The following is a 117,763-nucleotide window of genomic DNA, read 5'->3' on the forward strand; positions in this document are numbered from 1 at the left end:
GGAGGAGCAGCACTGAGGGGGTCCCGGGCTGGCCAGTGATCGAGCTGGCCAGCAAATGGAGAGACTGACAGATTGGGACAACTGCGCATGCACGGAGTTCCAGAACTGTCGGACTCCAGCGTGAATAGGCCGTGCCCCCCTGGATTTTTAATGATATTCACGACTGGGCCCTCTGCAGCGCACAGAGTGGGGAGATTCAAGTGAAAAGTTGAACTGACAAAACAATCGTGATCTAGACCAGTTTTCCCCCTAATTCAGCACTTTTGGGAGAATCGCCCTCAATAAGTGTAACTGTACACATATCGTACATACTTACAGAACAGAAAGAATTCAACCTATACTACCTTCAATGCAAAACAAAAATCACTCCAATTTCAGTTATTGCGCTCCAGTATGCAGATTCTGCTTATGTTTGCACTCATTCAGAAACTGAGCTTCGTGTCATTGTTGGCTCCTTCTCCAAAGCATATGAGAAAAAGGGCCTTTCACTAAGCACCCAGAAAACTGAGGTCCTCTTCCAACTAGCTCCCACAGCACTATACCACCCTGACATTAATTAAGACCATCGACAAGATCCAAAATGTGAACTATTTTCCATATCATGGGGGCTGCCTCATGACAAACGCTGGCAGGCAACAAAATCCAATGTGCTAATTCAGCCTTGCCCAACTGATGAAAGAAGTACAGTATTTATGGACCAGGATCTCAAACCCAAGACAAAGGTTGTTTGGTGATGCCTGTCACCAGCCACTCAAAACAAATGGTCTCCTTGGAACTTGATCATCGCAGGAGACTTCCAGGTGAACAATAGAAATGCTTCGGGGATGTTCTCAAAGCATCCCTGAAGGTGTCAGGCATCCCCACCAACTCACGGGAGTCCCAGGTTTATGACTAACAAAATAGATAAATTTCATCATGAGAGACTGTGTCAGGAATATACTGAAGCAAAACTGAGGTGTCAGATGTTACAATGAAACCAATGACAACATGCTGTGGTGGTCAGCTGACCCAGTAGAAATAGAAAGCAGATGGTGATTGGGGGGGGGGAGATTTTGTGGCCCAGGACGTGGCGGTGTAATGAAATTTCTTTATTAAACAGGTACTTTGATTTACTTTTATTGCTTGCTACTGGAGTATCCTGACTGCTGGATGAACATCAGAAAGAGCACACAAACTTCTTAACAACGTGTCTACCCAACCCTCCAAGTACAAACTGCCCTGCATGTGGCAGAGTCTGCAGATCATGCATTGGACTTACTCAGCCATCTCAGAATGTATCAAACCAGAGTGAAAGTAAGTCATCTTCAATTCTGACGGACTGCGAAGAAGCGGAGTGCCTTGTATTTGGCTAATCAGGAGACCTGTGTGCGATTATTGGAAAGCTGTGCCACATCAACAACAGGGCAGATATTAAATTAACTTGAGTAATTCGTAACCAAATACAGGATTAATTGCAGTTGTAATTTAGAAAAGTAGAAAATGGTTAAAACATGTTGGACCAAATCTTGCCAAAAAAAACCAAAGAATTGACGATGTACACTTTTACTAATAGACAAATTGGACAGCAAGTTCAGCTGAAGAAGTGTTGCAAATCTCCATAAACATCTGGTCGAGTTGTCTGTGACAGACGGCAGCTCGCCTTCAACCTCCTTGTTATTTTTAATCCTTTTTATGAATTGGATTCATACATTAATTGTATATTAAACTCATTGCAGAAAGTTAGGGCTTGAACTTATCATCAGTGAATCAACTGATATAAACATATCAATGTTGATATATTGGCAATCAATCTCTCTCACCCAGAAAGTAAGCAATTCAAGCTGCTGATTCTCAATCCTACTGACAAATTCTTCCAGATTTCAAAACTTCACATTTTAACTTATTTCCTTACTTTTCCTGTCTCATTTGCTTGATTCTTAATCCAATCTTTAATTCTCTTCCTATATTTTTTTTGACTCCAGTTTACACTTTGCCATCATTCCCTGTTTCTTTCTGAATCCTTAAATCTCATTTGTTAAGGAGATACACTATTGGTCCCACTATTCACTTTGGTCCCAGGACTCATTGCCCCCAGTTTCAGCTCATTCCTCTAGAAGTTATTGCCCAAATTCGATTCCAGCTGAAGGAACATGTTTAACTATGCACATGAGCTAACCTACAATTATATAACTCTTCCCTTTATTTTTGGAGATTGTCTTGCGCTTGAAATAGGCAAGTTGTAATATCTGCCCAACTTTCAAAGTGGGAGAATTCTTTTTCTTTTTCCAATGTTCTCTTCATTTCTTCTGAAGGTGCTGAATCTTGTTGGGCTGTGGTTTCAAAAGCACTGGTTATCACATGTGCCATATTCAAATCGTCATTGTTCACGAGGGAGATTGGACAGTATCCGGTATGGGCCACAGCCAAGCACAATCTTGTTTTATTTCTCTTTTTATTCAGTTTCTGGAAGAAGTCAGGCTTTCTTCCAAATGAGCACTTAGGAGCCGTCACTGGCTCGGACACTACTCGCTGACTCATTGATTTCCTTCATTTGCTAAGAATGCCTAGTTCTATAAAAGACAATTATTACATAACTGATGCAGCCTGAGTACTTAGCTCTGTTCTTGGTTTAAATTCTAAGCAAATTGCCACTGCTTCAGCTGACCAATTCTTCTTCTTTCGGGAATCTTGGCTGATTTGTTGCTTATTCTTTAACCCAGAAGTACTGAGGCCATTTGCAGGACTCCAACTGCTTCTCTGTTGAGATATGCGAACTCATTCCAGACCAGGAACCAGAATGGATCTTTATGGTTTCGTGTTACATAGAACATAGAACATTACAGCGCAGTACAGGCCCTTCGGCCCTCGATGTTGCGCTGACCAGTGGTACCAATCTAAAGCCTCTCTAATCTACACTATTCCAATATCATCCATATGTTTATCCAATAACCATTTGAATGATGCCTTCATACAATGTGCAATCAAAGTTAACATTGACATCAATAGGCCCATTTTGGAGAAAATTTACAGCCCGGTGGGTGACAATTCATTGCACACCAGGAAGAGAAGCTGGCAAATCCCACTAGTCCCCTCACAGCTCTGACTGAGTCCATCTGTGCCTCATTGCTTACCATTAGATTTGACTATATATTTTAACTTAATCTGAAAAACATTGTTTTGATGTACACAAAGAAATATACATTGCAAATATGATGGTGACTTTCAACAGTAAAAACTGACGAATCACTATCAACTTGATTTCACTACATTAAGTGGAGAGCCCGAATCTGAAACTAGCTCTCAGGAGGAATAACTGGTCCAACTATAGAGGTGACTGTTGGTGCAGAGTTTGCACATTCTGTCTGTGACTGCGTGGGTTTCCTGCTCTGTTTTCCTCCCTCAATTCAAAGGTGTGCAGGTTAGATTGATTGGCCATGATAAAATTGCAGTTTAGTGTCAGGGGAATGAGCAGGGAAAATACATGGGTTATGGGACAGGGCCTGGTTTCTTTGAACACCATCTAGCACTGTAATTTTACTCATCAACATACTGTGAGTTTTCAAGCCATGATGAATTCAAAATGGATGAGTTTGATGTTGTGTCAGAGATGTGTGTATCCTTTATATTTGAAAATCAAGAGCAGATATGCATGATGCCTCGAGGTTCAGGTGTCATCAGAATGAAGCTTGATCAGTTTACAGGTCTGCCAGTTCATCTGCATTCAGTAAAAAAACTTGAGAAACAGTAATTTCCAGGGTTATGACCCCATTGAACAGCCAGAGAATACTCCAAATGCAAAGTGGTAGTGAAAGCATCATGTTAAATGGATATTGTTATTTGAGGGATATTGGTGTCACTATAGACAATGGGACAGCCTTAAATTCAAACCTGCAAGGGTAAATACTTGCAAAATTTCATGCTGTAAAGAGAGAAATAAATAAAGAAAAAACACTAAAAGCATATCAGTGATGGAAAAGAAGAATAAATTAGTCACATTAGTCCTCTCTGTTTCACACAATGTAAACAGCTTGTCATTCTAACCACATCTGTCTTCTGACATGAGCAGACAGTTCAAATACATGACATATAAACAAAAGTTTCAGATCAAGGATCTGTCTGATTTAGATAATTAAATGCCAGTATGGAATTATTTTGAATAATACAATTGTCCTCCTGAGGTTTTGTTTAAGTATAAAAATTGTCTGTCTGTGCCGGAAGATAATTAATGGCTGAAGGCTAATTGGTACATCTAAATTCAGCCATATGCAATCGTGTGCCTGACCCCAATTGTTCCATTTGTTTCTTAAATATTTTTGATGTTTCGCCTCAGGTTGATTTTGTGTGTTGATCACACCATTCTTGATCTTAGATTTACATGTTACCAGTTTAATCGTTCCCCCCTTCTCCAAACCATGGAATTCAGTTTAAATAAATATTACATTCCCTTTAACTATCTGATATGCTTTCATTTACAAACATTTCTTTGTTTAAAAATGTCCCAATTTCTTAAATGAAACAACCTGAGCTTATTACAACTTAAAATCGGTGTTATTTCTTGTATTTACTGCCTCCGATGCCTCAATGTCTCACTGTATCTCAGTGACTACTGGTCACAGGATTCAAAATAAAGCCTAACCAAATGACACTACAATTTAGTTATGATTTGCAGTTTTGTTTAACATCCTACTGTTTTTTATGGAATGATACAACTCAGGATGTCATTTTGCACACTGCCGGCTCTTTGAAAGAGTTGTCCAATGAGTCCCATACCCCTGCTTTTTCTGCATTGCCCTGCATTTTTATTCATCATGTGGAGATGTGGTAAACACAATAAGAAGTCTCACAACACCAGGTTAAAGTCCAACAAGTTTATTTGCTACCAAATGCTACTAGTGCTACCAAATAAACCTGTTGGACTTTAACCTGGTGTTGTGAGACTTCTTATTCATCATCAGGCATTTATCCAATTCCCTTTTTAAAGTTTTTTTATTGAAGCTGCTTCTACCACCCTTTCAGACATTGCATTTCAGATTTACTTCATTTTAAAAACCTCAATTATGTCACCTTAAACTCTAATCTTCTCCAATGAAAAGAAGCTCTAGCTTTTTGAGACTAACTTAAGGCTTTCAAGGTCTGGTAGGGATATCTAAACTGTACCTAAGGGGTTTTCCAAACTCCTCTCCAGCCTCGTCAACATTATTATTACTGAACATGGATTGTGTTTCACCTGCACCACCACAGCTCTGAGTTAAACAAAGATCCTTTCACATTGTTTGCCAAAATGTATTCTAAAAATATTGGTACATCACAGTGTATAATTTCCATTTAGGATGTCATTTTCTCAGACTTTGAAGAATTTGTTAAAGCAGAATCTTCCTCCCAAATTCATACTGGCTCCTACTAATTAGGTTGCTAGATAAAATATCACTAAGTTTACTTCTGATAATTAATTTGATTAATTGTATGGATGCAAATGACTGATTGTTCTGTAATTGCCATTTTATTTTCCAGCTATTTCGAATAACCAGTCACAAATCACTTTGCTTTCCTTCATCAACTGTCTTTCAGCTCATTATACTGTTGCTATCACACACCTGATACAAGATGCCACTATGTTTCTTCTGCTTTTTTCAATGTAGTAAGAAGTCTCACAACACCAGGTTAAAGTCCAACAGGTTTATTTGGTAGCAAATACCATAAGCTTTCGGAGCACTGCTCCTTCGTCAGATGGAGTGGAAATCTGCTCTCAAACGGTGCAAACAGACAGAATCAAGTTGCAGAATACTGATTAGAATGCGAATCCTACAACCAGCCAGGTCTTAAATGTACAGACAATGTGGGTGGAGGGAACATTAAACACAGGTTAAAGAGATGTGTATTGTCTCCAGACAGAACAGCTAGTGTAATTCTGCAAGTCCAGGAGGCAAGCTGTGGGGGTTACTGATAATGTGACATAAATCCAACATCCCGGTTTAGGCCGTCCTCATGTGTGCGGAACTTGGCTATCAGTTTCTGCTCAGCGACTCTGTGCTGTCGTGTGTTGTGAAGGCCGCCTTGGAGAACGCTTACCTGAAGATCCAAGGCTGAATGCCCGTGACTGCTGAAGTGCTCCCCCACAGGAAGAGAACAGTCTTGCCTGGTGATTGTCGAGCGGTGTTCATTCATCCGTTGTCGTAGCGTCTGCATGGTTTCCCCAATGTACCATGCCTCGGGACGTCCTTTCCTGCAGCGTATTTTTCAATGTAAGCAGGGTTATGCAGACCTAAGATAATATCCCAAGACTTTGACAATTAAAGAGATGATGTCTTGCAAACTATATTCAATATTACAACTTTTGGATTGTTACAAACTATTTTGAAAGAGGAATCTGATAATGATGTCCTGATGGTTTCATCAATTTTGTACGTAGCTGTGTCTTTGCAGTGTTATACTTACTGATAACCTCCCTCACAAAACTCAGTGAAGCCAAGCTTGGTTCATAGACTAAAAAAAAGAAATTGTTGAAAATACTCAGCTGGTCTGGCAGTATTTATGGATAGGGAAATGGAACTAATGAAGGATCACAACCCAAAATGTTAACTTTTTCTCTCCAACAGTACATTTTCTGTTTTTATTTCAGATTCCTAGTATTTTACTCCAGGCCCCAGGAATGATCACTGTTAAATAAAAACAGCACACGCGGATGCTGCAAATCTTAAGTCAAAACAGAAAATGCTGAATGAACTCAGCAGGTCCGGCAGTAACTGTGGATGTTGATAAGTGTTAAACGTTGCCTCATTAATTAGGTCACTTAAAGCATCATTCAAGGCTCTTTGTTTTTTAGATAGATAGCACAAATAAAAATGATACCGGGCTGAGGGAAAACAAGTCTTTCATTTCAAAGGCAAATGAGTAACTCTCATTAAAGTGTTACATCTGCGAAGGACAGAGTGCAACATTTTGGGAGCTTCATTTGCTGCGAAATGCTATGAATTTACCACAGGTGAAATAAATCCAGATAAACTCAGTTGAGGCCTAATTAATCTGACTCCAAATCCTTCCCACACCCTGAAATTTAGAGTAATCCAGGTCACAGATTCCAGAGCAAGGCGAAGGTTCTTTCAAAATCAGAAATTGCCATTTAAAAAGTTCACGGAGTTGATAAATTGCCATGTGCCACCAGCGGCGGAATATTGACGCAGAACAGAAACAGCACAGCTGCTTGGAGGACCAGTGGCAGTGGAGCAGCTTGGAGGACCATCTGGGAAGACCAGTGGTAGCAGAGAGGCTTGGAGGACCATCTGGGAGGACCAATGGTAGTAAGAAGTCTCACAACACCAGGTTAAAGTCCAACAGGTTTATTTGGTAGCACAAGCCACTAGCTTTCGGAGCGCTGCTCCTTCATCAGGTAAGTGGGAGTTCTGTTCACAAACAGGGCACATAAAGACACAAACTCAATTTACAAAATAATGGTTGGAATGCGAGTCTTTACAGGTAATCAAGTCTTAAAGGTACAGACAATGTGAGTGGAGAGAGGGTTAAGCACAGGTTAAAGAGATGTGTATTGTCTCCAGCCAGGACAGTTAGCGAGATTTTGTAAGCCCAGGCAAGTCATGGGGGTTAGATAGTGTGACATGAACTCAAGATCCCGGTTGAGGCCGTCCTCGAGTGTGCGGAACTTGGCTATCAGTCTCTGCTCAGCGATTCTGCGTTGTCGTGTGTCGTGAAGGCCGCCTTGGAGAACGCTTACCCGAAGATCAGAGGCCGAATGCCCGTGACCGCTGAAGTGTTCCCCAACAGGAAGAGAACACTTTTGCCTAGTGATTGTCGAGTGGTGTTCATTCATCCATTGTCGTAGCGTCTGCATAGTCTCCCCAATGTACCATGCCTCGGGACATCCTTTCCTGCAGTGTATCAGGTAGATGACGTTGGCCAAGTTGCAAGTGTATGTACCGTGTACCTGGTGGATGGTGTTCTCACGTGAGATGATGGCATCCGTGTCGATGATCCGGCACATCTTGCAGAGATTGCTGTGGCAGGGTTGTGTGGTGTCGTGGTCACTGTTCTTCTGAAGGCTGGGTAGTTTGCTGCGGACAATGGTCTGTTTGAGGTTGCGCGGTTGTTTGAAGGCAAGAAGCGGGGGTGTGGGGATGGCGTTGGCGAGATGTTCATCTTCATCAATGACATGTTGAAGGCTCCGGAGAAGATGTCGTAGCTTCTCCGCTCCGGGGACGTACTGGACGATGAAGGGTACTCTGTCCGCCGTGTCCCGTGTTTGTCCTCAGAGGAGGTCGGTGCGGTCCCTCGCTATGGTGCGTCGGAACTGTCGATCGATGAGTCGAGCGCCATACCCTGTTCTTATGAGGGCATCTTTCAGCGTCTGGAGGTGTCTGTTGCGATCCTCCTCATCTGAACAGATCCTGTGTATACGGAGGGCTTGTCCGTAGGGGATGGCTTCTTTAACATGTTTAGGGTGGAAGCTGGAGAAGTGGAGTTATTGTACTACCACTGGTCCTCCATGGGAAGCCAAGTCTCTGCAAGACGTGCCGGATCATCATTATTTTGTAAATTGAGTTTGTGTCTTTATATGCCCTGTTTGTGAACAGAACTCCCACTCACCTGACGAAGGGGCAGCGCTCCGAAAGCTAGTGGCTTGTGCTACCAAATAAACCTGTTGGACTTTAACCTGGTGTTAGAACATAGAACAGTACAGCACAGAACAGGCCCTTCGGCCCACGATGTCGTGCCGAGCTTTATCTGAAACCAAGATCAAGCTATCCCACTCCCTATCATCCTGGTGTGCTCATGTGCCTATCCAATAACCGCTTAAATGTTCCTAAAGTGTCTGACTCCACTATCACTGCAGGCAGTCCATTCCACACCCCACCACTCTCTGCGTAAAGAACCTACCTCTGATATCCTTCCTATATCTCCCACCACGAACCCTATAGTTATGCCCCCTTGTAATAGCTCCATCCACCCGAGGAAATAGTCTTTGAACATTCACTCTGTCTATCCCCTTCATCATTTTATAAACCTCTATTAAGTCTCCCCTCAGCCTCCTCCGCTCCAGAGAGAACAGCCCTAGATCCCTCAACCTTTCCTCATAAGACCTACCCTCCAAACCAGGCAACATCCTGGTAAATCTCCTCTGCACTCTTTCCAGCGCTTCCACATCCTTCATATAGTGAGGTGACCAGAACTGCACACAATATTCCAAATGTGGTCTCACCAAGGTGTTGTGAGACCTCTTACTGTGTTTACCCCAGTCCATTGCTGGCATCTACACATCATAGGACCAATGAGAGCAGGGAGGCTTGGAGGACCATCTGGGAGGACCAGTGGCAGTGGAGAGGCTTGGAGGACCATCTGGGAGGACTAGTGGCAGTGGAGAGGCTTGGAGGTCCATCTGGGAGGACCAGTGGCAGTGGAGAGGCTTGGAGGACCATCTGGGAGGACCAGCGGCTGTGGAGAGGCTTGGAGGACCACCTGGGAGGACCAGTGGTACCGGAGAGTCTTGGAGGACCATCTCGGAGGACCAGTTGCTGTGGAGCGGCTTGGAGGACCAGTGGCTGTGGAGAGGCTTGGAGGACCATCTGGGAGGACCAGCGGCGGTGGAGAGGCTTGGAGGACCATCTGGGAGGACTGTGAAGAGAGCGCCTCGTTGTGGCTCGGGACACAGGCGGTTGCAGTGGGACAGCGGGACGGGGGCGGATACGCAATCGGGGGGAAGTGAGCGGTCGCTGTCTTAGGGCTCCCCGTCCCCGCTGTCTCGCCGGGGGACAGCGCCTTGCGTTAGCGTTAAAGAGACAACAACGCCCGACCCCCTCCCTCCCCTCTCAACACCGAGGGAAGGGGCCCGGGACCCGGCGGCGAGTCGACCTGTGAGTCTACACCGGGAGAAGGGGGTTGCCGGGCCGGGCAGAGAGCTACACAATAACCCCGCCGAGCAGCAGGAGAGGACAGCGAGGGAGGATGTAAAAGAAAACGGCTCCGAGAGAGCGGGATTCGGGGTGGACGCTCTTGGAAAGCCCGCGGATGGGGCAGCAGCAGGCCCGCGTCGGCGGGGCTGTTGGTGCGGGTGGAGAGACGGTCCAGCCGGGCAGGGGTAGGGTTGGCACAACCAGGCCCGGACACGGGGGAAGGAGGCGAGAGACAGCAGTTAGGGGCAGTGAGGCCGCCTGTAACATCTTCACTCACCACGGTAAGTCTGCGGTTAATATCGAGGGAAACGTATCTCGGGGCCAGGGCTACATCCGACTGTCTTGAATTAGAGCACAAATGTAGGCAAATCCATTGTTTATATTTAATGACATTCTCCTCTCTCTGTTGCTTGTTTTGTGTAAAACAATGACAATCGCACGAACATGACTGTGGCCCATCTCTGTTGGTGATTGCAGTAAAGATTTTCCAAATGACCACAACGAATGGAGCTGTACGAATTTATTCCCTTTCGAAATCTAAACGCTGTTTATCCCACCTTTGAGCAGTCAGTAATTTCACTTGAATCGTTATTTATGATGAATTTCAGTTGGGTATGTTTTTGGGACGCACGCAGGGCTGCAGGTCAGTGTGACTGGCTGGCATGTGAGAAACAAAATTCAGGGTTTACATTGTGGTCCAGATAATCCTGAAACATTTTCAACAATAATATGGTGACCTTCATGCATATGTATCTTCATGAAGACTGCCTATTTCCACCACTGCAGTAATCCTCCATTTACCCCCATCATCTTATCCGCTCATGAAACCTTCATCCATGCCATTGTTAATTATGGACTTGATGATTCTAGTGCACTGGTGCTACTCTCCCTAAGATGCAACCTGCATCCTAACTCGCACCAAGCTCCATTGATTCATTGTCCTAAGTTCACTGATCTACGTTAGCTCCCAGTTAAGCAATGCCTCAGTTTTAAAGTTCTCATTCTTGTTTTAAATTTCTCCATAGCGTCTCTCTATCTATAACTTGGAACCCCATCTCCCTCTTGATGTATCTGCACTGCACTTCTGACTTGTTGAATATGCCTGATTATCATCACTCCATCACTTATGTCCGTTCCTTTAGCTGCCTGGGTCTTAAGTTCAAAAGCTCACCATATTTGTTTTTCTTTCCTTTAAAATGTTCTTTAAGACCTATCCCTTTGGCCAAGCATATGACTCTCTTCCTGAATATCTCCTGGTTTGGCTCGGTGGTCTTGTAAAGCAATTAGCAATGTTTTGTTACATTTAAGGGGCTAACTAAATACTGGTTGTTCTGTATATTTTGTTAACATCCTTGAATTATTGAGATAAAGCATGTCAATGTTATTTTACTGATTAAATTTGTTTCGAGTATTAATTTTTTGTGCAGTTTCATGGTGTGTGTTGTGACATAGAATGGTTTTACTATAGACTTACATGGCAAGGTGATATTGAGAATCGAGGTAAAACTTGTGTAGGGCACCCGTGCTGCTTGTGTGTCTGAGAAGCTGATTGAGACTTTCAGAAACTGAGATAGTGGAGAAAGGCCAAGTGGACGTTTCGAATAGTATGTTGTTGGGTCTTGTTGAGTCTGTGCAGTGGGTGTCAGTGGTTTGCAGGATTACTTCATTCTCAAAAGTATTATTTTCACAAAGTTGCTGATATATCCAATGTTTTTACCAAGTTGTAATTCGCCTCAGCTAAATGTATGATGTAAAATGTGCCTTATTTAAAACTCAATAAGCATCTGAGTTAGAAAAGGGAAATTCGGATATATAACTCAAGTACCACAGTGATCCTGGAATTCCTTTTTTTTTCATAACTAGTGTCCTGGTATGTCGTCTCATGAATTTATTTTGGTTTATTCAGCAATTTCTTTCTTAAACCTGCTTTCCTCCATTTATTCTTGATCTCTCGATAAATGGCAAGCAACATTGCTTTCAAATTTCTATGAATGCCATGAAAACAAGTGACCCATAACAGCAAATATTTGACTGCTTTATTGTGCTGTTTTTACTTAGCCCTTTGCTTGTGGGAAGAAAAAACTTTGCTTTGTTCAGCATGTAATGGCAAGGCTGCTGCAGTTGGACATTTGAGTTGTGGGATAGAAAATTGTTAATGTATGTCCATGTCCAAATATGCTGGCACAAGGCTGTTAATTGATCTTGTATTTTTCTGGAGGAGGGAATGGCAGATGTTGTCACTCCAGTGCCTGTAGTCAATATTGCTTAGTAAGTCACTGATGAGGGTGCATTGCTGCTGACATTCAGTCCTGTCCAAGAAAAAGCAATGGCAGAAAAAAAATGGAGCAGCAGAATTGAGGGGTGCAGACGCATCCAAGAGATATTGGCTACATAATGGTGTTTTCTAGCAAAAATTGAAAGCTTTTCAGATGACAAATGACAATTTGACCTTTATAGCTTTAGTTTCCTTGATGGAGTGGATTGATGATAGCATTAATGAGGCAGATCAGGCTGATCAATGCTGGAAAAAGTAATCACAGTTTATTTGGAATAATGCTCAATTTGTAATGGACAAGGTTTAAAACTTGTACATAATTATTTAGACAGGTTGGTCTTGTGATTTCTGTCATAGTTCATTGAGGAGGTGAGGTGGGCAGGCCCCAAAGGAACTGGTTTCAATAAGAAAGCTTTCGTTGATCTTGGCAGTCCTGAGTTAGGGAGGAGAAAATCTTCTAAGGTTTCCAGATTGGCCGAGGATAGGATTGCTGGTATTTGTTGCTGACCAACTCTGATCTAAAGAGACAGCTAAAATGCTAAGCTTTTGAGACATTTAAACATTTTTATTGTCACTTTAGCATGGCAAGATGCATGCTTGAACGGACCATTTTGTTAACAAGTTTTCAGTGAAATGACTGGGATGGATGGCTGATCTGCATCATGAGAGTATGATGGGTTTGGAGGGTGAGGACAAGTTATGCCTGAGGGACTGAACACTAGCTGTAACACATTTTTTAAAAATCCAATTCAATCAAATCAAGTCCAATTCAGAGTCTCAACAAGTGAGACATTTCCGATCCAAGCTGACAAGACAGGGCTCTCACCTCCTGTCTTGGGCTTGATCTACATGATCCAAGCTGATTGGAGTAGGCACCTTCTCCAAGGCTTGATCTCATTTGCATCTTAGCCAAAGGGCCGAGATGCCGGTTTTAAAAATTGCTTCAAATGAAGCTAAAATGTAACCTAATGACTTCAGCCAAGTACAGCATGTCAATACTACACTTGATCTTAGCCAAAAGGCCGAGAAGCTGTAACACATTGGACTTTGTACAGGTTGATGGGAGGGATTTGGAATGATTTATTCATATCGGTGAGTTTTAAAGTGCAACTGGATGAAACCTACCCGAGTGATGCTCATTTGGATGATGTAATTGAGTTAGTTTATGGTGACAAGCACGGGCCTGATTTTTGGATGAAAGTGGTTTTTGTTTGCTACAAACTGGTGCATGTTTTTGGAAGATTATTTCAGGTCACAGTATTATTGCCCCTAGATTAGTTAGTATCTCTTTTACAGAAGTATTTGTCAGATTGCTAACTAAACCACAAGCACTCCTACAATGTTCATGGTTAGGTTATGTTCATTTTTTTATTACTGAGAATTTTAAGACAATATAATAAATGTAAATCCGCAGACACATGTGGTCTGTTGCAACTCAATCCCCATCTGTCCATTGATTTCACAGTGATACCATGCATTTGCCCAAGAATAAACCAGTCTCTGAATGGTTAAGAGCTGCAGATGTGTATCTCAGCATTGTCCTTTGGTTATTGTTTGTTGCGATTCTTTTTGCCCATCCTCTCCAACTAGAGTGATCTCCTTTTACCTTTGTGGGGCTGAGCTCATCTGGAGCACGGCCTGCTTAGTTCAGTGTTGTGTCCATGTTGGGTTGTGTAGTAATTGAGCTGCCAGGGTGACTTTACTGTCCACTGTTGGGCAACTCATGTAAAAATGCTTCTGTTTTCCATCTCAATTTTTTATTTGTATGGATGTTAGCTGCATTGCTGAATCTTCACAGCAGGGTCTTGCATTTTACATGGGCAGAGTGAAGGTTTTCTCAGCTTTTAGCTGTAGCTGAGGTATGTTTTAATTAACTATTTGGAGTGAATGGCAATTTTGAAACAGGCCATTTACAAGTTAAAGTTTATTTATTAATCTCAAGTATGCTTATATTAACACTGCAATGAAGTTACTCTGGTGCCTGTTTGGGTACACTGAGGGAGAATTTAGTATGGTCAATGCACCTACCCAGCACATCTTTCAGACTGTGGGAGGAAACCGGAGCACCCGGAGGAAACCCACACAGACACGGGGAGAACATGCAGACTCCACATAGACAGTGACCCAAGCTGGGAATCGAACCCAGGTCCCTGGTGCTGTGAGGCAGCAGTGCTAACCACTGTGCCACTGTGCCACCCACTTTGGTTGTCACTGCAAGATGCAACATGCATGATGAGGCTGTGTGCGCATACATAACCTAGGGAGGTGTGTACAATTCTCAACTACCCTCTGAAATTACCTTGCAACTGAGTCATATTCAAGAAGTTGGCTCATCATCTTCTGAAAGGCAGTTGGGAATGAGCAGTAAATGCCAGCTTTGCCAGCAACACCATGTATTAAAAGCAAATATGCCATGTTACCATGTTTCTGGGCTACAGCCTGGGAAACAGAAATGCTTAATTGAGTCCCTCTTGTTTTCCTTCCTGACACTTCGTTCTCTTCCAATGGCAAGGTTAAGATTAAGAAGTCTGTGTGAGGAAGTGAAGTGATCTACTTGGAACTCTGACCATAAGCAGTTATGTTTTTAAAAAATAAAGAATCCACATTTATATTGCACTCTTTCATGTTCCAGCTCTGTTCCAAATACTTCAGCCAATGAATAATTTTTAAAGTGCAGTTATCCTCTTATAGACAATCTTTATGCGAATGATCAGGTTGTCTGCTTTGATGTTTGTGGAGTGAGTGTTGGCTGAAGCACCAGGGCAGCCGCCTGCTCTTCGAATAATGATAGCCCAGGATCCTTTACACCCCTCTGAACTTGCGAACCAGACTCTGTTTTAACATTTTATCCAAAGGATGCACCTTCACCTTCCGTTGATCAAGCCCTGGAGTGAAGCTTGAATCCGCACCTTCCTGATTTGGATTCAAGGAGGTTAGCTGAGCCAAGCTGAGACATGTTAAAACAAGCCCCTGTGTAGCTGCTGATTCAGGCATGTGACTTGATATAGCGTTGCATGAATTTTACACATTACTCGTGCAGTGTTAATTCTCAAGTCTGAAAAGAGAGAGTGTTGGAATCTGTATGGGAACAAACCACCTACACTACTGTTTACTTCAAGCTTATATCCTCAGTCGCAAACAGAAGGTAAGCTTGCTTTGCAAAAGGAAAATACTACAGTTTTGAAAATCTGAAATAAGAAAAAAGAGTAAATACTCAGCTGGTCAAGAAACACCTGTGGGAGGGAAATAAACATTTCAGGTTAATGATCTTTCATTCTGAATCAGAAACATGAACTCTTTCTCTCTCCATGGATGCTGCCTGACCTGCTTAGCATTTCCAATATTTTCTGCTTTTCAAACATTTAGCTATGTAAGTTATGGGTCTGTGCATAAACCGAGAAAAGTGTCAAATGGGCACTTGCGCAGAAATTTAGCGTCGCCTCACATTGACGGTAGCCAAGCTCTTGAGACCGAAACAGTGGATAAAATTGATACTCATCTCAAATGACTTGGGTTAATTAAGACTAGTTAACATGGATTTAAGCATTTATGTGTCCCAGGCCGTGACCCTAACGCCTGGCCTCATGGTGTGTTTGTTTTAATGCAGGTGCTGTTGGCAAGGCTGGCATTTGCTGCCCATTCTCAACTGCTCTTCAGAAGATGATGAGCCAACTTCTTGAATATGAGTGACTTGTGAGGTCATTTCAGGGGACAGTTAGAAATCATACGCACCTCCCCTTGTCATGTGCGTACACAACCTCCTAATGCACGTTGCATCTTACTATGGTTACTGTAAGAATAAAAAAAAGTTGTTCATCAAGCTTTGGAAATGCAAAATATTCATGATACAGAATAGAGCAGTAGAATTTTGTGGTATAGTCGGAAGCAATTTGGACGATTGCCCCCTCCCACTTGCTGTAGAAGCTTTTCTCTTAGTTCAATTTCCGCCACATAAATGACATCCCCACAGCATTTCATTTTTCCGTTCCTTATGTTTCTTTAAAGCAGTTATTAAATTTGTCAGAAGTAACTTGCTTTCTACACTATTCTTAATTTGCTCAAGTCATTTGAGATGAGTATCAATTTTATCCACTGTTTTGGGCTTTAGAGGCTTACCTACTACTAATGCGAAGCTAATTGACTAACTACCTGATTTACACTTTTCTCTGTTTATGAACAGATGCACAACCTGCATATCTAAATGCTCGAAATTGTCACCAGAGCATCTGCTTCTCTTGTCTTACCTGAGAATTTTGGGATGTGGGCGGCACGGTAGCACAGTGGTTAGCACTGCTGCTTCACAGCTCCAGGGTCCCGGGTTCGATTCCTGGCTCGGATCACTGTCTGTGTGGAGTTTGCACATTCTCCTCGTGTCTGCGTGGGTTTCCTCCGGGTGCTCCGGTTTCCTCCCACAGTCCAAAGATGTGCGGGTTAGGTTGATTGGCCAGGTTAAAAATTGCCCCTTAGAGTCCTGGGATGTGTAGATTAGCGGGTAAATATATGGGGGTAGGGCCTGGGTGGGATTGTGGTTGGTGCAGACTCGATGGGCTGAATGGCCTCCTTCTGCACTGTAGGGTTTCTATGGTTTCTATGGTATGCAATTAAGTCCCAATACCTTTTTGATTTTTAAGCCCCACTAATTTTTTTGTCATCTCTCTATCTATATTTGTCTTGCCTAACTACTCCAGCTTCTCCATCTTTCTCACTATGCAGCTTGTGTGAAAACTGAGGCAAATGACTTGTAAAAGGCTGAACTAACTGAAACACCAAGTAAACTAGTTTCATCTTTTGTCTTGAATTAGAGAGATAGGGGAGACGTTGGCATTGTGGCAATGTTACTAGACTAATAATCCAGAGATTCAGGCTAATTCTCTTGTGATGTGGGTTCAAATCCCATCATGGCAGCTGATGGAATTTAAATTCAATTAATAAAGTTTGGAATTGAAAGCTTGTATCAGTACTGGTGACCATTGATTGTCAGTAAAAGAAAATCTGGTTCGCTAATGTCCTTTAGGGAAGGAAATCTGTCATCCTTACCTGGTCTGACATATATATGTGACTCTAGACCCATAGCAATGTGATTCTTAATTGCCCTCTGAAATGGTATAGCAAGTCACTCAGTTGAAGGGCTATGAGGGATGGGTAACAAATGCTGACCTTGCCTGCAATGCCCACAATCCATCAAAGAATAAGTAAAGATTTATGCTTCAAATATTTTGGCTTTTGCATGGTTATAGACTTTTTGCTATTTCCCCTAATCTTGTCTGACAATCATTCTTTATTCTTACCGTCTGAATTTTATTTTGCTTGCCCATTGGATTTTCTTTTCGTTCGCCCGAGCTTTGTTATCTTTTTATATTTAAATTTCTGTGCTCATCTAAGGAACTCCAGCACTAACTTTTCTTCTAATTGGAATATGTTTAATCTGTACTCTAATCATCAGCTTGATCAATTCCTATTTTTCTGTATGGTTTTGGTTGCTGGTTTTTCTTCAGTAAATCTGGATTAGTTCCATGTTTTTTCTGCTCAAGTATCTTTTCTCTGTTGCTTTCATTCATGTTTTATACTGCACAGAATTTTGTGCGGTTTGGTTTTTTTCTTGATATTCCCCTACCTTGCATCGCTGACTTGGCTCACTTTGTTGCCTGGAACAAGATACAGCCGTGTTGCTTTCCTTGTTGGATTAAAAATATACTGAAATAGAAAGCTGTCCCGGACATGTTGTAAATACATTATTCTTACCCCCCACATTTCTTTGGATAATTCCATTCATCCATTATTACAGTCCCGTTCCTGCATTTTTCTCTTAATTTGTCTACATATCTCTAATTCTATATCTCACGATTATTCATTGGTTAATAATATACTCCCAACAGAGCAACACTATTCCCGAATTCTAATAAAATCTATCTCTTTTTTGAAAATATATTTTTCTATTGAAGAAGGAATTTGGTGTTGCATGATTTAATTTTACAATCTTCTTGCGATTTTAGCACTAATTTAAGTAAAGTTTCTGTTTATCCCAGCAGTGCATCTTGAGCCCTAATTCAATAAGAATTCACAACTGTGACTTTTTCAATTCTTATATCAGCCAACCTATAGCTTTTCTGAATGGGATTAACAACTGTTTTATTCTAACTTGTGACCAATTAAAGGTAATTTTGTTAATAGCTGTCCAAAGTGATTTGAAGTCGGACTCTTCCAATTGTTAAACAGAGAGTAAAGACTTTAATCCCAACAGAGATTAGAACATCAGCTTCAAAAGTTTAAAAGTTAGTGGGCTGACCCACTGCACCAGATTTTTTTGAGTCTCCCAGTTACAATGTCTGCTTTAATTTTCAGTTCCCCTTAAGTCAGGGTCTAATGATGGTAGACAAATTGATTGGCTTTTAAGTGTGTGTTTTCTGTATTTCCTATGAATCTCATTTAGAAAATAGCCTTGCAACATGCCATTTTCTCAAGGAATTTTATGTTACTGAGTATTTTCTTCACATTGCTTGTCTTTTTTCCTGTCATGTGACGACACCACAAATTGGAGATTCCACGCCCAAGAAAACATGCCAGAAATGCCTCCGAATTAAATTCAGAGATTTAATTGTGTTTTAAAAATCTTGATATATTTGTAAGTCTCTTAGAAATTTGTGCATTTTGCTTAGGTTAACCATTTTAACTTCATGTTTTGACTTCCTTTTAATTTCTACGGTATTTGTGGATTTTTAGTTTAATGTAATGGATATTAAGGCATAAAATACTTATTAATTGTGATTAGCCTAAATTTGATCAATGGCAAGTGGCATTTTAGGATTGTAAAAGGCCAAAAACCTTTGAGAACGGGATTTCCCCATACGACATTGGAGAGGTATGAGAGTAGCAAGTAACCTTAATATCTTCATACAAATTTTAGCGAGTAATCCACTGAAGAATATAATTTATACAAAATGTACTTCCATGATTTGTTACATTACTGAAAAGCTTAATTTGCAGACATAATGAGGTCCTAAAGGATTGCTCAGAATCACCCGTGGGTTGGAGTGTAGAATAAGATGATAGGACTGAATAGTCTCATTAGCGATAGACAACATGGTTTTGTACGAGGGAGGTCATGCCTCAAATTTGGTTGAGTTTTTTGAGGAGGTGACAAAAATGATTGACAAGGGAAGGGCCGTGGATGTTGTCTACATGGATTTTAGTAAAGCATTTGACAAGGTCCCTCATGGCAGGCTGGTGCAAAAGGTTAAATCTCATGGGCTCAAAGGTGAACTAGCTAGATGGGTACAGAACTGGCTTGGCCATAGAAGACAGAGGGTAGCAGTGGAGGGCTCTTTTTCTGATTGGAAGTTTGTGACTAGTGGTGTTCCGCAGGGCTCTGTACTGGGACCTCTGCTGTTTGTGATATATATAAATGATTTGGAAGAAGATGTAGCTGGTCTGATTAGTAAGTTTGCGGATGACACAAAGATTGCTGGAGTTGCAGATAGTGATGAACATTGTCAGAGAATACAGCAGGATATAGGCTGGAAAATTGGGCGGAGGAATGGCAGATGGAATTTAATCCAGATAAATGTGAAGTGATGCATTTTGGTAGATCTAATGCAGGGGGGAGCTATACAATAAATGGCAGAACCATCAGGAGTATAGACACACAGAGGGATCTGGGTGTGCAAGGCTAAAGATCCTTAAAGGTGGCAGCACAGGTGGAAAAGGTGGTGAAGAAGGCATATGGCATGCTTGCCTTTATTGGATGGGGCATAGAGTATAAAAGTTGGCATATGATGTTGCAGTTATATAGAACGTTGGTTAGGCCACATTTGGAATACTGTGTCCAGTTCTGGTCGCCACACTACCAGAAGGACGTGGAGGCTTTGGAGAGAGTGCAGAAAAGGTTTACCAGGATGTTGCCTGGTATGGAGGGTATTAGCTATGAGGTGAGATTGACTAAACCAGGGTTGTTCTCCCTGGAAAGACGGAGGTTGAGGGGCGACCTAATAGAAGTTTATAAAATTATGAAGGCATAGATAGGGTGAACAGTTGGAAGGTTTTTCCCAGGTCAGAAATGACAAACACAAGGGGTCACAAGTTCAAGGTAAGGGGGACAAGGTTCAATACAGATATGCGGGGGACATATTTTACACAGAGGGTAGTGGGGACCTGGAATGCACTACCAAGCAAGGTGGTTGAGGCAGGCACGCTAGGATCATTTAAGACTTATCTAGATAGCCACATGAACAGATTGGGAATAGAGGGATACAAACAGCTGGTCTAGTTAGGAACACATCATCAGTGCAGGCTTGGAGGGCTGAAGGGCCTGTTCCTGTGCTGTATTGTTTTTGTTCTTTGATGACACCAGAAGGGCGGAGGTGATGTCATAAAACACAAGTGATACTTGAGTAGTTTGCCATTCTTGCAACTTCTTGGCATGTTTTAATGAAACATACTTTCAACATTGTTATTTTGAAAGTGTTCAGTGGTCAAGGACTGGTACCAGGAGGAACCCAAGGTTGGAACTTCGGGCATGCTCTTGAGTAATAATAGCAGTGAGGACTATTGAATCAAAGTGGCCAAAGAAAGGAAAATGTAATTGGAGTGCATGCATGGAGGAATAAAGTTTGCGCTTAGGTGGACAGTTGAAATGGAAGTTGAAATGTCACTTGAACATGATGTTGAAGAAAACAAGGATTCAGCATTTTTTACCTAGTGTCCTGTGACTGACATTTTCCTCCTCATACGTGGATATTCTATTTGGTGCGTGTGAATTCAGAAAAGTCTGAGTTAGAAAAAAAATAGCCACCTATGATCTGTAGAAAATGTTATCTTCAATATTGTCACTTGTTCCAATTTTTGATAGTTGCAAGACTAAAAAGAAAATAACAGGACTGAATTCCTGCTACATAATTAGAACTGTGGTGTGAAAGCAAGCAGGAACAACTTGCACTTACATAACACCGTACAAATTCGCAGGACTCTGCAAAGTGTTTCAAAGCCAATTTGTTAATTTGGAAGCAGAGTCACTGTTGTGCCAGCAAATATGGCAGCCAATTTGTACTGAACAAAATCTTGCGTGTACCCCTGAGGTAACCAACCATCTAATCTGTTTGGTGTTGGCTGCGGGGTGGCCAGGCCGTCTGGAGGATCCTCTTTTAGTGTCATGGCCCTATTGTGCCACCTAAACAGGTGAGTCCTGATAATGCAACATGCCCTCAGTGCAGAACTGAAGTATCACTCTAGATATTTTGTTCAAATCCTGGAATGGGCTTGATCCCATAACCTCTGACTTCGGAGAGTGCTATCATTGAGTCCAGCTGATGCCAAATGCTAGGTATTGTGATGTAATGTGAAGAGCTTCACATTTTATGTTGAGAATTTGGTCTTTTCTGTGGTGTTCACCAAATAATCAACGTGCTTTTGTTCAAGAATTATGAGTAATATAGGTGACTCATAATGCAAATGTTTATTATTTATCTAAGTCTTAATTGTGCCAACATATTATTTATTCGTAGTTCATCCAATCCTTTCCTTGCCTCATGTCATTGTATACATGAACTTTGAGCAAAGGTTGCTGGATAGTGGTAGGGGTAACCAACCTTGTCTTTTTTTTTAAATCTCCCCAGCTCAGATATTGAGTTCCAGCTAACTCAGTAGAGAATTTGAACCTGGGACTGTGTTCGATTTTGTTAGAGGTGATAAACTTGATTTCTCTTGTTACTCTCATACCTCTCCAATTGTCGTATGGGGAAATCCCGTTCTCAAATTGTGAATTTTTCCAGCTTGTGTTGTGTTGGTGAATAACTGATTCTTGGCAAAATAGGTTAATGTACATCTGAGAATGAGTTAACAATTTTAATTGAAAGATCCAGGTGATATAAGTACCTATAATAGAGATTGAGTAGTTTGTAATTGTCATCTGGATCCTGCTGTTCGGATTTGCCTTATAATTACTCCCATTGTTTATTTTAAAAATCCTTTCACTATATGTGAGGATTTCACGCCGGTCTGGATCCTTTTCTGTGTGCTGGCATCTGCTGCCTATGAAAGTACTGACTGCATACTTCATCTACCATGCCAATCTGCCCACTGCCGGATTAACTGTTCTCCTGCTGGGTAGTAATCTGCAGTTGATTCTCAGGAAATTAAGGAACAATAGAATAAAGAAATTGTATCTAAACTTCATGATTTTGTTGCTAACATCTCGCACTTTAATATAGCTGAAATGCGTTGTTCTGTATATGTTAGCTAGTCTAGTGAGAGTGTGCAATAGAAAGGAAATTGCTGATATTTGTCATCTTGGTATTGTGCGCAAATTTTGGCAAAAGATCAAACCAATTTACAAAAATAAATGTTAAGTATGTTCTTAATGGGTTGTCCAAAACTGTTTCATATGTAACTCTGAGGGAGTGGTATACAACCTTTTCCAGGCAAGCGACTGTCACAGCTTGATTTAAGCTTGGATGCACTATATTTCCTACCTCATGTGACGTGACATTTTTAAGTACCAAGCAGTACATTGGATCATTAGAGTACTTAAATAAATTAGCAAAGTTTTCAGTGTTGAGAGAAAGCACATGCTCTTGCTTGTTCCCTAACTTACAAAAAAATCACCAAGGCAGTAGAACTCTTGTCGATTCATTTGCTGCCTGCCTGGAGATTGCACTCCATAGATGCCTGATAACTGTAACCATATTTCCACCACAACCAAGTTCAGCCCAATAGATTATATCAATTTCATTACATTTTCTCCTGGTATCCTAAATTTTCTTTTTCAAATGTTGGTGTGCATTTTTTTTTACAAGTCTATTAAAGGGTTCTGCTTCCACACCTGGTTTTCATTTTGAGTAGATATCCATGTGATTTTAGACCACTTGGGGATTTTAAGCCGTAATGGATTAGTATGTTATATAAAACACACACAAATCAAAGGTTCTAAAGTGTCATTATCTTTAATAATTGTTCTAATTGGTTTGGCGGTATCCTTGTTATTCAACGTTCATGTCAATTTTAAATTGAGTTTGGGTTCTTGCTACAACTTGAGTCATTTCTAGGGCAGGACAACATATTAGAAGTTAAAAATTATAATACTAAATAGTGTAAATGATACTGAATAGTGTATAATTGTTAACAGTATTATGATAAATGTTGTGCTAAGACTTGCACTGTAGTTTAGTGAATCATAACATATGCAATGTTGTATTAAAATGTACAGAAGTGACTGCAGCTCTGAGAAATGAGTGAGAAGGAACTTGCATTTAGTGCTTTTCAGTCCTCAGGATATCCCAAGGCACTTCATGACCAATTAAGTACTTTTGATGTCATCATTCTGTAGGCCAACTCGAGCCAATTAGTGCACAGTGAAGCCTTGCAAGCAAGTTGAATAATCAGATCACCTGTTTCCATGGTAGTCAATGGCCAGATCATCATAAGTCCCTTGATGATTTTTCAATAGTTGCATGAGGTCTTTTACATCTGCCTGTGCAGATGGGGCTATCATTTAACATCTCATCAAGAATACAGCATCTCTGAATGCAGAATTTTCTGAGAACTGGACTTGTGCTTAAGTATCTGAGCGGACTTAAACCAAGCACCTTGTAAGTCAGAGGTTCAAACATTCTGACCCAAAGCTGACATGGTCATGTTCAACAAAGAGACTGCTTATAAATCTTTACGGTTGTTTTTGTCTACTGGAAGTAATTTACTTGTTAACTAAATACAGTTTAGAGTTTCTCTGTTCCCCAGGATCTTAGCCAAGTGGACATTATTTACTTATGAACTTTTTCAACTGGTCCATCTTTCACCAGATAACAGTGGACAAAGCTCAAGATGAGAACCCAAGCATTTTTTTGTCATGCCTCATATATGACTTGGAGCTATGACACCAATTGAAATGTCCCAGTTGCCTTCAACTGAGATATGTTAACTCTGCTCTATTGAAGAATAATTTGGAACCTTTCTGGTTGGTTGCAATATATACTGTCCATAGGATGTACTGCAGCAAGCTAAGAATCATAGAATGACCTCCTTCTGTGCTCTAACAATTCAGCTCGTAAAGTCTGAGCCAAATTCTCAAACTCTTTACAGTCCTGTAACTTATAGGACATCATTTCAAATTGCCAAGTGCCTTGCCTTAATTTGCTATCTTATATATGTAGCACTATCTCTGCCCTTTGGACTTCAGGTAATGTGATTACGTATTTTCAGATGAACATTATATTGCAAACTGGACCAATGTTAGTACTAGAATTTAAATGTAAATCGTGAGTGTGTCAGTCATGTTTGTTCATTTTCAGAATGTGGGCATTGGTAGCCAAGAGCAGAAGACTTCAAGTTGTATACTATTCTGCAGGAACATGTATTGTTATTCCCTTATCACTGAATCAATAGCCTAGAGTTCTTACAGATCACCATGGGGTGAGCATCAGGTGAAGGATTACATTGGTTCATTAAGAAAGTTGAAAATTAGAATTGGACATGAGCAGTAAGCATGACCTTGTGGCATCCATGTTGTGGTTCAGTTATTAACTCATTTTGAGTGGAGAAGAGACAAGCTGAAGCACTTGGCAATTTGAAATGATGTCAGTTACACATTTATTTTCTTCTGTCCCCTCAGATTTAAATATTTTGCTTCTTTGTTGGCTTTATAATGTCACTAGTATGACATTTGAGTGAAATAGTGGCTGGAAGCCTTTTTATTTTATCTTTTGCCTTAATTTGCTATCTTACATAAGAAGCAGTAACTCTGCTCTTTGGACTTCTGTTCCTGTGATTATGTATTTTCAGATGAACATTATATTGCAAACTGGACCATTAGAATTTAAGTGTGAATCGTGTCAGTCATGTTTGTTCGTTTTCAGAATGTGGGCATTGGTGGCAAGGCCAGCATTTATTGCCCATCCCTAATTACCCTTGAAAAGTTGATGAGTTATAACTGAGAGGCCTTATCAAAGCTGTTGGCAGTCAGCAACATGGTTCAGTTTAGAGTCACATAGGCCAGGTGGTAACAGATTTCCTTCCCCAAAAGAGATTATTTAATGATTACCAGTCTGATACTAATTTTTTTCAAAAAAGTTTATATATTCTCTGCTCTGTGGAAACCTCTTTGTAACCAACGACCAGGAGGTTCCTTGGATTGACCTGTAAACTCAAACAATTATTTTCTTTCCACATTGGTTCTTGCCTCATCACAAAGCAGTGATTAGATTTTACCAGAAAGCAATTCACATGGGCCATACTGAACAAGGAGATTGTTTTCAGTCGCAGTCAGATAAGTGGTGGAGTAAGTCAGTATACTGCCCTTGCATCTATTTGGCCCAAGCTTGAATCATTGCCTGACTAAAAGGTTGAAAGCTTCCACAATCTTCCAAGTTAAAGATTTGCATTGAAATTCGTTTTATCATCAACAGAATTCTAAGTTGACCTTGTTCAAAGCTCCAGTTTCAGGAATAAGTCAAATCAAATTGGGATTCTTGTTCAGAAAGGTGACAAGGGTTGTGGGAATAAGGACAGTAATCTTTTGATATTGGGGCTAAGGGTATAAGGTACTTTACCCTGACCTGTGCTTTAGTTAATCCAAGAGTGCTTGACATCAGTATTTGGGTCCTCTAGTTTAAATGTAACACCTCTTCCTTGGTCATAAAAATTCAACACTATTGTTTTTTTCTGTTCTTAGAAAAAGAAACTGGTTCTGCTACGTAATGAAATTAGGATTTTTATCCTTAGCATGTTGATGCAGAGAAGTAAAGGCCTTTCCGGAAATAATATGCTGCTTCTCATTGTTTTTGCCCAGAGGGCTTTGAAGGAGAAGTGGATGAATACTTGGAGTAAAAAAAAATTGTAGGACTGTGGGGCAAGAGTTAGACTAAATAGAAAGCGCTTTCAAAGAGCCAGCAGAGATGTAATGGGTCAAGTGGCTTCCTCCTGTGCTGCGTATTCTGTATAGGAACTCAGAAACCAGCAGAATTCACTTGATGTGTGAATTTTTTATTTCTAAGGCTCCATTCATGCACTGCAAAACAGTGGCATGCACGGAGTTGTACTGCTATAAGTTTGAGTTAAAAATAGCTGAGCACTGTATGCGAGTCCAGACTTGGAATTGGCAGGTCATTTGACAGTATCCATCATAAGGGTGCCTGACCCTGTCATTGCATAATGTCCACATGCATTTGTCCACGCCCTCCAGCAGGGATCACTGTTCAATCATGTTATAGATGTATATAATGTAAATTGGGGTTTGGAGTGAATCCTGCCCCTTTAAGACCACTGGGGATTAGCACTTCCTAGTGTGGGGCCTGGTCTTAGATCTGACTGTGGAACAGTGCACACCCAAAATAGAGCTCCCAGTGTTCAAGTTATCAAGTCTACCTCATGGTTCTTTAGGCATACATAACATCTGGTGCCTAGGCTGCTTCACGGTCTACATATTCTACTGGTGTTCCATTCTGCGAAAGGAAAGGGGATTGAGCATCTTCCTAGATTTCATAGGGGGGTGCTGGAAAGGAACTGAAGTGTGGCAGCCCTATGAAGAATAGGTAGGAGTATTCTGACTGCCATTGCTTCGCTTGTACAGTCCACGCAGGGAGAAGCTAGTACTTGCCTGGGAGCCAGCTGAAAATGTCGTGGGAAGCGATCGCAGAGGGGACTCAACTGCGGTTGATGGTGGGGAAGGCGTGCTAACCATGGTCGTCGAGGGAACGGCTATTGCGGGAAGCGGACGTCAAGGGGACTCTGGCTGCTGGCAACAGCAGGAGGCGGCTTCGGGCCTAGACTCGTTGGGCGGGAAAAATTTCCGCCATCAGCAAAACAAAATGGCCAGATTTAGTGCCATAGGCCCCTTTGACAAAGAGGCAGAGAGTTGGATACCTTGGACAGAGTGCTTCTGATGGCCAATAACGTGGGTGTTTACCTGGTTGTACCGGTTTTCTTAAGTACCTTGGGGAGCAAAACCTTTGTTGTTTCAAGGTGCTTGGTACAACCTGAAAATCCGGCTGAGGATATTTGGCAAGAATTCTGCGATATATTAAAATATCACCACTCCCAAGCCATTGAAGATTGCAGAGTGTCAGATTTTATAAGTGAAACCAACTCGAAAGGGAGCCCATTGCTCAATTTGAGGCAACTCTGAATTTCAGAGACTAGCAGAGTGCTACGAGTTTAGAAACTTATGCCAGGATGCCTTATGGGACCAGCTGGTTTGTGGCCTCTGGCATGAAGCCATCCAGCGAAAGTCATCGGCCCCAAAAAAATTACATCACAACTTTCATGGAGATAGCTGCCAGAGAAGCAGCGCAGTTGGGTGTCAACGCCCAAGTCCACAAGGTAGCAGAAACCCCGCAGAGTTTGGCACTGCCAGTGGAATGCCACTGATGTGGCAGGACAGGCCACAGAGAGTTGAATTGAGCCCCAAGTGCAAGTGAGTTGGTCATACTGCCTGGAATTGCCAGGTGCAACTAAGCCCAGAGAAAGCAAAACAAAAGGCAGAGTGAAGCCAATCATTTCTAGGTTCTCCCTTAACTGAAAGGGAAAACTGTGAAAATGGAAGTTGATAAGGGGCAGTGGTGTCCTTGGTGCCCAAATCAGTGTCCAGGGAAAAGTTGAAAGCCTGCCAAGATCACATTTTGAAAATAGAGCAAGTGGTACCCCACACGGGTTATGTACTGGTGAAGGTACAGTTGAAGGATCAATGTGCAGAATTACCACTATGTGTAAAAGGCAGCTATTCTGCGTTTTCGGACGCTCCTGGTTGCAGAAATTTAAGTTGAACTGGGGCATGGTTAATGGGATGGGGGATTCAAACACACGGTTACAAGCCATTTTGGAAAAATGTAAAGATGTCTTTCAAGAAACGTTCGAAGAGATGAAGGTTGTCAAGGTTAAATTGCAGCTGAAGCCAGATGCTTGTCCAGAAAATTTAAAGGCACATTTGGCAGCATACAGCATTAAGCCTAAGGTGGAGGCTAAATGAGAACAACTGGTGGATCTGGGCATGTTGGAAAGAGTGACCATCAATGAATGGACCACGCTTATTGTTCCAGTTTTGAAATCAGATTGGCGAGAATTTGTGGCAACTTTTAAGTAACAGCAAACCCAGCCCTATGTGCGAACCAGTACCTGCTTCCCCTCATTGAGAATCTTTTCAGTGGCCTGGCAGGAGGGAAAGAAATTCCCCAAAATGGACCTATCACAGGCCTATTTGCAGATAAGGGTAGTAAAGGATTCACAGCCACTGCTAACGATAGTCACACACGGGCCTGTTACACTATAAGTGGCTTCCTTTTGGCATTATGTTAGCTCCAGCTCTTTTCCAGGGGGCCATCGACCAAATCTTGAGTGGATTGGCAGGAGTCCAGTGTTACCTGGTTGATACCTTGGTTATAGGTTCGACAGGGGAGGAACATTTGAAGGACCTGGAGAACACCTTGAAGAGGTTGCAGGAGTACGGCCTACAAGTCAAAAGAGAGAAATGTGAGTTCTTTAAGGACTCGATTGAGTACCTGGGCCATGTAATTGACAGTGATGGTGGGTTACACAAGACATCTAAGAAGGTGGAGGCCATCATGAATGTCCAAATTGAGATTATTTTGGGGACTCGATGACTGGCAAGTTTGTTCTGGAACTGGTGACAGTGTTGAAACCAATGTACCAGTTGATGGGAAAAGGGCAGCCATGGAAGTGGACTAAAAGATGTGAGTAGGCCTACCTGGCGGTAAAGCAGGCTTTGAAGAGATTGAAAGTGCCAGCTCATTTCAACCCAAAGTTACCGCTGCATCTTGCATGCGACGCCTTGCCTTATAGGATTGGGGTTGTCCTGTCCCATACAGTGGGAAGAAAAGGCCCATCGCATTTGCTTCAAGATTGTTGCCAAAGGCTGAGTAAAAGTATGCGCAGGTGGAAAAAGAAGGCTTGGGCATCATCTTTGGTGTCAAGAAGTTATATCGCTTCCTATATGGCAGGCATTTCGTACTTCTGACAGACCATAGGCCTTTGACATCTATCTTGGGGTCGGACAGGGAATACCATCCATGGTGGCAGCTTGATTGCAATGGTGGTCATTGGTGTCAGCCTACTGTCTCAAAATCTGGTACTGCCTGTTCGAGAAACACGGCAATGCAGATGACCAGTCAAGGCTGCCTTTGCCTGGGGATAAAGATGCACCCAGCTGGAATCTGAAGATAACGTACTTCACACGGGAAAATAAAATTCCGGTAACAACTAACCAGGTGTGGAGCGCCATTCAGAACGATCCGATTATGAACCAGGCAGTGACCTATCCCTGAGAGGGAGATTGAGGAATAGAAACCACCTGGAGTTTCGAGCCTATATGTCCCCAAGATGGGAGTTGTCTGTATTGGATGAATGTTTAGTATGGGTATGAGAGTTATTGTTCCTCCATTGTTAACAGGAAAGGTACTGGAATAGGTGCATCAAGGGCACCGAGGGATGGTATGAATGAAAGAAATAACATGAAGCTATTTTTGGTGGCTGAATGTTGATGCAAAAACTGAAGAAAAAGGGATCGTGTGAGTCCTGCACCTTGCTAAGGAAGGCGCTGCTCTTCATCCCTGGGAAAGGCCCCAGTCATCGTAGCAGTGAATCCATATTAACTTTGGTCCAGTGGAAGGGTAAATGCTCATGGTGGTCGTGGATGTCCACTCCAAGTGGTTGGGGGTTGTGGCTATTAAGTCCACATTGGCGGAGTCAACACTGGACAAACTTGATGAAATATTTGCTTGGTTTGATAGTCCAAAACAAGTGGTCAGTGACAACTGACCCTAGTTTGTAACACAAGACTTCGCTGAGTACATGGAGCACCATAGAATCGCACAGGAGGTCGGAACTGTATCACGTGGCGACGAATGGTGGCAGAATAATTTGTTCAGACCTTGTGACGGGAGGGGCCACAAGAGTGGCAGATAAACAACTATGTGTACCTCAACACAACAAGTCGGTACTCGCCGGTTTTGTTCTGGCAGGAATAATAGTTCGGAGCGGAAGTGTATACTGGTTGCCATTGTTGCACAAATGGGACCCTTGTCTTGCACACTACAGACCAGAGATGAGCTGGTTTGGAGGAGACATGCTAACCAGTTGGTCACAGCATCATATCAAAGATGGGAAGCCCCACAAATAGCAGAACTGTCCAGGATGGCCCCATTGGTATTCCCCACGCCAGGAATTTGAGTCCGAATTGATCACCCCAAGGGAGGAAGCAGCATCAGTGGCATCAACCAGTTGTGGCCCATTGAAGAGGGGTCCCCATGGTGAACGGCGGGATCTTGCAGAATCCCTGGAGGCCACTTCGGAAAAGGTTCCTGAAATGAGGAAACAGCCTATATGAAACCGCCATCCCTCAATAGATTCTATGCCCATGTGAACAGTCTGAATGGACTTTACATTGGGGACTGTAGCAGTTTGCAATACCCTGTATGTATGTTTCTGTATATGTTTAAATTGGGGAAGTGTTGGATTAAAGGGGGTGGAGTGTAAAAATGAATATAATGGAATTTGGGGTGCATACTGCCCCTTTAAGAGTGTAGGTGGGGGACCCAGTTGTGCAGTCTTAGATCTGACTATGGAACAGTGCACACCTACAATAAAGAGTGCCCAGTGTTCAAGTTACCAAGCCTGTCTCATGGTTCTTTAGGTACCATAAGTTGATAGGTGCATACATAACAAGTCAGCATTTACAAGTGAGAACCCTGGCACTCCAATTTACCTCAATTTTTCTGAATTCAAGATGGTGCCAGAACGAAGCAACTTCTTGCAAACTGTGCACAGCATACCCCGTAATTCTATCTTTTACTCTTGTTCTATGCTATGACTGTGCCACTACATTCTGCACCCTCTCCTTTCCTTCTCTATGTACGGTATGCTTTGTCTGGTACACAAGAAACAATACTTTTCACTGTATACAAATACATGTAACAATAATGAATCAAATTACCCGTCTTAATTTAAAACCAAATTGACTGAGCTAGAGTACAGCACTGAGCTCGGTCGCAGTTCTGCTGAAGTTAGTTAAATGATCGTAGCTGGAATGCTATAGGGTGATGCTCCTCGTCTTGGTGTTTTAGACTTTGCAAACATCACCTTGGCCTTTGTTTGCTAGTGAGAATTTTTTGGGTTATCATTTAATTCAGATTGAGGTTCTTCTACCTTGTCCATCACGTTTGTGATTTCATGTGTACATTTTTTGATGGAGTGTATGCAGTGGATCACCATGGGTCGCAGGATGTTGAAAAATGGTCACCAAATATGATCCCCAAAGATCGCCTGACCTTTTTTCCATTTTCTCTCCGGGTAATTTGTTCTCACTGCAGTACAGTGTATGACCACATGAGGCAAGGATAAACAGGTCAGTGTGTCTTGTACATCCCCTTTGAACCAATTTTCTTTTCTATTCTAGTAAGCTGATTACAGACAGGGATCGTTTTGTTACGTGAAAGAGAGGGCCGGAGACAAGTATGAAGTGAAGGTGGTATGGGTTGCAAGGAATGGCCATTGGTATGGTAAAAGTGGGTCACCAGAAGGAAGTTTGGGAAAACCCTGGGGTAACCCTGTTATGAAACTGTTGGAATTTTCATTGAACCGTGTCTAATTACGATGCATTCTGGAATTCATAAGTTCATTTATGTGTGAATTTGGACTAGAAGTTCCTTGAGTGAACAACCCCACAGTTCAACAGTCAGATAAGGAACCAGAACAATAGATAAAAGCAAATTACTGCGGTTGTTGGAATCTGAAACCAAAGGAGAAAATTTTGGAAAATCTCGAAGTCTGGCAGATGCTGCCAGACCTGCTGAGATTTCCAGCATTTTCTCTTTGGGTTAAAGAACCAGAACAGGTAGACTGGATAGCCTGAACTGTGTAACCTCAATTTAGAATGTGTGGGACCAAAGCACTTCTCAGTTTTGGAATTTTCTAGGTTATTGAATATCATTAGAATAGAACATAGAACATAGAACATAGAACATTACAGCGCAGAACAGGCCCTTCGGCCCACGATGTTGCACCGACCAGTTAAAAAAAAAACTGTGACCCTCCAACCTAAACCAATTTCTTTTCGTCCATGAACCTATCTACGGATCTCTTAAACGCCCCCAAACTAGGCGCATTTACTACTGATGCTGGCAGGGCATTCCAATCCCTCACCACCCTCTGGGTAAAGAACCTACCCCTGACATCGGTTCTATAACTACCCCCCCTCAATTTAAAGCCATGCCCCCTCGTGCTGGATTTCTCCATCAGAGGAAAAAGGCTATCACTATCCACCCTATCTAAACCTCTAATCATCTTATATGTTTCAATAAGATCCCCTCTTAGCCGCCGCCTTTCCAGCGAAAACAATCCCAAATCCCTCAGCCTCTCCTCATAGGATCTCCCCTCCATACCAGGCAACATCCTGGTAAACCTCCTCTGCACCCTCTCCAAAGCCTCCACATCCTTCCTGTAATGTGGGGACCAGAACTGCACACAGTACTCCAAGTGCGGCCGCACCAGAGTTGTGTACAGTTGCAACATAACGCTACGACTCCTAAATTCAATCCCCCTACCAATAAACGCCAAGACACCATATGCCTTCTTAACAACCTTATCTACTTGATTCCCAACTTTCAGGGATCTATGCACACATACACCTAGATCCCTCTGCTCCTCCACACTATTCAAAGTCCTCCCGTTAGCCCTATACTCAACACATCTGTTATTCCTACCAAAGTGAATTACCTCACACTTCTCCGCATTAAACTCCATCCGCCACCTCTCGGCCCAACTTTGCAACCTGTCTAAGTCTTCCTGCAAACTACGACACCCTTCCTCACTGTCTACCACACCACCGACTTTGGTGTCATCAGCAAATTTGCTAATCCACCCAACTATACCCTCATCCAGATCATTAATAAATATTACAAACAGCAGTGGCCCCAAAACAGATCCCTGAGGTACACCACTTGTAACCGCACTCCATGATGAATATTTACTATCAACCACCACCCTCTGTTTCCTATCCGCTAGCCAATTCCTGATCCAATTTCCTAGATCACCCCCAATCCCATACATCTGCATTTTCTGCAGAAGCCTACCATGGTGAACCTTATCAAACGCCTTACTAAAATCCATATATACCACGTCCACTGCCTTGCCCCCATCCACCTAAGAATGTCTAACAAGTTTGTGAACCAGATATAAATATGTACCTGAGACAAAACATGCCAAAACTAAGAATATACAAAAGTGCTCATTTGGATGAATGCAGTGGTCTAGAATAACATTGAGCATCAACAGTTAGGCAACACTTTTTAAAATAACTGTTCTCAAAGCTTGTAAATCTCCATAGTATATATTTGAAGAGACTTGCAGTTATCTCAAGTTCTTATATTATCTGTACCTTCCGCACCAGTGCTTCCCAAACTATTTTCCAATGTGACCCAATTTTAACTCTGACATACAGTAATTATCCTGTCCCCACACAGAAGAATCAATCCCCAAGTTGCCAGTGCCTGCCCTCCAGCCCAGAGCAGTGAGCGTGTTCAACATGTATGCATGCAGGAGCAGTTGGACAAAAGAATTGAAACTTTTTTGAAAAATAGTCTGGACAGCAGGTGCTTTGGGATTTTGGAGTTCGGAACTGGGGAGGTCACAGTATATCTAGTTCATTAACAGGACTTAACGCAAGCTTTGGGCATAAAAAAAGTGGGACAAACACAAGACAGGAGAAGGGTGGGATAAGGAAATGATGGAATAAAACTCAGGCCTGAGTGATCAAGGACAAAACGTTTATGTGAAGGTTCAGGAAGCTAATGGCAAGTAAATGAGATTAAAGGCAGGGTTTTCATCCCCACATTTAAGCAAATAACTCAATATTTTATAGGTCATTTCAAAATAAAAGTAAATCTTTAAAGAAGAAAGATCCTGTCAATCCATCCAGGGTGATCCCTGGAACAAGATATAAAGTTGAGATTTGGGAAAGTTCAGTAAGCAGTAGGGAAGAACTCTCAAGGAAGATTGTGGTCCAACACTCTTGAGTAGTTTGCTTTGCCATTTTACTGACTTGGGAACTTAGCTGAAGTATTTGAGCTATGGCTGGGGGAGGTGTGGGACACACTCTGTGCATAGAAATCATAGAAACCCTACAGTACAGAAAGAGGCCATTCAGCCCATCGGGTCTGCACCGACCACAATCTCACCCAGGCCCTACCCCCATATCCCTACATATTTTACCCGCTAATCCCTCTAATCTATGCATCCCAGGACACTAAGGGGCAATTTTAGCATGGCCAATCAACCTAACCCGCACATCTTTGTGCATGGGAAGGTTTTACTTTGTTTTCAAACAGGTTAGTGAATTTGCATTTGTCTTCAAGGGCTTGTAGGTCATTTACTGACTTTGATTTGTGTTGCTGGCAGCATCTTCAAAAGGTTGGATGGATGTCCCTGCTTTTGAAGAAATTGCTGATTCTCTCTCCGAACTGATTCTGCAGTCTAAAACAAGATTCACAAAGATGGCAAAAGTTTTCCTATCTGTTGGTCGGCACGATCAAGTGGACATTGAATTTGATCGTGAGCATTTTGAAGTACTTCGAGGATATCCTTGCAATGCTGTGTTTTATTCTTGTAGCTTCAGCTATTTGGATTCTACCTTAGCGTGAGATTTAAGGGAGAGCAGATTACATTGTTTCAGAGGTAAATCCTTTAAAACCTAATTGTTCTTCAGATGCTACCTAACCTACTGAGTGTTTCCAACATATTGTGTTTTTGTTTGATTTCCAGCATCAGCTTTTTGCTTTTCATTTGGGAATCAAATGGTCTGGTATTTTCTTGACCTATTTTGTTGTCTCTTAATTACTTTGGGGTAATGAGGTGCAGTGGAGGAGTTGGTCAACTATCCAGGGATAAATCTTGTTTTAACATCTGCTGAAACAGGAAGATTTGCATTCTGTTGAATATTGCTTTTTAGTTGCATTTTGAGTTACTTTGCAGCTCATTGTATATACTGCATATACCTGTCAGAGCTAATCTCATTTGTATTGTTAAGTCTTTTACGCATTTGGGGTGATAGTTCCTCCAAGTTTGATTTGTTTAAAAGCTTCTGCTCTCCAATTGCACCTTTTGAGTGAAAGCAGTTGTGTTACAACGTAGCATCAATTATGTGAACTGGTATCCTAGCTCCTAGTGCTTTGTCTTTTTGGAATCTGTGTCTGGACAATGAATTGGGGAACTGAATGAATTTAAGTAGCAACAACTTTGCAAAGCATAACTCTTCAGCCATGAATTGGAATAGGTGTATAAAATGTGGCCCCTAACAGTCAATTTTGCCTTTATTTTGGACTTGCTCTGATAAAATACTTTTGACGGTGTTGAAACTCCTGCTGTTAACCCAGAGATTGCCGTATAATTCCTTTACCTTGATGCATTTTATTTGAACTCCGTGAGCATAGTCTCTGGCAAAGGTCTGTATAATATTTGACCACAAAGACAAATGCTGCTTATTACAGAGAACTTGTATGAGTAATGGACTACTACTAATAGAGTCCTCTGCAGTAAGTAGCATTTGTCTTGGTGTGTTTGAACTCTGTCACATGGCATGCTGCCGACATAAGAATACCAAGCTTTGTTTATAAAATGTCCTGAAAGTGATACATCCATTGTGTTTCTTGCTGTTTGTTTTGGAAAAGTTAACTACAGAGTCCTACAGGGCAGCTGATTCCTTCAAACCAGAAGTTGTTGCTTGTTGCCTATTAATTTTTGATTACTTGTTCTCCATTGTGAATTGAAGGCTATGCTCTTCCATTAAAATGGGTATGGTATTAAATTAAGTGGCTGTGTCTGGAAATGGAATTGTATTTTTGTCATTCGAAAGACTTGGCAGTATATGATTACTGGAATTAATCTGACTAAAATAAAAACATCTATATCAAAATTTCACCAGTAATTTTGCTGTTTTTGCGAATGTACACTTTGTATTTAGTAACCACTGAAGTGAATTATCTGGAAATGCAATAAAGTTCAGTCACAAACTTATTGATAAATGAATGTAATGGAAATTGAACTTAATCCATTTGATGTGTATTAATATTAAAAGCTCAGATTAAATGTTAGTGCTGTACTGCAGTGCACCATACAAGTGGTGAGATTGGATCCTTCTACTTGGTTGGCAGGATATATTCCCAAACAAAACTAGCTTAATTTTCTTTCCTGCCTAGCAGAGGGGAAGATTGTATTGGACACTGCATTTCATTCGGCATTTTTATATTGAAAGGATATCATTCGTGTGGTGTTTATGTCAGCGATCACAATCTAAGGCAAGGTAGTTCATGGGTCTCGTTAGGTCACCACTTAAAAGAGGTGGTGCAAAGCTTGATGTGGAAGCTTTTTACCCATCATTTGTCTGACATGGGTCTCAAATCGATGTTGATTCGGCCATTGATTTTTGGAATGATGAATGCAGGAAGAAAGATTCTGGAGAAAGGTCCTTTCTTCATATCTCTATTTAAGTCCTATCTTCTTGAGCGTCTGCTTAATGTGGTGGGTTTACAGCGGTTGTATGTCCTATAGCTTGGCTGGAAAGTGGCATGTGGGTTTGGGAGAAAAATAAATTGGGAATGAGAACCAAAGAAAAGTGAGAAAGTAAACCTGATGGAACCATCCACCACCACCAATTCTTCATTGGGATGTGCTGTGCATAAAGAAATTGAAGTTATTGCAGCAAGCAGCTCCCCCTGGACTGGAATTAGAGACTGCAGGAAAAAAGTTAAATAATTGGGGAACTTGTCTAGATGTGCCATCATTTCTCCTTTTTAATAGGTTAGATCAGTGCCCACCTACAATGTAGAAAGCAAATAACATGTTGGGATGTGTCTGGGAGATAATTTTGAGCTTACATGTGTCTCCAGGAGAACTGTTTTCCATTTTGGCCTGTTAAGAAAGATGGGCCAAAGAACAAAACAGTAGTGCGTTTGCCCTTTTCTTGAGCGGCATGGTGGCATTGTGGTTAGCACTGCATTGTGGTTAGCACAGAGCCAAGGACCCAGGTTTGATTCCCAGCTTGGGTCACTGTCTGTGTGGAGTTTGCACATTCTTCCCCTGTCTGCGTGGGTTTCCATTGGGTGCTCCGGTTTCCTCCCACAGTCCAAAGATGTGTGAGTTGGGTTGATTGGCCATGCTAAATTGCTCCTTAATGTTTGGGAGATGTCAGGAAGATTAGGAGGGTAAATATGTGGGGTTACGGGCATAGGACCTGGATGGGATTGTTGTTGGTGCAGACTCGATGGGTCAAATGGCCTCCTTCGCATCTGTAGGGATTCTGTGCCGTGAAAACCTTTAGATGCGCAGATCGCCTCTGCTGACTGGCAACAGACAAACATTCCTGGACATGTAATGCTGACTTAAATGTAATGCTCACTGTACTGATATGCTAGAATCATAATGCTACTTTACATCCAGAAAGCTTTGTGTGCAAAGAGGCAAATAGTGAGGCCATTGGAAATCTGGGTCATAGCTGGTGGTGGATGAATATAGGCTATTGTTTGGTACTACCAATCACTATTGTAATGTGAAAGCAACTTTACTGATGGATGTGCCTTGTTGCTGTGCCATTGCTTTTATGGTTATTTCATAGCAATGGAAAACCTTCATTGGAGAGTTCTGTCTACTTTGGCACAATAACATTTTCCTCAGTTGACCTGGTTCCAGACATCGACTCAACTTCCATAGTTCTGAAAGGTGATATTGAAGTGAGTAAATCAGAAGCACTATCTTCCTTTGTCCCTACTTCTGGTTTTAACGCTTATCCAAATCCCCAGCAGGCAGTTCAGCTAAGACACAAGCTATCTAACCTTGGCATGGTGCCTAACCCGGATTGGATGTGGGCCGAAAGAAAAGTGGCAGAGCACGAAAAAAAGGGGACAAGTCCTCTCTCTGTCCGACCCCAAAAAGTTAAGTTAATTCTTTCACCCCAGTTAGCTTCTTTACCAAGCCCACTTTTATCCTGTTAGCTTGGCTGAAACCCTAGTCCACATTTTCATTACGTTAATGATATGCTGTTCTAGCTGACTCTCTGCCTCAATCCTCCTCCTTCAATTTATCAGAAGTGTTGCGGTTCTGGTTCCCCACCAGCATCTCGTTCTGAAATCCCTTAACCCATGCTCTTCAAGCTCAACTGATTTCCTGCAGCTTACTGAGTCGACTTCAAAATTCTTATTCTCAAATCTCTCCCTTCTCTTGTTCATCATGCCTTTATGCGTGTTCCAGGCGCCTCCATTTACAATGTCTTTTCCTGAAACGGACTTTTTCTCGATTGTTATTTCCTTTGATCCACCAGCTGTTCAGCTGCTCTTCTTGCGCCTTGGAAAACTCCATCGAGTTCCCTCAACCCTTGCTTTATCAAACTTGCAGAAGCCTTTTCTCTGTGCCTTTAGATTTCTCCCAATTTTAACTTCCACGTTTGTTTAGTTATCCAAGTTTTGAAATGTCTCCTTGTATGCTAACGCTGCTATACAAATGCAATTGGTTTCAGAATTGGTCTGACTTCGGGTTCAGTGAAAGTGGGGGCTTTTGATAGTCCCTGGACAAATGATTGGAAGGAAAGATAAAGGAAGGAAAATATTTTTTCTAAGTTAAAATGTGTAATTGCTTCAGGCAAGATGTGGGGGCGGGGGGGGGGAGGTGGTATTAGTTACGCTTGGGCTGTCCAGTTAATTTTCTTTCTTGTTGTATAATTTGCAATTGGTAATTTGCGATGAGCCTTTTGTGTTTTTTTTCTGTTAAGATTTGTAAAGGAGAAAACTAAGTAAATTGGTTTGTTTATGTTGCAGTGTGCTAATCTAAGATATAAACCAAGTTGTGAATTGAAACCACAACTCAAAGAATCACGGAGCTTGGCTAAAGATGTAAACGTTGAAAAAATGTTTCTTAAACGGTAAAATTGTCTATAAGTACAGTCTGCAGTTCTGTGTAACAAAATCACCATTGAGGTTAGCATCTGTCACGTACTCGCTGGCACTCTCCCGTGGGTGATCTTTACTGGTTCTGACCTGAGTGAACTGTTTTCGATTCTTGTATACAGAGACCCCAATAACTAGAAGAAAAAGTATTGCTGCAGGACATTTGCATGCTATATTTGAGACAAGGATTGAAAGTGGCTCATTTATCCAGAAAACTTTTTGGAACAGGAAGCAGCCTCAGCAAAGTGCAAAGTTTAAGGTCAGGATTAACAGTTGTGGAAAAGTTGAACAATTTGAGTGTTTTTTTACATGCAGTGACAAAGCTGGGTCCCGTTCTAAACTCCATAACTCGTCAATTCTGCTAACTTCGGTAATGGCCATCAGCAAAGATTTTGAAAGAATTCAAATACCAGAATTGTAGGCGGAACCTAAAAAAAACTGAGAGAAAAGTTTTGTGCTGAGGTGGTTGCAGTCGAGGTTAACTGTATTGGAACTTCATAACCAAAGTGGAAGTTACAATCTTGGTTACTGAAGAATGACTGGGTAAAATGTTCTGTCCCTTTTATGAGAGAGAAACATTTAAACTGACAATCCTAGAGACTTCTGAGCAAAGTGAGATTTGAACAAGAGAATGGAATCACAACGGCAAACAGGTAGGACATGTAGGAGGCAAAATTTCAAGCTGACCTATGGGCAGGAAGAGGAAATTGGCTGACTGGCAGAGATGGTGAAGATATGCAAAAATCAACTGGAAAATTGTTTCCTCTAACTCGACCGTGAATCCCATCTTTTATGCTTGCGTTATTACCCAAAAAAAGATCAAGAGGATGGAAGCTTTCATTGCTGAGTTCTTTTCATGTTATTGACTTAAGCCACTTCAGAAGACAATTTGAGTCAACGATGTTGTTGTGAAATCAAATGGATGCCAGACAGATCTGGTAAATGAACAGAATACTTGAACACACACACGTCAAGTATTACCATTTTTTCACCAAGTGAATTGTAGTTCCCTAGCCTTAGTAATGTCACTTGTCCTTCAAATAAAAAGACAAACCTTGCAGTTGATGAAACAAAATTAATCCAGGGCTGATAGTATAAGATTATTGCCAATAAGTGACCTCCAAGTCTCCAATTTTTTTATATTGCTTCATGATTTTAATATTTCCTTCTCAAGGTCTGGACATTACTCAAAGTTGATATTTATTGCCCATGTTAGCCTGGCAAGGTGGTGGTGGGTCAATTGGGTAGCTTATTAAACCTTTTCAGAAGGCAATTAAGAATCAAGCACACTGTTGTGGAGCCACATTGAGAACAAACCCTGTAAGAGCAGATTTTGTTCCCTAAAGCAGCGTTTCCCAAACCTTTCCAGCCACGGAATCCTTTTGACCTCCCAAGAGTCCTGACCAAACCCCTGAGAAACTTTCTTAATATGTTGAAGAGTTAAAATACAAATAGTGTTTGCGCAATAGGTACGAACATGCAAAAACAATTTATAAAAGTCTTGTATTTCTGCAATTTGTGCTGGTTTTGCTCACAAATTGGTTTAATTTTAAGTGTGATGCTGGCGAGCTGCATTATCACATAAGGCTCTCTCTCTCTCTGCATGCCTTGCCTGGGACTTGCAATACCCACTTAAATACTAATTTCAGCCCATCCAATTAGTGGCTGGCTTCTTCGTGTACTGTCTGCTGATCAGCTGACTATGGCTCCTGTCAATAAACCACCTTCAATTGGACAAGCTAAAAGAACAGCTTTTTTTCAAATTTAAAATGGCTGGGCCCACTGCAGAACTTCTGGGTGAGTCCTGTGGAACCCCAGGGTCCTGTAGAACCCAGTTTGAGAAATGCTGCCCAAAGGACGGACATCATTGAACCAGTTGGTTTTCATGACAATCCTGCAGCTCCATAGTCACAAACACTGAGACCTGAATTTTCATCTGAAGTGGGATTTGATTAATTAGTCCAGGCTGATGGATTCAGTTATATACCCACGACAATTATATAGATGCTTCTGTTTTTTATTGTATAGAAATTTCTTGGTCTGATCACATGCCAATACGGTTATCTGTAACTTTTGATATGTCTGTTGTATTAGCTACTGGAGCTATAAACTACTGATACATTGCAGCTTTTACATTTAAGGGGGCACCGAAGAATAACGTCATAGATTTATATAGGCACAGTAAGAAGCCTCACAGCACCAGGTTGAAGTCCAACAGGTTTATTTGGTAGCATGGGATCTCCTGATGAAGGAGCAGCGCTCCGAAAGCTCGTGCTACCAAATAAACCTGTTGGACTTCTTACTGTGCCTACCCCAGTCCAAGGCCGGCATCTCCACATCACATTTATACAGTGCCTTGAACACAAAACATTCCAAGGAATAGCTTCAAAGCATTGAGGTCATCTTATTAGGTTTATTTTCTGCACAATCTCCTTCTACGCGAGTTTGTCCAGATTGAATTTGAGTAAAGTTGTCAATGAATCATAGAAACCCTACAGTGCAGAAACAGGCCATTCGGCCCATCGAGTCTGCACCGACCACAATCCCACCCAGGCCCTACCCCCATATCCCTACACATTTACCCGCTAATCCCTCTAACCTACACATCTCAGGACACTAAGGGGCAATTTTAGCATGGCCAATCAACCTAACCCGCACATCTTTGGACTGTGGGAGGAAACCAGAGCACCCGGAGGAAACCCACACAGACACGAGGAGAATGTGCAAACTCCACACAGACAGTGACCCAAGCCGGGAATCGAACCCAGGTCCCTGGAGCTGTAAAGCAGCAGTGCTAACCACTGTGCTACCGTGCCGCCCCTACTTAAAAATAAAAAGATATGCCTTGAGATGCTTAGTTCAATGAACACACTGATCTGGGGGTTTCTCACACTTGGAGAAAACTCTTCAACGATCTCAATACATTGGATGCCGACGGCAATTTCACATTTTCAGTTCCCCAGCAAGAATACTTTAGAACAAAGAAAAGTAAAGCACAGGAACAGGCCCTTCGGCCCTCCCAAGCCTGTGCCGATCATGATGCCCGAATCAAACGTAAAGAAAAACCTTCTGCCCTTATTCAGTCTGTATCCCTCTATTCCTCATTCATGTACCCATCCAGATGTCTCTTAAATGTTGTTAATGTGCCTGCTTCCACCACCACTCTGGCAGCGTGTTCTAGGCACCCATCACTCTCTGCATGAAAAACTTCACCCGCGCATCTCCCTTAAACTTTCCCCCTCTCACCTTGAATCTGTGCCCCCTTGTAATTGATACTTCCACTCTGTCTATGCCCCTCATAATTTTCTAGATTTCGATCAGGCCTCCCCTCAGCCTCTATCTTTCCAGTGGAAACAATCCTAGTTTATTCAACCTCTCCTCATAGTCAACACCCTCGAGACCAGGCATCATTCTTGTGAACCTACTTTGCACTCTCTCCAAAGCTTCCACGTCCTTCTGGTTGTGTGGTGACCAGAATTGCATGTAAGCTTTTGTACTTTTTTTAGTTTCCAGCTTGGGTTGTGGAGAACAAATTTTGTCAGTTTTACTCATGGAGAAATGAGTCCATGCATGTTAATTGTTGCTGCACTTGTGCAGTAGAATTTTCTTAATCTTCTATTTTTGACCTAACTAGCTTTGCTTTCCATATTTTCTACCAAATATAAAAGACCTGTTATGAATAAGGAATGTGTGATTCTGTTCAGTACACATTGAACAGTGTGTTTGGGCCAACAATTGAAACGTATCATAGTTGTAGTGTACACCTATATATTTAAGCATGCTTATCAATCAGGGTATAAAGCATGAATGCAGCCAGATTATAACCTCCTCTGTACTTTGTGGATTTTAATGGTTGAATTTACAAGTGATTTTGTTTTTCTGAATCATTCAGTTCATAATATCCAAATATAATATTCAAAAATATCCATATGCTTCTTCCTTATTTGTGCTTCACTGCTTGTCACATTGGATCAAGCAAAGTGGTTTGAGAATCAACATTCTGAATATAACATGTTTCCATTGAAATATATACATTTATTGAACTGCCTGAAATATTGGTATGCCGGCTGACCTTGAAGGCTTTTAAAGGGTCATTACTTATAGCATGGTAACTAACTTCACAGAGAAGCATAAAGTAGTATCTGTTGTGGAGATTCAGCCTTATTTATTGTGGTGTATTGATCTGCAGGACCTTTATTCTGCCTAATTTCAGATTTTTAAGGAAACTGCTGTTGTGCATTGATATTGAGAGACAAGTTGTTTGGATATTTTGCATGTTATTTTCATCAGAATCTCCAGTGTTCTTGAGTCTCCTTCCTTTACTCGACTTACTTTCCCTTTCTGATTTGAAGTTGCTTTTTCAGTGATTATTATCTGGAGTGCAGATGTTCGGTCATTTGCTGAATGCTCTATTTGTATACATGATGTGTAAAATAATAATTAAATCCAAAACATACAAGTGAAATCTGTTAATCTACTTGCAGTGCAACTTGATACACGAACCTAAAGAGGAATGAGATGTATGATAACGCTTTGCTAGGAGTAAAATGTTATGGTATTGAGTCCTGTTTGTGTATGGTGCCATGGGTACTGGTTGCCCTGGTACCTCACCTATCAGCCCAATCATTATACACGAGATTGAGTCTGGAAGGCAATTCTAACTACAGGGTAAGCTCCATGATTGCAAACTACACACGTGATCAGAGTTTGAGATGTACCTTAAGATATTGCTGCAAATTAGGATAAGTCTTGTTTCTGGAAGTGAACATTTTCTTTGGTATAAGAGGTGAAAGTTTGTTGATCTTCTATCAATTATGGGTAACTTTTTTATACTTTGATCCAATTCTCTTCTTGGACAGCCTTTTTGCAAGATCCTCTGAAGTAAAACAAGAACTCGCCCTGGAAGGATCTTTTACGGAGATGAATTACAGTTTTCGATCAAGATGAAACCCTTTTTGTTCTGTAAGGCCCATGGGTGAGCTGACTCGCAACAGCTCGCTGCAATGTTAAGGAAACAGTAATCTTATGATGTTACAAATTGGAACTACTCATCCTATCCATTCCATGACCTCGGCTGAAAAGGTCCTCCCAATCCATGCCACCTGTCACATGGATCAAACTGAAATTGCGCAGCCATTCAAGCTGCTTGAGTATTACCATTGGTGTGAAAATCAGCAGTGTGGTCATGGGAATAACAGCACTGTGCAAAAACTGTTCTTCCTCTTCCCAGTGCCCATTCTTACAGTTATAATGTTTCTTTTTGGTGTCTGTGGGAATGACCTTAGCCCTAAAGTACAGCTTTTGGGAGAAGAACGATGCATCAATTATGTTGTACCATTTTATTATTAGTTCGCCAAATCTTTGACAATTTTCAAACCATGCTAATTTGCCTACAGTATATATCAATTGAATTCTGATCAATTGAGCAGAATGCTGATCCTCCTTGTCAGTGTGCTTTTGGCAAGGTTACATACCAAATTGAACATATCGTATCACCACTTAGCAAGCAGTTCTGGTTGTGACACTGGGTTTGCTGTACAATTTCAATATGGCAGCAAACCAAAATCACTATTTCAAATGTACTCATCAGGTTAAAGCTTTTGAGTCAGTGTGAAATGGTGGCCACTTAGAGTCAGAGTCATACAGCACAGAAAAGGCCCATCAAGTCTGCACAGACAATAACTATCACTAAAGTCGCACTAATCCCATTTTCCAGCACCTGTCCCATATCCTTTAGTGTTAGGTTATTTCAGATGCTCATCCAAATTCTTCAAGGTTGTAAGGTTTCCTGCCTCCACTAGTTTCCCAGACAGTGCACTTCAGGTTCTCAACACCTTCTGAGTGAATTTCTTTTTCTCAAATCCTCTCTGAATCTCCCAAAACTATGCGCCCACATGATTGACCCCTGAACCAAGGGGCAAAGCTGCTTCCTGTTCATCTTATCCATATCCCTCATAATCTTGAGGGCATGGTGGCACAGTGGTTAGCACTGCTGCCTCACAGCGCCAAAGACCTGGATTCAAATCTGGCCTCGGACGACTGTGTGGCATTTGTACATTCTTTCCATGTTTGTGTGAGTTTCCTCTGGGCGCTCTAGTTTCCTCCCACACTCCAAAGATGTGGAGGTTAGGTTGATAAGCCATGTTAAATTGTCCCTTAGTGCCCGGAGGATTAGCAGTGTAGATACGTGGGAATACAAGGATAGGGCCTGGGTGAAATTGTTGTCGGTGCAGACTTGATGGGTCAAATGGCCTCCTCCTGCACTGTCGGGATTCTGTGAATCATGTCCCCCCTCAGCCTTCTATGCTCGAAAGGAAGCAATCCAAACCTATCCAATCTCTCATAACTCAAATGCTCCATCCAAGGCAACGTTCTGGTAAATCTCCTCTGTACCCTCCGAGTGGGATCATATGGTGAAATGACCAGAAGTGAACACAGTACTCCAGCTGTGGCCTAACCAAAGTTTTGTGCAGCTCCAACATAACCTCCTTGCTCTCATACACTATGCCACAACTGATAAAAGCAAGTGTCCCATATGCTGCCTTAACTACCCTATTCAACTGCTCTTGTGCCTCAGGGATCTGTGAATAAGTACCCCAAGATCCATCTGTTCCTATGAGCTTCTGAGTTTCCTGCCATTCATTAAATACTCCCTTGTGTTGTTACTTCTTCCAAAGTGCATCACATTGCACTTAGCAGGGTTAAATGCCAACTGCCCATTTGACCAACCCATTTATCCTATAACCTATAAACTTGGAAGAGATCATTTCTACTGCTTTGGTACAATGTAAAGGATACATAGTGTCCTGACAAACTGACAGAATCCTACAGTGCAGAAGGAGGCCATTCGGCCCATCGAGTCTGCACTGACCACAATCCCACCCAGACCCTATCCCTATAATCCCATGCATTTAGCCTAGCCAGTCCCGCTGACACTAAGGGGCAATTTAGTATGGCCAATCCACCTAACCCGCACATCTTTGGACTGTGGGAGGAAACCGGAGCTCCTGGAGGAAACCCAGGCACGGGGAGAACGTGCAAACTCCACACAGGCAGTGTCCCAAACCGGGAATCGAACCCGGGTCCTTGGCGCTGTGAGGCAGCAGTGCTAACCGTTGTGCCACCCACTGTAATAGATCCCTTGAACTTCCTGAACATTGCTTGAAAGCTTTTCTTTTGAGTTTTAATGTTAAGAGGTATTACATAAAATGATAATTGCATTATCTAAACATTTAAAATGTAGCTTCTGGGATTGAAATTCTAAGTAGATCATGTAGGCAGCAGAATTTAAGTTTCAACTGGGCAGTTTCAACGGGATACCGGCTGACTGAAACCCAACCTGCAGCTACTGGTCTCAGACACTAGCTGACATCCAGATGCATCCTTTGTCGTCAGCATGTCTGTCCTTGTTAAGAAATTGAGCTAAGAAGCGATGCCAGGGAATGATTGTGCTTTTCCTGTATGTTTTCCTTTCTTTGAATTGTGTGAGGAGCATTAGTGAAGCGATCAAGGGCACTTTTAAAGTAAGGTACTTGGTTTCAGGGTTATGTTGTAATCTGCCACAGTAAGAATCCCTGTTAAATGCTTCCTCTTGCAGTTGGCAGTGTTGTGGACCACTATTAGTGATTCACCAACAGAGACTAAAATGGTGCCAGATTCCTTGTCTGCATTTTGGCCAAGACATTTATTGCTGTGCTGCCTGCAAACCCTAGGACTTGCCTGAATGTGTCAGTGCTAACTGCTGCATAAGGGAGATAGAATTATTTATTTGTAAGTGGCTGCCAAAATTCCTGAGGCTAAGTGAAAGAAAGTCACTCAATCTGTAAGCCTTGTGTTGATAGGAATGATGTGCTCAACCCCCGCTCCAGAAAGTTAACATAATCCAGACTGGCACAGCAGTGTAATAGCAAGGAGTGTTTTTATACTCTGAACTGCTATCTTTCAGATGAGACTTTAAACTGTAGTACTCCCTGCCCTTTCAGGTGGATGTGAAAGATCCCATTGCACTGTTTGAAAAAGAGCAGGGATATTATTTTGGTATCTGACAAATAATTATCCCTAAACCTCAATAAAGTATGTTCATGTTTCTCAATGTGGGGTCTTGCTGCAGCAAATTGCTCATGCATTTCCCCTCTCCTGTAATCTCTCCAGTCCGGAATGCTTGGGACCAAGGTATTTCTAGATTTTCGGATTTTCTGGACTGTAAGATAACATTAGAATACCTAACCACAAGTGCGTTAACTGGCTATAAATATGTTTGTGGTGCAAAACATTATAAAGCATGAATAAAAAATGTTTTGTTTATCCAAATACTTGATCTTCTATGTTTTCCAAGTACTGCAGTGCTAAAATGACTGTATACCCTGGATCTGCTCAAAAACTATTGTTCCAATTACTGTTTACCCTAGGCCTGCAAAAAGGACTGAGGACCCAGAATTAGAAATACCAGTGGGCTTGGCTGGAGAAACTAGGGTCATGATAAACATGCAGTTTATAATTCCTAGTGTAAGAGTAGCTCGGTATACTGAAAAATATCACTGACAACCTGTGTTTCCAGATTTCGGATTTCTGGAATGCAGGGGTAATGTATTGCAACAGTGGCTGCACTTCTAAAATAGTTGACAGTCAGTGAAGTGCTTTTGGAAGTGCTGAGGACATGAAAGACATTGCATAAATGGAAGTTTTCTCTTATTGTTCCTTTCCTTATCCTTTTTTTTCTATGTCTTTCTTTGTGGTTCACAGGGTTGAGAAAACTCTGCCGTTTGGTGAAATTCTGGCCTTTTGATTACGATGTTCTGCTCTTTGAACTGTTTTTCCAACCTTTGCTTCCCCCTTGTCTTAGTCCCTTGTTTCACTTTGCATGTATGTAATCCAGCAAGCTCATGTTCTGTTGTTAGTATGGACTTCATCCTGTATGCACCAACTGCATTAAACACTGAAATGTTGAAATGCTGAGGTCACTTCGGTGATTTCATACAAATACACTGGCCCATGGTCTTGAAGTAATGGAAGGCAAACAAAGAGAAAAGCAATGCTTCAATCCACTTGAAACCTAATAATTCCATTAATTTGAGGTGGCTTGGAGTATTTGCATATCACTACTGGTCATAAAATATTGAAACAGTCACTCGGTCATGCAGATCTTGAATATTGCTGAAAAGAGACATTGTGAAGTTTTTTGTCTTGTACTCATCAGGACAATTGCAGGAATGCCAAATTTCAAACTATCAGCACAATTTATACTACAAGGGAAAATAATTCTGATCAGTTGGCTAGGCTAGCCTGTGCTTGTAAAACCCAAAACAAAACATTTACTGTTAGATGTGATTCTGCAATTGGGCAGCATTTGGCAAACAATCCTGAATGTGCTACACTAACAACCAATTTAAGATCATCAGTCAAGCTTATTACATGGTTTGTTTCAGCTTTCCAGAAGTGATATACATTCTACACTGGAAATTATTCTCTCCAAGCAAAATGAATATGTTCAAGCCTTTGAATTACCCAGGAGGTTCCCTGTTGCTTTCACCATGGCAACGCCTTAACCAGTCAAAGTTGACTTGCCGGCCAATCTGCACACTCTTCTCCTGTGGTATAAATTGTGGTCCTTGGAAATTTCGCATTCTTGTTTTTGTCCTGATGAATGCAAGACGAAAAACTTCAGCAGCATGCTTCCTTTTTGAGCACTATAAAAAAATGCTGTAATCTTCTGACCCCTTACACTGCAGTGACTTGGTCTCTTTGCTCTACAATGTGTATGTGATTCCTTGTCACAAAAAGAAATTCAGACATTTTTGTTCTAATCCCTGGATTCATTTTCACTTGTGTCTTGGAGTGGTAATTGAATCATACGAGCACAGATTTTGGGTGTGCCATGGTGCAGTGGATAGCAAAATTCAGGAACACTGCATTGTCCATTTGATACATATTACAGTTCAGCCAGCTTATGAAAGCCAATTAACTGAAGTAATTTAGCCACATGATTCAGATTTGCACCTTTCCTTTGTTGTGGACAAGCAGAACCATGACATGCACCAAAATAACTTCCAGGTTTAATGTGACTTCCAGTATGTCTTATTGGTGCCTCACTCTTCAGTGATTTAAGATGAGGGCTTGAGACTGTCACTTAGACAACAGTCTGTCCTGCTCCCTTTTCTAATCCAGAATCCGAGATGGGATCAAGCCCATCAGACTGCAACAGGTATAATCCAGAATCTATTCCAATTCTGCAAATTTTTGTTTAACTTCAAAGTTAGCAAATATTCGAGTGATAACCAGTTACTTAGACTCAGTTTGTTCTCCCGAGATTGTGTACAGGCAAGAAATTAAGTAATACATTTTAAGTTGTCTGAGAGCATTTGAAACAAAGCCTGCCATGGTTGTATGATGTAGATGACAAATGTGATAGTTAGAGGCCAACCTTTACATCGGGAAACGACCGTGGGCATTCCTCATGTCTTGACCCTAACCATTTTCAACAACAACATCAATGAACTTAACTCAGCTATAACATAAGAAGTTGGGACATTGCTGATGCTTGCACAATGTTCAGTTCCATTCACAATTTCTCATGCTGAAGCAGTATATGCCTATGTGCAGAAATTCTGGGCAATCTGGATGATGTGGCAAGTAATGTTTGTGCCAGGCACGGTGGCACAGTGATTAGCACTGCTGCCTCACAGCGCCAGGGACCCGGGTTCAATTGTGGCCTCGGGTCACTGTGTGGAGTTTGCACATTCTCATTGTGTCTGCGTGGGTTTCCTCTCGGTGCCCCGGTTTCACCCCACAGTCCAAAAATGTGCTGGTTAGGTTGATTGGCCATGCTAAATTGACTTGAGTGTCAGAGGATTAATGGTGAATATATGGGGTTTCCAATTGACGAGAACCATACTATCTCCTTGATATGTAATGGAATTCTTATCATTGAATTCCTCACCACCAACATCCTGGGGATTTATTATTGGCCTGAAACAGCACTGGATCAGTCATATAAATACTGTCATTTTAATACAAGAGCAGGTCAAAGGCTGGAATTCTGTGGCAAGTAACTGAGGACTCCTCAAAGTTAGTCTGCCATAGGATTCTCATTGAATCCCTACAGTGCAGAAGAAGGCCAATCAGCCTATCTAGTCAGCACCGAACACAATCCCACCCAGGCCTCATTCCCCTACCTTCTCATGTTTACCCTGTTAACTCCCCTGACACTCAGGTTTATTTAGCATGGCCAATCAACCTAACCCGCGCATCTTTGGACAGTGGGAGGAAACCAGAGCACCCAGAGGAAACCCACGCAGACACGGGGAGAATGTGCAAACTCCACACATTTGATCCGAGGCCAGAATTGAACCTGGGTCCCTGGCGCTGAAGCAGTGCTAACCACCGTGCCACCCCGTCTGCAAGGAGGAAGTGTGGAGTGTGCTGGAAAATACTCTCTATTTGCCCTAATGGGTGCAGCTTCATTAACACTCAACAAGCCTGACAACATCCAGGACCAAGCAGTCTGTTTGATTAGCACCCCTACTATCCACTTAAACGTTCACTCCTGATGCACAGTGGCAGCAGTACCATGTACCATGTGCAAAATGTGCTGCTGCCATCCATCAAGACTCCTTCAGCAGCATCTTCCAAATCCACAACCTCTACTCCTTGTCCAGAGCAGCCAACCAATGGGAACACCACCTGTAAGTTCCCCTTCAGGTCACAAAACATCCTGCCGTGGAATTATCTTGCTGTTCCTTCATTGTCACTGGATCAAAATCCTGGAACTTCCTCACTGCATTATGGGTGTGCCTACACTAAATGAACTGCAGGGTTCTAGAGCTTGACTAACACATTCTCGAAGGCATTTTGGGGTTGACAACATCTGCTGGCTTTGCCAATGATGCTCACATCTCGTGAATGGATTTTTTAAAACCCAAGGAAGAATTTAATTTGAATTTGGAGAAGCGAACATGTGTTTTAAAGTTTCTCTCCCCACGTCAGTGAATGCTGCATCTCCTGTTTAAACTGTCTTTGGCCTGGTAAATTCTACACGAGCAAATCTCGGTGTTGCATCATGAAATTCAAGCAATTGGACAGAAATTTAGGGAAATGTCGCCCTCATATTGCCAGTGGGAAACAGCCCTGGATGTCAGTCTCTCCTGATTTCCCTTGGGGGCGGGGGGGTGGGAATTGTGGGTGGCTGCCATTTCAGAATCTAGTTTTGTAAGTATTTCATGTAAGATGGTGATTCATTCATGTCTATTGTTCTTGAACACGATTTCATGATTCAGGAGCTGTGTCATGGTTTCTGTACGTAATGGTCGTTCATTTCAGAAAGAATGACGTTTGTGAAAATGCATTTAAAAATGTAGTCTTCATTTGGTATACTTCTGCTGTGCTGCTCACCCAGTCCACGCAATTACTTCATCCAAACTGAGGCAGCAATCAGAAGTGCTGAGACATGGCTTATTTTCCTAGAGCTATGGGGAGGGTAAAGTTAGTCTGCCCCTGCTTGATTCACAGTGAGTTTTGAGAAATGCATTTATTGTCAATGGGCGATGATTGTATCAGACTTTGTTGTGGTGCTTGCTGTAGTAAAATAACCTATTGGCACTCACTACCTGGGTTCTGACATCGGACTAGGGCAAGGTGGAGGTTACTGTGCATTTTTGCAATAATGATTTCTGCACTCAAATAATCTGGAAGATGATCTCTCCTTAGTTTTCTGCAAATACAAAACATTTTTAAGCAGAAGTAGTTGTCCAGAGAATTATGGTTGCTTTGCATCATCCATATTGTATTCACATTCAGTTTTGAAGTTTTAAAAATGTCAGATTACTGGGCAGTCCTTATGGGCAGTTAATTAGTTAATACGGAGACAGACAGAGAGACATGTCAGAGGTCCAGTCTCTTGCTGCACTGAGTCAACTCACCTTGGGCCAGGGTGTTATGTTATGATGTCAGTTAAGACCAGTCTGAAATTCAAGTGACTGAAAGAACATAGCCACAAAGTTCCATGGTTTAAAACAAAATAACTTTTATTATATAGGAATCAAACAAAATAAACACTAAATATTGTTTTGGGTAACCACCGAGATGGAGTTCGTACTTGAAAGTTGTGGTTGTATTGCTGAAAATCGTGACTAAGTGAAATGACTTTTAAGAGAATCATAGGTTCTCCGAGGAATCAATGTTACAGCCAGAGTTAGGTTCCTTCAGACATGGGGCGACATGGTGGCAGTGGTTAGCACTGCTGCCTCACAGCGCCAGGGACCTGGGTTTGATTCCTGGCTTGGGTCACTATCTGTGTGGAGTTTGCACATTCTCCCCTTGTCTGTGTGGGTTTCCTCCGGGTGCTCTGGTTTCCTCCCACAGTCCAAAGATGTGTGGGTTAAGCGGATTGGCCATGCTAAATTGCCCCTTGGTGTTGGGGACTAGCTAGGGTAAATGCATGGGATAGGGCATGGGTGGGATTGTGGTCGGTGCAGACTTGATGGGCCAAATAGCCTCACTGTAGGATTCTATTGTATGATTCCTCATCTGGCTAAACCAATGTAAAAGTTCAGGTGCTGTACCATACATGTATGGCATTGTGCATTCCAAGCTGAAACAACTTGCAAAACAAAATGGGACACTAAGTCTAAAAGAGTACACAATTCTGCACAATATACAATGTTTAAAAGAATGACAGTATATTCACCTACAAGGCATACTTTTAATTTACTTTCACCAAGCTCCATCGAGTGGCAGAAATTTGTCAGTGCAAGGAGCAGATGTAGTCCTGATTACCTGCATTGATCGATGCCTGCCACTGGATGGAGCCCAGGACTTCAGCAACAGAGCCAGGAGTGAAGCAGCAAGAACAGAGGTGGGGACAATGGGGAGACGGTGCCTGCAGACTAATGTTCTGGGTTCATGGGTACAAATCCCACCATGGTAGCTGGTGGAATTGAAATTCAATTAATAAAAACAAAATCTGGAATTGAAAAATAATCTCAGTGATGGTAACCATGATGCTGTCATAAATTATCATAACCCATCTGGTTCACTAATGTCCATCAGGAAAGGAAATCTGCTATCCATACCTACATGTGACTCCAGACCCACAGTAATATTGTTGAATCTTAAACTGTTCTCTGAGAGGCCAGCAAACCACCCAATGGTTGTTCAGTTTAATTCTTGTTTTTCTTTCTGGTGTTTTGACACTGAGTAACTTGTTGGGCACTTAAGGCAGTTAAGTGTCAGCCATATTGTTGTGGGATTGATAGCACATACAGAATAGTCTAGGTAAGGCCAAAGTTTCCTTACCAAAAGGCATTAGTGAACCAATTTTGGTTTTACAACAATCCAACAGCTTCATGGTCACTTCTATCAGAGCAGAATTTTTTCTTTGAAGTGTTCAAGTTCCTAATTTGCCATGGTGGGATTTGAATTTGTTTCCTCGGTATTATTAGTCCAGGCCATTGGATTATTAGTCCAATAATGTCACTGCCCATGATTGGAAATCTCCAGGCCATAGTCCAGTCATGTCCCTGCCTACTGGAATTTTTTTGTCTTTTATTTCCTTCCTTCACTTTAACTTCACAAATAGTGGTGGGAAGTACAACATCTGAGCAGCTTAAATTCTGTTGTTTATACATGCCATCACTGATTAAATAAGTTTTTACTAAGTCCTGAAAGGTAAATAGTTCTGGCTTTGCCCCATCATTTGGTGTCAGCTGTTCAATATATAAAATATTTTCAGCTCTTAATGTTTTATGAAAGCCAGTAAAGGGACAGTGCATGCAGCGCTGTGATGTCCCATTTAGGTGTAGAGCTAAATGCCTGACTCCAAGAGGTGAGTTACGGATCCCAATTGGAAGTGTTCACTCTTCCCATCGTCCTGAGCTAAGGGAATCTCACCATTGTCCATTCAGCCTCAATTTCTTGACTTTCTCCTGGCTGCGATTGTATTGTTGTCTTTTAACTTCGCTGATTTCCTCTTGGTTCTCATCAGCAGGTTTTTAAATCAGCTTAATTTTTAAGCCGTTTAGCTGGTGGTGTACATTTGACAACCTTCTAACCCTGATTGATCTGAAGACCTGCACTTGTTGATTCCCAGGGTGCCACACCATCACAGAATGTAGACTGATATCTTCTAAGAGGTGGTTAATATTGGAAAAGAAAAACTGAAGTAGCACTGGGAAAAGGCATAGGCAGAAGTGAATAACTTTCCCAGAGCTTAACCAGATGTGATGGCTTCTGGTTGCCCTCTGTATTCTTTTTCAAGGTGCCTTGTGATCCTTGAAGTGGTCAGTTTTATGCAAATTTTGTTGCTGATTGAAGATAGTTTCACTCTTTTTCTGGAAACTGAAAGGAAACTTTCCCAAATGTATTTCATACATGGAGGGAGACTTATACAAAATCCTTTGTATCCAGAGGCAGAGGGCTCTGAACTGCTGAGTATGAAACTTAATCCGAGCAGTTGGTTTTGAATTGAAGCACAGATCTTGGAGATGACTGATTATATGTTCACTGGCCAATCCATATACCTGGCCTGCCTCATAACTAAATTCAATTTTTTATGTCTTGCCCAAGCACTTCCTCTTGTTCTCAGCATTGGTGAAGTTATTGACGATCAGAAATCTGTTTCTTCCTGTAGGAGTGGCACAGTGGCACACCACCAGGGACTCGGGTTTGATTCTAGCCTTGGTAACGGTCTGTGTGGACTTTGCACGTTCTTCCCTGGTCTTCCTGGGTTTCCTCCAGGTGCTCTGGTTTTCTCCAAAGATGTGTAGGTTAGGTGAATTGGCCCTGCTAAATTGCCCTTTCGTGTCCATAAATGTGTAGGTCAAGGCGATTAGTGGGTAAATATGTGGGGTTTTGGGGATAGGGTGGGTGAAGGATGGGACTGGGTAAGATTCTGTGTTGGGGAGTCAGTTCAGACTTGATGGCCAAATGACCTCCTTTAGCACTGTACGAATTCTATGATTCTCTCGTGCAGGATTGTGAATTGTTCAGCGATAGAATGCAATCTACAGTACAAAACCTTTTAAACATTTTCTCAGTCTTGTCCTACCCTGAATAAACTCATGAAGATTTTGAATTGAAGGAGGCAGCAGCTGAGTTGGCACTAATATTGTCAGATGCTCTCGAACTTGTGGCTCGCACTTGAGAAGGTTACCACTGCTAAAACGTATGTTTTGTCTTTGTCTAGCTGGAATTGCCACTTTGTTGAATAGCTTGTGATATGCTGTTCTGGGAATTTGTCATGCAAGAAATTAGGCATTTTTAAAACTTGTATCATTCTCAGACTTTCCAACCACATTTGCTGCCTAAAAATACACAAGAAATGTACCTGCTCACATTCACATTTTTTGCTCATGTTAGCTGTGTGGCATCTGTAATTTTTCAGCAAGTTTGTGATGATGTGATTCACTAATGATGCAGTTTTCAAACAAAATGTGGGTGTCACGGTGACGCAGTGGTTAACACAGTGCCAGGGACCCAGGTTCAATTCTGGCCTAGGGTGTGGGGTTTGCACATTCTCCTTGTGTCTGCGTTGGTTTCTTCCAGGAGCTCTGGTTTTCTCCCATACTCCAAAGATGTGTGGGTTAGGTGGGTTGGCCATACTAAATTCTCCCTCAGTGTCCCAAGATGTATAGGTTAGATGGATTAGCCATGGTAAAATGTGTGGGGTTAAGGGGATAGAGCAAGGGAGAGGGCCTGGGAAAGACACTGTCAGTCAATGCAGATTGATGGGACAAATGGCCGCTTTCCGCACTGTAGCGATTCTATGTTGTAGCTAGCCTTTCATAAAATTGTAGTAATTGTGGTTTTTTTTAATGTATAGGATTTATTAAGTATTATTGCCTTTGATTGCATTAATCTGCCTTGTTTTGCAGCATGTTTGTGAGATTATGGGCAAGTTGTGCTTTCCTAGCCTCCTGACAGTTGATTAGATTTTTTATATTAATACACTGAGAGGGTCCAAATGTTTCATTCCTCTTGTAATGTTGCAGGCTAATTGTGAGCATCCTGCTTGATACTGTGAAGCTCGACTGCAGCTGTCTGTGTTTTCATGTCTGGTAGCATGGTGGAGCTGTTTCCCATTAAATTTCAAAGTACTGTATTGCAGTTAGACTGAGTAGTGTAGAACATTTGTTAAAGGAATTATTGGCACAAAAGGAAAACACTGCAGCTGCTGGAAATGTGTATTATAGACAGAAAATACCAGAAATACTGGGCAGGTCAGGCAGCATCTGTGGAAGGAGAAACCGAGTTCATGCTTCAGGCTGATGATGACTTTTCACCAGACTCAGCTCTTTGGGTTGTACTTCCACAAGCACCTTTCCTGATCGAATAACTTAGCCATTGGCATTCTTGATGTGCAATCCTCGACAGCAGATTTCATTTGACTGTGGAGACGTCACAGTTGGAACTAATTCTGTTGTCACACAATTACATGCACAAATTTCCAGAAGGGGTCCGTCCGTAAGCTATCTTATCAGGAGTTGGGACCATTTGGTCCCTCCTTCCCTCATTAACTCGAGGCTGGTTGTGGTGCCCCAACTGCTGCGTTGGCTGAATGCTGACACATTGGAGACCAGTTTGAAGCTGTGATTTCTGGTCCAAGTTCTAAATGGATAAATCTGCCAAGCCATTGGGAGCCTCTGGCCTACTTTTCAAATACCCTCATCCATTGAGGAGAGAAAAGAAATCCCATCTCCAATGCAGAAACACGCATCTTTGTTTATCCCACAGATTGGAAGGAAGTTGTAAATTTAGAATGTGCCCAGGAGTTGATTCCATGCTGCCTGACCTCAGGACAATGCATGACCAACTGAACACTCAGTTTCTGTACCTTTTAAATTAAAACACAGACATTTAGTCCCAGTACAGTTAACACTGACATGATAAAGATGATAATCAGCTGATATATCAACTTGTATTGCAGCACCTTGTATTCTGAGTGTATCTGTGTTTGATGAATTTGGGCAGGCAGTGAGTGCATATTTGATTTATTATTGTCACATGTATTAGTATACAGTGAAAAGTATTCTCGCACGCTATACAGACAAAGCATACCAATAAAGTTTTGAACACTTTGATCAAATTGCATATGTGGTTTTAACTAATGAACATGCTAATCCTGTTTGCACATCACTTGTTGTATCCCAATTAAAATTAGTCTTTTTAATCTTTTTGCACATTTCATGTCAATTTGTTTTCTGTTAATTCTCATTTCACCATTTGTAATGGCACCTACTGTGGAAATGTAATCACGCCCTCTTTCCAATGGTCAGGCCATTGCTAACCAGATTGGAATTCCATGTGACACGTTAACCCAGGCAGTTTCCAGAAATTGATATGAATGTGGGAATCTATAATAGAAATATAAAAAGATAGATTGGAAATTGAATTACATCTGCATGTCCTGGTTTAACAACCTTCTAACTGCCCTTCTCCAGTTGAACATTAGAATACCTTGACTCGCTCTGCACAGTGTATAGGAGGTAACTAGTAATATAAAAAGGGCACATCTTGCCTATTCCCTCAGACTGTGTTATATTTGAATAGCAAAAGCATGAAGAGTCAAAAGTTGTTGAGAATGACCTAGCCAACTCTATTTCAAATGCAAAGGAAGCCAGAATTGTGATTTGCAACCTTAAGCGCAATTTAACCCCTGACTAAACTCAGCAATTCCATTTTGAGGCTTTTAAAGGGGACAGTTTCTCTTTAACAAATAATACCTGTGCATTGCAGGTTTTCAAAAAAAAAAAGGCAATTTAATTTTGGAATACAAATTGTACATTAGCAGAGTTTTGCTCTGCCAATTCGCCATCTATACATTACACATTGTGATTGCTTTAGTTTGAGATATTACCCTTTCTACTTCCCTAGTTATGTGGCTCACAAGGGCACTGATTCCAGCATGGATCAGCTGTAGACCGTACCAGCAGCACAGATCCCACTTTCCCCCGCAATGGTGCCAGTGCCTCACGAACTTGAACCCATTTCTCCCACACCAGTCTTTGAGTCATGCACCAGATTTGTCCTGTGCCCGTTTGCATGTGGCTAATGGAATAATCAAGAGATTGACCTCGGAAGTTCTGCTTAATTTGGTGCCTAGGTTCTCACACTGACTATGCATGTCCACCTTCTTTGTCCTATCTATGTCATTGGCACCCATGTGGACCAGGACGAATGGGTGATTCTCCCACTGCAAGTTCCTCTCCGGCCTAAGCAGATGTTCTGAACACTGGCACCGGATAGGCAACACAGTCATTTGGACTCTTGCTCTTTGCTGCAGAGAATGGTGTCAATCCCTCTGACTATACTATCGTCTACTTCCACTACATTCCTATTTGCTTCCCCCCCACACATCCTCACCACTTGAATGGCTTCCTGTACCATGGTGCCTTGGCCAGTTAACTCATCCTCTCTGCAGCACCCACTCATTTCAACAAGTTTAAAAAAACCTAAAACCTGTTGGACTGTGACCAGTAAAGGCTGAGGCTTTTGTGCTCCTGTCCTCTGAGTTCCCTAACCTGCCTCCCTTGCAATCATGCTCTCCTACCTGGATCACTGACCAAATCAGAAAACCCTGTCCTAAGAGATGTGATGTGACTGCTTCTTGGTGCAAAGAATCTAGCAACTTTCCTCCTTCATGATGCGCCACAGTGTCTGTAGTTCAGCTTCCAGCTCATATATTGAGTTGAAGTTGCTCAAACTTCAAACACTCAATGCAGACCAGTTTGATCTGGATCAAACTTGCATCCAGGAGTTCCCATATGCTACAGGGTTATTTAATGACCTTTGAGTAAAGGCACCCCTAGATAGCAGCGACCAGAATATGATTGAATTTTACATCGAGCGTGCAAGGGTGAAGAGTGGGTCTAAGATGAGTATTTTAAACTTAAATAAGGGCAACTATATGGTCATGAAAGCTGAGCTCGGTGAAGTGGACTGGGATTCTAGGCTAGGGGATAGATAGAGAAGCAGTGGCAGACATTTGTATTTCAAAATACTCTATGTATATTGGTGCAGTAAAGCAAAATCCTGAACTGAGATTCTACCATCCATTGTTAACAAAAGAAATTAAGCAAAGCACCAACCATGAGGAAAAAAATACAACTGCGCAAAGATGAGTGGCAGGTCAGATGACTGGTCAGAATATAAAGAATGCACAGAATTGCTAAAAGGTCAGTCAGGAGAAAGAAATTCAAGCACAAGAGGAAGCTCGCAAGAAATGTAAACAAGACCGTACAAACTATAAGCGATGAAAGTAGTAAATATTAGCCCAACCTCACCCACTATTGGTCAGTCAGCTCTCTCCCTTGTAGCCTCTACTGCTACAGCAGGGCAAGACCACTCTGAAGACTCCTGAAATCAAAGAAAAAAAATCAAAAAGCACCTCTTTTCCGACTACATCGAATTCCTGATACCCACACTCACTCTTGCGGTGTCTCACTCAGAATGAAGTCTTGTGTATAAAGCTCACTGATCATGCACTTTCAATAGTCCCTTTCCTAAATAGAGCTCTGGTCTGAATGCCAACTATAAAAAAATTCTGAATTTTACAAAAGATTTAAGAAGTTGAGATTCCTTGTCACCATCCACCAGCATCCAATCCTAGGTCAAACTCAACTGAAGAACAGAATTTCTTCATATCAATAGTTATCAAAAGATTCAAACCTCATGTTACAAATGAATGTCTGTTTAATTTGCAAGCATTGTAATAAATCCAACCTTTAATTGGTAAAGTGATCGCGTTGCCTGGGTTAATTTGATCAGTTATTCCCTGGATCACCATGGAAACAATGATTTGAGTGACTGAACTACGGCTGTTGTGACAATGGTTCTCAAGCTGTTAGTTGCATTTTTTCAGAACATCTACAGGTGAAGAGAAATATTAAATGCACAGGGAAATTAGTTAGGGAATGGAACATGCCATTTTGAAGTTGGAATGAGCAGGATCAAATATTGCCAATATTTAAACAAGAACTTCCCAAACTTTTTTTCCTCTTTCTGTCCTGCGATGTACCCTCTGGTCAAAGTACAATCTCACAGGCATCAAATGACTTGAGCAGCATTTCTTTAAGTAAGCACTTGGATGGTGTATTTTAATTTTGATTTGATTCACTATTGTCACATGTATTGGTATACAGTGAAAAGTATTGTTTCTTTCGTGGCATACAGACAAAGCATGCCATACATAGAGAAGGAAAGGAGAGAGTGCCAGATGTAGTGTTACAGTCATAGCTAGGGTGTAGAGAAAGATCAAATTAATACAAGGTAGGGCCATTCAAAAGTCTGATGGCAGCAGGGAAGAAGCTGTTCTTGAGTCAGTTGGTATGTGTCCTCAGACTTTTGTATCTTCTTCCTGACGGAAGAAGGTAGAAGAGGACAGTATCTCCAGAATGCGTGGGGTCCTTAATAATGCTGGCTGCTTTCCAAGGCAGTGGGAAGTGTAGACAGTGTCAGTGGATGGGGGGCTGGTTTGTGTGATGGACCAGTCTTCGTTCACGACCCTTTGTAGCTTATTGCGGTCCTGGACAGATACCAAGCTGTGATACAACCAGAAAGAATGCTGGTGAGAGTCGTAGTGGGCATGCCAAATTTTCTTAGTCTCCAGAGAAAGTAGAGGCGTTGGTGGGCTTTCTTAACTATCGTGTCGACATGGGGGATCAGAACAGGTTGTTGGTGATCTGGACACCTAAAAACTTGAAGCACTCGACCATTTCTACCTCATCCCTGTTGATGTCGACAGGGCCATGTCCTCCACTACACTTCCTGAAGTCGATGACGATCTCCTTCGTTTTATTGACATTGAGAGAGAGATTATTGTCATTGCACCAGTTCACCAGATTCTCAATCTCTTTCCTGTACTCTGTCTCGTCATTGTTTGAGATCCGACCCACTACAGTGGTGTCATCAACAAACTTGAAAATTGAGTTGGAGGGGAATTTGGCCACACAGTCATAGGTGTATAAGGGAGTATAGTAAGGGGCTGAGGACACCGCCTTGTGGGGCACCGGTGCTGAGGATGATCGTGGAGGAGGTGTTGTTGCTTATCCTTACTGATTGTGGTCTGTGGGTTAGAAAGTCTAGGATCCAGTCACAGAGGGAGAAGCTGAGCCCCAGGCCACCAAGTTTGGAGATGAGTTTTGTAGAAATAATATGTTGAAGGCTGAGCTGTAGTCAATAAAAAGGAGTCTGACAGAGGTGTCTTTATTATCCAGGTTGTCAGGTTATTCAACAATATAGGATTTGCATCCAAGCCTGATCCTGTTAACATTTACTTTTACATCCAAGTGCCATCCCGAAGAGTTACTGGGCAGTCATTAAGAAAAGACATTCTGTTTTTGCGCTTATCTTAAGATCGCTGCAGTAAGCTTGGAAAACTGTGGTTGATACCTTGGCATTGACCTGTTGACTTATTACAGACTAGAGTTTTGACATGTGACTGTCCAGCCCTGTACTTTGCTAGATGATGTATTTTCTCACCAAAGGGATCTCCTTCATGATAAGACACCATCTTGGACAAACTGCAAGGAACGTTAGATGTAATGTAACATGAATTTACTTCCCTCGTGGTTGGCACCATTATTACAAAAAAAGCAAGTTGGATACTGCACAGAATGCATGTCACAACTGGAAATGAGCTCTTGCTAAGACAGGTCTGATACCAAAAGCTCCATGCTGCTGGCAACAGCACAGGATTTCCATTTCCATTATGTGGTGATGATGCATACTTGTAGCTTAGTAACCATAAACAAAACAGAGCAAATACATACACTAACTACCTGATTGTTCTGATGCCACGTGAAACAGATTTTGTTCTTATCCATTCCTTGAATGTGTGAAGCGTTTCAGTTTCACCACATTTCAAAGGCTATTGAATAAATATTTTTAAATGGAACTTATTAGCCACAACAGTTTGGACATAATTACCAAATGTTGCAGGTGGAAAGAAAAAATGCTGAAAGAGGGACTTCTTGGAGGAACAATGTCACTGTTGGCAGCCTGCTTTTTGTGCAAAGCTCCACTGATAAAATACAACAGCTCATTTCAGTTTGACAGAAGCACAACTCCTCAATGCCAAAGGTGTGTTAACCATTGGAGTTGATCTTATTAAACTCTGCTCCCCAATCACTGAATTCATGTTCCTCCTTAGTCATGTCTCGAGCTAAACCAGATGGTTTGCAACCTTGGCATCCTGCTGAATCTTCAAACCTAATTACTTGTTCATCGCATGGACAATTTATTTCTAACTCCGCTCCTGTGTTTACCTCCCCCTAACCCCCAGTATGGCTTTATTACCAATGTTGTCATTGCTTGTTTTCCATCTTTCACCCTCCAGAACATCCAATTTATCCAAATCTTGCTGCACATAAACTAACCTGCTTTTCCATCACTTCTATCCTCTGTGACTTTTCCCCAATTTAAAATGTATCTATAAATGTTTCCATGACCTTGTCCTACACTATTGTCTCTGCTAGCTGTCCACACACACCCTCCTCCATATTGTTTCTCTGTGTGCATTCTCTTTCCCTTCAGATAATTGTGACAGAACCTTCAACCTCTCCTTGCGGTTTGGAATTTTGTCCCAAAGCCAATTGACCATTGCAGCTTGCTATCAAAAAAACTCTTCAAAACCATTAGGGTTTTCTCCTCACCCACTGAGTTCCTGACTTGGCACGTGTTTTCTGTACAGTGTGTGAGGTTCCATGGAAGTGTTTTGCATGTTAGAAATGTCACATTCATACAAATACTTCAGAGAGAGGTGTCTGTTCTGTTCCATGCTGTAATTGGACCAGAGCAATAAAAGATGCTAATGTTTTCACTAGATTTCTGCAAGAAAACTACTGCACTTAAATATCCCACCTGCTATCAAATCTTCAACATAAAATACCAACTGTTCACATGCACATCAAGACCATTTGCTGAACTTGGCTTGTTACAGCAAGCAGTATTCCTTTCAGAAATCTTGTCACTTATCCAGTGCTATCCTGCTGTAATCGCTCCGTCTCGACCTCTCCTCAATCAGACAATGTCTGTTAAAGGCCTTTGTGTTTCATCAGCAAGAAAAAGTTAATATTGTAATAACTTAGGTGTTTTGAGAATGGGACAATTGCACCATTGTTTCAGGTAACATAAATAGAAGCTATAAGGAGTCAATATGAAAGTGTTGACTGTTGTAAAATTTTATAACTATCATCAGTTCTAAGAATCCATGTTTTCTCATAGGTTGCAAAACTTTAATGTTTGAGGCATGCTGAATATGTGATACCTGATCAGTGTTCAGACTGCATGTTCTGTTGTACTTCAAGAACAGTTTAAATATTTTTGTCTTTTAGTGATTGAATTATGATCGAGCATGTGACTAGGTGACTTATTTGTTGTGATTGATAACACCATTGACTATATTTCAGTTGAAAATGTTCAACTGGGAATGCTGGAGGCATTAGCATTCATACTGGGGCAAATGGTGTCTCTTAGGAAAACATACAATTTCAGAAAGAATTGGCAACATCGTAGCATTGAATTATTTGGTTGCATCTGCCACCGATCACAGTTAAATACTTGGTCACACTCATTATTGATATGCACATATGAAGGATCCCCTTGAGTGAATACTAAAAGAAGCAGGTAAACTCTCTCCACCTCACACCCTCCACACTTTCCCAGCATGTGTTGGGGAAAGAAAAGGAGAAATTTGAAGGAAAGTTTTATATGACAAGTTATTGGGCAACTGTTCCAAGTACTTGTATTTATGGCGGTAGTCCAACGAACAATCGCCAGGCAAGCCTTCCAGTAAAGGAATAATTTCCAAACGTTTGATTTGCTAACAAGTGCTGTACAACAGTACCATTACTCCACCAGCTGTACTGTAGCGTTAAGATTGTGATTGCAGTGTAGTGCAATTGTTTGGTGAGTTGACTGCACATGTTTATTGCGATTGTAATTGTAACCTGAGAGGAATGTCTCTTGGGGTGTTGTCGGTATTAGTCATTTATTCCGATTCCATTTCAGAACTGCCTTTTAAATACAACAAGGCTCCTCTAATGGATTATAAAATAATTACAGGCAAGAGGAAATTGTTTTGGACAATCTAAATTCATTCATCCAGAGAGATTCCACCTTTCCCCATGTAGCATCCAACTGCCAAATGTTTCATAATTTTCTAGCCACACCCCCATAATCTGCCTTGTTCTGAATGGCGTCTTGCACAAACCGGATCTATTTTGATTTGATTACCATTGTCACATCCTACTCGCCACACTATTGCTATTCTAATAACTTGAACTTGTGGCTCTGCCATAATTAAAAACATAGGAACAGGCAAAGGCCATTCGGCCTCCTGAGCCTGTTTCCCCATTTAGTTGGACCAAGATGTTCCAAATCTTAGCGCCATCTACCCACCTTGTTGTCTATGTATTCCTAATATCTTAATCTCAATTGGCTCAGTCTCAAGAGCTTTTGGGAGGAACAGAATTCCATATTTTCACTACCCTTTCTGTAGAGGTGTTTCCTGACGAAATTCATGGTTAGCTTAACTCTCGATTTTATGCCCCTTGTTCTGGACTCCCTCACCAGAGGAAATGGTTTCTCTTGCCATGTAAAATTGGAGTTGATTGTTGAAGTAATTTATGCAATCGTTGATCAATTTGTGTATTTGTTTACCAACGTATATGTAACTTGTCATGAATATGGTGATTTAACATGCTGTTTTATTTTTGCCATGTATATAAAAAGAGTTAAATATTGATACTCAAAAATAGCTTCTTGTGAGCAACTCGAGTATGCTCATTCAGTTACCAATGTGAATGTTTAGAAAATATAATTGGAAGCAATCATAACCTCAAAGCAGTCATATTGAATCCTGGTAAGTTTAAGTTCTCATAAGGTTAAAGGAACTCTCGGGTTCAAAACAAACTGGAGTTTTAGCTTCATCTAATATGAGGTTTCCTCCTTTAGCATGTCCTGGCACTGTTTTGTTCTACAGTTGGATGGCTGTGATGAAAGTTGTACGATAAACCTCAACACAGATGTTATTGCAAAATTGGAAGTTGTCTTGCTGTAGTGTTGTGGCCAAATGGCCAACAGCCAGAGCAACTAGGCCCAGCACAGAATTGGACAATCTAAATTAAACAGCAGCCACGTCTCAGGACGTATGAGACCAACCTTCGCAAAGAAGACCGTGAGTTCAAGAGCCGACGGTGCTCAGTGAATCGGACCCGGCAGCTCAGTCAAGTTCATCAACATGGGTAGTGTTAGAAATCTTCGACAGAATAAAGTATGAAGCTGTTGTGGGAATTGAGAGTTGTTTTTGTGTAGTGTTTGTATAATAAGGATTTGTTAATAAAATCGGATTATCTGCGAATCAATTCCTGTCCTTTGTTCACCTCATCAGTAAAAGCACCTGGGTAAACGTGTTTTAGTACAAACAGATCAAAGTGCCTCATTTCCACACAACAGTATTGAAGTATAAAAGTACCTGCAGAAATCCCACCTCAAGTTGGAGTAAGTAGGAATGTGGGCTTTGTATTCTGCTCCACTCCGAACAAGAGGTAACACTTGAGGCAAAAGTAGTAGAGCAGCAACTAAAATGTATTTTAAAATGATATTCCTCCCTCTTCTCCCCTCTCCAGATTCTCTCGGGTGTGCACCAAAATATCCACCAGGTCTCTTGATATTGTTGCTTTGAATTACTCATTGATAAACTCACAACAGTAGGGCAGTGATTTTGGATAATGATCCTTCCCAAAGGCACAGGAGTGGTTAAAATACTTGACCGATGCTCAGCATTCCTCTTATTTTTTTCATTCATGGGATGTGGGTGTTGCTGGCTCGACCAGCATTCATTGCCCATCCCTAATTGCTCTTGAGAGGTTGATGAGCCGCTGCATTGAACTGCTGCACTCCATGTAGTATAGGTATATCCACACTGCTGTTAGAGAAGGAGTTCCAGGATTTTGACCCAGTAACAGTAAAGGAATGGCGGCATAGTTCCAAACCAGGATGTTCAATGGCTTGGAGGGGACCTGCCAGTACATGGTGTTCCCATGTGTCTACTGTCCTTATCTTTCTAGATGGTAGCGGTCGTAGGTTTGGAATGAACTGTCTAAGGAGCTTTGGTGAGTTCCTGTCGTGCATCTTGTGGATGGTACATACCGCTGCTACTGTGCATTGATGGAGGGAGTGAATGTTTGTAGATGGGTGCCTGTCAAATGGGCTGCTTTGTCCTGGACTGTGTCAAGCTTCTTTGGGGTTGTTGCAGCTGCACTTATTTTAGGCAAGGGGAGAGTATTCCATCACATTTCTGAGATGTGTCTTGTAGATGGTGGACAGGCTTTGGAGGTTCACTACTCACTGCACAATTTTAGCCTCTGTCCTGCTCTTGTGGCCATGGTATTTATATGTGCAGTCCAGTTTCTCGTCCGTGTTAATCTCCAGGATGTTATTGCTGCAACTGAAATTAGCTATTTGATTTTTGGAAGATTATGGGAACAAACATTGATCTCGCATTCTTGTCTCAATGCCCCTTTCTGTGCTGTGTTTTTTAATATCTGCATAGTCATGTTGAAGACTATAGTAATCACAGGACTGCACGGATGGCCATCTGGAACTTTTTCACGGACATGCCTGAACATTTAGCTGCAAGAAGCACCTGGAGTTGAGCAATCCCATTGATAGGAAAATGGAAAGTCTCAGGGCATTTCTTTAAAGAAAAGGTCGGTACATTTTTTGAAAAAATTACCAATCTGAAATTCCCCTGAAAATACTGCAGACACTCTGCAGGTCAGGCGGTATCTGTGGAGAGAGGAAAGTAGGATTAACGTTTTGAGATAATGATTTTTTAGTGCGAGATCATCAGCCTGAAACATTAACCTCATCTACCTCTCTCCATAGATGCTCTCCAGTATTTTCTCTTTTTTGCTCCACGCCTTAACAGTTGTGCACGTACAATAGTATCTCTACGGAAGGAGCAATCACCTATTTCCAAAAGAGACCTGATTTAAACAGCTATGACAATGCTGTGGAGAAGTACCTGATTACCTTCTGTTTGTTTGTCTCCATAATAACTTAAAGATGTGTGTAAGTTTATACACTGGACTGAGTTGAGTCATTAGTTAACCACGTTGTATTGTATTATTTGCTTAAATGAATAAGCAGGGCTAAATCCATTGACTGCACATAATGACAGATCAATGAAATTTCTTTGTGCATTTTTTCAGAAAGAATCTTGGGATGCTTCATTACATTAAAGGCATCATTTAAATACAGGTTGTTTAAAAGATAATTCATGTGTGCCTGTGCACTGGTAGTTTTCATCAATTTTTGTAAATGAAGAAAATAGCAATTTTCTGAGTTCACTGTGCAGATTTGTCACAGTACTTTGAAGAACAGTACACAAAATTATTATGCATGTCCGGCGTCGCATACAGTTCCAGGGAAGGGGATGGGATGGGACAAGGTAGTTAGCCTGTGATCTGGGGAGTTCAAGTAAGTCACCAGAATCAATGATCCCACTTAATTGAAGTGGTGATCTGGTTCACTTTTTTGTTCCCTGGTCTGTGTACATTGAGGGACAGTGTCTTTCAGGAAGTCTGAGGAGAGGACCTAGAACCAGTTTAAGGTGATTCTTAATTACCAAGTGTTTACTTCTGCTATTTTCCTTTCTCCATCTTGTGAGGGAGAGAACTGACAGGTGGTGATTTAACCTGAGGGTTGAAAAAGTGGGCCTTCATGAATAACCTCAGCCAGTACAGGAATTGAACCCATGCTGTTGGCGACACTCTGTATCATGAACCAGCCATTGAGTCAACTGAACTAACTGACTCCAGGAGACCACAAGGCACACGAGTGATATTAATTTGTTTGCTGGTGGAACAATGGCTCATTTGAAATTAACATAGCAGCCAGTTTTTTTTGCTTGCGATAAAGACAGGCTGCAGAAGCCATGTGGGCAGAACCCAAGAGGGAAAACTTTGAGAGACATCATTAGAGGAGATTTTCTGCCAAGGAAGAACAAAGACGAAGGTATTGTTATAACAGGTGTGAGAGGAATGCGCAGTTCATGTCACCTCACTACTCCAGAGGTTGCACTATTAGTCTGAATGTTAAATTCATTCACCAAAAGTGGCCAATTATTTACCTTTGCCACTGTTAGATGCCCAATAAAAAAAGTTTAATCCAGCTTCTTTCAATAACCTCAATGATTTATGTATTATGAAACAAAACTTATTTTTAAAACAAGTTGCAAGAACTGGTTAACACACAATTTCTATTGTGGATGTCCCTCAGCCCAAGTGAACATCTTTTTTAAAAAAAAAATCCAAGTGTTCAAATAGTGAAATTTTATGAGAAAAATACAGTTCTTGAAGACATGGTTTCCTATAAGTATCCATAAATCAACAGTTATTCTGCTGCACATGAATCTCAGCAACGTTGAAGTGTTGTAACTGCAGTACTTATGAGGAACAAGAAACTCCTCTTTCCCAAAACAGAGTAGAATACTCTGTACTAGAATACAAGAGCAGGGATGTACTTCTGAGGCTGTATAAGGCTCTGGTCAGACCCATTTGGAGTATTGTGAGCAGTTTTGGGCCCCGTATCTAAGGAAGGATGCGCTGGCCTTGGAACGGGTCCAGAGGAGTTTCACAAAAACGATCCCTGGAATGAAGAGCTTGTCGTATGAGGACTTGAGGACTCTGGGTCTGTACTCGTTGGAGTTCAGAAGGATGAGGAGGGGTCTTACTGAAACTTACAGGATACTGCGAGGCCTGGATAGAGTGGATGTGGAGAGGATGTTTCCACTAGTAGGAAAACTAGAACCAGAGGGCACAACCTCAGGCTAAAGGGACGATCCTTTAAAACAGAGATGAGGAGAAATTCCTTCAGCCAGAGAGTGGTGAATCTGTGGAACTCTTTGCCGCAGAAGGTTGTGGAGGCCAGGTCATTGAGTGTCTTTAAGACAGAGATAGATTGGTTCTTGATTGATAAGGGGATCAGGAGTTATGGGGAAAAGGCAGGAGAATGGGGATGAGAAAAAGATCAGCCATGATTGAATGGCGGAGCAGACTCGATGGGCCGAGTGGCCTAATTCTGCTCCTATGTCTTATGGTCAAAACCTGCTTGGCTTGAGTCCACCTGAAAAGGCAAAGGTGAACTGACAACAAAAGCTATCGCAGCTGCTGAACACAACTCTTCAACTTCAACCCTTCACTCCAGAAAACTAACACTTCAACTGCAAGCCATGGGCCTGGAATTATATCTTAAGGGACTGAATTTCATTTGTATAAGTAACTATTTATCCTTACCTGCATTTGATCTTTGTATGTATTCAGGTCGCAACTTTATTACTTAAGTCACTTGCAGCAGTAGTTTCGTAATAAATTAACCTTTATCTTGCTGAAGACAAAACGAGCTTTGGTTATTTTTCAGCTGAATCACTTACAAATTTAAAAGGGGACGACGACATACAGATGCGCACACATGCTTATCTCTCAGAGCACTTTGAAGAAATGCCTTTTACATGGTTGTGACACAGCCTTCACACTGCTTGACATTGAAGCATTCTTGTTTGATATCCAATGTCAAAGGAGCATTAGGGCAGTTTGGAGGTTGCTCAAATAGCCCAATGGAATTTAACATGTCATGATGGCCCAGATCCCTGGAAATCATATATTTGTGTGCTGAGCTATGCCCACAATATTCCAGTCTTTACACATCCCCTTTGTAGATGAAATTGAAAGCCTGAATAAAGCCATGAATATCTGAATGTTAGAAATTAAAATTTGGACAATGTACCATTTCAATCGATAAATTAATATCTTTAGCTCAAGTAATTAAGTGAAAAATAGCACTGTTAATGCATGCCTGCACTTCCCCAAAGCAGCTGGGGAGAGTGAGGGCCTCAGAGATTTTACATGAATAGACCAATTGAAGGCTTATCAGGTGTTAGCAGAGTTGTCTGGGCCTGGTTTGTAGTAGTTGGGGCATATGGTATCAGCATTGCATCAGGCTGTGACCAGCTGTTGGCAGTCAAGCTATGAAAGACCCTGTTGTTAATTTGCGGCGCCAGCTAGGGTAAGTCATCAAAAAGACAGGAAGTAGTGCTTAACACTAAGTGTAGACTTGTGCGGATATCCCAAGTCCATCGGTTTTGAGACTGAGGAGGAGTTGAGACAGCCTGTATTCCAGCATCAGTTGAACCAGACTGGCATTTGTAGTTGAGCGTTCTTCTAAAATCGGTTTGACACTAAGATTTGCTAGAAATTTTTAAACATTTCCATAAACATCTAGGATCTATGTGCTACTTGGTTCTGGAATTATGTACTGGAAGCTGATGTTATGTGACCTTACTGGAAGTGGACTTTTTTCTTCTTTTTGCAGGGGAGGTAAGAAAACCTGAGTTCTTGTGTAATTGTTCCAAGATGGTGATTTTTGTTTGTTGAATGTATAAGATTGTATCAATGACTCTGTAGTGAAAGCAGTGATGCTTCTTCTAATGAAGATGAGTAATCTCATTAATCTTGCTTCAATCAAGATTTTTATCCTTTTTTTCCTTCAGATTTTTTTCTTCCTATTCTGAAGGAGCAATTAAACATGCACTGGAAACCACTCAATACCTTTAAATGGCTATTCCTCCACGTGTGTCAGTTTGATTGTGAATGTTGGCAAGCTATTTAACTGAATGCATCAGGCCTGATTTTGTCCTCAGCCGATATTCAATAACGTGCAGTACCAGCGTGTGGATCATTTCTCATTTCTCTGTTGTTTGACCTGGGGTGTTGAGACCAATTTTGCCTCACCTGAGCCCTGTTGAGATGAGCCCCATAAAGATGGTAATGGTGAACATTTGCTCTTCATTTTTTTTTCACAACTCCCAGTCTCCACAATGAATTCTTGCCTTTACATTTTGGCAGTGTCAACCCATAGTTGCTTATAGTTATGTTTTGAGTTGATTTTGATTTATTATTGTTACATGTATTAACATACAATGAATAGTATTGCTTCTTACACGCAGACAAAACATACCATTCATAGAGAAAGAAACGAGAGAGTGCAGAACGTAAGTGTTACTGTCATAGCTAGGGTGTAGAGAAAGATCAACTTAATGCAAGGTAAGTCCATTCAAAAGTCTGACAGCAGCAGGGAAGAAGCTGTTCTTGAGTCGGTTGGTACATGACCTCAGACTTCTGTATCTTTTTCCCAAAGGAAGAAGGTGGAAGAGAGAATGTCCGGGATGCATGGGGTCCTTAGTTATGCTGGCTGCTTTGCCGAGGCAGCATGAAGTGTAGACAGAGTCAATGGATGGGAGGCTGGTTTGCGTGATGGATTTGGCGACATTCACGACCTTTTGTAGTTCCTTGCGGTGTTGGGCAGAGCAGGAGCCACACCAAGCTGTGATGCAACCAGAAAGAATGCTTTCTATGGTGCATCTGTAAAAGTTGGTGAGAGTCGTAGCTGACATGCCAAATTTCCTTAGTCTTCTGAGAAAGTAGAGGTGTTGGTGGGCTTTCTTAACTATAGTGTCGGCATGGGGGCACCAGGACAGGTTGTTGGTGATCGGGAAACCTAAAAACTTGAAGCTCTCGACCCTTTCTACTTCGTCCCCATTACAAAGAACAACAAAGAACAATACAGCACAGGAACAGGCCCTTCGGCCCTCCAAGCCCACGCCGCTCCCTGGTCCAAACTAGACCATTCTTTTGTATCCCTCCATTCCCACTCCGTTCATATGGCTGTCTAGATAAGTCTTAAATGTTCCCAGTGTGTCCGCCTCCACCACCTTGCCTGGCAGCGCATTCCAGGCCCCCACCACCCTCTGTGTAAAATATGTCCGTCTGATATCTGTGTTAAACCTCCCCCCCCTTCACCTTGAACCTATGACCCCTCGTGAACGTCACCACCGACCTGGGGAAAAGCTTCCCACCGTTCACCCTATCTATGCCTTTCATAATTTTATACACCTCTATTAAGTCTCCCCTCATCCTCCGTCTTTCCAGGGAGAACAACCCCAGTTTACCCAATCTCTCCTCATAACTAAGCCCCTCCATACCAGGTAACATCCTGGTAAACCTCCTCTGTACTCTCTCCAAAGCCTCCACGTCCTTCTGGTAGTGTGGCGACCAGAACTGGGCGCAGTATTCCAAATGCGGCCGAACCAACGTTCTATACATCTGCAACATCAGACCCCCGACATTGATGTAGACAGGGGCATGTTCTCCTTTACGCTTCCTGAAGTTGATGACAATCTCCTTCGTTTTGTTGGCATTGAGGGAGAGATTATTGCTTCCGCACCAGTTCACCAGATTCTCTATCTCATTCCTGTACTCTGTCTCGTCATTGTTTGAGATCTGACCCACTATGGTGGTGGTGTCAGCAAATCTGAAAATTGAATTGGAGGGGAATTTGGCCGCACAGTCATAGGTGTATAAGGAGTATATTAGGGGGCTGAGAACACAGCCTTGTGGGGTATCGGTGTTGAGGATGATCGTGGAGGAGGTGTTGTTGCCTATCCTTATTGATTGTGGTCTGTGAGTTAGGAAGTTCAGGATCCAGTTGCAGAGGGAAGTGCCAAGGCCCATGCCACTGAGTTTGGAAATGAGTTTTGTGGGAGTAATAGTGTTGAAGGCTGAGCTGTAGTCAATAAATAGATGTCCTTGTTATCTAGGTGTTCTAGGGTTGAGTGCAGGGCCAGGGAAATGGCATCTGCTATGGACCTGTTGCGGCGGTAGGCAAACTGTAGTGGATCCAGGTACTCCAGGAGGCTGGAATTGATTCGTGCCATGACTAACCTTTCGAAGCACTTCATAATGATGGATGTCAGAGCCACCAGCCAATAGTCATTAAGGCACGCTGCTTGGTTTTTCTTAGGTACCAGGATGATGGTCGTCTTCTTGAAGCAGATAGGGACCTCAGATTGTTGTATAGAAAGGTTGAAGATGTTATGAACACCTCCGCCAGCTGATCTGCGCAGGATCCGGGTACCCCATCTGGGCCAGTTGCTTTCCGTGGGTTGACCTTCAAGAAAGCTGCTCTGACACCTGCAATGGTGACCCCAGATACAGGTTCATCCAGGCCTTCCAGGGTGGCGGGCATGCTCTCGCTGACCTCTTGCTCAAAACGGGCGTAGAATGCATTGAGCTCATCAGGGAGGGGTGCGTTGGAACCGACGATTTTACATGCCTTCATCTTGTCGTCTGTTACATCATGCAGACCTTGCCATAGTCGGCAGGGGTCAGTGTGGCTAGCCTGGGACTCTAGCTTGGTCCGGTGTTGTCTTTTGGCATCTTTAATGGATCTCCTTAGACCATATCTGGCTTTTTGGCATAGGTCAGTGTCACCTGACTTGAACGCCTCAGACCTGGACTTCAGCAAATAGTGGATATCCCTGTTCATTCATGGTTTCCGGTTGGGGAAACACACGGATTTGCTTCTTTGGCACTGTGTACAGAGTGAAAGGATGTTTGGATCTGTGCTTGCATCGATTTTTGCATATAGGTTATGCTGACCCTGCATTTATGGCCATACAATCTGGACCGTGTCAAAGGTTTTAAATACCACTATGCAAATACATTATTTGATCACCATGCTGAATATATCCCTATTCTGCATATCAATGGTCTGGTCATCTCCAGCATCTGACTGTGTAGCTTGGCTAGACATTGTGGGAACCTTGTGTTGGCTATGTCTGGTCTGTTGTGTTTTAACTTCCCCTGGTCACCTGTAGTGACAGTAGGCAGCAGTAATGGAGTCTCACCTGTCTGTGAGTTCTACTGAAGGGTAGACTTTCCCAAGTCAACTATTTAATTTATTTTCCTGATTCAGGTTCACAGGAGATGGACTCTAATCTATTTAACCAATCTTACTGGGGCCTGTTCCCTTTTAGCTAGAACAAGGTACGATCCCAGAACTTAGGGTATGATGTATAGGATCTATACAATGCCACAATCACTTGCACAGGGTGAGGCTTGATAGTTGCACTTTCATACTAGTTCTTCTGTATGTGAATGATTGAGGCTTGTATAGTTCTTGAATGAGATGTACTCTGAGGCTTTGCTGACTTCCTGCCTGCCACCCTTCTGACTGCACTTTCTAATGCTGCAGGGTACCCAAATCTAGAAGCGTGCTATCCAGGAGCCTTCTAGCCTCATGAATGCATTGCTGTGCCTCCAGCTGATGCTCAAGCTCTGAACCCTGCTGGTCAAACCAGTGGCATTCCCTGCACATGTGGTCATCCAAATGACGAGGAGTGTCTAAGAATTCCACATGCTGCAGGTCATGCAAAACATAGAACTGAGCCCCCCAGTCATATTTTTAGTTAAAAAAAAATCTTATCTTAAATTTATGCCAAGTAAGTTTATGTGAGGGTCTGGCAGATGGAGTACAATGTTGGTAAATTAGAGCTCGTCCATTCTGTCAGGAATAACAACAATGGTTTAAGAAAAAATGCAGCAAGATGCTGTGCAGAGGAACCTGGATGTCCTTGTGCATGAATCATCAAAAGTTGGTTTGCAGGTGCAGCAGGTAATTAAGAAGTCAAATGGAATTTTGTCCTACATTGCTAGAGTGATGTAGTTTTAAAAGGGAGGGTATGTTGCAGTTGTATAAGGTGCTGGTGAGGCCACACCTGGAGGACTGTGTACAGTTTTGGTCATCTTACTTGAGAAAGGATATACTGACACTGGAGCGGGTGCAGAGGAGATTCACTAAGTTGATTCCAGAATTAAGAGGGTTGGCTTATGAGGAGAGACTGAGTAGACTGGGACTATGCTCATTAGAATTTAGAATGAGGGGGGAGCTGTAGAAATATATAAAATTATGAAGGGGATAGATAAGATAGAAGCAGGAAGGTTGTTTCCACTGGCGGGTGAAATTAAAACTAGGGGGCATAGTCTCAAAATAAGGGGGAGCAGATTTAGGACTGAGTTGAGGAGGAACTTCTTCACCCTAAGGGTTGTGAATCTGTAGAATTCCTTGCCCAGTGAAGCAGTTGAGGTTACCTCATTGAATGTTTTTAAGGCAAAGATAGATTTTTGAACATTAAAGGAATTAAGGGTTATGGTGAGCGGGCGGGTAAGTGGAGCTGAGTCCACGGAAACATCAGCCATGATCTTATTGAATGGCGGAGCAGAGTCGAGGGCCCAGATGGCCTACTCCTGCTCCTAGTTATGTTAAAAAAAAAATTTTTTTAAAAAGCTAAAACTCTTAACTTAATGTAGCTTTAAAATGGTGAAAACAGCTTGCTCACTTGCTAGCAATCAGCTCTCTCCCTTGTCGCCACCAAGCCTGCAGCAGGTCAAGATGGAAAAGTTAGAAAGCGAAAGATCACCTCTTTCCCCTCTGCATCAAATTCCCACTTAGCTCCAAATTCCAAAATGTACTCAGTCTCACAGGTGTCTCACTTCGGTGAGGTCTCTCCCAGCAGCTCGTGTGCCCACTCACTGACTGTACGCTTGAAACAGTCAATTTCTTAAATAGAGCTGATGTGAGTCACTCAATAGTTTAGTTTCTGGAGTAATCAGCATCGGTCTGATTTGATTTATTATTGTCACATGTATTGGTATACAGTGAAAAGTATTGTTTCGTGCGCATTATACAGACAAAGCATATCGTACATAGAGAAGGAAAGGAGAAAGCGCAGAATGTAGTGTTGCGTCATAGCGAGGGTGTAGAGAAAGATCAACTTAATGCAAGGCAGGTCCATTCAAAAGTCTGATGGCAGCAGGGAAGAAGCTGTTCTTGAGTCAGATAATATGCATCCTCAGACTTTTGTATCTTTCTCCCGACGGAAGAAGGTAGAAGGGAGTATGTATGGGGTGCATGGGGCCCTTGATTATGTTGGCTGCTTTTCCGAAGCAGCGGGAAGTATAGACAGTGTCAATGGATGGGAGGCTGGTTTGCATGATGGACTGGGCTTCGTTCATGACTCTTTGTAGTTTCTTGTGATCTTGGACACAGCAGCAGCCATACCAAGTTGTGATACAGGCAGAAAGAATGCTTTCTATGGTGCATCTGTAAAAGTTGGAGTGAGTCGTGGCGGACATGCCAAATTTTCTTAGCCTCTTGAGAAAGTAGAGGCGTTGGTGGGCTTTCTTAAATATAGCATCGGCATGGAGGGGCCCGGCCAGGTTGTTGGTGATCTGGACTCCTGGAAAATTGAAGCTTTTGACTTTTTCCACTTTGTCCCCATTGATGTAGACAGGGCCATGTCTTCCACTATGCTTTCTGAAATCGAGACTAGCTCCTTCAGTTTCTTGACATTGAGGGAGAGATTATTGTCCTCACACCAGTGCACCAGATTTTCTATCTCTTTCCTGTACTCTGTCTCATTATTTGAGATCCGACCCACAATGATGGTGTCATCAGCAAACTTGAAAATCGAGTTGGAGGGGAATTTGGCCACACAGTCGTAGATGTATAAGGAATATAGTAAGCGATTGAGGGCATAGCCTTGTGGGGCACCGCTGTTGAGGATGATCATGGAGAAGGTGTTGTTGCCTATCCTTACTGACTGCGGTCTGCGGGTTAGGAATTCTAGGATCCAATTCAGTCACAGAGGGAGGAGCTCAGCCCCAGGCCACGAAGTTTGGAGATGTGTTTTGTAGGAATAGTGGTGTTGAAGGCTGAGCTGTAGTATAAATAGGAGTCTGACATAGATGTCTTTGTTGCCTAGATGTTCCAGGGTTGAGTCTAACGCCATGGAGATGGCGTCTGCCATGGACATGTAGCAATAGGTGAACTGTAGTGGATCCAGGCAGTCTGGGAGGCCAGAATTGATTTGTGCCTTCACTAACCTTTCGAAGCACTTCATAATGAGGGATGTCAGAGCCACTGGACAATAGTCATTAAGACACGCTGCCTGGCCTTTCTTTGGTACCAAGGTGATGGTCGGCTTCTTGAAGCATATAGGGATCTCAGATTGGTGTAAAGAGAGGTTGAAGATGTCTGTGAATACTCCCAACACCCCTTCCCTTTGCTCGGACAGGTTCCCATGGCAAGCACAGGTGATGCAACACCTGCCCATTTATCGCCTCCCTTCCACCATCCAAATCCTCAAACACTTCTTCAAAGTGAAATGACTATTTCTTTGAATTGCTTTCAACTTAGTTTACTATATTTGCTGCTTATTTTGTGGTCTCCTGTCCACAGAGGAAACTGCTAACCTGCTTTTGACACCTCATCTCAACAAACTTGTTTCTTTACTTGTCCCGTTGACCCACTCTTTGGCTTTTCATTGTGCAACCTTTTATCATTTAATTTGTATCCTCCACAGCATTACATTTCTTCCCCTCTTGTCCTTCTTCCAACGCCCCCCCCCCCCCCCATCATTTGCTCAAAATCTATTTAATTTCTCGCTTTTCTCAATGAAAGATCACAAATTTCTCTCAGTTCTACCAGACATCCTGAGTGTTTACAGAGCATTTTTTATTTTTGTGCAAGAATGCAGATGTATGGTGTATAATGGCATGGATGGAAATTACTTGCATTTATGTAGCGTCTTTCATCACCACATGATATCCCAAACTATTTCAAAACCAATGAAGTATTCTGAATTGTAGTTGTAATGTGAGGGATTGCATACAAACAGCGATGATAAATGACTGTATAATTTGATTTAATTGTATTGGTTGCCAGATACATTTTGACTCGGGTGATCTTAAGAACCCCTCTTCAAATTATTGATTCATGAGACCTGTGAAAGCAAACTTGGCTTAATCTCTCATCTGAAAGATAGCATCTCCTTCTACAACTACTCTTCCCATCCTCCTTACCTGACTTCCAAAAGTCTTTTGCAATTTTATACTTGCAAATTTTGTGCACAAATCAAAACCACCCACAGATAATAATGAGCAAAACTGGTTCCAGCGCTGGTCTGTAGGGTACACACCATTATCAACCTTTTACAAATCTAAACAACACTCATTTATCCCAACTTGGTTCCCAAGGGTGGTACGGTGGCACAGTGGTTAGCACTGCTGCCTCACACTACCACAGACCTGGGTGACTGCGTGGAGTTTGCACGTTCTCGCTGTGTCCTGTGTGGGTTTCTTCCGGGTGCTCTGGCTTCCTCCCACAAGGTGGAGATGCCGGCGTTGGACTGGGGTAAACACAGTAAGAAGCTTAACAACACCAGGTTAAAGTCCAACATGTTTATTTGGTAGCAAATGCCACTAGCTTTTGAAAGCTAGTGTCATTTGCTCCCAAATAAACCTGTTGGACTTTAACCTGGTGTTGTTAAACTTCTTACTGTGTTCCTCCCACAATCCAAAGATGTGCAGGTTACATGGATTGGCCATGCTAAGTTGCCTCTTCGTATCCAAGGTGTGTAAGTTAGGAGGATTAGCCATAGTAAATGTGTGGGGTTACAGGGATAAGGTGGGCCTGAGAAAGATGATCTGTTGGAGAGTTGATGCAGATTCAGTGGGCCGAATGGCAGCCTTTACACTGTAGGGATTCTGTGTTTCTATCAACCCAATGCCAACTTTAAAGAACAATACAGCACAGGAACAGGTCCTTCGGCCCTCCAAGCCTGCACCGATCATGTGTTCCGAACTAGACCATCTGTTTGTATCCCTCTATTCCCAGTCTGTTCATGTGGCTATATAGATAAGTCTTAAATGATTCTAGCGTGTCTGCCTCAACCATCTTGCTTGGTAGTGCATTCCAGGCCCCCACCACCCTCTGTGTAAAATACGCCCCCGCATATCTGTATTGAACCTTGCCCCCCTTACCTTGAACTTGTGACCCCTTGTGTTTGTCATTTCTGACCTGGGAAAAAGCTTCCAACTGTTCACCCTATCTATGCCCTTCATAATTTTATAAACTTCTATTAGGTCGCCCCTCAACCTCCGTCTTTCCAGGGAGAACAACCTTAGTTTACTCAATCTCACCTCATAGCTAATACCCTCCATACCAGGCAATATCCTGGTAAACTTTTTCTGCACTCTCTCCAAAGCCTCAACGTCCTTCTGGTAGTGTGGCGACCAGAACTAGAAGCAGTATTCCAGATGTGGCCTAACCAACGTTCTATATAACTGCAACATCATATGCCAACTTTTATACCCTATGCCCCGTCTAATAAAGGCAAGCATGCCATATGCCTTCACCACCTTTTCCACCTGTGCTGCCACCTTTAAGGATCTGTGGACTTGCACACCCAGATCCCTCTGTATGTCTATACTCCTGATGCCATTTATTGTATAGCTCCCCCCTGCATTAGATCCACCAAAATGCATCACTTTGCATTTATCTGGATTAAATTCCATCTGCCATTTCTCCACCCAATTTTCCAGCCTATTAGAACGTTTTTAGCTTTGTAGCTCAGAATTAGCACCGTCATCTGATTCAGAAGATAGTGCTTTAAGTCCCACTTGGGAAAGCTCTGCACCTAATGCATGCTGACATTTCAGTGCAGTACTGAGGGAATAATGCACTTTTGGAATGCTAATTCCTGGATTTTCACCCAATGACCAGAACTGAATGTTGGGTATGACTTAACGATGACGGTGTTTCCATGATTTCACTGCTTTTGTGCTTCTTGATGATAGAGATTGTGGTAGTTGAAGCAAACTTGAGTATTGCAGAATGTCTTGTGGAGTCATGCCTTTCCATTGAGTTGTTGAACAAACAAATGATTTCCTCATATATTTAACAACCGTGGGATAAGATGGGGAACACCAAGTTGTATGCTACTTTTGACCAAACGTTTTTAGTCATCTCATAATTACACTAAATAATTCAATCACCCAGTTAGCGGCAATTTGCAACCACAAAATTCTTCCATTAAAGTAATTAGAAAGATAATTGGTTTCATATCTCTCAGGTCACAGATACAGTTGAGTATAGATAGGGGAGATTTTCAGCAAGGTAATTGCTGGAAATCAGAGCTAAATAAAGAGCTGAAAATAGGCACTAGGTAAATCAGCGTCTTAAAAGGGAAAAAAGCATCACTGCCAAAGTGTTACCCCAACTGCACTTCTGCCATTTCTGTGTTTGTTCCTATGGATGGTGCTATATACTGAAAATGGAACAAAAAGCAAAGTTGGAGAAGAAAACATCATTAACTTATAGAAAGCAATGTCTGAAAGAGTTTTAAACAGAAAATGCTGAATAAACTCAACAGGTCTGGCAGCATCTATGGGAAAGACAGAGTTAACATTTGGGATCAAAATTATCCTTCTACGGAACAAATCTGAAAGGGTTTACCTTGTTAATGGTCGTTTTGTGACCATTCAAATGCAAAGATATATTTCTGAAGTACATAACTATATGACTATCCACTGAGGAATGTTCTTTGTGATTAGGTAATTTCGCTAAGTGGCAGCCATTTGTGTTTAAAAATTCAGTTGCAACATGTCTGTATTCCCACATGATGCCAACACCTCCTGTCCAGTGAATAACATTCAACCAACCCACACATTCATTCTGTGGATTCTTTAGTATTTTGCATCCACAGTTCTGTTGTCAAAATTCAACTTCTGAACGATGCAATTGGATCTTTTATAACTTGAAGCAGCTGAATTGTTTATACAACAAAGATGAGCTCTGGAGCAGTCCTGCTGCCATCTGGTAGTTTTGATGAAGACAGACGTGGCCTAATTTTTTCCTATAGTGAAGATGTTTCTGAGTCCTTACCCTTTGCTGCTGAGTTCTATGTTGAAGGTACAGTATTAAGCTCCTGTTAAAAAGATTGCTATTTTCCACAATGCAGGGTGCGTTGTAATAATTGGTTTTGGCACAATTATTTTCACTTGAAGTGTTAATTTAACAGGTGGAACAGAAATAGGGGAATAGAGAGTAGAAAGTGGAGAGAACATTGCAATTATTTTGGTATAGAATGCAAAGCTGTAAGTGCTATGTTGGACATGTTAAAGTTAACATGATTGGTAGGTTTTGCTTTGTCTGCTAAGGGATTGTCTGCTGTTGTTGGGACAAAGTCAGGGGAAATCAAATGAATGAGCTCGATGGGTTTGAATGACCTTTATTATTTGTCTTCTATAATCAGGTGAAAGCTGTGATATTTTCACTCGGTGTATGATTGCTTTGGTTATGATAAACTGCTGTGTGTAGGTCTTTTCTGAATCATGAGCAGGTTTGGACATTTCAAAATGAAGCATGTTATAACTTCTTGAATTGAAACAGTTCAACTGCTTGTTATTTTAATTTTACTGTCGCACTATTTGTGTACCAGTGACTAAAAATAATTGGATTGTGTGCTTCAATACTGACTGATTCTGCTTTTGACTTAAAAAAAAGTCTTTTGGTTTGAATGATAATTGTTCAACTACAATAATCAATTTCAATTCCAATTTCCTGTCCCTTCATGTTCGTGCAACACCAGTGGCATACTGGTGAACAATCACTGAAACACCTGGTGTTGTGAGACTTCTTACTGTGTTTGCCCCAGTCCAACGCCAGCATCTCCACATCTTCATGTTTGTGGCAGTCAAAAAGCAGACAGATGGATAGACAGTTGCATGTTTTCATGCTTTCTAGTTACCTAACTTGGTGGTCTTCTCAGGGAGGCTGAAAGAAGGCAACTTGCTTTTGTGTTCTTGGCCATAAGTGGTATACATTCTTGATGTATCCTGCAAAAGCTAGAGGGATTTCATACCCCATAATATACGTTCAAACTTGACCAATAGCTATCAACAGTTCTGTATTATTCAGCACCAGTGAAGGAAAACCCACGAGTATCTTACTGGAGTGACTGTTCCAGAAACACATTTGATCCTGTTAAGGCATTTGCAGTTATTTTATGTTAGAGTTAAGATATAGGCTTCTAATTAAACATGTGTAAGTTGGCAACATTGAGTGATTTTTATGTCAAGTTTGGCTTCTGTTGAAGATTGATTATCCCCCCACACCCCATATATGATAACCTCAAAGCTGTTATTTCTCCAGTGTTCCCAAGAAAGAATGCTTTGTTTCTGCAACACATTTATGTTGTATGTCAGACTGAGTGTGTGCGTGGACCTCTAATGCCAGAGAACTCTCACTAATACACTTTCTCATTTGCTTAGATTTTATGGAATGTTTGCCTTTTGCTGAGAAATCTTGCTATAGTTGGTCAGTACGAAATTAGACAGGAAATATTTTAATTTGACTTATTATTGTCACATGTATTACTATACATGTGACAATCAAATTAAATTTGATTGTCACATGATTAAACAATAAGAGTATTGTTTCTTGCACGCTATGCAGACAAAGTAATACCATACATTGAGAAGAAATGGAGAGAGTGCAGAATGTATTGTTACAGTCATAGCTAGGGTGTACAGAATGATCAACTTAATGCGAGGTAGGTCCATTCAAAAGTCTGATGATAGCAGGGAAGAAACTGTTCTTGAGTTGGTTGGGACGTGATCTCAGACTTTTGTATCTTCTTCCCGATGGAAGAAGGTGAAAGTAAGTATGTCCGGGGTGCGTGGGGTCATTAGTTATGTTGGCTGCTTTTCTGAGGCAGCGGGAAGTGTAGACAGAGTCAATGGATGGGAGGTTGGTTTGTGTGATGGACTGAGCTTCATTCATGACGCTTTGTGGTTTCTAGCGATCTTGGACAGAGTAGGAGCCATACCAAGCTGTGATCCAACCAGAAAGAATGCTTTCTATAGTGCATCTGTAAAAGTTGGTGAGAGTCGTAGTGGGCATACCAAATTTCCGTAGCATCCTGAGAAAGCAGAGGCAGTGGTGGGCTTTCTTAACGATAGCATCAGCATGGAGGGACCAGGGCAGGTGGTTGGTGATCTGGACACCAAGAAACGTGAAGCTCTCGACCGTCTCCACTTCATCCCCGTTAATGTAGACAGGGCATGTCCTCCATTACACTTCCTGAAGTTGATGACTTTCTCCTTCGTTTTACTGAAATTGAGGGAGAGATTATTGTCGTCGCATCAATTCACCAGATTCTCTATCTCTTGCCTGTACTCTGTCTCATTATTTGAGATCCGACCCACAATGGTGGTGTCATCAGCAAACTTGAAAATGTTATTTTCTTGAACATCATGAATGCTGCTTTAGTGTGAAATAGATAAATCTGATGTCAATTTCAGTATCAAGTTAGTGATTTAACTGGGAGTTTGAAAAGTTTTGTGTTTTTGAGCTTCTGGTTCTCCATCCCTTCGCCCATCCCTCCCCATACAATCCACTCGTGCTGCAACAGTATTCACAGCATCGCAATAAGAATATTCTAAAGCAGTGTGATTAGCCTGAGACTCTTAATAGCAAGTGCTGCTCATTTGGGAATAGCCTTGTAAAATGTTTTATAGTTTTTCACCAATTTTACCAAAATTTGTGCTGCTCTTTTGCTGTCACTGCACTAAATTGCAATAATTAACTTTTGATTCCGTTTTTGTTTGTGTACTAAATAACACTCTAATCTCTCTCTCCTTATAGAAGTTTTGCACCGTCCATTTGGTTCAGAAATTGACTCTCAGACACTCAACGAAGCAGTGAGGTGGAGCTCAAAAGAAAACCTCTTGGGAGCTGCCGAAAGTGATCCTAATCTATTTGTTGCACTTTATGACTTTGTTGCAAGTGGTGACAACACACTAAGCATTACTAAAGGTAAGCAGCTGTATTTCTGCATTAACTGTTGAACGAATAACCAAATCTTGTTGAAATAGTTTTACACTGACACAAGGCTAACTTAGTAATGCATCAGTGCTTTGCAGCAGTCTGAATGACCTGAGAGTGGATCGATAACAACTTAAATTTATTGAAGTGCATTTAACATAGTAAAAATATCCCAGTCAACTTGGCTGGAGCAAATTGGACTAAATTGAACACTGAGCCATCTAAGAGATATTAGCACAGATGATTAAAGGCTCAGTCAAAGAGGTAGCTTTGAAGGAATCACTTAAAGGGGAAGAGTGGCAGAGGGGCTTGGGAAGAAAGTTTCAGGAATTTGCTTTAGACAGCTGAAGGCACAGCTACCCATGACAGGTGATGAAAATCCAGAATGTGTAATAGGCCAGAATTCAAGGAGTACAGAAATCTGAGGGTTATAGGACAGAAGATGATTGCACAGTCAAGGAAGGACGTGACCTTGTAAGTATTTAAAATAAGAATGATTTTATTTTCAATTAAGGTGTGAGCAAATGTTTTGGGGAATAAATGCCTGCTAACTACTTACATTAGTTCTGCATTGCAACCACAGGTCTGTTTAACTTCTTCCATTCACAGCTTAGTCACCTGAAATGTTTATACACGTGTGTCTTTGAATTAATTTTTTCAAGCTAACTCCTGCAAGTAATTCTTGTTCTTGATGGCATTCAAGTGTAAAACGTGTGACCTTAGGACACTTGACACAAGAGAACTAAAATCTTTGGAGCACAGGAGGGATTCACAGAAGAAGAAACTTAAACTTATTGAAAAAGACTGGGACCTTGGGCTTTATAAATAGAGGCATACTGTACAAAAGCAAGGAAGTTATGGTGAAGCTTTATGTTAACTCTGGTCCAGCTTCAACTGGAGAACTGCATCCAATTCTGGGCACCACACTTTAGGGAAGGTTTGAAGGCTTTAGAGAAGTTGCAGAAAAGATTTACAAGTGTGCTAGACTTCAGTTATGTGGATAGGTTGAAGAAGCTGGAGCTCCAAGACAATAAAAGTTGAGAGGACCCATGATAAAGGTGCTCAAAATCATGAGTCTGTGCAGAGTAGTAGAGCAAAATATTTCTTTGGCAGAAGGATGGAGAAGTTGAGGATCTAGATTGAAAGTGATTGGCAAAAGAACCAAAGGCGACATGAAGAAAAACGTTTTTATGCAGAGTGTGGCTATGATCTCGAATGCACTGCCTGAGAGTGTGGTGGACACAGATTCAATTGTGGCTTTCAAAAGGAATTGGATAAATACTTGAAATGAAAATATTTGTACGGTTACAGGGAAAGGCGGTTGTAGCTAAATTGCTCTTAATTTTCCTTTTCTTTCACTGGTTAGGGATGCACTGAGAAGCAAAAACAAGTTAAATGTTTTGCAAATTCATGTAATTTTTGACCAGGATTCTACTAATTCAACAGGTGAAAAGCTACGTGTGCTGTGTTATAATCAGAATGGCGAGTGGTGTGAGGTGCGCTCCAAGAACGGGCAAGGATGGGTCCCCAGCAATTATATTACACCTGTAAATAGCTTGGAAAAGCACTCCTGGTACCATGGCCCTGTCTCGCGTAGTGCAGCTGAGTACCTGCTTAGCAGCCTCATCAATGGCAGCTTCCTTGTGCGAGAAAGTGAGAGCAGTCCGGGACAACTATCAATATCCCTCCGCTACGAAGGTCGAGTTTACCACTACAGGATCAACACTACACATGATGCCAAGGTAAATAGTGAGCCTATTATGCCTGTACCTCCTTTCAGCTTTATTTTGTAGATTTTCTCTCTTCAGGCGTCCAACCCACCCTACCCATCTGAAAATGGTGAAGTTAAAATACTGGATTACATTGTATTTCAAGAGAGTGTCTTTAGAATGTTTTGTGGAACAGATAAAATGAAATGACCAGCTTTTTTTATTTTGAGCAATTGTAATCTTCAATGCCATCCTCAAATATTAGTGCTTTTTATGCAATTTTTGTATGCGGAGCATGTTTCTGTGGATCCAATTACTGAAGAAACCTCTATTACGCAAATTGGAACAAGAGGCAGGTAGGTCGTGACAATGCAGTACCGCTCAGATATTACTAAACACTGGCACTCCCCAAATTATCAGAAAGACTGTTGCTGTTTGTAATTATTGCTACATTTATTATACAGATTCCGATCTGGAACTGGCTTTTGGCAACAGCTGCAGTTGATGTGGGAATTGCTTAGTTGAGATGAAAGTTTATTTCAGTAATTTCTTTAACTTATTAACCAGTCTTGTGTCAAAATTATTGTTCATGCACATTTACACACATGCAATTGTTTCAAATTCACATGAAGTGACCATTTTCCAGATGCCCCATTTTGACAGTGGAGGGAGGGTTGGAATTGGCTGGTAACAGTGCAGCAGTTATGTTCCAAACAGAGCAAATGGAACAGAATTTCTGTACAGTAGTTCCAGATGGGCAAGAACATAATGCAGATTAGTTCACTGCCTGCCTCCACTTTGACTTGGTGTTGCTTTTGGAGATCGTGTTTCCTGTACAGACAAGTTGAAGCCAGGCAGAAGCAAGGTATTACAGATGCTGGAAATCTGAAATAAAAACAGAAAAATGTCAAAAATACTCTTGTACACTTTTCTCAGAACTTGCCCAAATAGCTACAAAACATATTTGAGTGTTCTTGATTCTCAACCACGCAGTCTCCATCCTGGAGAACTAGTTGTGTTCAGTCTATTTTAGCTGAGCCAGGTGATTAGAAGGAAGTGGATACCTTGAACTGAAAGGAACTGTGAGGCAAGCATCCAAAACGGGAACCAGTCCAATTTTCATTGTTCAATAGCAGCTTGCGTAGTAATTGGAATGACTGAGAGTCATTACTTTGCTGTACGAAGAAACTAAAAAAGGACTTTACATAGAAACATAGAAACCCTACAGTGCAGAAGGAGGCCATTCGGCCCATCGAGTCTGCACCGACCACAATCCCACCCAGGCCCTCCCCCCACATATTTTACCCACTAATCCCTCTAACCTACGCATCCCAGGATTCTAAGGGACAATTTTTAACCTGGCCAATCAACCTTTACAGACAGAAGATATCATGTGATGTGTATATTTGTTCTATCCAGATGCTGTGGGAGTCTGCTGCTACAGCAAGCTTCCACACATTCAATTACTGGCGTCATTTTTAGATCCTGTGGTAATTGGTAAACTGCATAATCCCTCCTTAAAAATTACAATAAATCAGTACACAATTATTGTTGGACATGCATTGATCTGCTTAATGAGGCAAATGATGTACATGAATTTCCTTAGTGTGTGATCTAATCATAGCTGCTAGCACAGCTGCTTTTAGTTAACATGTTGTGAATTTCACCCCGAATCTAGAACAATAACCAATACAATCTAGGATATTTCAAAGCAGTTCTGGTGCTTTTTGTGCAATTTTTGTATGCGGAGCATGTACTATGGATCCGATTACTGAAGAAACCTCAATTACGTAAATTGGAGCAAGAGGCAGGTGGGTCGTGACGATGCAGTATCGCTCAGATATTACTAAACACTGGCACTCCCCAAATTATACCTGTATGCGGCATTCTGAAAGACTTGCTGTTTGTAATTATTGCTACATTTATTATACAGATTCCTATCTACAACTGGCTTTTGGCAGCAGCTGCAGTTTATGTGGGAATTGCTTAAGGAGTTCTATAGAGATGCCATTTTTCAGGCAAGATGTTAAAACTCAGATTTGCCCATTGATCTGGATGCCAGGTTCCCACATTTAAACAGCGAAAGTTCTTCCAAGTCCTGTCAGCATTCATTCCTCAACCAACATGGGATCTGGCTATACATTTTGCTGTATTGCCTCCAAAGCAACATTTCAGGATTGATCATTGTGCTTTTGAATATGCTAAGGATATGAATGAAAGGAACAACTTCATCTCCATTAAAATAAAATTTAAAATTCGACTTAAAACTCAGGTTTGGCAGTACCTGTGGAGAGAGAGACAGAGTTAGCATTTTGAGTCTGTATGACTCTTCAGAGCTGAAGGGGGATAGAAATGTGATAATATAGATGATGAAAGAGCAATGCTCTGAAAGCTCGTGATTCCAAATATACCTGTTGGACTTTAACTTGGTGTTGTGAGACTTATATAGTTGAAGAGGTGGTTGTGGTGGCGAAGGTGGAGTAAAATAGAAGTCAGGGATAGGTGGGTGCTCAGGAGAGATTGACAAAGATGTCAAAGACACAAGACGAAGGGAGTGTCAATGGTAGCATTAAGGTGCTGTTAGTGGCATAAAGATAAGATAGCAGAATGTGTTAATGGGCGAATAAAGGTCAGTGCTCGGTGAAAGCAAAACGAACCAAAAAAGATTGAGATAGACGGGCTTTTAATCAGTATGGGAATCCAGGGTTACAGGGATAAGGCGGGAAAGTGGAATATCAGATCAGTCATGATCACATTGGATGGTGGAGCAGACTTAATGGGCTGAATGGTCTACTTCTGCTCCTACTTCCTGTGATCTTTTTATGGTCTTAAAAATGGAGGGGGGGTTGGTCAAGATGGAGGAAAAGATTTACAGTCTAAAGTTGTTTCCAGGAATGCCTACCTTGAAGAGGTATACTGCTCTTTCTCCGACAGGATTTCTTTTTGTCTCTTTTACCATGTTAAGGGTCATATGGACTTGAAACATTAACTCTCTTTCTCTTTCCACAGATACTGCCAAACCTGCTGAGTTTATCCAGCGTTTTCTGTTGTTATTTCAGATTTCCAGCATCTGTAGCATTTTGCTTATTTTAGAGTTTAAAACTTGACATTTCCTTTCTATTTATCTTTGTGTTGCACCCCACAACTCATTCTCCTTGCCACAGACAGGACAGATTGTACTGAATATCATTACTTCTTGTGATCATGCACAGTCCCCCTTTTGAGAAAGAGGTTCGTGACTGGCAATGTTTACAAAGGAGTTTTTCAGCAAGCTTAATGGTTGTTCTCTGTTCTAATTTTACTTGAAATAAGTCCACTGCTCCCAATGAGTAGCAGCATTTAGAAAAGTGAAGGGAACCATATGCCTTAATAATCTCCAATGATTTATCAAACTTTAGGGATTTTGCCATGTCCAGAAATAGAAACTGTTAAAACTTTACATCCAGCCAGGGGAAAAACAAGTTAAAGTAATGTGACATGATGGGAAAATCATCTCCAGGTTTAGTGTCAGTTTTTGCAGATCAGGTTATATGGTATTATATGCAAGATGCAGAAACACGCCATTCAGCCCAACAGATTCACGAGAGCATACTCGCACCCTCCTCCTAATTCCATTAACACATCCTGCAAGAAGATGCATAAATTTGCCAGAAAAAGCAGCAAGTCTGCGGATTAGGACCATTTTAGCATTCCGCAAAAGAAGGTAAAAATTTGACCAAAAGGGGGGAAAATAGAGTATGGAAGTAAAGTTGCAGGGAACATAGAAACTGAACAGCAAAGCTTCTATAAATATGTCAAGAGGAAAAAATTAGTAAAGATAAATATAGGTCCCTTTCATTTGGAAGCTGGGGAAATTATAATGGGGAACAAAGAAATGGCCGAAGAATTGAACACATACTTTGGTTCTGTCACAAAAGGCACAAATTACCTTCCAGAAATGTGAGAGAACTCTTGGGCAGAATTGAAGTAAATCCATATCAGTAAGAAAATGGTGCTGGGGAAATTGATGGGGTTAAAGGCTGACAAATCACCAGGGCCTGATTATTCACATCCCTGAGTATTAAAGGAAGTAGCCCTGGAAATATTGGATGCATTGGTGGTCATCTTCCAAAATGCTGTCGACTCTGGAGCAGTTCCTCCAGTTTGGAGGATGGCAAATGTAACCACTATATAAGGGAAAATTACAGACTAGTTAACCTGCCATCGGGAATGGGTGGCACGGTGGTTAGCACTGTTGCCTCAGTGCCAGGGATCCGGGTTCGATTCCCAGCTTGCGTCACTGTCTGTGGGGAATCTGCACGTTCTCCCTGTGTCTGTGTGGGTTTCCTCCGGGTTCTCTGATTTCATCCCACAGCCTGAAAGACGTGCTGGTTAGGTGCATTGGCCATGCTAAATTCTCCCTCAGTGTACCCAACAGGCGCTGGAGTGTGGTGACTAGGAGATTTTCACAGTAACTTCATTGCGGTGTTACTAACTTGAGTAAATGTGAAATGGCTTCTTAAATTGACACTGATGACTGGTAATATTATTGTTTTCAGATTAAGTGCATTAAAAATCCAGGGGTTGAGTGGTGGGGGGAATGGTGATAAGTGGTTCGTGTTGGGTTTTAAGAGCACATATTCCTTTGACTTTTGGAACTTGGGCATAACAATCTAAACTAATCAATTTTGAGATGCTGTCACCCCTAAAAGGGAAAATATGTTTCGGAAAGTCTATACATCTTTTCCACTTGAGGCAAATTTACTGCTGTGCTGATGTATGTTTTCTGCAGAATTCTGAGCAATGTTTTCTTTCCTATTTGATGTATTTGTCCTCACCCATTTTCTCCTATTCCTGGTCTGTATGACTCAGGTACTCAGTTTCACATACCTAGGGGTGAGGAGAAAACTGGGAAGGGAAACCAAATGAAAAGACAGTAATCCAAATCTTGGAGAAACCAACCATCTCCCAAACCGAATAACATTAAATCAAAGATTTTTTTCAGTCCGAAAATTGTGCTAAAAGTGCAGCCTCCATGCTGCCTTTATTAATGCTTCCTGTTTTATTTCATTTGCGTATGTAATGCATTAAAATACAGATTAGCAACATCCTTAGATTTTGTTATTTGCTATCACATATGAAGTGCCCAAGTTTTGCGGAAACAATTTCTATTATAAAAATGTTGCCGCTTATCTTAACTGCTTTGCTATTTGTGGAGAGAACAATTGTAGAAAGTAGGTATGTTTTCTTTTCTCAGGTGTATGTGACAGCAGAGAGCCGGTTTAACACTTTGGCAGAGCTTGTTCATCACCATTCCACTGTGGCCGATGGGCTGGTCACGACCCTGCACTACCCTGCTCCAAAATGCAACAAACCCACTGTTTACGGAGTCTCTCCCATACATGACAAGTGGGAGATGGAACGCACTGACATCACAATGAAACACAAGCTGGGCGGAGGGCAATACGGGGAGGTGTACGTTGGAGTTTGGAAGAAGTACAGCCTTACCGTTGCAGTAAAAACACTGAAGGTACATATTAGACATTTACCCTTAAATTTCACCAACAGAAGTTTGCTGTGATACACATTTGGCAACTCCTAACTTTCTGCTTTTGGTGAAAGTGAATAAAATTAAACTAGAGGGATTAATCTTCCCATGCCTTTTTTCTGTGCAAGTGTGCAATTGGTTCAGATTATCAAAGTGTTGTGTTGTGATATGAAGACATTTTTCAAAAATCTTATGCATCTCCAGAATTTCCAAAGAATTATTATTCCACTCGGATAGATTTGGGTTTAGTTGCTCAAGCATGAGGGAGATTGTAACCAATAGATTAAACGGCCTGGACTGACTAAAATGTACTTGCTTCAAATTAAAGCCTCAGGCTAAGATTATTGTAGGGTTCAATTGTAGAACACAGGCTTAAAATGTTTTATCCAGTTTAAGATGTAGACTAATGTGTGAACTAATATTTCAGTGTTCATGCACATCTTTTTAAAATGAGAGAGCCTGGGAGGTGGTCATCAGTCAGGTTGTTAGCATTCTGTTTGCTATATGACAAGACAGTAAGGTGCATGTTCGTTTCCCACACATTTCAGTTCCTGATCTTACCTGTGGTCTGCTTTAGTGCCATGCAGAAGGTAGGACACAGTGGCAGAGAATAAAGTGAGGAAGAAGGAGCTCCTGTGAACGTGTCTGTGGGAGGTTACAGTGCAGTGTTATTGGCAGACAAGTGGAATATAGTTTCCATCCTGTCTCTGAGGACAATAAGCGATGCACAGAGACGGGAACACGAGGGGAGGGGTTGGAAATCGGGCAGTTGTGAATTGTAGGAGATTGAGCAAGATTGGTCATGTTTTGATTAGGAAAAGTATGTATTTCTGAATGTGCAAATCAAACCACAATGCAGAATATAGGTAAAAAAGTATTTAATTAGTTTCTTAGTACCTGTTCTGTACGATTTTTTTTTCTCAGCTTTTAATGGCCAGGCTGTATCTTCACGTTTATTTAAGCTGTATAGACCCATAATTAGAATCCCTCGGTATTTAAAATCAAGACATTGGGTGCAATTTTCCCAAAATTGCACACTGTTGGATCAGGTGGGAAAAGCTGTGTGAAACTCGCTGGCTTCACATGCACCTTTTCTCACCTGATTTAACAGCAGCGTGTGTAATTTCAAAGTGCTGGCAAGGATCTCTCATGATGTGGAGATGCCGACGTTCTCTCAGCCAGCTGGAGGGGCAAGGCAGTGCCAGGAGTCTGAGATCTGGTCGCCTTTTTTTAAGGGGGCACTGTCAGGGTGCTGGGGGGTAATGCCTGGCCTTGTCCCTCAACCCCTGGGGCCTACAGGCACCTCCGCATCCCCGGTGTGGTCATCATGACTAGTTTCTGCTTTTGAAAACCAGTAGTAATGCGTTGTGGGTGGCCACTTCAACGTCAGGCCCAGTAATTATATATATTAAAATAAACGGAAATCAGGTTTGAACCTGATTATGTCGTCGAGGGAAGGGAGGATCTCAAACTGAGATCTTGCCGTCACAAATCCGATTTCTGGCCGCTTGTGAGATTTAATGGCCATCACAGGGTGGCACAGTGGTTAGCATGACTGCCTTGCAGCGCCAGGCACCAGGGTTCGATTCCTGGCTTTGGTCACTGTCTGTGCGGAGTCGGCACGTTCTCCCTGTGTCTGCGTAGGTTTCCTCCAGGTGTTCTGGTTTCCTCCCACAGTCTGAAAGACTGCCGGTTAGGTGCATTGGCCATGCTAAATTCTCCTTCAGTGTACCCGAACAGGCACCGGAGTGTGGTAACGAGGATTTTCACAGTAACGTTTTTGCAGTTTTAATGTAAGCTGACTTGTGACACCAATAAATAACCTTAACGGTTTGCACCCATGACCAACAGGGCCACCTGATCACAGCCATTGCTTCATTGCTTTTGCAAACCAGAGTTCTGTTTTGGTGTTCATTTCTGTTTAATTTGTTACTAAGAAGTAATTTAACTGTAACAGCTTTTGTTTGAAGAGGGAGTTATAACTCCTCCCAGTAAACATTACACCTCATTTCTCATCCTCCATGCACCACATGTTCAGCAGAATGAGGAGGGTGGGATTTGAGATGAATCCCATGTTTTTAAAAACGCTTGTGACATTTAGGCCATTGACCACATGCCATTCTGCTTCGTATTAATGTTGTTCTCACAGCTTTCTTCATGACACAGCAGCAACAACCTTTGCAAATTTGCAGTTTAAATTTTGAACATGACATTCAAGCCATGATTTGAGAGTCTTAAATTTTCTCATCAGTGCAGCTGTATATTGCTATTTAAGGACAATTTTCGAACCCAGTTGTTTCAACCATCTCTGGGATTTAGTGTGTGTGCCAAGTATGTTGAGGGAAGTTTCAAAAATGAGAAGGCACTCGCATTCTCTTCAGAACAGATGAATCCAAGCCCCAAAGTGGTTTTGATATTGGGGAGACCCAGAGGCACTGAAGTTCTCCAGAGGAAGCCATCAGCCAAGTTGACTTCCACATAACTTCACCCAGAGGCAATTTGCTGATCACTTGCTTGCCCACACTTAGCTAAAATTTACTGCCTCTCCATCAGCTGATTGTAGGAGTGGAGTTTAGGGTGGCAACATGCGGTATCAGTGTCAACTGGCACCAGAGAAAAGAGGCCCTTCAGCCTATCTTATGTGCACTGTCATCAAGTACTTATCTATTCTAATCCCATTTTCCAGCATTTGGTCCGTAGCCTGTATGCTATGGCATTTCAAGTTGTGAGGGTTTCTGCTTCTACCACCCTTTCAGGCAGTGAGTTCCAAATTCCCACCACCTTCTTGATGAAAAGGTTTTTCCTCGAATCCCCCCCCTCCCCCCCCCCCATAACCTTCAGCCCAGGCAACATCCTGGTGAATCTCCTCTGCACCCTTTCTAGTACAATCACATCCATTCTAATGTGTGGCGAACAGAACTGCACACAGTACTCCAGCCATAGCCTAATAAGTATTTTATACGGCTCCATCATAACTTATCTGCTCTTACACTCTACGCCTTGGCTAATAAAGGCAAGTATCCTATATGCCTTTGTAACCACCTTATCTACCTGTCCTGCTGCTTTCAAGGATCTATGGACATGCACGCCAAGGTTCCTCTGGTCCTCTGTACTTCCCAGCATCCTACCATTCATTGTGTATTCCGTTGCCTTGAGTCCCCCCCCCAAAATGCATCACCTCACACTTTTTAGGGATAACTTTCATTTACCATTGTTCTGTCCATCTGACCAGCCCGTCTATATCAGCCTGTAATCAAAGGCTTTGCACCTCACTATTTACCACGTCACCAATTTTTATCATCTGCGAACTTACTGATTATATCTCCTACTTTCCTGTTTAGATCATTAAATACACCACCCAACAGCAAGGGATCCAACACCAGTCTCTGCACTGCACCACTGGACACAGGCTTCCAGTTGCAAGAACAACCTTCAATCATCACTCTCTGCCACTAAGCCAATTTTGTATCCAATTTGCCAAATTTCCCTAAATCCGATGGGCTGTTACCTCCTTGGCCAATCTCTCATGTCGGAATATATAGGTTAGAAAAACATGCTGAATTATTCTGTACCTGAATGCAAGAATTTTAATAATCATGTCGCAAATAGGGAATGTTTATGGGGTTCAGAGAAAGACAGTGCCCGTATGTATTAAGACAATATTTCTCTAGGTCTGCTGCTAAATTTTGTCTTCCTTATACTGATGTTGAAGTCAAGACGGTGTAACCTATCAATACTGCATTTGCTGGTGTCTTTAGTAAATAGAATATAACTTTGGCAGAAGAATGCAGCTGCTAAACAAATTTGAAAGAAGTCTCAACACCAGGTTAAAGTCCAACAGGTTAATTTGGCAGCGCAAGCTTTCGGAGTCTCGCTCCTTCACCAGGTGAGTGAGGAGTTGTGTTCACAAACAGGGCATATACAGACACAAACTCAATTTACAAGATAATGGTCGGAATGCAAGTCTTTACAGGTAATCAAGTCTTAAAGGTACAGACAATGTGAGTGGAGAGAGGGCCAAGCACAGGTTAAAGAGGTGGGTATTGTCTCCAGCCAGGACAGTTAGTGAGATTTTGCAAGCCCAGGCAAGTTATGGGGGTTACAGATAGTGTGACATGAACCCAAGATCCCGGTTGAGGCCGTCCTTGTGTGCGGAACTTGGCTATCGGTTTCTGCTCAGCGATTCTGCGTTGTTGTGTGTCGTGAAGGCCACCTTGGAGAACGCTTACCTGAAGATCAGAGGCTGAATGCCCGTGACTGCTGAAGTGTTCCCCAACTGGAAGGGAACACTCTTGCCTGGTGATTGTCGAGCGGTATTCATTCATCCGTTGTCATAGCGTCTGCATGGTCTCCCCAATGTACCATGCCTTGGGACATCCTTTCCTGCAGCGTATCAGGTAAACAACGTTGGCCGAGTCGCAAGAGTATGTACCGTGTACCTGGTGGATGGTGTTCTCACGTGAGATGATGGCATCCGTGTCGATGATCCGGCACGTCTTGCAGAGGTTGCTGTGGCAGGGTTGTGTGGTGTCGTGGTCACTGTTCTCCTGAAGGCTGGGTAGTTTGCTGCGGACAATGGTCTGTTTGAGGTTGTGCGGTTGTTTGAAGGCAAGAAGTGGGGGTGTGGGGATGGCCTTGGCAAGATGTTCGTCTTCATCGATGACATGTTGAAGGCTCCAGAGAAGCTGTCGTAGCTTCTCCGCTCCGAGGAAGTACTGGACGATGAAGGGTACTCTGTCCGCCGTGTCCCGTGTTTGTCTTCTGAGGAGGTCGGTGCAGTTTTCACTGTGGCACATTGGAACTGTCAATCGATGAGTCGAGCGCCATATCCTGTTCTTATGAGGGTGTCTTTCAGCGTCTTGCCAAGGCCAACCCCACACCCCTACTTCTTGCCTTCAAACAACCACACAACATCAAACAGACCATTGTCCGCAGCAAACTACCTAGCCTTCAAGAGAGCAGTGATCACTACACCACACAACCCTGCCACAGCAACCTCTGCAAGACGTGCTGGATCATCAACACGGATGCCATCGTCTCACATGAGAACACCAGGTACATGGTACATACTCTTGCGACTCGGCCAACGTTGTCTACCTGAGACGCTGCTGGAAAGGATGTCCTGAGGCATGGTACATTGGGGAGATCATGCAGACGCCACGACAACGGATGAATGAACATCGCTCGACAATCACCAGGCAGGAGTGTTCTCTTCCTGTTGGGGAACACTTCAGCAGTCACGGGCATTCAGCCTCTGATCTTTGGGTAAGCATTCTCCAAGGCGGCATTCATGACACACGACAACGCAGAATCGCTGCGCAGAAACTGATAGCCAAGTTCCACACACATAAGGACGGCCTCAACCGGGATCTTAGGTCATGTCACACTATCTGTAACCCCCACGACTTGCGTGGGCTTGCAAAATCTCACTAACTGTCCTAGCTGGAGACAATACACATCTCTTTAACCTGTGCTTGGCCCTCTCTCCACTCACATTGTCTGTATCTTTAAGACTTGATTACCTGCAAAGACTCGCATTCCAACCATTATCTTGTAAATTGAGTTTGTGTCTGTATATGCCCTGTTTATGAACACAACTCCTCACTCACCTGACGAAGGAGCGAGACTCCGAAAGCTTATGCTGCCAAATTAACCTGTTGGACTTTAACCTGGTGTTGTGAGACTTCGTACTGTGCCCACCCCAGTCCAATGTAGGCATCTCCACATCAAACAAATCTGGGACAGAAAGCATGGTCTTGCTAATCTTCCTGTGCCTTCATATGGAAGGGGTAAACAGAATCTGGTCACATGGAACAGAAAGAAAATAAGCGAGCATGCTATCTTTGTCACATTCCTGCACAAGCTTATTTCAAAAAAGCATGGAGGAAGGCTGGGAGCATACTATCCAGCCCACAGTGGTTCTGAGCAGCGCATAACGAAAATCGCCCAAATCCAGAAACAATCGGCTGCCCTCCTCCTTTTGCGTGAGAGCGCTGACTGGTGGTAATTAAACCTGAAGGTCACCATACCTGAGGTGAGGGGAAAGTTTTAGATAGTAGGGCCTTCATGGATAATCTCACAGATTAGTCAGCCCATGCTTTTAGCTGGGATATGCAGATGACATGAAGATTATCATGACAAGCAGATTATCCAACCAATATTCTTGCCAAAGTTATTGCATGACATGTATTACCCAGCACACATTCTTTTCTAGGGTTAACACATTGTATATGGTGGACCAAGAATCTGATGAAGCATGCCTTTTTAAAAAAAAAGTAGTGTTGTGACAAAAAAGGCTGCTTAAAAACCAAGTAACAATAAACTGCTGAGGTGTTGTACTAAGTGTGTATGTTGGAAATAATTGGATTCTACCATAGTATGCTGCTAAGGTTAATCTCCAGTCCTGAATAAGAATAGCCAGTGCTTGTTTATGGATGCTTCACAAATTTGCAACTTATGCCAAATAAGGTGCATCTTGTCAATTAGTAACCAATTGTCTATTTTTCCCCAAAAAAGGAGGACACAATGGAGGTGGAGGAATTCCTGAAGGAAGCTGCTGTAATGAAAGAAATTAAACATCCAAACTTAGTTCAGCTACTAGGCAAGTGTTTCTGGAATCTGTTGTCTTCCGATGAGAACTGGTCCTATGTTAACAATATTGCAGTTCACCATTTGGCTTGTTGATGAATATTTATTTTATTCCATCCTGCCACCACCTCTGCCTGAGAAAAGCCTAGTAACATGGGAATTATCTGTGCAGTGAGTGTGATCTAATGAGTTTTTATGTATTCAACTTATGCTGCATGTTAAAGCTTGTAAGCATTTCAAACTATAGCATGATTTCAACATGGTTAGAAGTAGTGTGAATATGAATTTAAGCCTTTGAGGTGGGAGGAGAATATTCTGTGCTGTGATCATTTTCTTCAAATGTATGTTTGTCAGCCTTGACTCAGTAGTAGCTTTGAGCCAGAAGGTTGAGTGTTTGTGTCTTGAGTACATAATCTCGCTTGACGTTTCGGTGCAGAATCTGAACTCTTGAGATGCTGTCTTTTGATTGAGACACTAAACCAAGATAAAAGCAAATTGCTGCGGATGCTGGAATCCGAAACCAAAAGAGAAAATGCTGGAAAATCTCAGCAGGTCTGGCAGCATCTGTAAGGAGAGAAATGAGCTGACGTTTCAAGTCCGGATGACCCAGCTAGCTTTGACAAAGGGTCATCTGGACTCGAAATGTCAGCTCTTTTCTCTTCTTACAGATGCTGCCAGACCTGCTGAGATTTTCCAGCATTTTCCCTTTTGGTCACTAAACCAAGACCCTGACTGTCCCCTCAGGTGGATGTAAGAGAACCCATGACACTATTTGAAGCAGGGAAGTTGACCACATTGTCCTGGCCAAAGTTTGGTCTTCTACTGACACATTCAAGATCACATTTTCTGGCCATTATCTCAATACCATTGTAGAATCTTGCTGTTTGAAAATAGAGTGCCACATTTCCTGCATTACAATAGTGCTAAAGTTCGGAAGTGCTTAATTTGTTGTAAAATGATTTAGGATGACTGTAAGTCGTGGAAAGCACAAATTATTTAAATAATTTGAGGATGGGTTACATATGAATTACCAATAGTATGCACGAGCTGATTGTCATGAAAGCAAGTTGATTTTGATTGCTGTTCGCCTATAGAGTGCAGATGGAAATAACGTGGTATTCTCTGCCTTTAGGTGTCTGTACTTTGGAACCCCCCTTTTACATTGTCACTGAGTACATGCCCCATGGGAATTTGCTGGACTACTTGCGTGAGTGCAATAGGGAGGAGGTGAATGCTGTTGTGCTCTTATACATGGCCACACAGATCTCCTCTGCTATGGAGTACTTGGAGAAAAAGAACTTCATTCACAGGTCAGACACTGTAAAGAATGCAGAGTATGCTATTAGAATAGCACTGAGATAGAGTCTCTCCCAAATATGTTAGCATGATGGATAACCCTTGAGAATTGCATAAAGATAATGTTGAAGTATCTCTGAAAATCCATTAAAAGTTTAATATTTTAATATTTAAGTGCTGTTTATGCTGCTGAATTACTTGTGCCAATGTTATGTGGATATTTGTTACGTTGCATTTGCTTCTTCATTCCAGAGACCTGGCTGCGCGTAATTGCCTGGTCGGTGAGAATCATGTGGTGAAAGTTGCAGACTTCGGTTTGAGCAGGTTAATGACTGGTGATACCTACACTGCCCATGCTGGAGCGAAATTCCCAATTAAATGGACTGCACCAGAAAGTCTGGCCTACAATACCTTCTCAATAAAATCCGATGTATGGGGTATGTACTACATGAGTATTTAATGAGCATTAGACCCACAGAGCTCAGTATTGTTAATTAGAGCTGAACTCAAAATTGTCTTTCACCTTTCGACCCCTGGTTAAAATCCAAACTAGGGATTTTTCTGTTGGAGTGGGAAAAGAAATCCAACTTTTTTTAAATTTGGCACCCCTCACTGCCCAATTCCACCCCTGTTGGAAATGAGTGGTGTCACAGTTTTCATCTTTTGGACGTAGGATGTGGTTTTTGCAGAAAAGAATGGAAGATGGTAAAATCTTGTAATATGTTTAACCAACTTTTACCATCATTGTTTGGGTGCAATTATCTTTCTGTGGGCAGTTTATGGTTTAACTGTAAAATTAAGAATTTATTATGAAAATATGTTAACACATACAAAATGTACGGCTTGAAGATTGGATGAGAATTGTATCTGCGCATCCTAGTTAAATGATTCTCTCCAATTATCCTTGTTTCACTTGAAGACTAGTTTTTGCAGTGCCACAGGAGCTGAGCTCATGTTGCTCATTAATTAATATTCTTAGTTGTTAAAGGGCTCATTTTGTTCTAATTAAAGATGATTTCTTTATTATATCTGAGACAAGAAAATAGTGTTTGTAAAATATTGAATATCATAGGAGAATGCACTTCTAGTAAATAGTTCATTCGTAAATGGTTCATTAGCTGAAAGATCAGATGGTATTTATCCAATTGTCTATCTTTACATTTCTCCTCAGCATTTGGAGTGTTACTGTGGGAAATTGCCACATATGGGATGTCTCCATATCCAGGTATCGATCTGTCTCAGGTCTATGATTTACTTGAGAAGGGATACAGAATGGAGCAACCAGAGGGCTGTCCACCCAAAGTCTATGAACTGATGAGATCATGTAAGTAACAGTATGCCAATTTTGACAGTAGTAGTGGCAGGTCTTTCAGCAAGCATTGATTGTGTGTTTTTCAGTGCAAATGTATAGAATCTTTGGAAATCGTGGTCTAGATGTTCCAGTGTCCAAATGGTCATAATCTGGAGGTAGCCCAGATTTTAAGTGGTTGCTACACCAGAATTGCACAGAATGTGTCCTGTGTCTGGAACCCTCTGAATCTCTGATTTAAAATCAGATTTGGGATTGTTCCTACTCACTTAGCAGAATAGTTACCCAGGAAAGATTAGAAGGATTTAGAATCATAGAATCCCTACAGTGCAGAAGGAGGCCGTTTGGCTCATCGAGCCTGCACTGACAACAGTCCCACCCAGCGCCTCTTCCCCCATAACCCCACATATTTACCTAACTAAACCCCCTGACACTAAGGGGCAATTTAGCATGGCCAATCAACCTAACCCGCGCATCTTTGGATTGTGGGAAGAAATCGGAGCACCCAGACGAAACCCACGTAGGCGGGGAGAATGTGCAAACTCCACACAAACTGTCACCCAAGGCTGGAATCGAATCCGGGTCCCTGGCGCTGTGAGGAAGCAGTGCTAACCACTGTGACACCACGCCACTCTCCAGTTCTAACTTCTGGACTGACCCCCGATTCCCCCCCCAAAATCCCCACTGACAACTTTTCTGCCCCCCCTTCTGACACTCTGATTCCTTCATCAACTGCCCTTCCGATTCCTCACTGGCTGCCATTGCCATTCCCCACCAGCCATCCCCCTTCACGGACCACCCTTGTGATTCCACCCCTCCCCCCACCACTGACTACCCTTGTGATTCCCCTGCTTAGTAACCTCACGATTTCCCCCCGCCCAACAGACTATGCTTCTGATTTCCCCGCTGCAGCCCTTCCGACCGCCTCCTCTCCCTTCTCCCCCCCCCCCCCCCGCCCCACAACCAACTACCCTTCTGGCCAGCCCTCCCTGCCCACCAACTAACCCTGCTCTCAGCTCTGATTACTGATTTATTGTGAATCTTTTAGTAATACCTTATATTTTTTCCTACAAAAGTGATTGTAATCTATTTACTGTAGTGCACAAGTCATTTTTAAAATCTAGTTGGTGCTACTCAAGAAGAGAGAACTGTAATTCATGTGGAGAGATGGCACGAATCCAAGATATTTATTGTGCCTATTTTCCTCACTTAAGGTTGGCAGTGGAATCCTATGGAACGCCCATCATTTGCTGAGATCCATCAAGCATTTGAGACCATGTTCCATGACTCCAGTATTTCAGAAGGTAAAAGAAAAATAATTTTAATCTTTTCCAGCACTATAGTCCTTACATGACTCAATATGGTGGTCAATACTATGTTGGTCCAAGAACAAACAACTTTGCTGTCAGTTAGTGTCATGAACATAAGATTTGTATGTGGATCAAATTTGCTTTGAGGTACAACTTTCTCTTCCCATGGTGCTGCAGAATTTAGAAGCTTGTTGATCCTCAGAGGAAACAGCAAAGTCAAGTCAACATTGCCACCATCAAACAGACAAACTGCTTCTGATTCCTGAATTGGCAATCTGTAAGCAGAACAGCAAGGGTCTTCTTGAAAGAAGCAGCTGTGATATATTGATAGACTGTCACTTTATACTCAGTGGCTATATATGTAAACCCTCTAAGGGCCACTGAAAAATTTGTGACATCAATTCAAGGCACCAAATTCCATTTTTCTTTAAATCACAATGAGAAATAAGATCAGCATACACAAAGGAAAAAGGGTGCGAGAAGACTGTCAAGTCATTCCATGTTCACCCTGTACATTAAACAAGGCACTGTCAGACAAACCATGTCCAACAGCTCCAGTGCTTGCTTGTGTTCTCTCTCTCTCTCTCATGTACACGCACACTCACTCTCTACCTCTCTCACTCCTATCTCATTTTTATTTTATATTTTTATAAGTTTTGAAGATTAAAACCAGAAATTCAAACTTGTCAGTACTCCTTTTCCTCTGGCAGAAGTTGCAGAAGAGCTTGGAAAAACTGCTTCTTCAACTGTGATCACCCACCAGCTTCAGTTACCCCTGCTCCCAACAAAAACTCGAACACTAAAGAAAAATGCAGAAAATAAGGAAAACATGGACATGGATCATCCTGCTGTAGCTCAAACCACGGTGCCAGGTACTTGTGTCACCTTTTTGTTGTTTTTTGCATTTTCTCCTTTTACATTTGCCCCTCTCTGTCCTTTCCCCTGAGCTAGGTTACTAGGTGAACAAGTCACAGTCATGCCCACTCAATGGCACCAATTGCACCCACTGTAATTGCCAACACACTGTGTAAATGGTCGAATTAGTCCAAATGGCAAACTTCTCTTTATTCCCCAATAACATACATGTGTATATATATATGGATATATACAAAAAGTTCCTGGCTAATGTCTCTCAAAGTTTATTTCACGTGGTTATATAAAGATGTAGTTTGTGAAGTTAACAACTTGACCACAACTCTTGGCAATTTACTTCAAGTTTAATGTGTGGATACAGTGCAAATCTGGAAGACTGAGATTGATTTTTGAAAGTCGCACTTTTTCTGGAGAAATTGCAGAAAAAGCATGATCTTGGCAAAAAAATTCAACCAATAAATGGTGAATTTGATTGACTGCAATGTACTGCAGGCTTCCATGCAGCATTGTTTCTCACCAAGAGCTTCAATTTAGTGGCATTAGAAACTGAATGTAAAGATGATCCATTTATAAAAACAAAATATGTTATGTTACTATGAGTGGTTATGTTAATTTAGAGGCTAGAAAATGAACTGAAGTTTACAAGATTTTAGGAGAAGCCAAAGAAGGAAAATTATAAAATGAAACAGAACAATGATGAACATGAATTGATCATACACTTTTTTTCTCACATATGGTGTTACATTTGTTTTATGTTTCTTTTTCTCAATAGGAATGGGAACAAACACAGCCCCCTGTAGCATCTCCCCAGCATTGCCCCGTAAGCAGAGAGATAAGTCTCCCAGTGGTCTCTTGGACGATAGCAAAGAGACGCTGTTTACTAGGGATAGAAAAGCTGGCTTCTTCAGTTCCTTTATGAAGAAGAAGACTGTCCCTATGCCTCCTAAACGCAGCAGCTCCTTCCGAGAGATGGAGAATCACCCACACAAAAAATACGAGATAACGGGTAACCTTTCTTCTTTCTCGTCTTTTCAGCACTCAGATGGTCTTACATTCGTCCAGTCACATGCTGATGGGAATCACGCGCAGGCTAGGTGCTGTGGAAGGGGTTCTGTGCAAAGAAATGGTGGTGTAACTAGTGGAGGGTGGGCAGGATTTGCAGGATTTTTCACTCCACGCTTGATAAAAAAGACACTTGGCATAAAAGCTGGGAAGCCTTCAAGTAATGATGATTCAAGCTTGGAAGCCACCAAACCTTTCCCTCGGTCAAATTCTACTTCTTCCATGTCTTCAGGGCTGCAGGAGCTGGATCGACTTGCCTTGACTCTTCCTAGAAATTGTCACCGCAACAGAATTCAACTGGAACATTCAGTCCCCATCATCTCTAAAGAGGAGGGACCAGGAAGGTTGACAGATCCACTACATAGAAAAGCAGAAGATGGAATTTCTTCATCGAGAGACAAATCAAAAGCAAAGCTCTTAGCAAGGGCTGCTGCAACACCTTCCCTCAGGGCCCATGCAGGCAATGGAGACAGTGATCTTTCACAGAACCTAAATTCAATGCAAGTTGGGCGTGGAGAAACAAATAGTAGTCATTCCAGTCCTATAGGCATGAAAGAGGATGTGGAGAAGACAAGTTGGTCCTCTCCAGTAAAGATTGCTGCAACGCTCCCAGCAACTCATAACCATAAAGTATCTGTCCTGATATCTCCAACTTTGAAGCATGCTCCTGCAGATGTACAGCTGATTGGAACAGATTCTCTAGGAAACAAATTCAAACTGCTGTCAGAACACCAGGTTGCCGCAGAAAGGGAGAGGCCAAGACTTGTAAAACCAAAATGTGCACCACCCCCACCCCCTCCACCTTCTCTAAAACTATTGCAACCTCCTTCGAGCACAGGTCTCAACAGCACAGAAACAGCAGAGGACTGTGAGAGCACATCAACATCACAGCAGGAGGTTGATATTCATGATGAAAGTGGCAAAAGGCCAAACATGGCTGTGTTAGGGAAGATCTCCAGACCATCTCTGCCACCCCCTCAAGTGCCTCCATCTTCTTCATCCATTCCCATGGCAGTTTCCTCCAAACTTGCAAATGGTGCCTCTGTAAATACGGGTACTAGAATTTCCTTAAGAAAAACCAAGCTGCCACCAGAGAAGGTGCCAACAGAAAAAATCAGCAAAGAAGCACTATTAGAGTGTGCTGAGCTTCTCTGCAATGTCATCGACAGTGGCTCAGAGTCCATCTCCAACAGCCAGTTAGTTGAAGCGGGATATCGGTTGCTTGATCATTGTACTGGTTACGTGGACTGCATTACGCAGATGAGGAACAAGTTTGCTTTCCGTGAAGCTGTAAACAAATTAGAACAGAGCCTGCATGAGCTCCAGGTATCCTCCACAGCTTCCACTGGACTTCCTACAAACCCTGTGCTCAGTAACTTACTGACATGTGCTAAAGAGCTAAGTGATATTGTGCAGAGGTAGCCAAGATGGCCATACTGTGTGTGAGGTTTAGTGACTCAAGTTTATGATCTGAAGTACCTCAGCAAATGTTCAGCTCTTCAATGTTTACAGATTCATCTCTTTCAGTCAGTGGAGTCCTGGTTAGAGCTATCTGTGCATAGTGAGACTGCGGGAAGGTTGGGGGGAACATTATTTTCACTTTTTACTGGGTGAAATGCTACTCCTGATATTAAATGCATTTGATGGAAAAGGTCCAAAACCAGCTATTTTGAGTCAGGACCCAGGTAAGCTTTTTTCCCCCCATAATGGACAGTTCTAAGGGACTTTTCTGAAAAGAAAGTCAAACCTAACAGTTTTAGAATATCTAATAATGCGATTATGATCAGTTAGGTAAGTGCAAAAAACAAAGCAAAGTCTTGTCACTGGGCTTATTTTGTGTACTTATATCAGTACACTATCCTAACCAGTTTGCTTTAATGTTATCCAAGTGCTGCTTATGTGGTAATGTTAATTCATCCCCAATTATTCCCATCACCATCAAGAGTGGTGCAGGTATCAAATCTTCAGGCACTTCATTGCATTGGTACATGGTGCAAACCTCTCTCCAGCATGACCAAAATGTCAAAGACAAGTTGTAATCTGCTTTGTCAGGTGTTTTTCAGAGTTCCAATAGACATAGTATGGAAGTTTATGTACCACTATTAATCTCTATTGAAATAGCCATGACAAGACTGCCAGTTAAAGCATGTTGACTTCCTCTTCACATATGGTGATATAATGCTGACAGTGCCTCTTGGAAGTACTCTGTTTCTCATTCAAGGACAACATGTAGGCAAAACTGTAATATCAGAGGCCTGTAGATTTAATTCAAATTGATATTTCTGTAATTCCCACCATATAAGTACTTTCCCCTGCAACTCTCTTTTTGGCTACAGTATTGGAATTTCATGGTAACACTACTTCAGAAAAGTCCCTCAGAACTGTCATGGGATTAAAGATGTGCCTATGTAACGTTACTTCTCAGAATGGACCTCATGTTTCTATTTTTAATGAATGGAAAAAAAATGTTACATGCAGAATCTGCTGTGACTTCAGAATGACAATGTGAATTGTATTTCCTTGGGATTGCTACGTGAATCTACTGTGTTTGCTGTGAGTGTAGAAAATGACATCCCTAAATCATGCACACAGTCAAGTCAGACCTCTACTGCAGTCAATATTTATGACAGTGAAACCCCTCTCCCCCTGCCCCATGTACTCACTCTGTGGTGTTGGAACATCTTGAAGGTCCCACAGGAATATTGCATCTGTTTTTTCTCTGTTCACAGCAATAGATTATACAAAGAAAAGTGCACATATTTTTGAATCACTTCCTCAGTCACATGTTTTGTGCAGAAAATAGTTTCTCTCATAAAGGAAATTTAGTCGGTAACAAATACTGGTGTTTCTCTCTGTGTGCAGCTGCCACTTTCCCATTATGATGTGTCTGCTAAAGACAAGCTTCTCAATCCAGGGTTCCTGTCTATAAATTAGAAATGATTAGCTCTGACAAACATCTGGTTCCTTTTAATCTTCTCGCAGGCAGACATTTTAGATTAATTTTATCAGTTTTAATTTTTTTAAATGCAAGCCCAATGCAGGGCCAGTATCCCATTCTTGTAACTATATATTTCTCTACCCCATCACATTACCACTCCTGAATGTGTGCTTAGTTCTTTTTTGAGGTGGTCCAATTAATTCATGCCACTGGAGGATTATTAAATTTTCACTCTTTCTGCATTCAATCCCTCATGCTCATCACTGCCTCTCACAGTAGCCACAAAGCATGTGCACGGGTGTTACACAAAATCATGTTTGTTAAGGCCATATATTTAATGAGAGGAACTATTGTTTTCTGAAGAGAAACTGTTGAGCCTTAAGCTGTGCCCAGAACAAAGATGAATTGCAGCCAAGGGTGTATTTCATGTTGGGATTTGGAGTTGTGACTGTATGCATGAGTCAATACCAAGGCAACACTTAATAATATGTGGTGTTCAAGTTCTAAGTAAAGGGGAGTCTCCTTGTACCATAGAGCACGGATAATTAGGAACATGACAGCAGCCTCTCAAGTCACTTTCCCTCACCATATGCTACTGTTTGTGCTAAAAGTAGGCAAAATACTGTCTTTATGAAAACACTAAAATAACCTTGCTGTGTCCAGTGAAATGCAGAATTTCTATTTTTTTTATTTTGTTGAGTGCTGTGACCGTCCGATCGTGTTTGCAGTATTACCTGTGGACTGTCATTTCAGACTGTTTGCTGCTGATAATTTGCAGAAATACTCTGTGTGCATTTATACCAAAGGCCACTTGGTTCAGTCATTTTTTTGTGCAATTTAGGCTGGGTTAAACTCATTTCTGGTTTCATGGGCAGATCTGCAATTGGGTTTTTGGGTTACTCGATCTTGATTTTGTTGATTCTTTTCACATTCCGATTTTCCTTAGGGACACAACAAACCCTTCTTTGTGTCCTTCAGCCATGAGCAATTCATTGTTTTAAAATGTTAAGATAATTACAATCCTTACAATTAGTAAAATTATCCCCGGGTAAAATTCTGAAGCTCTAATTATAAAAGTTAAGACTAAGGTTATGAAGAAACTGAGCCCCAGAACCACTGTGTCTTGATAGCTGTTGTTTTCATATTTAAGTATAAAATGAACATCTGCCTGCTTTGAAACTGTAAGTCCATTAACCTTGGTAATCATTTTTAAAAATGTAATGAAATCCTCCTCGTATGTTTGTGAGGATGTTAAAATGGGCAAAACTATGCTGACATGTGCAGCTACAGTTTGATCCCAACCAAAAGAACACACTTGTTTAATTTCCTTAGTCATCAGGGTAAAATTGACCAAGACCAGGGATAGTATTTAACCGATTCTTATCCCACCCTAATGGGTTCAGCCCCCAAAAAATTACCCATACTTTTCTTTGCTGGCCCTTTGATCTCTCTCGCATCAACGGGGTGATGGTTTCCACAAAACACCGTGAACTAAGTTTACTTGACACATCAATCGTTTCGATGATAAGAAAGTGATTAACCAAGATCACAACTAAAATATAGAAGCAAGTATCAATTAAAACCGAGGAGGTATAGGAACATTGGCACAGGAATAGGCCATTCAGCCCATTGAACCTGTTCTACCATTCATTGACATCATGGCTTTTCTTGTGGCCTAACTCCATATACTTGCCTTTGGCCCCTTATCACTTAATACCTCTACTTAACAAAAATCTATCTCGAATTTAAAGATAGTAACTGATGTAGCATCAACTGTCGTTTGTGGAAGACCGTTCCAAATGCCTACCACCCTTTGTGTGTAGAAGTGCTTCCTAACAATTCTTCTTAACAGTCTGGCACTAATTTTTAGACTATGCCCCCTCATTCTAGAATCTCCAACCAATGGAAATAGTTTACCTTTACCTTCCCTGACTTTTCTTGTTAGTATCTTAAAGACTTTGATCAGATCACCTCATAACCTTCTAAATGTGACTGTGAATAAGGGATCATAACATTCATGGCTTGCCTCACCAAGAATCCAGTACCTATTCTTTTCTCAGTAATTAAAAACTGCTGTGATCTTCATTGCATTGCAATATCCTGTTACAATCACACTGTGTTCTTAGATGTAAATTTAAAGCAGAATGGAGCTCTTTTAATCCAGATTAGAATTTCAAATTGTCAGAAAATGTTTTAATTTTTGTTACCTGATTCTGTAATTTCAAAATTATTCGTGCATTAGTCAAATCATGGTGTGAAATCCCAAATTGTAATCACAATCAGGGTCAGCCTTTACTCCGTTTTTTAAAAAAAGTTGTCCCTGAGGCAGAGGTTATGGGTTCAAGTCCCTTTGCAGAATTTTGAGTGGATAACCTAAGATGACAACTGAAGGAATACCACGCTGTTGATGTGTATTCTTTCAGGCAAGCTGACAAACCTTAGGTTTGGTCTACCCCGTTAGGTGGACACTACTCAAAGAGCAGACATCTTGTGTCCTCGCCCCTCATCAATAGACATCACAGAACTTATTACAGTATCTGGGCATTATCACATTACTGTTGTTGGGACATTGCAGAGTAGAATATTTGCTTCCCACATTTCCCTAAGTTACAACAATGACTACCCTACAAAAGTAATTAATTGGCTGTAAAATTAATTGCTGTGTTGTGAGATCGTGTAAGTCTCTATATAAATGCAACTCCTTTACAATGAGGTTACGGAAACTATCACATGGGTGGGTGTGGTGGGGCGGTTGGTGCAGGGTGGGATGAACAATTATTTTGTTTGCATATGGATATTTGTCAGGTTTTTGCCACAAAGCAGAAATGAACTTATCCCAGCCTTTTAAACACTCTAAGATGTGTAAATATGTGAATTTATCAGGGGTTTGAGGGATGGCAGAACTACCAGAATGAACACTAAATGACACGAGCAGTATTTTGTTCTTTTTGTACTATAAATATGTTTGAGTTTGTAATTAAATTATCACAGAATTATGAATCAACTGTGTTTTCGGCAGTGTTGGCTTGATGTACGTATGGTTAGAATCCATAAGTAATGCATCATTCTCTATTCCACAGTTAGAAGAAAAACTCAGCATTTAAAACATCTTGCAATGAATTGTTTTATCGTCAAATAGTCATTTATGATGGGTACGTGTTCTCACTTCATTGTTTTGTTGTTCGTAAGCTCTTGCAATGCTCCAAAATGTTAAATATTTAAATCTATGCTAAGTTGAAGGTGCTGAAAATTAATTTATTTTCATTGTGGTTGCAATGTTCAAACCCCCACCCACATGTCAAAGCACTTTAGTATCATTTTTATTTCTAAAGTGCATTTGCCTGAAATGTGTTTTTCTGGAGAATACTTTGCAGTAACTTTAAATTGATATTTTGTTAATCTGTTCCATGTTGGAGTTTTTTCTAAGACATAAGTTATGTTGGTGCTAATAAAGATCTCTCCAGTTATGTATAAGTTATTGGACACCATACCATCGATGAAGATCTTTCTGCACCCCAAGGTCTAAGAATGCCAATGAAATTGATTACACAGGTACTGCTGATCCCACAGTGAAACTTCTCAAAATGTCCCCCTATATGTTTTATAGACTACTTCTATCCAGTAAAGTATACCATGAAATATTATACAGTAATCTCAAATATGAGCCAGTTACATATGGCCACATTTTATGCAGAACAAGTATCAGATTTTAGAAGCACATTTTTATGTTACCATTAAGTTTCCATATCTCTTAAAACGATTAGCACAGTTTTAAACATATTGAAGGAATGTGAGCTTCTACAACGCTGCTATATGAACAATGCACATTTTGCAGCCTAATACAACTACTTATATTCTTGTTACAGCATTAAAAGTACCTTTCTGGTCTAATTTTGAGCAGGCTCTGGTTACAAAGGCAGACTGAATGAAACTGTTCAGAATAATAAGTAAATAGCTCAAATTCCTAATCAAAAATTTAAGCAGGAAATTGTCATTTTTGTGATAGCTTGGGTTCAATTGGAGTAAGTATGGAATGTTCAGTTACCAAACTTCCAATAATTCTGAATTCAGATCTTTAATGTGTAGCACTGAGACTTAAATGTGATGGCTCAGATAGTTTGCTGTAGGATCATAGAAACCCTACAGTGCAGAAGGAGGCCATTCGGCCCATCGAGTCTGCACCAATCACAATCCCACCCAGGCCCTACATATTTACCCGCTAATCCCTCTAACCTACACATCTCAGGACACTAAGGGGCAATTTTAGCATGGCCAATCAACCTAACCTGCACATCTTTGGACTGAGAGAGGAAACCGGAGCACCCGGAGGAAACCCACGCAGACACGAGGAGAATGTGCAAACCCCACACAGACAGTGACCCAAGCCGGGAATCGAACCCAGGTCCCTGGAGCTGTGAAGCAGCAGTGCTAACCACTGTGCTACCGTGCCGCCCTGAGATTGTACATCGAGCCAAATACCTAACAGTCTTCTATCTAGCTTGTGTCTGTCATATTGGCATGTCTCTGTCATTGATTCAAAATTATTTTATAAACCCTAAAGTTATTGTGCTAGAATTTTAAATTTAGAAGGAGATGCAATTTTGAATGTCCTCAACAGACGTACTTAACTGTCTATTTCACTTTGAGAATAATCATATATGAGACCACTGGTTGCTGCCTTGGAGATGTGCCAGCAAGTTCTCTCTCATTTGGAATCAAATTTGGGACTCCAGACTAATTTGATAGATTTTATTGAAGCAATTGCAGAACTTCTAGAACAGTGTGATCATTTATTGGAGGTTGGGAAATGAGGGAGAGAGGAGAAGAGGGAAGCATTTTGGGGTATGCATTTTATAATGGTCTAAGTGGCGGAAGAAAAGATTAAAAATAAACAGGTTATTTTCAGGTTGGCATGTTGTTACTAATGAAACATTGCAAGGATCAGTGTTGAGACCGTAGGTATTTCTAATCTCTGGTAAGTTAAATTGAGAGCGCAAAATATAATTAAGATCCTGACTGTACAAGGCTTGGTGGAAAAATAAATAGTGAAGAGGACGTGAGTCTGTAAAGGAAAGTAGACGGGTTAAGTGATTGGGCAAAATGTTGGTAAATGGGGTGTGTTGTGGGAAATAAGGTTATTTGCTTTAGAGGGAGCAATAGTGTTATGACTTGGATGGGATGAATGCAGTTTGTCTAACCCCACTACTCTGCAGTCACACCATTAATTTAAAAGCTTAATTCACTCACCAAAAAAAGCCAATTATTTGCCTTCACTACTGTTAGACCCAGACTAAAAGTGACTTTAACTATGCTTCTTTCAGTAAACTAAGAATGATGGATTTATTATAAATCAAAACATTTTCAAAATAAGTTGCAAGAGTATTATGACCATCTCGTCCCAGTGCATGCACGCACACAGCTGCTGGTCCAAGTTGATGTCTGAAGATTGATAACTACTCACTCCTTACCTGAAATTGCATGCACAATCATAAGTGCTTTGGAAGTTGTCAGAATTGTATTCCGCAATGTTCATGTAGTGAAATCTCCATCTACAAATTGCTGGGCTATTTCCAAACTTAGGTGGAGGTGAGTGTTAATATTTGGGATCTTGTCCATTTGTGATTTTGCTTCCATTTGCGCAAGCCATTTAATTCCAGTATTTCGCACCTTTATTGTATTTGGTGACCTTCATTCTTATCCTTTGAAAAGATAACAACAATAGATTTAACTTGGAGAACAAAGGCTTCATACTCTTAGAAACATCAAGAGGATTACTGTGACCAGGTCAGGTGGACAAATTTGGCAAGATAATTGAGATGTGCTCGACTGATGAAAAGGATCATGCCTTTCATACACAGTGCAAGTCTTTATTTCCATTTTATTTTCCTTGAAGTCACCTACCCACACTTTTCTCTGCAGTCCTCCAGTACTTTGCCCAAGTGGCTATCTTTAAAATGTATGGTCCCAGACAATCGAGCACAGAGGATTAATACCAAGTTAGATTCTGTTCTGAAAATGGGATCCCCTGTCATGATTGGGTCAACTTCGTGCTGAAATGTTCATCAGGTTTTTTAATCTGAAATGGCAGTGCGTTTTGCCAGAATGAGTGTCACGTCCAGTGACGTTTTTAAATGGCATTAATAGAAACTGCTTTAAACATTGCCCCATGGTGTGGCCACAGCATTAATACCATGAGTCTCAACGATTCTTGGTGTAGCAAGCTACCAAAAAGAAAAGAAAGAAGGTGGTGGTACCAAATCATAGATATCTGATTCACTTGGCAAATGTACTTAGCCTTGAAATTATCAACCTCACTGAAGTGATCATACCCTACAGTAAGAAAGAAAATGTAATTTTTTTCTTGTTCATGGGATGTGGGTGTCATTGGCCAGGCCAACATTTATTGCCCATCCCTGAGGGCATTTAAATGTCAAGCACGTGTGTCTGGAAACACATAAACAAAGAACAGTACAGCACAGGAAACAGGCCCTTCGGCCCTCCAAGCCTGTGCCGCTCCTTGGTCCAACTAGACCATTCGTTTGTATCCCTCCATTCCCAGGCTGCTCATGTGACTATCCAGGTAAGTCTTAAACGATGTCAGCGTGTCTGCCTCCACCACCCTACTTGGCAGCGCATTCCAGGCCCCCACCACCCTCTGTGTAAAAAACATCCCTCTAATATCCGAGTTATACTTCGCCCCTCTCACCTTGAGCCTGTGACCCCTCATGATTGTCACTTCTGATCTGGGAAAAAGCTTCCCACCGTTCACCCTATCTATCCCCTTCATAATCTTGTACACCTTGATTAGATCTCCCCTCATTCTCTGTCTTTTCAGCGAGAACAACCCCAGTTTACCCGATCTCTCCTCATAGCTAAGACCCTCCATACCAGGCAACATCCTGGTAAACCTTCTCTGCACTCTCTCTCTAAAGCCTCCACGTCCTTCTGGTAGTGCGCAGAACTGGACGCAGTACTCCAAATGTGGCCTAACCAGCGTTCTATACAGCTGCAACATCAGACTCCAGCTTTTATACTCTATACACCGTCCTATAAAGGCAAGCATACCATATGCCTTCTTCACCGCCTTCTTCTCCACCTGTGTTGCCACCTTCAAGGATTTGTGGACTTGCACATCTAGGTCCCTCTGTGTTTCTATACTCTTGATGGCTCTACCATTTATTGTATAACTCCTCCCTACATTATTTCTTCCAAAATGCATCACTTTGCATTTATCTGGATTAAATTCCATCTGCCACCTCTCCACCCAATTTCCAGCCTATCTATATCCTGCTGTATTGCCCGACAATGCCCATCGCTAACCGCAAGTCCAGCCATCTTCGTGTCGTCCGCAAACTTGCTGATAACACCAGTTACACCTTCCAAATCGTTTATATATATATCACAAATAGCAGAGGTCCCAGTACAGAGCCCTGCGGAACACCACTGGTCACAGACCTCCAGCCGGAAAAAGACCCTTCGACCGCTATCCTCTGTCTCCTATGGCCAAGATGTGGAGATGCCGGCGTTGGACTGGGGTAAGCACAGTAAGAAGTCTCACAACACTAGGTTAAAGTCCAACAGGTTTATTTGGTAGCAAATACCATAAGCTTTCGGAGCACTGCTCCTTCGTCAGATGGAGTGGATATCTGCTCTCAAACAGTGCACAGAAATCAAGAAATCAACTTGATTTCTGTGTCTGTGCACTGGTTGAGAGCAGATATCCACTCCATCTGACGAAGGAGCAGTGCTCCGAAAGCTTATGGTATTTGTTACCAAATAAACCTGTTGGACTTTAACCTGGTGTTGTGAGACTTCTTACTGTCCTATGGCCAAGCCAGCTCTCCACCCATCTAGCCACTTCTCCTTGTATCCCATGAGCCTTAACCTTCTTAACCAACCTGCCATGTGGGACTTTGTCAAATGCCTTACTGAAATCCATATAGACGACATCCACGGCCCTTCCTTCGTTAACCGTTTTTGTCACTTCCTCAAAAAAACTCCACCAAATTTGTAAGGCACGACCTCCCTCTTACAAAACCATGCAGATATCCACTCCATCTGACGAAGGAGCAGGGCTCCGAAAGCTAATGGCATTTGCTACCAAATAAACCTGTTGGACTTTAACCTAGTGTTATTAAAACTCTTATTGTTCTTAAACTGCTACAGTCGTGTGTAGGTACACCTACAGTGCAGTTACAGAGGAGTTCCAGGATTTTGATGCAGTGACAGTGAAGGAAAGGCGATATATTTCCAAGTCAGAATGTTGAGTAGCTTGGAGGGAAATTTGCAGGTGGTAGTGTTCCCATGCATCCCTTGTCCTTGTAGATGATAGTGGTTGTGGGTTTGGAAGGTGTTCCAGATAATGACATTTGTTTTCAGGTAATACAGCCTCCACAACATTATTCAGCTTCTTTCAAGGTGAAGCTCCCACCTAATTACTAGGTCCATCTCTTGATTCTTCCCTTTCTTCCCTTGTCTTCTCTGTCTCTATTTCTGGGAGATAAGCTATCACGTAATGGACTACAGCTTCTGTACTGTGGCAACCACAGTCGAACTGTCACTCCACTCCTACTCTGAAATGCAGCCGCACCTTTCTTGATCAATCTTCCAACTTGGGCTGGGTGAGAAATATGTACTTCACGGAGATCCCAAGGTCTTGTGTTGAGGGCACCTAAGTTGGAGATAATGAAGCCCCAACCCCTTTTTTTTTATAATACTAGCTGCCATAAAACAGGTATATTTAAAGATCCAGCCCTAGTGTGTGAAGTGGACAGGACTGGGGAAAGTGGTCCAGTTGTGGGGGCAGGGGGGTTGTCAGGGAGTGGTCAGTACATAAACCATCAATGGTCAGTGGGGAATGATGAAGATTGGTGTTGGGGGGGAGGTGGGAGAAGTCACGTTAGAAAGGGTGTTGGGGACTAATGTGAACATATGGATCAGGAGTAGGCCACTCAACTCTTGGAGCCTGCTCCACTATTCCATAACGTCATGGCTAATCAACTCCAATAACCTTTCTTCTGTCGATAACCTTTCTCCCCAGATAACCTTTCACCCATTGCTTATCTGGAATCTATCTACTTCTGCCTTAAAAATAATCAAAGACTCTTCTTCCACTGCCTTATGAGGAAGAGAGTTCCAAAGACACTCAACCTTCTGAGAAAAAAATTCTCACCTCTGTCCTAAATGGGCAACCCCTTGTTTTCAAGCATTGGCCCCTAGTTCTAGATTCTCCCACAAGTGGAAACATCATCTCCACATCCACCTTGTCAAGACCCCTCAGGATCTTGCATGTTTCAATCAGGTTGCCTCTTTCTCTTCTAAACTTCAACAGATACAGGCCTAGCCTGTCCAACCTTACCTTGTAAGACAATCAATCAATCCATGTATTGATGTAGGAAACCTTCTCTGAACTGCTTCCAACACAATTCCACCCTTCCTTAAATCAGCAGACTAATACTGTACTCAGATGTGGTCTCATTAATGCCCTATATAACTGAAGGATAACCTCCCTACTTTTGCATTCAATTCCCCTTGCAATAATTAGCTTTCCTAATTACTTGCTGTACCTGCTACTAGCCTTTTGTGATTCATGCACTAGGGCACCAGATCCCTCTGCACCTCAACTCTGCAATCTCTCTCCATTTAGATAGTATGCTTGTTATATTATTCATGCCAAAATGAACAATTTCACCATTTCCCAATTATAATCCATTTGCCAGGTCTTTGTCCACTCAATAAACCTCTCTATATCCCTTTGTAACCTCCTTGTGTCCTCTTCACATTTACTATCTTGCCTATCTTTGTGTCATTAGCAAATTTGGCAGCCATAACTTCAGTCTCTTCATCCAAATCATTGATATGAATTGTAAAATGTTGAAGCCCCATGCTGATCCATGTAGCACACCACTCGTTACATCTTGCCAACCAGAAAAATACCCATTTCTGCCTACCCCCTGTTTCCTGTGAGCCTGCTAATATGTTACCCCTACACCATGAGCTTTTATTTTTCACAATCTTTGATGTGGTACCTTGTCTAATTTCTTCTGGAAATCTAAGTACAGTATATCCACCAATTCGCCTTTGTGTAAAGCATATGTGATTCCTTTCAATAACTCCAATAAATTGGTTTTAAAAATGATTTCCCTTTCACAAACCATGTTAGTGCTGGCTGAATACCCTGAATTTTTTGAAATGCCCTTTTAGTAATGTGTTTACTGGCCTCTAGTTTCCTGCATTCTCTCTCCCTCCTTTGAGTAAAGAAGTTGCATTTGCTATTTTCCAATCTAATGGAACCCTCCCCATATCAAGGGTATTTCGGAAAATTCAAATCAGTATTGACAAGAACTTAAGAACTAGAAGCAGACGTAGGTCATTCAGTCCCTCGAGCTTGCTCTGCCATCACTCGATTATGGGTAATCTCATCATGGCATCCACTTTTCTCATCCTCCCTACAGTCCCCACTCTTGTCCACACAGGGAGCAAGAATCTCAAACCTGTTGGACAAGGGCTGAGGCTCCTGCAACCCTACCTCCCAGATACCTCTACCTGCGTCACTCACAGTTACACCCTCCTCTGCCTGACCACTGGCCAAATTAAAGGTAGTTAATCTACCTTTGGTGTTGGGGGGTGCAGGCACCTCTCCCCTTCCCTGATGTATCGCAGTGTCTGGAGCTCAGACTCCAGCTCATCAACTTTGAGCCTGCATTCCATGAACAACCAACACATACTACAGATTTGTTCACTAGGATGATGGGGTCCACAAGCTCGCACATCATGCAGGTACAACCCATTCCATCCCTATTTTATTTGATTAGTTTTTAACTTGGTTTTTGAAAATTTACAATTGGTTTTTAGCTTGTTGATCTGTAAAATATTTCTCCTTTATTACGTTTACTCTGAAAGCAACTAAGAATAGGTCATTCAAATTACCAGTTACTTAACAGCCAACTAAATTAATGTTTTCCTATGATATGACTCCTGATTTTCAAACTCAGCCTACTGTCCCAGTAGAGGTGTCTCTCGCAGGTCTGGCTGTCTCAGCACCCAAGAAGGTAAGTGAAGGTTCTGAGTCTGGCTCTTCCTTTATCCTCTCCTCTGTACAGTGTCCCCCTTACAGGTTCGGCTGTCTCCAATCTCGAGAAGGTAAGTGAAGGCCCTGAGCCTGGCTTTCTCCTCTGTACAGTGTGTCCTTCACAGGTCTCGCTCTCTCCACTCCTGGAAGGTGAGATTTCCACTCCCAGAAGGTGAGATCAAATATCACGCTGGCTACTACTTTCAAGAACTTCGGATGAAGTCCATCAGGACCTGAGGACTTGTTGACACGCAGCTGCAGTAATTTCCTTAGTACCACTTTATGTTTGTAATTTTCTCACGTTCATCTCTCCCATTTCCTGATTTTGTTATTTCTGAGATACCAAGTTACAGGTCTCTATGATGAAGACCAATACAAAATACTGGTTTAATTCATCTGTCATTGCCTCATTTTCCCTGATTAATTTTCCCCACACACTTT

The 117,763-nt window shown here is 41.8% G+C and overlaps 1 protein-coding gene and 1 non-coding gene across 5 annotated transcripts; one reads left to right on the top strand and one right to left on the bottom strand.

Annotated features, from left to right (window-relative positions):
• Nucleotides 1–9,584: 9,584 nt before the first annotated feature.
• abl2 (c-abl oncogene 2, non-receptor tyrosine kinase) lies at nucleotides 9,585–109,654 on the top strand. 4 transcript variants are annotated; one of them, XM_078218306.1, is made up of 11 exons: nucleotides 9,585–10,162; nucleotides 83,460–83,630; nucleotides 85,086–85,381; nucleotides 90,585–90,857; nucleotides 97,392–97,476; nucleotides 98,596–98,773; nucleotides 99,012–99,196; nucleotides 99,931–100,083; nucleotides 101,283–101,372; nucleotides 102,089–102,250; nucleotides 103,024–109,654. In XM_078218306.1, exons 1-11 carry the CDS (start codon nucleotides 9,997–9,999, stop codon nucleotides 104,733–104,735), a joined length of 3,471 nt encoding a protein of 1,156 aa, XP_078074432.1. In that variant the 5' UTR covers nucleotides 9,585–9,996; the 3' UTR covers nucleotides 104,736–109,654. The 4 variants fall into 4 exon arrangements, with proteins under 4 accessions (XP_078074432.1, XP_078074434.1, XP_078074435.1 ...); XM_078218307.1 differs by lacking the exon at nucleotides 9,585–10,162 and adding an exon at nucleotides 70,359–70,450; XM_078218308.1 differs by lacking the exon at nucleotides 102,089–102,250 and having other exon boundaries at nucleotides 9,602–10,162.
• Nucleotides 12,997–13,190, bottom strand: LOC144498042 (U2 spliceosomal RNA). The gene has a single exon (XR_013498617.1). It is a non-coding gene; the product is annotated as a U2 spliceosomal RNA (small nuclear RNA).
• Nucleotides 109,655–117,763: the final 8,109 nt, after the last annotated feature.

The sequence above is a fragment of the Mustelus asterias genome, chromosome 8, assembly GCF_964213995.1.
Source record: "Mustelus asterias chromosome 8, sMusAst1.hap1.1, whole genome shotgun sequence".
NCBI lineage: Eukaryota > Metazoa > Chordata > Chondrichthyes > Carcharhiniformes > Triakidae > Mustelus > Mustelus asterias.

Excerpts from the sequence above, each read along its gene's own strand:
- abl2 (XM_078218306.1), top strand. The coding sequence starts at position 9,997 with ATGGGGCAGCAGCAGGCCCGCGTCGGCGGGGCTGTTGGTGCGGGTGGA. Across the intron at positions 85,382-90,584 it reads ACACTACACATGATGCCAAG|GTGTATGTGACAGCAGAGAG; the intron begins GTAAATAGTGAG and ends TTCTTTTCTCAG. Across the intron at positions 100,084-101,282 it reads CTATGAACTGATGAGATCAT|GTTGGCAGTGGAATCCTATG; the intron begins GTAAGTAACAGT and ends TCCTCACTTAAG.